Genomic DNA, 121,896 nt, shown 5'->3' on the forward strand with positions numbered 1-121,896 from the left:
TTCATGTTGACACCCCGCCTTTTAATTTCACGTTTTTGCCATGTGAATATGTCCCAACTTTCATTTCCTTTTCTTTCCTTCCTCCACTTGTTGCTCTTGAAAGATGTTTCGTAATCGCCTGACCACCTCTCCCCTGCCCCTCCCTCGCTCCCCGCGCCGCTCCGTGTCCCCTGAGGTTCATGCTGTCTCCTCTGAGTGGATCTCTCTGACGGTGGGGGGCGGGAGCCCTCCTGCCGCCCCCACCCCTCCCCTGCCGCCGCTGCCCACCGTGTCCTACCGCTGCGGCGAGTACCTGCCCCCGCCCTACTCTGCCAGCCCAGTGCCCCCCATCGCCAGCGGCCCATACTACATCTCCCCAATGGCATCCCCAGCTGCCTCCCCTCTCCCCCCACCATACCCACCACGACCCACCTCAGCCACTCCCTTCCTCACGTTCACTCCTCCTCAGGGGGGGGACTTCCTGGTCTATCCCCCCTCACCACACCTGTCGCGCAGCATGAGCCCCTGTAGTGAGCCGGTGCCGGAGGGCTGGCTGAGGGGAGACAAGGAGCTGACAGACGGGGGCCACTCAGCCCCGGTCAGCAAACGCAATAGCCCTGCAGAGGTATCTCCTGCATGGTGTGCAGTGTTGCATTTCATGCTCACTCGGAAACATGGACTGTGGGCCACGTTTAGATTTCACTAGACAGATGATTGATGACGTGCTGAAGGTGAAAGGGAAGCGTGGAAGAGGTGACTGATTCATCCGATCTGTCGGAGGTGGCGTCCCATTTAGGGGCGAATCCACTGGCCAAACCCGGTCACGCTGTTTGATGCTGCAAATACGCATGTTGTTGGGTGTGCATTACTAACAAACTGTTGTCAGTACACTAGGGGTGTAACGGCCTCACGGGATGTATTGAACCGTTTCGGTTCTGCGTGTTCGGTTTGGTCCACTTGCGTACCTTTTCGGTTTTTCGTTTTTATGCTTTTTTTCTCATTAAATTTATTATTAGCGCGATCTAAGCACTCCGTGTGGAACTAAGGTCCTGGGCGAGTTTCTGCACGGACGCCTCTGAGTGTCGGACACTATTGACTGAAGGGGAGATGCGTTGGAAGCTCGCAGGCGAGCACACGTAGAAAAGCTAGCAAAGCGTTAGCTCCGTATTCCAGCTCGCTCTGTTGGTCGCGAGCGGGTTTCCTCCTCTGCTTGGGAGGTTGTCATGGCAACCTGTGCTTTCTGCAGATGTAGAGAAGTTCATCTTTATAGCCAAAACCTTTGAGCTTGAATAGTTAGTAGTACTAGTAGTAGTAGTAGGTACATTTGTCATATTCAGGCTGTTGCTGCTAAGTGTTCAAACTTTACAGTTTTAACTTGTTCATTTATAATTTTATTAAGATTTTTAAATTGTTACAGTACAATAGTTTTAAAACTCAGTCTAATTTATTATAAATATCACCCAAATGGGTTGCTTATTTCTACAAATTCTATTGTTTGCATTTTTTTTTAAATAAAAGCGCTTTAAGTTATTTTTTTTCTGCCTTTTTTGGACAGAAAATTAACCGAACCGAACCGAAATGACTTTTTCGTGTTCCGTTACACTCCTACAGTAGCCTACAGTGTTTGTAAAGTGAGTTTCTTCTTGCAGCACTGATTTGAAAGTGTTGTTGTTATTGCATGTTGTTCTTGTTGTTCTTGTCCAACACGGATTTGTGATGCTTTAAATGCCGTTTAAGGTTGGAAGCCTGTGCTGTGTGACACAGTGACATATTCTTTTAGCGCGTATGTTCTTTTTCTAGCTTTCATATATTCGTTTCAGGCTTGGAAAGTGGCCTCGAGGTTGAAATCGTCCCTGACCGGGAAACACAAGACAAGACAACCTGCCGATGCCTGGAGTGTGATGATGATATTTTTGGTGTGCTTATCTCGTATTTGGGAATGTCGTCGCTGACTTCACCTTGCTGTGTAGTTTTTGAGGAATGAAGCTGACCATCAAGGCCGGAGCTCCAGAAGCCCCGTGATGCTGTTTGACATCCAGGAGAACAACAACGCCAACTCATTTGCGGTAAGCAGAGATGCGCTCGCTGTTATCCTTTGAACCTTCAAAGAGCCATGCCACTCACATCTTTAATTCCAATTTTGTCTTCTGTATGTGCGCCTCATGTTCACCATGTGAAATATTAGCTGCATTTCATTGAAGGAGTTCTTGACATTTTGGCGATAAATGTATGATATGATAAATGTATGCTGAACGTTAACTGGGAGGATCCACATTACACACAGGTGGTGTCCACCTGCTGTCTCAGATTAGGTAGCACAAAGATTGAGAGATTAGCGCCTCTAATGTCCACTAACTGTTGACTTCTGCCCGGCACAGCAAGTATTATTAGCAGTGTCCAACCAAAGCGTTTGTCACTTCCACACCCACAGTGTCAAAGCAGCCGCTTTTAGACAGGCATTGTGCAACAGACGGCGGAGACATTCAGGCTGGTACACCTCCTGTAAATAATATTTTCATCATTGTGCATGTATCATAGGTTAGATGAACCAGCCACCCAAGTCTGCTGGCTGTAATCTGAATGGATCGCTGGATCACAGACATGAGTTTCTTTCTGTGTAAAAAAAAAAAACACTATAAAAAACTTTTGGCCGTGTGATGCCTGAGATGATGCGCCATTATAAAGTGGAGCTGGACACGCAACCCACATGGATAATCACAGCATAGAGGCAGGATTCAGGCAAGACAGAGCATTCAATCCAGAGTTCCAGAGTTCAAGACGACGCTAGAAAAGCACTCAGTTACACACCATACATGGATTCACTCCAAGAAACATCATGGTATTTATTTTATCTGGATTATTAGATTCCTTGGCAATGAAAACATAACATTAGCGAGTAGATTCACGTTGAAAACATCATTAGTTCAGTAGTTATTCGTGAAAATCACATTTGGTAATGGCGGTTTTCTCCTGGATCTAGCTCCATAGCTTTGCCTTTCTCAAGGAGATCTGGAGGCCGACTGGCCCCTCTGCAGCTCACACTTCTCATTTTGTCTGGGCCGGGACTTGAACAGGTGACCCTCGGGTTCCCAACCCACTGGGCCCCAAGGTAGAGGTAGAGAGAGGCAAGGCTGAGTAATAATAATAAAAAAATACAACACAGACAGGCGCAGAGACAAGGATCTGGCGGAGACGAGGTGCAGACAGCGCGGTATAAATACTCAGGTAAATCAGAAACAGCAGGAAGCGTCATCAGGGTCCCTGAAACAGAATTCACACCTGCTTGTTTTACTCAGAACGACTGAATGGTGGGCGCTGTCTTTTTGAGGAGCTGCAGCTTGTCTGTTCATCTGTTTTTATGTCTTGATGCTACACAAAGCTAACCAGCCGCTAGGCGCGAGGGACGCTTTACAAGCGTAGACCCAATCGTCTCAGCTAAATCGCAGCAAGAACGATAATTATACATTTACCCAAAATGTCAAACTGTCCCTCCAAGCTGTGCCCCGCCGACCTCTCCTCAGTGCTGCATGCTCATTCATAAAAAGTGACCTAACCTTTCTGGTTTCCTGTTTTCATGCTCTCATTCTGCCGTCTTGCCCTTCCATGCGTTTCCTCCTGGGCGCCGCCACCAACGTCTCCTCGGCTTGTTCTCCTGGTTTTTAACGGATCACTTCCCTTTTCTGCCTCGCGACTCCCCTGGACCGACCTTCCTGTGCCTCGCCCTTCGCCCCTTCCCTCTTTAACTCCTCACCTCCGCCCTCGACCTCTTCCGTCACTCTGGGTGGCGCCGCTTGTCTGTCGTTCCCTGACGACGTCACACGGCGCTATTACTAGGAGGCCGTGTGTAATGAGATCTTGAATATAGCCGAGAGCTCAGCGAGGTACTGCCGCGCCCTGCCCCTCCGCCCTCATGACCCTGCCCATAGGCTGCGCCCCCACGCCAATAAACAATCTCTCATAATTTCCCAGCAACCCCCGTCCCACAGCGGCAGCCCAGAGCCCAGCCGTCTCAGCTGCGGAATGTGAGTGAGATCTGAGTTTGATGTTTGTATTTTCGCGCCCTCTCACTGGTCAACGATCCTAAATGTGTCCCTGAATTCCTGCTGCAGCTTCCAGGCTCTGTACGGGTACGCGCCGCAGAACGAGGACGAGCTGGAGCTGAGGGAGGGAGATCTCGTCAGCGTCATGGAGAAGTGCGATGACGGCTGGTTTGTCGGTACGTGTCGCAGGGCAGATTCCTCAGAGGTTCCCGCTGCAGAAACTGGGACTCGTTAATCAGAAGGACAGTCAGGGATCATATGTGTGCCGTGTGGCGGCTCAGCGTTCCCGGGGAAGTCACCGTAGAGTCACTTTGCTCCGACCTTCCATTCCTAAAGGATGCCAGCAGATGGCTGGAAGCAGAATGCAAATAGCCTCCTGGGTCCAAGCCCGCCAGCTAGCATGTCATCTGAAATGGACAAATGTCCACTACAGAGGACATGCTAACTGGCTGGGGCTCAGGAGGATATAGTAGTAGTTGGGGGAAAACTGTTTTTAAAAAACACACACAATTTAAGTTGTAAAGAAAAAAAAACAAATCCAAAATCAAGGTCAAATTTCCATTACAGTGTTATTGAGAACAGATCAAAGTTGTGAACTTGTGTTTCTTAATGGAAATGGAATTCGAAGCTGACTTAGAGCTACTTAATCGCCACTGATGAGACAAAGGGATGAACGTTAGCCACCGATCAGGACTCGGATGTATATGGATAGTTGTTTTTATTACTTTTTATCAGATCTGGAGTTACGTTGTGGTACAGAGTGAGTCCTCTCTACTCCAACAGAAACGGCAGCGCGTGCGGCGTGACATCACTTCCTGTGACACGATTGGTTGAACACGGAAGCAGATTGAAGCTAGTCGCGCGAGTCTGTCTGAAGTGGATGAGAAAAACCTTGCGATTGTGGTGCTTTTAATTTTAATAATTATATAATATGCTACACTAGTCCAAGTCCAAAGTTAAAACCGTATTTTATTTATTGCTTGAATGTTCAAGCTACGCTACAGAAGCGCTACAGAATGTTAAAATAAGATGATTAAAAGAAAAAAAAGGGGCATCCTGGATCCGTTTCTTCACTTGTCTTTATTTTTTTATGTATTATAGAAGTATTGGATCGGGACTCGGTATCGTTTCAAAATCAAATGTCTCGGACTATGGGGGCAAAAAAACCTGATCGGGACATCCCTAATGACAAAACTAACTTCTGACTTCAAACATGTTATCCTTTTCAATAAGAGCAGCAGCTATTAAATGTCTGTAATAAATAAGCCATTTAATAGCACCATTTATCGTCATGTGTTAACATTTCAATTACCCGTAGTGCCTGATTAGTTCCTTTTTGCAGTCTCATGTCTGTGCCGGTCTTAGTTATAGTTCAGTATTAGTTATAAGTACAGTTACCATAGACTAATTGAATTTAAAAACATGTTATTCATCTTCCAGAGCCGGTAGTCAGAACTCAAAGGTGATAGTATTATTGGATGCTGGATCGTGATGATGTTAAACAAAAGAAAAACATGTTATCATCTTGGAGTAAGAAGCCTTAAACTTATCTAAATGTTTAGATCATTTGTGTTCCGTGAGTGAACAATAAGCAAACATGGACATTTGTACTTAAATCGTTTTAATCTGCTTTAGTCTCCTGATTCTTTTTCTGCTCTTTCTCTTCTCTGCAGGTACCTCAAAGAGAACAAAACAGTTTGGCACTTTCCCTGGGAATTACGTGAAGGAGGTGTAACTGTAGCGTGTAATAATCCAGCTGTAAACGCCTGTTCAGCATTAATTACTATTACGCATGGCTGTTGGTCACATCGATATATGTAAGGCGGCACGAGGCGGAGACAGAGAGGCGGCTGCCCACACCTCAGTAGCGTGTATGCCTTCGCCACATTTCACACTCTTTTTGAAAGACTTTGTCCGTCTCCACGTCTGGGAAAGCCTGTCCCAAACGGGCTTTTACTGTACAGATAACAGCTTCCAGTTTGTCAATGAACGTGTTTCTGCAGCGCCTCGGTCTGGAGGTCAGCGGCAGTTCAGATGCACTGATCAGAAAGTAGATCTGATTGTCTGAAGCACACTGAGCAGATGAAGTGAAGGAGAGCATGATGGGACATGGTCTGGTAAGGGGGGCGGAGGGCGGATAAGTCGCATTACAATCGTCTCCTTGATGGAACGCATTCTTCATTTCAATCAGAATAGACCTCAAAAAAGTTCCATCCATGACCAAGTGGACAAAAATATCAAGGTCATAGGTGGGTTATTTTTGGCAAGGGGGGGCTACCTTTGGGTGAAATTTCAAAATCTCAGTTTTCAGGATGAAAATCCATTATTTGATTGACCCTGTAATGATTTTTTATTGCCTCCATGGCCCTCCAAGTGCACAAAAATGTCCACCTGTCATTTAGCCATTTTTAAACATCACTATTTTTGTATTTATTATTCTCAAAATATTTGGTTTGACTCGTATGGAGTTACACTAAAACTAAATCAATTTTCACATGGCTTTCAACCCCTTCCAGGGTCATGGATACGATTTAATAATGCCTCACAGGGTCAAATTACGGATTTTCATGCTGAAAATTGGGGTTTTCAAATTGAACCCAAATTTTAACCCTGTCCTCTGTGACCTTTTGTTGGACACTTTCTAGGAAAAAAAAGTGTATTTTTGCCACAGTGGGTTAAACTTTAACTATTATACGGACAACTAATTGGCTTTTGTGAGGAGGACGATTGCCTATGAAGTTTTGAATTTCTGAAATGGACAAAAATGTCCCGGGGTAACACAAGGGGTTAATAATGAACGTCATAGTATTCACAAGTCAGTATAGGTTGCTGTAGAATAGTTATTACACAGTCGTGTGCATGACAAGCGACACTAAAATTGTCAATCATGGATATGCACAAGTTTCACGTTTTGAAATGATTTAAGTTTCTCTTTGACACCACTGCTGTTAAAATGTAACTGAACTGCATTTGCTCCCCGTGGGGTGGCTGGCGGTGAACGCCCCCCCCCCCCCCCCCCCGCCCCCCCCCCGCTCCACTGTTGCCCACGACGATCCCACCTCACACAGCTAATCGTGACGAATCACAAAGCTATTCCGTGTGTTGGGCAAAGTGTCTTTCGAAAAATGATCTGAATGAGTTTAAGAACATACTGAGATTTCCACCATCGCGTGATTGTGTCTTTCGGTGTGTGAATGTGTATAGAAAACTTCAAGTGGCCTTCCAGTATGGTTGTGTATTTTAATAATAGCGACAACTTGGGTAACGCAGTTATCGGAATGATTGCATTGAGGTCAGCGGCGATGCAGCAGGCGCTCGTAGAATCAAAATGAGACGGACAAATTAAAGTGAAAGGCCGCCATCGAGTTTCTCACCCTTCAAATAGATCCCTCATCGTCTTCATCCTCTGCTCTACTTTCACCCAACAACTCCCAGCAGAGTGCTTCCAAAGCAGTAGTCGTTGTGACCTGATTGGTCGATATAGCATAGGAGGCGGTTCTCAGAAGTGTTTCAGAGCCTGCGATACGTTCACAAGAACGCGACCTTGTGCTCAGTAGCTATCGTCCATCCCTTGTCCGGGCTGCGCGTCTCTAGCCAGCTGGTGCCATACTGTCTAAATAAATACAAACCAGAAACATGTCGCGTATTGGGAGTGACCGACCTTTAGCTTTTGGGGTTTTTGCGTGCCTGAATTTGTTTGATACAGCTGAGGATGAGCGTTAAACCCAAATGGAACATGGTTTTATTGAAGCTGCCGTGCGACCAAGTTCTAAATGAAGTTCAGTAAGCGATGAAGAGCAGTAAGAGAGCTTTGCAGCAATCAGTGTTTCGTGTGTTTCATAGCAGATGTCATTCAGAATGATGTGACGCAATGCTTCTTGACTCCGCCTGTACTGCCCTGATATAATATTCAGTTGTTTTTTTTTGTTTTTTTACAGAGCATGTTTTCCTCTCCCATTCTGGCTGAAATGATTTTTTCCTTGTGTTCCTCCCTGATAAAAGGGCAACACAAGCTCCATCCACAACACACTGTGTGACGGACAAACAGCCACTCGTTTAGTCGCAACACAACTCATGTGTGTTAAGAACATCACCGGATTTATGAATGTATGGATTTATGAATGTGGCCCATGCAGACACGAAATGTAAAGAAAAACAAAAAAACAAGGTCTAAATCTTCATTTTGACAAAACATGCCGAGTATACAGAGCAGCGTGGCACAAGAAGGATTGTAAATATGTAAAATAAAAATAGTCTACGAGTGACGGGAGCTTCAGATTGTTGTCACTTGCAGAGGTTTATTCACCTGAAGGATACATTCGCTGCATCAGAGTGTTCAGCTGCCGTTTGCGAGGCTCATCATGCCTTCTGTCAGCTGCAGAGTCGTGCCTCGCTTTCATTTCGACTTTGTTTTTTTCTTTTTGGGAGTATCTCTGAAATGTATTCATGACATATTTAATGTAACCATGATTTTCCCATTAATCCTTATTAGGGATGTCCCGATCAGGTCTTTTGCCCCCCCCCCCCCGAGTCCGGAGTCATTTGATTTTGAAGCGATACCAAGTCCCGATCCGATACTTCTATAATACTTTTTTTTTTTTTAATAAAGACGCGTGAAGAAACGGATTGAGGATGTCCCTTATTTTCTATTCTATTTATCTTATTTCAACATTTAACTCTTTAACTGAGCACTTCTGTGGCGTCGCTTGAACAATCAAGTAATAAATAAAATACTTTTTTCACTTTGGACTTGGAAATATTAAATACGATTATTTAAAGTAAAATCAGCAGCACCACAATCGTAAGGTTTTTGTCATCTACTTCCACACCGCAGACATTTTTTTATTTCCTCCCCCCCCACATGTCATGCCGTGTCTGTGTGGAGTCGAGAGGGCTCCCGTGATCGGATCGGGCCATCCCTAGTCCTGATCTCTGTGAGGGGAAACATGAAGAACCTAAAGATGCACAATGCTTTAAAGAAATGTTTAATAATCCTAAGAATGGACTAGTTTGATCAAATGTGCAACCTGCAACAGGTCTGATGTGTTTGCTTCAACTTGCAGTGCTGTTACATTGACAATATTAAAATAATGATACTATACACTGCTGTGACTTTGATATTATGCACTATTTAATAAACCATCTAAAGCACTTGGTGAGTCGCTGGTTTTGATTTCACCAGGCTTTACAGAGGGGAGACTCAAAAGTGTCTCCTTCCTTACGCTGCCAGAAAGAAATTATTCTCCACATCCTCTTGAATACTTTAAGCTTCTAAGGTGCTGATCACATATCAAAATATTTAAAAACGTGATTTTACTTACAGGATTTTAATCCTTTAAAATGCTGGTTTGTAAATATAATGCGTAGTTTTTAATGAAACAATAAAAAACAAATAATAGTTACTAAGTTTGATTTAATTTTTACATTATTATTATTATTACACCCTAATCTAAGGTCATACACAGAGGTTGTGTGTGATCCTGAATGGATGCATTTTAAGATGGAGATGGATTATTGGTGTTGATGAACTTCAAATCGTTCGCTTAATTCCCTTCCTATGTAGCATATTTAAATACACCACTGACAATCGTTGAATTTGTATTACGTGGATGGAATGAAGCAGAAGGAAGTGTTACAATATAAATTCTCTAATGTTAGTGAATTTGCACCTTTTCAAATCAGATGCTGTTGAATCTTTTCAACTGTGTCAATATTCATAGAAATACTTTAGCAGTAAAGTACCAAAGGTTGTCCTGCTAATGTCTGCATTTAAAATAAAAAATGCCACCAGGCTCAAACTCCTGGACATACAACACTGGTAAAAGTTGGTTTTCTTATTATTAAAAATTATATAGATTAGCAAAATACATTTTAGGGTGTGCTTCTGATAGACAATGACACAAAGATAACTTTGTGCCCAGTGATCAGTCCTCGCTGCAGCGGAAGACAACGATGGGGATGCTCTGGCTGCTGGATCCCGGCGGCCTGCAATGTGTAAAGGAGTAAGATGGACTCACATCAAGGATCAGGAAACCTACATCTCGCCATCTGTGATGGAAGCCATGGGAGCGTCAGCATTTGTGAACATTCCAAAAGAACGATGGACCTGAAGCCAAAAACATCCAGATCCACCCATGGCTTGGTTTCAGAATTGTAGCGGTGGCTGTCAGTGGCTTCATCTCAGCCCCACAGAAAACACATCCCGTCGTTGCATCTGGTTGAAGCGTACAGACCCGGGAATATTACATTAAGTAGGCCTATAGACACATGAGATTCCTCCGGGTCTGACATGTGCAGCAGGTCAAAACGGAGCTCTGTAGAAAGTCATTGGGGATTGAATTATTTAGAAACTGTAAATGTCGTTGAAAGTGTCATTTGAGGTAGAGATGGAAACTATTTATTTTCTTCTTTTTATTAAGCGTTAGGGGTTAGGGGTTAAGGTTAACCTCAGTTCATTTGCCTTTCTTTCTTTTCTTTTCTTTTCTTCCTTTTTTATTTTTTAGCAGTTCATTTGCCAATAAACCTAACACAGAACGGGATCTGAATCCTTCTCCTTGCAGTTCGGCTGCTGCTGAGACGTACCGAGCAACCGTGCGATTACGATCCCATTAGGTATAAATGTTAACAGTCGTGTTTTTACCGCCTTAACCTTTAGAAGACCAAGTGCTTCCTACTTTATTTCAGCTTCTGCATTGAGGGCCACCTAAAAGTGAAGACTTTCACTGCCATGGCTGAACGCAGGAAAACCCCAATGAGTCAGCCTGACTGCGGGTTTTTTTTTTTCTGACCACTTTCAGCAGAGATCCTCTGTCAGGAAGGAATTCTAGTTTTGGGAGCGGCACATTCCACATCCTGGGATTCAGCTCTACCATAAATGGTAAGCTTGCTTTTAACACGATGACGTACCGTCAGGCTGACGTCCCTAAAACAAACACAGACGCTCGTCTGAGAGGACAGAAAAATGAAGAGGGATCACGCTACTGCCTTTACGGCTCCTCTTCCGGAGGATTTGACTGAGGCAAATCACGGACAGTCCAAAATCCCTCATCCTCTGACTTAGCTATTCAATCTGTGACGTGACACCCCGAAGATCATTCATACTAACTGAAAACACGCTAAAACAGGACACAAACTAGTATTAATTTTCAAATAAAATATCCATTGATTCAGGGAAGGTTGTTGATCCAGAAGAAAACAGGCACAAAACAAAATAATAATAAAGCAGTGTTGCATTTTAACAGGGAATTTTTTTTTTTTTTTACTTTCCACAAATTATATTAATATATGAATTCTTATTTCTTGACTCTGGCCTCTCCGTGCCAAAAATCTCTTCACAGCCAGCTGCACGTAATACGCGACAGAGTGGCCCAGTGTGTGAATATACGATCTTTGTGCGCTCTCTTATCAGCGTGGAAACATCCATTCGTCCAGCAGTGACCGGAGGACCCGCCCCCCTCCGACGCCGCCCCCCGCCCCCCGCCCCCCGCCACACGTCACAGGCAGTAGGCGCGAGACGCTGGTCAGGCACGGGTCTTGTTCGCTCCGGCTCCTTCACGCAACGCTAGCTATGCCTCTGCGGGTCGCGATGCGGGGTTCCGGGCCCTGGGGGTTCCGGCTGGTCGGGGGGAAGGACTTCGAGCAGCCGCTGACCGTTTCCCGGGTGAGTTAACTTTTACCTGAGCGCAGCCACACCTGAACTTGTCCTGACGCAACTCTGATGACGCAACCGGAGTTCGTGTGAGCTCGCGCTAACGCGGATGCTACTTTATTGCTCGAGTTCAGACATCAAACATTAGTTACCGTTACATGTTCGGTGTGTCGTTACCCTAGTTTTAAGATACTTCCGGTTCTGTCCTTAACTTTTTATCTTGATATATGTAGACACAGAATGCAGGCCACTATAAATACCTGTCAGTTCAGAGGGGATATGGCGGCAGCGCCTTCAGGCGAGATAAACGCACCAAATGATAGTCTGGATTATTGCGTGTTTCATTGGTAGAGTAGGCTGGATTATTAGGCTGGATTATTGCGTGTTTCATTGGTAGAGTAGGCTGGATTATTAGTCTGGATTATTGCGTGTTTCTTTGGTAGAGTAGGCTGGATTATTAGTCTGGATTATTGCGTGTTTCTTTGGTAGAGTAGTCTGGATTATTGCGTGTTTCTTTGGTAGGGTAGGCTGGATTATTGCATGTTTCATTGGTAGAGTAGGCTGGATTATTAGGCTGGATTATTGCATGTTTCATTGGTAGAGTAGGCTGGATTATTAGTCTGGATTATTGCGTGTTTCTTTGGTAGAGTAGGCTGGATTATTAGTCTGGATTATTGCGTGTTTCTTTGGTAGAGTAGGCTGGATTATTGCGTGTTTCTTTGGTAGAGTAGTCTGGATTATTGCGTGTTTCTTTGGTAGAGTAGTCTGGATTATTGCGTGTTTCTTTGGTAGAGTAGTCTGGATTATTGCGTGTTTCTTTGGTAGAGTAGGCTGGATTATTAGTCTGGATTATTGCATGTTTCATTGGTAGAGTAGTCTGGATTATTAGTCTGGATTATTGCGTGTTTCATTGGTAGAGTAGGCTGGATTATTAGTCTGGATTATTGCGTGTTTCTTTGGTAGAGTAGGCTGGATTATTAGTCTGGATTATTGCATGTTTTATTGGTAGAGTAGTCTGGATTATTAGTCTGGATTATTGCATGTTTCATTGGTAGAGTAGGCTGGATTATTAGTCTGGATTATTGCATGTTTCATTGGTAGATTAGGCTGGATTATTGCATGTTTCATTGGTAGAGTAGGCTGGATTATTAGTCTGGATTATTGCATGTTTCTTTGGTAGAGTAGGCTGGATTATTAGTCTGGATTATTGCGTGTTTCTTTGGTAGAGTAGTCTGGATTATTAGTCTGGATTATTGCATGTTTCATTGGTAGAGTAGGCTGGATTATTAGGCTGGATTATTGCATGTTTCATTGGTAGATTGGGCTGGATTATTAGGATGGATTATTGCATGTTTCATTGGTAGAGTAGGCTGGATTATTAGTCTGGATTATTGCGTGTTTCTTTGGTAGAGTAGGCTGGATTATTAGTCTGGATTATTGCGTGTTTCTTTGGTAGAGTAGTCTGGATTATTGCGTGTTTCTTTGGTAGAGTAGGCTGGATTATTAGGCTGGATTATTGCATGTTTCATTGGTAGAGTAGGCTGGATTATTGCATGTTTCATTGGTAGAGTAGGCTGGATTATTAGTCTGGATTATTGCGTGTTTCTTTGGTAGAGTAGGCTGGATTATTAGTCTGGATTATTGCGTGTTTCTTTGGTAGAGTAGTCTGGATTATTGCGTGTTTCTTTGGTAGAGTATGGATTATTGCGTGTTTCTTTGGTAGAGTAGTCTGGATTATTGCGTGTTTCTTTGGTAGAGTAGGCTGGATTATTAGTCTGGATTATTGCATGTTTCATTGGTAGAGTAGTCTGGATTATTAGTCTGGATTATTGCGTGTTTCATTGGTAGAGTATGCTGGATTATTAGTCTGGATTATTGCGTGTTTCTTTGGTAGAGTAGGCTGGATTATTAGTCTGGATTATTGCATGTTTCATTGGTAGATTAGGCTGGATTATTGCATGTTTCATTGGTAGAGTAGGCTGGATTATTAGTCTGGATTATTGCATGTTTCATTGGTAGAGTAGGCTGGATTATTAGTCTGGATTATTGCATGTTTCATTGGTAGAGTAGTCTGGATTATTGCGTGTTTCTTTGGTAGAGTAGTCTGGATTATTGCGTGTTTCTTTGGTAGTAGTCTGGATTATTAGTCTGGATTATTAGTCTGGATTATTGCATGTTTCATTGGTAGAGTAGTCTGGATTATTGCGTGTTTCTTTGGTAGAGTAGTCTGGATTATTAGTCTGGATTATTGCGTGTTTCTTTGGTATAGTAGAGACGAACCAGATCAAAAAGAAGAGTTTACATACAACAGATGCGACAAGCGCCCCCCCCCCCCCCCCCCCCCCCCCCAGACTCCAGCTTCTGGCAGCATATCTGATGAATCTTCGTCATCATTCCTCCTGGGCCTCCAGATCACTGATATAACTGGCCAAATCCCACCAAACATTTTCGAGGGAATTCCAGCCTCTCTAGAACGACCCAGGAGCCCCCGGGGGGGGGGGGGGGGGGGGGGTCTGATAACACCTAAGGAATCCAACCCACTGTGCTGCTCCTTTCGGCTCCCGTCAGCCCCGCCACTGATCCAGAGTTGTCTTTGATCCACGGCTCCTCCTCCTCCTCATCGGCGCCCCCTATCTTCACGGCTGACCCGTCTTTGGCTTTGTGTCCCGGACGCCGGGTCCTGACGGTGCAGCGCGTTGATATCTGATGTGCTCTCATTTCAAATGAAAAGCCTAGTGGTAATAGAGATGAACTACACGGTGCCGTAGTGGTTAGCGCTGTTGCCTTACACACAAGAAAGTTCCGGGATCGAGTCCTTTCTGTGCCGAGTTGACATGTTTTCCCCATGATCAATGATCAATGATCAATGATCGATCATCGATCACATATATTTTACAGTGGGGCGCTCCTGTGATGGTAAAGAAGACGCTCCATTGTGTACTTTGTTTAGTGGAGGCTCCGCCCACGTTGGCAATGTTTTGGGATCAGTCGGCTCCGCCCACGGAAAGGTGGTTCCGACTTCCTGTCCCTGCTTCAGGCCTTCATCTCGGCCCGACTGAAAAGCCCTCTCTGCCAGCGGTTCTCCTTGTGTGTACTGTAAATACTGTGTGAAGGTCAGATGTACCGAGTACAACAGTACTCTAATGTAAAAAACAAAGATGCGTGTCTTGTCTTGCAGGCGTCTTCAGGTTGCGTGTCTTGTCTTCAGGTTGCGTGTCTTGTCTTCAGGTTGCGTGTCTTGTCTTCAGGTTGCGTGTCTTGTCTTCAGGTTGCGTGTCTTGTCTTCAGGTTGCGTGTCTTGTCTTCAGGTTGCGTGTCTTGTCTTCAGGTTGCGTGTCTTGTCTTGCAGGTTGCGTGTCTTGTCTTCAGGTTGCGTGTCTTGTCTTCAGGTTGCGTGTCTTGTCTTCAGGTTGCGTGTCTTGTCTTCAGGTTGCGTGTCTTGTCTTGCAGGTTGCGTGTCTTGTCTTCAGGTTGCGTGTCTTGTCTTGCAGGTGTCCCCCGGCAGCAAGGCTGCCCAGGCCGACCTCTGCGTGGGAGACATGATCTTGGCTATCGACGGAGCGCCGACGGAGCACATGACTCACATGGAAGCGCAGAACAAAATCAAAGGGTGCATTGAAGAGATGGAGCTCTCCGTCGACAGGTAGGCGGCGGCGGCGGCGTGTTCCCGCCCCATCGGCGCCATCATGCTGGGAATGAGCCATTTCATGCAGCGGGGGGTGTTGAAACCGACTCGGCGAGGCACGTCGAGACCGAACCGCTTGTCTCGGCGTGCCTCGGCGAGCGAGAGGACGCCGGGTCGGGTAGACCGTGCTGCGCCTGCGGGGGAATTGTTGAGGGATGTGATCACATGACGACTTCTCGCCCTTCCTCGGCTCTGCAGGTCAGAAAGCAAAATGTGGTCGCCGCTTTCATCGGAGGGAGGAAAGACGCATCCGTACAAGATGAACCTCGCGTCGGAGCCAAAGGTGTGTGTGTGTGTGTGTGCGTGTGTGTGTGCGTGTGTGTGTGAGTGTGTGTGTGTGCGTGTGTGTGTGCGTGTGTGTGTGAGTGTGTGTGTGTGCGTGTGTGTGTGTGCGTGTGTGTGTGTGCGGCCGTCTCCACGTGAAGACCTGGACGTGTGCTTTTAAGATGCCCCCCCCCCCCCCAGCTCCCGTTTACAGGTCCGGTTCCTGCAAGACGAGGCTTGTGGGCTTCGATCGCCAACCACCAACGATGAAGTCATTGTTTACGCCCCAACAGGAGGTTTCCTAGGAGACGCCGGGCTCTGACTCGAGCCTCAGTTCCTGCCCGCTGAGTGGAACGTTGAGGCCGCAGTATGAAGTCATGTAGGAAATGGTGTGCTGCGTGTTGCGTGTCTGCGTGTGTGTGTGTTCTGTTGCGTGTGTGTGTGTGTTCTGTTGCGTGTGTGTGTGTTCTGTTGCGTGTGTGTGTTCTGTTGCGTTGTCGCACACAGCGAGGCACGCTTCAGTGCTCTTTGCCGCTTGTCTTCTCGCCGTTGTGTTGCTTTGAACCGTCTCCCTTTTGGTTGGCCTGAAGCACGGGCTGCGTCCGGCGGCGCTCTTGTGTTCCTGTTGTTAAGCGTGCGCTCGGCTGTGTGTAGCGTCGCGACGCGTTGGCTCGGTTCACGCCTCCTCCGCTTTATTCGTCACCCCGAGTCAAACTGGAGGCAGCGGCTGCGATGTTTGCGCCTTCAGAGTCTGAATTTAGAGCCTCGCCGTTTCACTTGCGAGCTCGTGCCTGCTCTTTCACAATCAGGGTTCCGATGAGCGCGTCGAGCGTTGTGGAATCCTTGCGGCCCAAAGCGTACCCGGCGAGCGCTGCATGACGGCGTGGGAGTTCGTTCTCTCCTTGCGTCTCCAGCGTTGCTATTTCCGCTTTTTCCCGCCGCAGGAAGTGAAGCACATCGGCGCCAGCCACAACAGGAGCGCCTCGCCTTTCACCGCGTCGGGCCCCAAAGCGGCGAGCAGCCAGTACAACAGCCCCTCCGGCCTCTACTCGGCAGAGAACCTTCAGAGCTTCAGCTCGGCCGTGGACCACCTGAGAACCGCGGCCGCCGCTAACGAGTAAGGGATCCGCCCCCGTTTCACGCCATCGCTTCACACGGCGTAGTCGTTTTAAAATGCCGCAAACGCTCGGGAGACGAGAATCATTGAGGCAATTATTAAGTACTCCACGAGGCACAAACATTTTGTCATTTGTTCGTGATAAATTCGGCACCTGGAATAGGAATAAAGTCCGTTAAATGTCGAAGCGGTTCCAGCTCGAGGGCCGTTTTAGGATCGCGCTCAAGCAAATATTATCAGGCTAATTCACGTGAAACTCGGTTGAGGGTTGGAAGAGTGCACGTGGGTGCAAAAGTAGCTCTGCTTCAGCCTCAAGGGGTCGTATGTCCCACCCCTCTGCAGTAGCCACGCCCTCTTTCACAGCTCATTGTTTCTGTGGGTTCTTTTGTTTGTGTTCCTGGTTTTTTGTTTTTTTTCTCATTTGCTAGTATTCATGTACTGCAAAAAAAGAAATTCATTTTCCACAATTATTACTATTAATTACTTTGCTGTTGTTAAACTTTCTTAGTTTGAAATGTAATACCGTATGAGCGTTTATTACCTTTAAATAATTGCGTATTCTACTTTCTGCACTGTTGGGACTTTGATTTTCTACGGCCGTGTTTAAAGTCGGATTAGATTGAGACTCAAAGGAAGCGCAGTGACGCAGTGGGTAGCGCTGTCGCCTCACAGTAAGAAGGTTCCGGGTTTGATTCCTTTCTGGAGTTTGCACGCCCTCCCCGGGTGTGCGCGGGTTCTCGCCGGGTTCTCGCCGGGTTCTCCGGCTTCCTGCCACCAACAGAAACATGCAGTTTAGGCGAAACTCTAAATTCACCGTAGCACGATCGGGTGTTTGTCTTTCAACGTGGCCCCGCGGTAACCTAGCAACTGGTCCAGCTCGCCCGCAGCCGGCTGGGATGGGCTCAAGCGTAAACGAGGCTTCATGAGACGATTACTGACCGGGTGACTGAGTAATTGAAGTCGGTGTGGGACTTTGAGCTCTATGGGACTTTGAGCTCTACGCTGTATTTTTATAGTCATAATTACAACTCTGACTGTAACGTCTGTCCTCTGAAATCATGCATGTCCACGATGATGTATTTTCACCCGATTCATCTCTGTCATCGACAAAATCTGATCTTCTGATCCGGTTGATTGATTCGGATTCTAGAGGTGTGTGTGTTCGTGCTCGGTGAATCATAACAGCCAGAGTCTGAAACGCGGACGCTCCTTCCTGCTCCGCCCCGTTTCTGCTCCCTGGATCACATCGTTAAGCGCTTTATAGATCTGTTTCATGAAACGGCTCTCGCTCTGCAGCGATCCAGCCGAGCCGCCAAAGGCTGGCATGCAGCCGCACGGCGTGGAGGATTCAGAGGTTTACAAGATGCTGCAGGAAAACCAGGAGTCCGAGGAGCCTCCCCGGCAGTCGGCTTCGTTCAAAGTGCTTCAGGAGATCCTGGAGACGGGTACGGAACCCAGCTACTAGCCCAGATTGAACCGTTGGTCTTCCACATGCTCGGGCTTCTGGAGCTTTTGTTATTCGATGACGTTTATTTGTGCGTTTTGTTTTCGGGTTGTGTCATTTGTCCAATGAGGCTGTGTGTGATTGCAGGTGACGCTGACAAGCCGTCAGGCTTTAGGAGTGTGAAGGCGCCGTCATCAAAGGTTGGGCTGTCTGTGGGGAGTGCAGACAAGTTGCCTGTGTGTGACCAGTGTGGATCAGGGATTGTGTGAGTATTCCGTTATATTGAATATTCTTCACGGGTGTATTCCAGATTAGATTTTTTTGAGGTGCTTATTATTGCTAGCTTTTTCATATTGCACATGTGAAAAAGGGCATTTTTAATTTGCAAGCTGCTCTGTTTCATTTAAAGGTCACATGTTCTACTCTTTTTCCACAAGTTAACGCAGTTCCCAGACACTTGTACGAAATATCTGTGACAGTCTTTGGTCAAAATAGCAAACAGACAGGACAGCGTCCCTCTTGTCTGTCTCAAACGGTGCTCTCGGAAATGCTAGCAAAAGTGTGAGACTCAGTTCACACACACACACGGCGCGATAATCTGAGGATGTGATAAAATATTACCCGTCGATCTCCCGCGCCATAAAGCGTCTCGTTCAAAGTGTTTACCACACACTAAAAACATTTTTCCCATTTTCGCCGCTAGCAGGTAGCGGGTGGACCCGCAGACACGGGGACACATGCACAGCTAGCAGGTAGAGGGTGGACACGGGGACACACGCACAGGTAGCAGGTAGAGGGTGGACACGGGGACACACGCACGGGTAGCAGGTAGAGGGTGGACCCGCAGACACGGGGACGCACGCACAGCTAGCAGGTAGAGGGTGGACACGGGGACACACGCACAGGTAGAGGGTGGACCCGGGGACACGGGGACGTGCGCACAGTTAGCAGGTAGAGGGTGGACACGGGGACACACGCACAGCTAGCAGGTAGAGGGTGGACCCGCAGACACGGGGACGCGCGCACAGTTAGCAGGTAGAGGGTGGACCCGGGGACACACGCACAGGTAGCAGGTAGAGGGTGGACACGGGGACACACGCACAGCTAGCAGGTAGAGGGTGGACCCGCAGACACGGGGACGCACGCACAGCTAGCAGGTAGAGGGTGGACACGGGGACACACGCACAGGTAGAGGGTGGACCCGGGGACACGGGGAGGTGCGCACAGTTAGCAGGTAGAGGGTGGACACGGGGACACACGCACAGCTAGCAGGTAGAGGGTGGACCCGCAGACACGGGGACACACGCACAGCTAGCAGGTAGAGGGTGGACCCGGGGACACACGCACAGGTAGCAGGTAGAGGGTGGACCCACAGACACGGGGACGCACGCACAGGTAGTAGGTAGAGGGTGGACCCACAGACACGGGGACACACGCACAGGTAGCAGGTAGAGGGTGGACCCACAGACACGGGGACACACGCACAGCTAGCAGGTAGAGGGTGGACACGGGGACGCGCGCACAGCTAGCAGACTGGATGGTTTATTTTGCTGTTTTTGGGTTGATAATGACCCAAACCCTCCATAATGGTGCAGAAACGTTGGTAAAAAGTGAGTTTTTCGTAATACGGGACCTTTAAGTGTTTTGAAACTATTTGAAATAAATGTTTCTTTTCGAAATCCACGATTCCATCTCGGTGCTGACTGAACTCACGAAGCTCCGGAAGACGTGCCATCTGATTCAAACAAAGCTGATTTGCTCCCCTCTGTGGAGTGGTGCAGCGGGTAGCGCTGTTGCCTCACAGCAAGAAGCGTCTGGTTCAATCCCCTTCTGTAGGGAGTTTGCATGTTCTCTCCGGGTTCTCCGGGTTCTCCGGTTTCCTCCCAGCTCCCAGAACATGGCAGCCCTGCAGGATGACGAGCTGCTGCTAGCTCCACCGTCATTCTTCTCCTGACCGTTCCTCCAATACAAGTTCAAGAGTGCTGCATTCCTCCGAAGGACTTTTTACCATCATTCTCTTTTGAGAGTCGGTTAAACCGTATTTTTTAGGTGCATTGTTCCGGAGGAAAAGAAACTGCCTGATAATTATTCACTAAAATGACACCTTGATGCAGGATGTTCAGCCGCATCCTGCCTCGCTACACGAATACTCTGCACCTGATTTGCTTAACTCCAGTAAGCATTGAGGTTTATACAACTTGGAAAATGTACATAGACGTAATGATTATGGCTAAACTACTCGCTTGCCTCATAGTTCTGCACCGTGTCTTTAGATGCACGCAACCCTTCAAAAGTTTGGGGTCACGTAGAAATTCCCTTATTTTTGAAAGAAAAGCACTGTTTTGTTTTCTCAATAACTTTAAGCTAATCTGAAGTACTCTCTATGTATGTGTGTGTGTGTGTGTGTGTGTGTGTGCGTGTGTGTGTGTGTGTGTGCGTGTGTGTGTGTGTGCGTGTGTGTGTGTGTGTGCGTGTGTGTGTGTGTGCGTGTGTGTGTGTGTGTGTGTGTGTGTGTGTGCGTGTGTGTGTGTGTGTGTGTGCGTGTGTGTGTGTGTGTGTGTGTGTGTGTGTGTGAGAGAGAGAGAGAGACCTGACTGTCAATTGATCCATTTATCTGATGTTCCGAGAGATTCATGGATGTTTTTTATGGTTTTACTGTGTTGTTGAATCATTTTGAAACTTGAACAGATTATTATATAAACTTGATTACAGGCTCTAGGCCCAATAGTAAAAACATACAACACAAAAACACAGCAAATCATCATCTTATTCAGGAGAGTCTTAACAGACACCAATACCAATCTGTCCATAGATATGATTGATATCTGACCGAGCTGCACCTGGATTTGTGAGCATCAATATGATACTGTTTCGGGACCCATCAAGTCGGGACATGATCTTAAACATCAGGTTCCTCAAGAGGGCCTGTAGAGTGCTTAGTCCTGATTGTGCGTGTGATGACTTGATCAATGAAATCATGCTGGCGTGTTTTGGAAGGAACAACCATTAGAAGTCAAAAATCAGTTTAGAGAAATGCCGGCGAGCTGCACTTAATCATTTTGCAATTTGATGAAATTCTGTTCTGTTGTGAACAACTGCCAGCTGGTTTGGAGATTAGCCCATGTTGTTTAGAGAAAATGTCATTTCAGTTACAAGAAATGAGCCAAGTGAGGAAAAACTGTCATATCATCCATCCTCAGACATGTACTTGTGCTGGTATTGCAGTACTTTGAACTGCTGCTGCTTCAGCCCTGAATGTACATAAGAGAAAAGGATTGCCGACCATTTCAAGGTGACCTTCAGAAAATTTGTTGAGCAAGTCTGTGCTATTTCTATTCCTGCTTCAGGGGGATGGTGGTCAAGCTGAGGGACAAGCTCCGTCACCCCGAGTGCTACACCTGCACGGACTGCAACATCAACCTGAAGCAGAAGGGACACTTCTTCGTGGAGGACAAGATCTACTGCGAGACGCATGCGTGTGAGCGAGTGACTCCGCCCGAGGGCTACGATGTGGTCACCGTCTTCCCCAAGTAGAACGCTCACCGGGGCTCCGCCTCCGAATGCACGGTGGGAAGTGACCCAATCAAAGACACGGGGGGGACATTTAGCTCCTCCTCCTCCTCCACCAGCTATAAAATGTCCTCTGAGGCTCCAGTAAGTCTCTGGGACCGTAAAGAACCACAAATCTGAGAGACGCGTTGCACATAAAGTTTTTACGTAGGAAACATTGATACTGCGTACGATGAGATGATGGCCTGTCTTTTCCCTTCGGAGCTCTTCTCCATCTTAACGGTAGCCACTACGCTTTTTTGTAATATTTGTACATGTTCTTTATGTTCTCTTGAATCGTGGGGGGGGGGGCAAGAAGCCAAACTGCTTTTCATCCCAACACACACGTTTTCTACAGCTCTGTAAGATAAATAAACCCACTCTAATGCTGGAAGAGTTGTCCAAACACATTTTGAATATCGATACTGAATAAAAGCTTTTACTTGTTTCCTTGTCTTCCTGGATCAGTGAATCCCTCATGTTTGTATGTACGGGGGCCGAGCGGTCAAAAAATCACACTAAACTTTAGTGATGACCTGAAATGACAGTAATAACTACTTCATAACAGCTAGTCTCTCAACAAAAGCAAAATACAGGTTTTGATATTTTCATCACTTTTTTCATCACAAGGATTTTGTTCAGGAACTGCAGAGACTGTTCTACAACCTAAAACTTGCCCCTGCTGCGAGCATCAAACGGGCCGATCGCTCTTAGCTCTTTGAGTGCCAATGACGTCTGAAGACATTCTTTGAAACCCAAACATTTACTGCCGACCCTCTACAATGGCCAATAACTCCAGAACGAAAAATTGTAGGAACACACTTTATTTTTCTGAAATAAATTAATTTAATCTTTCATTTGGTCGGTTCGGCGTGTGAACGGTCACAGTAGAGAATATTCTGTGGGGCTTGGAAAATCAGACAAAAAGGCCCGAAAACTGCGGCACTCGATGAGTTAATGTGGCAGCAGGTCTCGAGCTCCTGCGTTCAGCTTCACCATCGATGGGCGCAGTGTCGGCAACCAGACTGTGCACCAAAGTAGCCAAATAGCATGAAGGGTTCATGAATACAGGAATAAACTTTATCAGAATCAGATTATTGCCAGTGAGGGTTCACAGACGAGGAATGTTTCTCAGTGAAGTCGTGCTACATGTAGCTAATGACTAAATACAAAAAACACACAAGTACAGGCACATCACAAAACAGCAGCATCAGGAGTGGATACACAGATGCGTATTAGCAGCAGTAAAACTAGTATAGTCACGCAGTGCAAACAGAAGAGTGCAAGTTACCGGTAGTAAAGTGTACAGCCGAGGGGAAGAAGCTGTTCTTGTGGCGGGAGGTTCTGGTCCGGATGGACCGTAGCCTCCTGCCTGAGGGGAGCGGGTCAAAGAGTCCGTGTCCAGGGTGAGAAGGGTCGGCTGTGATCCGACCTGCACGCCTCCGAGTCCTGGAAGGATGGCAGCCTGCAGCCGATCAAAGCGCTGCAGAGCTAACAGATCAGTTGGTGATGCTGTTCCTCTGTTTGCATCTTGAGCTCTCTGGTACGTATGCAAGGGTTCTATTTATTGATCACAGCTCAGCTATCAATACAGCTTCACCAACAAGACTGTCCAACAAGCTGTCGAGCTGTCGCCGTGTAAATGGGCACTCGACTTTTTGACCAGGACGGCTCAAGTGGTCAAATTTAACAACAAAGTTTCTGAGCCCGCTTGCCGTCAGTGCAGGTGTTCCGCAGGGATGCGTGCTCTCCCCTCTCTTGTTTCCTCTCTACACAAATGTCTGCATTTCACATAGTCAATCGGTGAAAGTTTTTTAATTTGCCGACGACACGACACTTGTGGGCTTGATCGGTAATACCGCTGAAAATAGACACTGTGAGGCTGGTGGACCGGTGCGATGCAAATAACCTGGAGCTGGACGTGAAGGAAACAAGGGGCTTGAATAGACCCGTAAAATCAGTAGAACTCAGCCACCCATGGACATTAACAGCGTCCAAGTACAGCGAGAGAACGCTCACACGGGTTTCTTGTTTCTAACATCTCAGTGGATCCTAAATGGATGGACTTGTGCGGTTCAAAGTAAAGCCTATCCGGGGCTTTGCTCTCTGAAACAACGTATGAAGCGGGGCGTCTCTGTGGAAGGAATGTTGAGCTTTTATCGGGCTGCTGCATGGAGAGCATTTTGACTTTTTGGGATAACATGGAAGCCTGCCTGCAGAGGAGAACTATATGGGACGGGAGGAGACATCTCTCAATGCAATTTATGAGGACGCGACTAAAAAAGAAAAGGTCTCACGGTGTTGAGAGCCTCGTCTCATCCTGCAAAAAGGCTCAGGAGCAATAAGGTCCCGGTCCAGCACTGGACGTGTTCGTCCCCTCAACTCCTCAGACCTGGCTCTACAGGAAGACGGAGTGAAGTGTAACGTAGGACATGGACCTTCATGCTGCACTAACTGCACCAAAACAAATCCCAACGGCTGCATGTCACGGCAATAAAGCATCACCGCAGCACATTCTGGCACTTTGACACGAATAAAAAAACAATTCTGGGCTCATTAAACCATAAAGAGGGAAAATGAAAGACACCGCTTCACACTTAAGAGACCTCAGCTTAACATTCCAGGGAAGAAATTATGCTGTGTGTGTGTGTGTGTGTGTGTGTGTGTGTATAGGTGTGTGTGTGTAGGTGTGTGTGTAGGTGTGTGTATAGGTGTGTGTGTGTGTGTGTGTGTGCGTGCGTGTAGGTGTGTAGGTGTGTGTGTGTGTGTGTGTGTGTATAGGTGTGTGTGTGTAGGTGTGTAGGTGTGTGTGTGTGTGTGTATAGGTGTGTGTGTGTAGGTGTGTGTGTAGGTGTGTAGGTGTGTGTGTGTGTGTGTGTAGGTGTGTGTGTAGGTGTGTGTATAGGTGTGTGTGTGTGTGTGTGTGTGTGTGTGTGTGTGTGTGTGTGTGCGTGTGTGTGTAGGTGTGTAGGTGTGTGTGTGTGTGTGTATAGGTGTGTGTGTGTAGGTGTGTGTGTGTGTGTGTGTGTGTATAGGTGTGTGTGTGTAGGTGTGTGTATAGGTGTGTGTGTGTGTGTGTGTGTGTGTGTGTGTGTGTGTTGGTAGCAGCTCCCCAGTTTCCCCAGTGCACGTTGAACATTTTCTTCGTGCGGCTCCATCGTCACATTTCCCATCGACGTGTACATTGCGGCTGAGAGAGATGTTTCGTTCGTACAAAAACACGTTGACTAAACCTTTGAAGGAGCGATCGTGCACGTGGGACAAACATGGCTGTGACTGTCTCATATACAGTATATATATATATATATATATATGGAGAGAGACTGTGTTTAGGTTTGTGTTCTAAGTGTTTTAAGTACTCTGTTTTTCTTGGAGGATGCCGTCACGCTTTACTTACAAACCAGATTTAGAGATGAAGAGTTTGATGCACTTTGTTTCATGTTTCAGTGTTGGACCTCCGTCTGCGTTAAATGTTAGTGAAGCCAAAGACATCACTACAAGTCAATGCAGGAAGCGCTTTTGTTGATTCTGGGGGGAATAAAAAGGCTTAAAAATGTGTATTGAGCTCCCTCAAGCATTTCAGCTGCTCTTGTAAACCCGCTGATTATTGATTATTGCAAGCTGAGCAGTAAAATAGCAGCAAACCTTGAACACAAATGCAGTTTAAACAGCTTTAATAGTTTTTTATTTGAAGTGCTTTGAAAAGGAAAAACGAATCCGGACACCGCGCTGCTCTCTGTGGACCCATTACCTCCAGCCAGTCCATCCAATCAGTGACGTCACTGACCATGAACAGGTCAACAGTGCCACGTGTTCTTGAAGTCGTATTCACCAGACACCGACGTGAAATAACGCGTAACGGCGGGAATAATCTCAGAGTACATTTCACGCGGTGACCGGTAACAGTTTCCTGCGGGGTCTGCGTTCGATGACGTCACACAGCCACACTGCGCGGGTGATGCGGGCTCAGGTGGAGCGCACGGCGGGCTGCCCTGATCCGCGCCCACCGGCGGATACTCGGGCCCGCGCCCGCGCCCGCGCCGCTCGTCCATGCGCAGAGTCTCGCTCAGGGCCCAGATGTAGTTGTGGGCGAAGCGCAGCGTTTCGATCTTGGTCATCTTGGTGTCGTGCGGCAGCGCCGGCAGGATGTCTCTCAGCGTGTCCAGCGCGGAGTTCAGGTTGCGCATCCGGTGGCGCTCCCGGTCGTTGGCCTTCGTCCTGCGCCTGCCGCGCTGCTTTGCGTTGGTCGGCGCGGCGCCTCCGATGAGAAGCCGCGGCGTTCGAGGGGCCACTTCGCGGCAGGCGTCTGACGCGTCGCCGGCAGAAATCCTGCCGCGCGTCACCGCGCCTCCGGCCGTGCGCAAGAGACTGCGGGCGCGTCGCACTTGGGGAGGCATCCTGCGCAAACACAAGTTACATGTGATGTGACCCAAAGTCGGATAGATCAAACACAAAAGTAAAACACCGTTTAGCACAACTTCACAATGACGTTTCTGAAAATCATTCCGTTCTGCGCGGGCTTTGGAGACGTTTGATCCTTGTCTTGCATTTCCATTTCAGTATGTTTAATGTTCTTTTATTCAGATTACGCACTGTATGTTACTTTTACCTCAGCGTAAGAATGATCATTATGTTTCCATCTTAACGCCGAACTATAGTTTTCCTTTTGGGAATGATTCATTATGAGATGATATCTCGGTTTACGCATCGGTATCGGTGGAGGTCTTTGCCTATTAAAACAATCAGAATAACTCCACTGATCATCCAGACAGGATCTACATCCTGGCCAGTCTTGGATATATTTGGGATTATGCGCACTTACTTTGCAGGTGCCTCTCGGTGGAGCAGACCCCTTCCTCTCTCGCAGCTGGACGCAGCGGACACGGTGTTGGCGCAGCTGACAGTGAGGGATGGATGGGATGCGCATCGCTGTCATTTTATAGGGCCTTTATCTTATCTTTTTGCGCGGTGGGCGCCTGAATCAACAGCGCATGTCAAATGGCCAATCAGCTCCTGGGCCCCCCCCCCCCCCCCCCCTCTCTAATTCAATTTCTTTGTGCATTCTTTGTCACTTTCAATCGAATGTAAGAGCATAATCGATTGTCCCTTCCCAAAAGGGCTGCTTAAAATCCGCGTTTTGAAATCGGCGCGCCCTGCGCGATCGTCTGGATGGATTCGGTTCGTTATAATTAAGACATCTCATGCAGTCGGTGCTCTGTCTCACAAAGCCAATACTTTGGATATTTTTTCAGGGGTTTACTGAAGACACGCCCATTTTATTCGCCACAGATTTTCGGAAGTCAGTAAAATAAATGGCATTTTAGTGGCTTTTAAATTTCGGCCACATAGTGTGCATTATTTCATCCATTAAAGACACGGACGAAGCAAGTACATTCAATATTAAGAGACTCTGGCAAATCCTTTGAATTAAGCTCGCTGTCCCAGATCTGGCGCAGCGACGCGAAACAGAGGAAGAATCCGGATCCAATGCGTTTCTCTTTTTCGTTCTAGAATGGCTTTACGTGATATGGGATTTTTTTTTTTTTTGCAAATGTTATAAAATCATGATCATTATAGCGCCACATTTTACGCGTTAAAATTTTGCCCTGGCTTCCACGGTTCGTGGCAAAGTGGTTGTAAAACCCGATGCAGGTGCGTCACAGTATTGAAGTCAGGAGAGCAAAATAGGTTTTCCATGATTATTGTCAATAAATTGTTTATTATTAAGTACGGGGGAAGGTTTTGACAGTAATGCGTAAATCAGGGCGAAATGCGTAAATCAGTCGTCGTATGGTCGCCATTAAATACCGGACTGGTTGTGCCCTTCCCAGAGGGTTGTCCAACAGGTATTTAAGATGGACTTATTTCTCTGTTAACTATATCAAGAAAATAATACTTTTAACTTACGCATATCTTGGACAAACATATAATTGTATACCTAATGCGTTAAAGCGCAAATCTCCGGGAGTTGGACAAAGACTATTACGCACGGGTCTCCACAACAAAGACTATTCGCCAAAGTGAAACCTATTGTGTGACTTGTTAGTCCAAAGGTTGGTGTTGCGTGACACAACAATAAAAGCGCGATTTATTCTGTCATGTGTGTCTATATGTGTGCGCCATGACGTCTCCAAAAAAAACCGTCCATTACCGCCACAACTCAGGAGCGCAGTTACATTTTTAATAATACAACCTGACTTTTAGAGAGTTAAGGACGAGAAAGGTAGTCACCAATATGCAGACCCGTTTCGGCTCTGGTGAGGCGGGGGGGCGCAGGAGAGCTCAAACATGGATTTACAATGGCCAACAAAGGATCACGAAAAAGGCCTCCTTAACTTTCTGTCTAAATAGGTTTTGGGAACAACCTGATAACCAATAAACTAGACAAATACAGCGGCGAGATTAGGAGCCGGTGCCGTGCTGTTATAAAAGGCACGAAACACCCAAAGCAAACGGAATATTACCGCTTTACAAATAATCAGCGACGCAAAATCTATATTCGGATGTGTCGGACAGGTGCGGGTTTGGAGTTGTCCAGTCTCTCTCCTGGATTTTTATCAGTGTGCTCTGTAGTGTCTTGCTTGTTATGCAAAGTGTGCGCAAACATAAAGCGCGCAGTTGCCGTGGAAATAGCAGATATCGGAGCAGAAAAGTGATTTAACAATATTTAACAATAAACGGAGCGCGCTCCGGAGCAGGTGATACCTGGCCGGTGCTCCTGATTAATGCTTCCCCTCCTACTTCACTTTACAGTCGCCCTTTGCTTATTTATTAAACTAAATCTACGTATTATTATTTTAGCAAACAGAGGTACCAGGTGGGGCTTTATTTTCGCACTCAGCTTTTTGTTTGAAGGAGCTTTTGAGGGGGGCAATCAAAGTCCAACAACTCGCTGACCAGATTTTTGTCATCCCGTACGAGCAGCGAAGCCATTCACTGCCGCCCCCCCCCCCCTCCCCCCTTCTTTCTGGCAAAGAGCTGCCGAGAAGGGGGGGAGAACTTCTTCAAGAAAGGAAAAAGCATCTTAAAAACATTTAATTGCAACCCGGATGCCATACGCACACCTCTTGTGAAGCGGCTCAACAATGTGACTGCCTTTTAGAAAGTATGGAGTGCGCCTTTGGAGGTGGGTGCGCTTTTGGAGAGGTGCGCGCGTCGTGACCAGAATGACCCCCGAGCACGCTATACACAAGAAGTAATTCAATTTTAATGTGCTTTGGAGCTTCCTTTCACAAGCAACGCATTGTACCTCTCACCTCAGCGTCCTCCAATCACAGGCGGGCTGGTGGACGCGCTGGGGACGGCTGGGCTCGAACCCGCGGCTGCGGCTGCTTGTGTGCCGCCTCCTTTCAGACCTTAAAATAATGCAGAATGATTCTCCGACAGCAAAACGCATTCATCAGCGGCCCTTCGTTAATTAAAGGGTCACATTGTTCTACATCAGGGGTCTGAAACCCGTGGCTCCAGAGCCGCATGTGGCTCTTTCATCTCTCTGCTGCGGCTCCCTGTGGCTTCAGAAAATAAATAATGAGTATTTAATTCATTGTATTTTATTTTAGTTTTTTTTTTTTTTTTAAATGTAACTCTAAATTTGAAGATTATAAATAATACAAAATAAAACGTATTCAATTTTTTTGTCGCTCATAATATATGTCCATCAACATATATCCGGTCACAACCGCCAAATTGCGTGCGATTTCTTGAATTTTTCGACCCCCAGGTAGGACACCTATGGATAAATCTAAGAGAAGAAAAGTGTCTGAAGAAAACAGAACGTTTAATAATACGTGGGCAGATTCGTTCGCCTTCACTGCTGACGAGACGGGTTTACTGGTACGCTTAATATGAAATGAGAAGTTAGCAAACAACAAAAAGTCAAATGTCGCAAGACATTTCCAGAATAAACACAGACTTTGCTCAAAAATATACGTCTTTTTTCGGAGTTCAAAATGTTTTTGTTGCGTGCAGAAATGTAATTTCTCTTCTCTGTAACAGTTCATTGATTCATAAATGCAACACACTATAGTTTGTTTATACATATATATAAAGGTAAAAAACGGTGATGAAAAGATGCAGTGTTGTCTTCATTTTAAATGTCAAAAGGATTTTGTGGCTCCCAGTGTTTTCTTTTCTATTGAAAATGGGTCGTAAAGTCCCTCCAGCAGGTCTTTAACTGTTTAAACTACTGTTTAATCTGTGATGAGTCAAGGCTGGTGCCATTTGTTCTTATTTAGGGTACTTGGGACTAGCATTTCTAATGAACGAGGCTTGTGAGCTGCATCATGGGAAATGTAGGTTTTTGTAGTTTGGGCCATGCTCCTGACTGAACACCTCGATATTGCTGCTTCAGTTAGTACCATTTTCATTTACATGTGTCAACAACAGTTTCCTTGTGTCCTGTCTTTATGCTAACTAAGCTAGGCTAGGCGGGGCAATGGTGGCGCAGTGGTTGAGAGGGTCAACCATAGGACGAGAGGGTCGTCCTATGCCCGTGTTAGGTTTCTCCTTTTTCCCCCGGTTCTTTTATTATATCTCGTGTTGGAGGTGTTTATTCAATAATGAGTCAGGATTTATCAAACGAATCGAGTTTACTGAAGGTTTTCAGTAATTACAAAGCTGGCAAGGAAATACAGCGCTGGACTCTCCTTCAGACGCGGAAGCGGGACTCTGTAGAAGAGTCCCGAATGTTCTACGGCAGATAGAAATATCTAAATCCCGTTAAAGGGAAGTTTTTCCTTGCCTCCGTTGCTCTTGTGGGTCAAGTTGGGTTCTGTGTTTCCCTGCAGGTCTTTCCCTGCTAATCCTGTAAAGTGCCTTGAAATGACTTTATGCTGTGATCTGGCGCTATAGAAATAAAACTGAATTGAATTGAATTGAATCGAGAGGTTGAAGGTTCGATTCCCAGCTCAGGCACATGTGTGCACTGTCGTTGTAATGCAAGACACTTCACCCACATTAACGCGGCGACCAGCAGCAGACTACAGTTAGACTGTAACTGCTGTAAACCAAACTGACCTCCGAGAAGGGGGGGGGGGAGAACTTCAAGAAAGGAAAAAGCGTCTTAAAAACATTTAATTGCAACCCGGATGCCATACGCACACCTCTAGTGAAGCGGCTCAACAATGTGACTGCCTTTTAGAAAGTAGGAGTGCGCCTTTGGTGTTTAGTATTAAACAGAATAGAAATAGAAAACCTTTATTGTCATAGTGGATATGCAATGAGATGAGGAGTGCTGCTCCGTTTTATCCAGGAATAAAAACAACACAACTGAAAGCGATAAACAGTGCATGCAGAGAGATTGTCCAGTACTTTGCATATATTAGTAGCATACATTGGTTATTGTGCATGGTGAGTATTTATATTGTTTAGTACGCACGGTGAGTAGTTACATTGTTTAGTACGCACGGTGAGTAGTTATATTGTTTAGTACGCATGGTGAGTAGTTACATTGTTTCGTACGCACGGTGAGTAGTTACATTGTTTAGTACGCACGGTGAGTAGTTACATTGTTTAGTACGCACGGTGAGTAGTTACATTGTTTCGTACGCACGGTGAGTAGTTACATTGATTAGTACGCACGGTGAGTAGTTACATTGTTTAGTACGCACGGTGAGTAGTTACATTGTTTCGTACGCACGGTGAGTAGTTATATTGTTTAGTACGCACGGTGAGTAGTTACATTGATTAGTACGCACGGTGAGTAGTTACATTGTTTAGTACGCACGGTGAGTAGTTACATTGTTTAGTACGCACGGTGAGTAGTTACATTGTTTAGTACGCACGGTGAGTAGTTACATTGTTTAGTACGCACGGTGAGTAGTTACATTGATTAGTACGCACGGTGAGTAGTTATATTGTTTAGTACGCACGGTGAGTAGTTACATTGTTTAGTACGCACGGTGAGTAGTTACATTGATTAGTACGCACGGTGAGTAGTTATATTGATTAGTATGCATGGTGAGTAGTTAACTGTCCCTAACTTAACTGTCTGTTGGTCCTGCTCTTGTTCAACCTGTACACAAACCTGCGCAGTACCACACCGTGATGCAGTATACCGTGATGCAGTACGCTAGGGTGCAGTACCACACCGCGATGCAGTACCACACCCTGATGTAGTACCCAGGATGCAGTACCACACCGTGATGCAGTACACCATGATGCAGTACCAGACCGTGATGCAGTACGCCAGGATGCAGTATCACACCGTGATGCAGTACCACATCGTGATGCAGTACCTAGGATGCAGTACACCGTGATGCAGTACCACACCGTGATGCAGTACACCATGATGCAGTACCACACCGTGATGCAGTACACCATGATGCAGTACCACACCGTGATGCAGTACGCCAGGACACAGTACCACACCGTGATGCAGTACACCGTGATGCAGTACAACAGGATGCAGTACTCCGTGATGCAGTACCAGACCGTGATGCAGTACCAGACCCTGATGCAGTACACCAGGATGCAGTACCACACCGTGATGCAGTACACCATGATGCAGTACCACACCGTGGTGCAGTACACCAGGATGCAGTACCACACCGTGAAAAATAATTAAAATAAGAATACTGAGACGCACGGCCGCAGGGAGCTTTCTAAAAGACTAAAAGAGAATATAATAAACTCCAGACCTGATAGAAAAAAGATTTAGAACATGAGTCAATTAAAATTAGAGAATTTAAATAAGAACCAGAGAATCCTAAAACAGAATATAAATTTACAGATAGAATTAAACAGGATTTGTCCAAATACCAGGTAAATAGATTTAGTCTGCCATAGTTGTCTCTACATTTATGTTACATTATGTTGTTGTTAGCTAAACTATCTCGCTATCAGTAATACACATAAGACCCTCATACCAATTACCCCCGATCCCATTATGCCATTCTAAACTGACGGTTCCAACAGAAGCTGGATAAAGTGGGAAGACAATATAGATCATTGCGGGGAATCAGCAGCAGGGGACATTTTTAAACTCTCTCTTTATTAAAAGCAGGCATTTTAAAAAGGTTGATATAAACAATACATGGAACAGAGCAGAGGGTCACAAAACACAATACAATAAAACATTAGAACATTCAAGGCAGGGAATAATGTGAATCACAAAACGAACATATTGTTAGGTCTATAGTCAAATGTCTCTCATTGAATCAGTCAACCCAAATGAACGACGCCTCCTGAAGGTTGAGTGGAGCAACCTGATATTCCTCCAAGCACAAATAAAATTGGAGAGAGAAAAGAGTTGTTCCCGTACATGTTTGCGGTTGACCAGGCCCGTTCCAAGTTGGGGCAGAAGCTGGAGGAAAAGTGAAGGATAACTTGACATATATAACTTTACATTCACACGGAAATCTAAGGATCACAAATAATTACAGTAAGGAGAGACGAGACAGGGCAAAAAGAGAGCAGGGGAAGACGGAGGAGGACAGTTCACTTCCACAGACTCAGCCCGATTGGAATTCAAACAGCAGTCTATGCTTGGTGAGGTAGCGGTTGATTTGCTCCTGGATTAATCTCTACATAACCTTTGATAAGGTGGGTTCTCATGTGGACTGTCAATCCACTACTTTGTCTAAAATGTTTCCCACATGTTTTACAACTAAAAGGCTTCTCATCTGTGTGGGTTCTCATGTGGACTGTCAATCCACTACTTTGTCTAAAATGTTTCCCACATGTTTTACAACTATAACGCTTCTCATCTGTGTGGATTCTCATGTGGCCTGTCAATCCACTACGTTGTCTAAAATGTTTCACACATGTTTTACAACTATAAGGCTTCTCATCTGTGTGGGTTCTCAAGTGGACTGTCAATTCATTACTTTGTCTAAAATGTTTCCCACATGTTTTACAACTATAAGGCTTCTCATCTGTGTGGATTCTCATGTGGACTGCCAAGTAACTACTTTGTGTAAAATGTTTCCTACATGTTTCACAATAATAAGGCTTCTCACCTGTGTGGGTTCTCATGTGGCATGTCAATGCACTACTTTGTCTAAAATGTTTCCCACATGTTTTACAACTATAAGGCTTCTCATCTGTGTGGGTTCTCATGTGGCCTGCCAATGCACTACTTTGTCTGAAATGTTTCCCACATGTTTTACAACTATAAGGCTTCTCATCTGTGTGGATTCTCATGTGGCCTGCCAATGCACGACTCAGTCTGAAATGTTTCCCACATGTTTCACAACTATAAGGCTTCTCATCTGTGTGGGTTCTCATGTGGCCTGTCAATGCACTACTTTTTCTGAAATGTTTCCCACATGTTTCACAACTATAAGGCTTCCCATCTGTGTGGATTTTCATGTGGACTGTCAATGCACCATTCCGTCTGAAATGCTTCCCACATGTTTCACAACTATAAGGCTTCTCACCTGTGTGGGTTCCCATGTGGACTGTCAATTCACCACTCAGTCTGAAATGTTTCCCACATGTTTCACAACTATAAGGCTTCCCATCTGTGTGGGTTCCCATGTGGACTGTCAATGCACTACTCTGTCTGAAATGCTTCCCACATGTTTCACAACTATAAGGCTTCTCATCTGTGTGGATTCTCTTGTGGCGTGCGAATCCACTACTTTGTCTAAAAAGTTTCCCACATATTTCACAACTATAAGGCTTCTCACCTGTGTGGATTCTCATGTGGCCGTTCAATGCACCACTCAGTCTGAAATGTTTCCCACATGTTTCACAACTATAAGGCTTCTCACCTGTGTGGGTTCTCATGTGGATTGTCAATGCACCACTCAGTCTGAAATGCCTCCCACATGTTTCACAACTATAAGGCTTCTCACCTGTGTGGGTTCTCATGTGGTCTTTACAGGCTGACTTTTTTGTAAAAGCTTTGCTACATGTTGTGCAAACATATGGTCTCCCTTTGCTGGTCTTTCTGCTGTGGGGTTGAAGTGTGGGATCACATTCTACATCCTCTTCACCTGTTTCCTTTCTCTTACCATGGCTTCCAGATGCATGACAGCTGTTAGAGAACAGCAGCTGGTCAATGTCTGCTGCTCCTACCACAGAGCTAATGACTGGCATGAGAACTCCAGACTCTTCTGATGCTGCATCTTCATCAGGTTTCAGGAACAGAGTCTGATCTTTGCTGTGGTCTTTTTCTCCACAAGTAGGACTCAACATGAAGGTTCCAGTCTCCTGCTTCAGTCCAAGCCGCTCTCTCTCCTGACTGGTGGGGATTTCTTCCTGCTCCTCTTTCACACACGGAGGCTCTGGCTCCTCTTTGTCCACACTGGAGTTCATCTCCTCCTTCCAGAGCTGCTGATCAGCAGGAACCTCCTCCTCCTCCTCCTTACAGACATGTTGCTGTGGACAATCTGGAGGACAGATTGAAGGAACTGGATGCTGCTGTGATGAAACAAACATGCGAGGACAAACATACATACTCATTCTGTGTGATTTCATTCCGGGTCTCCAGGTGATATCTCGCAGTTTTCGCTGATGATCGATCTTCACTCAGTTTTGTTCACTTGTTTCTTTACAGGCAACCGTTGGTCGCTTTTTAAAAAGGCCTCCTGTTCAGCTGAGATACCTGCAGACGAAACAAAGTGACTTCCTGTTATCTTCTGCTACAGCTGATTGTACCGTTAATTTAAAATCAATAGAAATGGAGAATCTCCTCCCTTTATTCCTCTAGATCTAGAAACTACAAATATCATTTAAAGTACAGGAATACCAATGCAAAATAAATGTCATGGGGAAAAAAGAAATATACATAAATGTATGCAATATAACCGGAAAATAAGAAACACATAAACCACTGACATCACAGCAACCTATTATATTAACACATGGTTACTAAAGTAATCGTCTTTTGTCTAGATATAATAAAGCAGGGGTGCCCATTACATCGATCGCGATCAACCGGTCAATCGCGAAGGTAAAGACGGTAGATCGCGTGACGATCCCTCGGGGATCATTGTCAGCGTGTTATTGTTGCGCTGTCCCTTTAAGACTAGTGATGTCATGTTATGTGCGCGCGAGTAGTGGAGAGAGGGAGGGCAGAGAGCGGAAAGTCCTGCTTTGTGGTTTGCACCGACGTTACAATATTCTTTGATTGACATGCACTGCAGCCAGTCAGATGCCAACTTAATTTTTCTGACCTTTAGGTCGCCACACATGCGCAGAAAGGTGCTAAGTGCAGCGAAACTAGCAAGCTAGTCACGAGTTATCTCCGCTTTTTTCTTCAAAACGAAAGAAAGTTTATCACCATCGAAAATGAGTGCGGTCGCTGGACCAAGTAAGAAGGCAAAAACATATCATTTTCATACGGAATGGGAGGTGGATTTTTTTTTCACGATGTCATTTTCCAAGTGTGTTTGCCTGATCTGCCAGACTACCATCGCATTGCCAAAGAAGGGAAATGTGGAGCGCCATTTTCGGACTGTTCATGGGAAATACGACACCGACTTTCCGCTGAAAAGCGAGCTGAGAAAAAGAAAAGTTAACGAATTAAAATCCCAGTTGTCCGGACAGCAGTCATTTTTCACGCAACCTACTTCCAAAGCGAAAGCCGCCACCGAGGCATCGTTCTGCGCGAGTCACGTCATCATTACGAACAAGAAGTCCTTCCAAATTGGTGTCTATCACCACGGACGGAGCACCCGCAATGATTGGCCGCGTCAATGGATTTATTGCCAAGTGCAGGAAGGACGACGCTTTCCCAGACTTCTTGAATTACCATTGCATAATCCACCAACAAGCGTTATGCGCTAAAATCCTTAACATGAAAGAGATCATGGATGTGGCAACGAAGATCGCCTGTTCCATTCGAGCCAGATCTCTTCAAAGACGGTTATTCCGTTCACAGATTTTGACTCTTCAAGCCGACATCGAACTGAAGTCAAGACCTCGTGGACAGTTCTGGAACTTACTCACGGAGGAAAAGTACCCTAACATGAGGACATGTGCTGCCTCCTTGACTGCATTATTCGGCTTATTTATGCGAGTCAGCCTTTTCCCACATGAAGATCATCAAGTCCAAGTACCGTTCCACCATGACCGATGAACATTTGGAAATGTGCCTGAGGCTGGCTGTCAGCAGCTACTGTCCGGACTATGCATCACTGGCTGAATCAAGCCAATGCAAGTCATCAAAGCAAACTGATGTACCGTATTGGCCCGACTACAACACGACCCCGGATATAATACGACCCCCTCTTTTTCAAGACTCAAGTTTGAGAAAATACTTTTTGAACACCAAACTCAATTTGTATACAGAAAATAATTACAGTACATCTGAAACAAATGATTATACCAATAAATTCGAGAGAAAAAGCATGTTATTTTGCCACATTCAAATCATGCAAAAACTGTCTCACATCTTAATATCTGAACATTTAAATATGTGAACTAAAGCGCAATCACATTTGTAAATGAATGGCTTCTGGTTTTTAAAATGTAAATAAACCAATCTACTGTGATAAAACAACAAAATTGCAATAACTGCATTAACCATCAAAGTGAAGTCTAACTGGGGAGATTGTTGTTCTCCAGCGCCTCCGGGGTTAACTTCCAGACCACGCTGGGGACAAAGGCTGAAGCGCAGCAACACAAGATGGACGCCGGCCAGACGTGCTGAATCACTGAAGCTGCTTTATTTTACTTGCACTGTTAAACAAAACTCCGTTTCCTCCTATCGCTCGCATATCTCTGTCTCCTAGTTCTCTCTGATGCTGCTCTGCGCGCTCTCTCTCTCTTTCTCTCTCACACACTCACTCGCTCCGGCGGGACACGCCCCAGCTGGACACGTGCACACATCCACACAGACACATCTCACAACATATAAGGAAAAACATCGCAATAAAATAATGATAGGCATTTGCTTTGGCCTGGGGAGTTCAGTTCTCCATTCGTTGTAACGATATCTGGCGCCATCTAGCGTTCAGAATGGGTATAATGTCTAGACCCCAAATATAACACGACCCGACTTGTTCAGCCTAATTTCAATGCAAAAAACATCGTGTTATATCCGGGCCAATACGGTATATACAAAAAAAGTTCATTGTTAATTAAATTGTGTTCTGCAGTATCAACGTACACTGTTAATAAAGAATCCTCAATATATTGAAAATACTTATGTTTGTTTTTTTAGTGGGTAGATCTTTGTGACTTGGTCATTTTAAAAGTAGCTCGCATGCTGAAAAACTGTGGGCACCCCTGTAATAAAGGAATCTCAAAGCCTAAAAGTAGAATTTGTTCCTTAAAGTGCTCATGACACGAAATTGACATTTTTAAACATTATAGAGAAATCCGACCCCAATGAAATATTTAAAAGTTACAAACACACATTGCATAATCCTACTGAGAACAAAGAACCGTTCTTGTGACTAGCATTTTAGCAGACTAGCATTTATCGCACTAAAAGACGATGGACCTGGATCTGAGGTCAGTGACAGAACGAAGCTTAAAGGATTGACAGGATTGACAGCAGCTTTAACCAGTGACTTCATCGACGTATTTATGTTTTTCACAGAGTAAAGTGTCTCTTCGCAGGTGCCATTTTGGGATTGGAATTCCTCTTTACTGTTTACCGCTGTTACTTTGGCGACGGGCTCCGACTATGGTGGCCGCAATTACCGTATTGATCCACATAAAAGGCGCACCGCGTTAAAAGGCGCACGGTCAAGTTTTGAGAAATTTAGAGGCTTTTGGGTGCGCCTTATGGTGCGGAAAATACGGTAAATTATTATTTGCTGACCGCCGTAATTTACTCAGTACTATCTTGTGTAACTGTTTTAAAATGTTCTTTTTCGTAAGACAGACGATTGTTTATCGGCTTGACTGTAGCCTCGGACACGAAGGCTACAGGAAGTGGTCGAAACTAGCCAAGCAGCTAAACAATCCTTCAGTCTGAATAAAAGAACGTTAAAAACAGTGAAACCCAAGAAGTACAGAAGCTGGTAATTTGTGAATGTCATAATTTAGACTGCTTTATTGTAGACAGTAACGAGATCGAGGGCGTCTGCGCTGCATTAGGTCACTACATGAATCGTGCTACAATTAAAACCTTAAAAAGCATTGAATGGAGTTCAGACTGACATTAGGTATAAAGTTGAGAAACGTTGGAATTGCTGGTTCATTTTTGCTGCATAAGTTCATCAAAAATGCGAAATATCTCGGTCCAAAGCACGTTTAACTGTTGTTGTTATTGTTGTACACAATTACGTCGCCTGTCAAATGTTTGTTTGTGTTTCTGTTCCTTTCAAACATCTGAAACTGGAGCGCTCAGTGTAAAAGATATATAATTATCCATGCATGCTGTAAAAGCCTTTATTTTGCAACCTTAATGAGAACAACAAACAGCATGACAGCACCAGCAGGCTTGCAGATGATCCACCCACGCAGCGGCTTAGCATTAACACTTTGGGAATGTTAGAAATAACATTTTGAATCAGTTCAATAACTTATTTGAATGAATTAAAAAAGGGTCTATGTGAGTAACTTATTGTGCATGGTTGGACTGATGCGCAGATTCTAATAGAATTCTTAAGTATACAAATAAGTACTACAATTTACAGAAAGCAGCAGCGACGCTGCTTTAAGGGGAACACGGGAGTTAAGTTCTGCAGGATCGGGCTTTTTATCGGCAGCAGGTCAAGGCAAGTTTAACCAGGTAACATCATGCATCATTCAACACAACTCTGCTATGACAAACACTTTCCCACTGATTGCAGTTGAGCAAACGTCACCAACCCAACCCTCGGCAGATTGATTGTAACCTCCAGTGACTTCCCGCTCACACGTGTAAAAACCTTTTGCTAATACGAGCAAGTGGTAAACATGATAATATTGTATCTGGGGCAATTCGGCATGTTCTGTGCTCGGTGCTAAATTTGTGAGCACATAAGAATCTTCTACGGCATGTGTGTCAAACTCAAGGCCCGGGGGCCAATGTGGCCCGCCACGTCATTTTTTGTGGCCCGCAAGAGCTTTGTGCAGACATTTGTTTTTGTAAAATGCTGAAAAGTAAAAGTGAATCAGAGTTGATGTGTATTTGTAACTGATTCTTAATCTGTAAATGGGGTTTTAATGTTAAAATTAAATATTTGTTGCTGACTCCATTCTGGATCCGACCCAGATGATATTCAGTGGTGAGATAGAGCCCCCCCCCCCCCCCACCCTACATGACTGTGTTAAATTCCCTAAATATCGGTCAATAATCAATGGAGATATTGAAGAACAAATTACAGACAGACGCCGGCGATTACATAACCTCGCGGATATTTTTACAGCAGTAAGGTATCGATATATTTTTAGAACTATGCAATTGCATATGTAACATTTATAATTTAATTAAGTATGTAGTAGTAAATACGGTTATTTAGCAGCATGTTAGGGAGTAGTTACATTTTAATTACATTACATTTAGTTACATTTACACGATGTTACGTTTACAACTGGCCCTTTGAGGGAAACCATAATGCCGATGTGGCCCTCGGAGAAAATGAGTTTGACACCCCTGATCTACGGCATTAATGACGTAAATTTTCGCATCGTATCTCTCTCTATTGTGCGTTGATAGAGTCTCTTCATAGTCCGATTCACTTCGTCTATTCATGATGATGCTGCAAATATGATAAAATAGTCGAAATTTGCGAGTGAAATATAATAAAAGCGAGGAAACGAAGCAACCGTCCGATCAAGATGGCGCCTAACGACCAAAATTTAAGTCAGATTTGTGCATATTCTACTGAGTTACTAAGATTTTGTCTTTATGGATATTAATCATTAAATGTTACTATTAGATCATTTATGGGTAGTAGAAATACCAAGAAAAACTAATTAGTTATTTTACAGACGAAGTGTTGCAGAAATTTGCACCGTATCACAAGCTACAGCACAATCATTGTGCTGTAGCTTGTGATACGGTGATACAGATGTTATGTCTGAAAGGTGTACACGTCTCATATCCTCCAGAACAGGACCCTCAGCCAGGCCAAAGCAGGACTCTCACATATAACATCTACACATCCCATTTTTCAGATTGTTGTCTTTTTTTAAGTGGACCAAATTACTTCTTTAAAAATAAAGCCTGCGTATCTGCTGTTACTCACGGTGGTCCTCAGTTTGTTCGGGGGTGTGTGTGTGTTTGCTATGCTGGAGTTCCGGGCGGGGGAGAGAGAGCCAGGCCCGGATACGAGCATTGTTCCCAACCCAAGTCCCAACTCGGAGAACGCCGACCTGCAGCGAGGAGCTCCGTCTCCCGATATCGTGATTTACAGCAACAAGAACGGCCCGACATTTATTTTACCTGCATTTAGAGATTCCTGAACCACAAAACAAACCTTTAGCAAAGCACAGCTCTGGTTGCCGTGACGAGAACACGTGCTCACGAGCAGCAGAGCTAGCTTGAATGCAGGAACACGTTTACGCAAAAAATATTAACACATTTATGCAAAACATATTTTCAAGGAACGTTATCTTAAATTAGCGGCGAAATCCGGCGCTTCATTTGCATATTAAATAACTAATTATCGATCGTTAACGGATCGTTCCGACCTACCTTCATCAGAAACGCAGACAGGCATCAACGCAGAACGAACTGGTCCGTTGTGAATGGCGGAGCATTGATTTCCCCAAGGACCCCTTAGCTGCCCAAGGTGCCTGATGTAAAAACACTAAATTCAGCAACGGGCAGTTCCTGTACAAAACACAATCGGTAAATTTGACTGATAATGTCAGACATTCCAAAACGCTTTGGAATGTTTGCAGTCATAAAATAAATGTGTGAATTACAAATGGAGCAAACATTTTCAGCAAAGCTGTTCTGCCCTTAGAGTCTCTGCCGCTAGAGCTTAGCGCTCCCTCTTGTGGATACTTTGCAACAGTGTTCTGGAGAACTGAGATAATCCAAGATGGCTGCGCCCATTGCCGATGTGTTCGTGTTAGGAGCAAAGAACCCTCGGCTCAACGCAGAACGAACTGGTCCGCTTCCCCAAGGACCCCTTAGCTGCCCAAGGTGCCTGATGTAAAAACACTAAATTCAGCAGTGGACAGTTCCGGTACAAAACACGCCGTCAGAATAAGGAATTTACCACAATAACCTTTTGGTAATTTCAGAGAAATCGGTAAATTTGACTGATAATGTCAGACATTCCAAAACGCTTTGGAATGTTTGCAGTCATAAAATAAATGTGTGAATTGCAAATGGAGCAAACATTTTCAGCAACGTAGTGTTAGGTTTCTCCTTTTTCCCTCGGTTCTTTTATTACATCTCGTGTTGGAGGTACCAACACGGCGGGGTACCTGAAGCCTCTATGAAAGCATTCCACTATCTGCCCTAATAAATCTAGCAATACCTCTCTTTCCGATTACCAAACTACCAAAATACTGTTTAGTACGCATGGTGAGTAGTTACATTGTTGAGTACGCACGGTGAGTAGTTATATTGTTTAGTACGCACGGTGAGTAGTTAACTGTCCCTGAGTCTGTTGGTCCTGCTCTTGTTCAACCTGTACACAAACCTGCGCAGTACCAGACCGTGATGCAGTACACCGTGATGCAGTACCACACCGTGATGCAGTACGCCAGGATGCAGTACCACACTGTGATGCAGTACACCGTGATGCAGTACACCGTGATGCAGTACACCGTGATGCAGTACACCAGGATTCAGTACACCAGGATGCAGTACCAGACTGTGATGCAGTACACCAGGATGCAGTACATCGTGATGCAGTACACCGTGATGCAGTACCACACCGTGATGCAGTACCAGACCGTGATGCAGTACACCGTGATGCAGTACCACACCGTGATGCAGTACACCGTGATGCAGTACCACACCGTGATGCAGTACACCGTGATGCAGTACACCGTGATGCAGTACCACACCGTAATGCAGTAGACCGTGATGCAGTACCACATCGTGATGCAGTACCACACCGTGATGCAGTACACCGTGATGCAGTACCACACCGTGATGCAGTACACCAGGATGCAGTACCACACTGTGAGCAGTACACCGTGATGCAGTACACCAGGATGCAGTACCACACCGTGATGCAGTACACCGTGATGCAGTACCAGACCGTGATGCAGTACACCAGGATGCAGTACACCAGGATGCAGTACCACACCGTGATGCAGTACACCGTGATGCAGTACACCAGGATGCAGTACACCGTGATGCAGTACCACACCGTGATGCAGTACCACATCGTGATGCAGTACACCGTGATGCAGTACACCATGATGCAGTACCACATTGTGATGCAGTACCACACCGTAATGCAGTACACCATGATGCAATACCACACCGTGATGCAGTACACCAGGATGCAGTACACCGTGATGCAGTACATCGTGATGCAGTACCACACCGTGATTCAGTACACCGTGATGCAGTACACCATGATGCAATACCACACCGTGATGCAGTACACCAGGATGCAATACCACACCGTGATGCAGTACACCAGGATGCAGTACACCGTGATGCAGTACATCGTGATGCAGTACCACACCGTGATGCAGTACACCGTGATGCAGTACACCATGATGCAGTACCACACCGTGATGCAGTACACCGTGATGCAGTACACCAGGATGCAGTACCACACCATGATGCAGTACCAGACCGTGATGCAGTACCACATCGTGATGCAGTACCACACCGTGATGCAGTACACCAGTATGCAGTACACCGTGATGCAGTACACCATGACGCAGTACCACACCGTGATGCAGTACCAGACCATGATGCAGTACATCGTGATGCAGTACGCCAGGATGCAGTACCACACTGTGATGCAGTACACCATGATGCAGTACCTAGGATGCAGTACCAAACCGTGATGCAGTACACCGTGACGCAGTACGCCAGGATGCAGTACCACACCGTGATGCAGTACGCCAGGATGTAGTACACCAGGATGCAGTACCACACTGTGATGCAGTACCACACCGTGATGCAGTACACCGTGATGCAGTACACCAGGATGCAGTACTACACCGTGATGCAGTACCACACTGTGATGCAGTACATTGTGATGCAGTACCACACCGTGATGCAGTACCACACTGTGATGCAGTACACCGTGATGCAGTACCACACTGTGATGCAGTACCACATTGTGATGCAGTACCACACTGTAATGTAGTCCACCGTGATGCAGTACACTGTGATGCAGTACCTAGGATGCAGTACCACACCGTGATGTAGTACACCGTGATGCAGTACACCGTGATGCAGTACCAGACCGTGATGCAGTACATTGTGATGCAGTACAACACTGTGATGCAGTACCACCGTGATGCAGTACACCTTGATGCAGTACCACACCGTGATGTAGTACACCGTGATGCAGTACACCACGATGCAGTACCACACTGTGATGTAGTACACCGTGATGCAGTACACCGTGATGCAGTACCAGACCGTGATGCAGTACCACCGTGATGCAGTACACCATGATGCAGTACCACACCGTGATGCAGTACCAGACCGTGATGCAGTACACCAGGATGCAGTACCACACTGTGATGCAGTACACCGTGATGCAGTACGCCAGGATGCAGTACCACACTGTGATGCAGTACACCAGGATGCAGTACCACACCGTGATGCAGTACCACACCGTGATGCAGTACCACATCGTGATGCAGTACCACACTGTGATGCGGTACCACACCGTGAAAAATAATTAAAATAAGAATACTGAGGATGAGCGCTGAAGAAACAGACGCACGGCCGCAGGGAGCTTTCTAAAAGACTAAAAGAGAATATAAAAAACTCCAGACCTGATAGAAAAAAGATTTAGAACATGAGTCAATTAAAATTCAATCTGTTTTAGGATTTAGAGAATCCTAAAACAGAATATAGATTTACAGATAGAATTAAACAGGATTTGTCCAAATACCGGGTAAATAGATTTAGTCTGCCATAGTTGTCTCTACATCTATGTCACGTTATGTTGTCGTTAGCTAGTGAATAGCATAAGCTAGTTGTTAGCTAAACTATCTCGCTATCAGTAATACACATAAGACCCTCATATCAATTACCCCTGATCCCATTATGCCATTCTAAACTGACAGTTTCAACAGAAGATGGATAAAGTGGGAAGACAATATAGATCATTGCGGGGAATCAGCAGCAGGGGACATTTTAAACTCTCTCTTTATTAAAAGCAGGCATTTTAAAAAGGTTGATATAAACAATACATGGAACAGAGCAGAGGGTCACAAAACACAATACAATAAAACATTAGAACATTCAAGGCAGGGAATAATGTGAATCACAAAACGAACATATTGTTAGGTCTATAGTCAAATGTCTCTCATTGAATCAGTCAACCCAAATGAACGACGCCTCCTGAAGGTTGAGTGGAGCAACCTGATATTCCTCCAAGCACAAATAAAATTGGAGAGAGAAAAGAGTTGTTCCCGTACATGTTTGCGGTTGACCAGGCCCGTTCCAAGTTGGGGCAGAAGCTGGAGGAAAAGTGAAGGATAACTTGACATATATAACTTTACATTCACACGGAAATCTAAGGATCACAAATAATTACAGTAAGGAGAGACGAGACAGGGCAAAAAGAGAGCAGGGGAAGACGGAGGAGGACAGTTCACTTCCACAGACTCAGCCCGATTGGAATTCAAACAGCAGTCTATGCTTGGTGAGGTAGCGGTTGATTTGCTCCTGGATTAATCTCTACATAACCTTTGATAAGGTGGGTTCTCATGTGGACTGTCAATCCACTACTTTGTCTAAAATGTTTCCCACATGTTTTACAACTAAAAGGCTTCTCATCTGTGTGGGTTCTCATGTGGACTGCCAATACACTACTTTGTCTAAAATGTTTCCCACATGTTTTACAACTATAAGGCTTCTCATCTGTGTGGATTCTCATGTGGACTGTCAATTCACCACTTTGTCTGAAATGTTTCCCACATGTTTCACAACTATAAGGCTTCTCATCTGTGTGGGTTCTCATGTGGCCTGTCAATGCACCACTCTGTCTGAAACGCTTCCCACATGTTTCACAACTATAAGGCTTCTCATCTGTGTGGATTCTCATGTGGCGTGCGAATCCACTACTTTGTCTGAAACGCTTCCCACATGTTTCACAACTATAAGGCTTCTCATCTGTGTGGATTCTCATGTGGCTTGCGAATCCACTACTTTGTCTAAAACGTTTCCCACATATTTTACAACTATAAGGCTTCTCACCTGTGTGGATTCTCATGTGGCTTGTCAATGCACCACTCAGTCTGAAATGTTTCCCACATGTTTCACAACTATAAGGCTTCTCACCTGTGTGGGTTCTCATGTGTTCTTTACAGGTTGACCTTCTTGCAAAAGCTTTGCTACATGTTGTGCAAACATACGGTCTCTCTTTCCTGGTATTTCTGCTGCGGGGTTGAAGTGTGGGATCACATTCAACATCCTCTTCACCCGTTTCCTTTCTCTTATCATGGCTTCCAGATGCATGACAGCTGTTAGAGAACAGCAGCTGGTCAATGTCTGCTGCTCCTACCACAGAGCTAATGACTGGCATGAGAACTCCAGACTCTTCTGATGCTGCATCTTCATCAGGTTTCAGGAACAGAGTCTGATCTTTGCTGTGGTCTTTTTCTCCACAAGTAGGACTCAACATGAAGGTTCCAGTCTCCTGCTTCAGTCCAAGCCGCTCTCTCTCCTGACTGGTGGGGATTTCTTCCTGCTCCTCTTTCACACGTGGAGGCTCTGGCTCCTCTTTGTCCACACCGGAGTTCATCTCCTCCTTCCAGAGCTGCTGATCAGCAGGAACCTCCTCTTCCTCCTCCTTACAGACATGTTGCTGTGGACAATCTGGAGAACAGATTGAAGGAATTGGACGCTGCTGTGATGAAACAAACATGCGAGGACAAACATACATACTCATTCTGTGTGATTTCATTCCGGGTCTCCAGGCAATATCTCACAGTCTTCGCTGATGATCGATCTTCACTCAGTTTTGTTCACTCGTTTCTTTACAGGCAACCGTTGGTCGCTTTTTAAAAAGGCATCCTGTTCAGCTGAGATACCTGCAGACGAAACAAAGTGATTTCCTGTTATCTTCTGCTACAGCTGATTGTACCGTTAATTTAAAATCAATAGAAATGGAGAATCTCCTCCCTTTATTCCTCTAGAAACTACAAATATCATTTAAAGTACAGGAATACCAATGCAAAATAAATGTCATGAGGAAAAAAGAAATATACATAAATGTATGCAATATAACCAGAAAATAAGAAACACATAAACCACTGACATCACAGCAACCTATTATATTAACACATGGTTACTAAAGTAATCGTCTTTTGTCTAAATATAATAAAGCAGGGGTGCCCATTACGTCGATCGCGATCGACCGGTCAATCGCGAAGGTAAAGTCGGTAGATCGCGTGACGATCCCTCGGGGATCATTGTCAGCGTGTTATTGTTGCGCTGTCCCTTTAAGACTAGTGATGTCATGTTATGTGCACGCAAGTAGTGGAGAGAGGGAGGGCAGAGAGCGGAAAGTCCTGCTTTGTGGTTTGCACCGACGTTACAATATTCTTTGATTGACATGCACTGCAGCCAGTCAGATGCCAACTTAATTTTTCTGACCTTTAGGTCGCCACACATGCGCAGAAAGGTGCTAAGTGCAGCGAAACTAGCAAGCTAGTCACGAGTTATCTCCGCTTTTTTCTTCAAAACGAAAGAAAGTTTATCACCATCGAAAATGAGTGCGGTTGCTGGACCAAGTAAGAAGGCAAAAACATATCATTTTCATACGGAATGGGAGGTGGATTTTTTTTTCACGATGTCATTTTCCAAGTGTGTTTGCCTGATCTGCCAGACTACCATCGCATTGCCAAAGAAGGGAAATGTGGAGCGCCATTTTCGGACTGTTCATGGGAAATACGACACCGACTTTCCGCTGAAAAGCGAGCTGAGAAAAAGAAAAGTTAACGAATTAAAATCCCAGTTGTCCGGACAGCAGTCATTTTTCACGCAACCTACTTCCAAAGCAAAAGCCGCCACCGAGGCATCGTTCTGCGCGAGTCACGTCATCATTACGAACAAGAAGTCCTTCCAAATTGGTGTCTATCACCACGGACGGAGCACCCGCAATGATTGGCCGCGTCAATGGATTTATTGCCAAGCGCAGGAAGGACGACGCTTTCCCAGACTTCTTGAATTACCATTGCATAATCCACCAACAAGCGTTATGCGCTAAAATCCTTAACATGAAAGAGATCATGGATGTGGCAACGAAGATCGCCTGTTCCATTCGAGCCAGATCTCTTCAAAGACGGTTATTCCGTTCACAGATTTTGACTCTTCAAGCCGACATCGAACTGAAGTCAAGACCTCGTGGACAGTTCTGGAACTTACTCACGGAGGAAAAGTACCCTAACATGAGGACATGTGCTGCCTCCTTGACTGCATTATTCGGCTTATTTATGCGAGTCAGCCTTTTCCCACATGAAGATCATCAAGTCCAAGTACCGTTCCACCATGACCGATGAACATTTGGAAATGTGCCTGAGGCTGGCTGTCAGCAGCTACTGTCCGGACTATGCATCACTGGCTGAATCAAGCCAATGCAAGTCATCAAAGCAAACTGATGTACCGTATTGGCCCGACTACAACACGACCCCGGATATAATACGACCCCCTCTTTTTCAAGACTCAAGTTTGAGAAAATACTTTTTGAACACCAAACTCAATTTGTATACAGAAAATAATTACAGTACATCTGAAACAAATGATTATACCAATAAATTCGAGAGAAAAAGCATGTTATTTTGCCACATTCAAATCATGCAAAAACTGTCTCACATCTTAATATCTGAACATTTAAATATGTGAACTATAGCGCAATCACATTTGTAAATGAATGGCTTCTGGTTTTTAAAGTGTAAATAAACCAATCTACTGTGATAAAACAACAAAATTGCAATAACTGCATTAACCATCAAAGTGAAGTCTAACTGGGGAGATCGTTGTTCTCCAGCGCCTCCGGGGTTAACTTCCAGACCACGCTGGGGACAAAGGCTGAAGCGCAGCAACACAAGATGGACGCCGGCCAGACGTGCTGAATCACTGAAGCTGCTTTATCTTACTTGCACTGTTAAACAAAACTCCGTTTCCTCCTATCGCTCGCATATCTCCGTCTCCTAGTTCTCTCTGTTGCTGCTCTGCGCGCTCTCTCTCTCTTTCTCTCTCACACACTCACTCGCTCCGGCGGGACACGCCCCAGCTGGACACGTGCACACATCCACACAGACACATCTCACAACATATAAGGAAAAACATCGCAATAAAATAATGATAGGCATTTGCTTTGGCCTGGGGAGTTCAGTTCTCCATTCGTTGTAACGATATCTGGCGCCATCTAGCGTTCAGAATGGGTATAATGTCTAGACCCCGAATATAACACGACCCGACTTGTTCAGCCTAATTTCAATGCAAAAAACATCGTGTTATATCCGGGCCAATACGGTATATACAAAAAAAGTTCATTGTTAATTAAATTGTGTTCTGCAGTATCAACGTACACTGTTAATAAAGAATCCTCAATATATTGAAAATACTTATGTTCGTTTTTTTAGTGGGTAGATCTTTGTGACTTGGTCATTTTAAAAGTAGCTCGCATGCTGAAAAACTGTGGGCACCCCTGTAATAAAGGAATCTCAAAGCCTAAAAGTAGAATTTGTTCCTTAAAGTGCTCATGACACAAAATTTACATTTTTAAACATTATAGAGAAATCCGACCCCAATGAAATATTTAAAAGTTAAACACACATTGCATAATCCTACTGAGAACAAAGAACCGTTCTTGTGACTAGCATTTTAGCAGACTAGCATTTATCGCACTGAAAGACGATGGACCTGGATATGAGGTCAGTGACAGAACGAAGCTCTGCTTGTTGACATTATTGACAGCAGCTTTAACCAGTGACTTCATCGACGTATTTATGTTTTTCACAGAGTAAAGTGTCTCTTCGTAGGTGCCATTTTGGGATTGGAATTCCTCTTTACTGTTTACCGCTGTTACTTTGGCGACGGGCTCCGACTACGGTGGCAGCAATTACCGTATTGATCCACATAAGAGGCGCACCGCGTTAAAAGGCGCACGGTCAAGTTTTGAGAAATTTAGAGGCTTTTGGGTGCGCCTTATGGTGCGGAAAATACGGTAAATTATTATTTGCTGACCGCCGCAATTTACTCAGTACCATCTTGTGTAACTGTTTTAAAATGTTCTTTTTCGTAAGACAGACGATTGTTTATCGGCTTGACTGTAGCCTCGGACACGAAGGCTACAGGAAGTGGTCGAAACTAGCCAAGCAGCTAAACAATCCTTCAGTCTGAACAAAAGAACGTTAAAAACAGTGAAAACCAAGAAGTACAGAAGCTGGTAATTTGTGAATGTCATAATTTAGACTGCTTTATTGTAGACAGTAACGAGATCGAGGGCGTCTGCGCTGCATTAGGTCACTACATGAATCGTGCTACAATTAAAACCTTAAAAAGCATTGAATGGAGTTCAGACTGACATTAGGTATAAAGTTGAGAAGCGTTGGAATTGCTGGTTCATTTTTGCTGCATAAGTTCATCAAAAATGCGAAATATCTCGGTCCAAAGCACGTTTAACTGTTGTTGTTATTGTTGTACACAATTATGTCGCTTGTCAAATGTTTGTTTGTGTTTCTGTTCCTTTCAATTAAACATCTGAAACTGGAGCGCTCAGTGTAAAAGATATATAATTATCCATGCATGCTGTAAAAGCCTTTATTTTGCAACCTTAATGAAAACAACAAACAGCATGACAGCACCAGCAGGCTTGCAGATGATCCACCCACGCAGCGGCTTAGCATTAACACTTTGGGAATGTTTTACTTAAAGAAATAACATTTTGAATCAGTTCAATAACTTATTTGAATGAATTAAAAAAGGGTCTATGTGAGTAACTTATTGTGCATGGTTGGACTGACGCGCAGATTCTAATAGAATTCTTAAGTATACAAATAAGTACTACAATTTACAGAAAGCAGCAGCAACGCTGCTTTAAGGGGAACACGGGAGTTAAGTTCTGCAGGATCGGGCTTTTTATCGGCAGCAGGTCAAGGCAAGTTTAACCAGGTAACATCATGCATCATTCAACACAACTCTGCTATGACAAACACTTTCCCACTGATTGCAGTTGAGCAAACGTCACCAACCCAACCCTCGGCAGATGGATTGTAACCTCCAGTGACTTCCTGCTCACACGTGTAAAAACCTTTTGCCAATACGAGCAAGTGGTAAACATGATAATATTGTATCTGGGGCAATTCGGCATGTTCTGTGCTCGGTGCTAAATTTGTGAGCACATAAGAATCTTCTACGGCATGTGTGTCAAACTCAAGGCCCGGGGGCCAATGTGGCCCGCCACGTCATTTTTTGTGGCCCGCAAGAGCTTTGTGCAGACATTTGTTTTTGTAAAATGCTGAAAAGTAAAGGTGAATCAGAGTTGATGTGTATTTGTAACTGATTTTTAATCTGTAAATGGGGTTTTAATGTTAAAATTAAATATTTGTTGCCGACTCAATTCTGGATCCGACCCAGATGATATTCAGTGGTGAGATAGTGGTGAGATATGGATATTAATCATTAAATGTTACTAGTAGATCATTTATGGGTAGTAGAAATACCAAGAAAAACTAATTAGTTATTTTACAGACGAAGTGTTGCAGAAATTTGCACCGTATCACAAGCTACAGCACAATCATTGTGCTGTAGCTTGTGATACGGTGATACAGATGTTATGTCTGAAAGGTGTACATGTCTCATATCTTCCAGAACAGGACCCTCAGCCAGGCCAAAGCAGGACTCTCACATATAACATCTACACATCCCATTTTTCAGATTGTTGTCTTTTTTTAAGTGGACCAAATTACTTCTTTAAAAATAAAGCCTGCATATCTGCTGTTACTCACGGTGGTCCTCAGTTTGCTCGGGGAGTGTGTGTGTTTGCTATGCTGGAGTCCCGGGCGGGGGAGAGAGAGCCAGGCCCGGATACGAGCATTGTTCCCAACCCAAGTCCCAACTCGGAGAACGCCGACCTGCAGCGAGGAGCTCCGTCTCCCGATATCGTGATTTACAGCAACAAGAACGGCCCGACATTTATTTTACCTGCATTTAGAGATTCCTGAACCACAAAACAAACCTTTAGCAAAGCACAGCTCTGGTTGCCGTGACGAGAACACGTGCTCACGAGCAGCAGAGCTAGCTTGAATGCAAGAACACGTTTACGCAAAAAATATTAACACATTTATGCAAAAAATATTTTCAAGGAACGTTATCTTAAATTAGCGGCGAAATCCGGCGCTTCATTTGCATATTAAATAACTAATTATCGATCGTTAACGGATCGTTCCGACCTACCTTCATCAGAAACGCAGACAGGCATCAACGCAGAACGAACTGGTCCGTTGTGAATAGCGGAGCATTGATTTCCCCAAGGACCCCTTAGCTGCCCAAGGTGCCTGATGTAAAAACACTAAATTCAGCACCGGGCAGTTCCTGTACAAAACACAATCAGTAAATTTGACTGATAATGTCAGACATTCCAAAACGCTTTGGAATGTTTGCAGTCATAAAATAAATGTGTGAATTACAAATGGAGCAAACATTTTCAGCAAACTTGTTCTGCCCTTAGAGTCTCTGCCTCTAGAGCTTAGAGCTCCCTCTTGTGGATACTTTGCAACAGTGTTCTGGAGAACTGAGATAATCCAAGATGGCTGCGCCCATCGCCGATGTGTTCGTGTTAGGCGCAAAGAACCCTCGGCATCAACGCAGAACGAACTGGTCCGCTTCCCCAAGGACCCCTTAGCTGCCCAAGGTGCCTGATGTAAAAACACTAAATTCAGCAGTGGACAGTTCCGGTACAAAACACGCCGTCAGAATAAGGAATTTACCACAATAACCTTTTGGTAATTTCAGAGAAATCGGTAAATTTGACTGATAATGTCAGACATTCCAAAACGCTTTGGAATGTTTGCAGTCATAAAATAAATGTGTGAATTGCAAATGGAGCAAACATTTTCAGCAACGTAGTGTTAGGTTTCTCCTTTTTCCCTCGGTTCTTTTATTACATCTCGTGTTGGAGGTACCAACACGGCGGGGTACCTGAAGCCTCTATGAAAGCATTCCACTATCTGCCCTAATAAATCTAGCAATACCTCTCTTTCCTATTACCAAACTCTGTTCCATATAATATTTCACACCTTATGTCACACACACATCAAGCATACACCAATAATTAAACATCTCCATCGTCTGAGGGCGCCACCAGTGATGACTAAACAGATCAGGCAGCGTCCTCTGATCCATGTCTCCTGTAATCAGGTTCTTGACACATGGCAAATGTCTGAGTCTATCTTAACCTACTGCAAACTCCAGATCCCACCATGCTGTCTTTCACTGCGCCTTCACCCAATCATCTCTGTCTCAGGGGTTCTCCTGTGGCGGACATAAAACGGTTAGAACCTGGAATCTGTGTTCCTGTTACCTGCCTCACCTCGAGACATCTCACAGGCGCGGTTCACTCCCATCAGCTCAGCCATCTGTGTAGAGGACGGTGATGGAAGAACCTGCTCTTCCAGGACCGTCCACCCTTGTTGTGTCCATGGTGTGTGTTCTGCTAGTGTACAGGGGACACCTACACCCCCTGCGGATGTAGCACGATTTAGTACATCAGTGAAAAATGTTCTCTCTGGTTTGGGTTCCTGGAAACATGTGACATAGCATCTCGTCCGTCTGTCCTCCCTGTCCATATTATTTCATGTCCCCTCTCTAGAAGTGCGACCTCTTTGCTGTTGAGAAATGTGCTACTGTGTGCGGATTATTGTTTACTATACCGCACCTAGTTCCTACATCTATCCCCGAATTACAAAATGATTATCTACCTGCATGGTAGTTCTTGGTCCTGTAAACCAGTCTGACCCCCCTATAGCTGGACCCTGACTTCCCTATCGTGACCTGGTCAAACACAAAAACCCCACGCATGAAACATCCTCCCTTTAACTGAAATCTAGTCTGTCAGAAATACAAAAACAGAGATCATGAATTAATCCCATTATGGTTTGTTGTCAATGGAACAGAGACACACAGAGATAACAGCCAACATTAGATGCTAATCTAGAATCGACCTTCCTATCTTCCTATAATGTCCTAAAGTTCCTCTTTTTCTTCTTCATTTTCAGGTTAAAATTGCCACATATAACGTGGACACTTAATAAGTGCCCGTCTTTCCCAAAACTGTGTAAATCGGTGATCCAATTTGCAGAAATAATCAAGTATCGTATAATCCTAGTCCTGCTTTATATGGAAGTTCTATCATGCACCAACATCGTCTACATGCACAGCGTTGTGTTCATATCTAAGATCTATGTTCAGTGCCTCTAGGCTTTCAATGATCTCATTCTAGTTTATTTTGCACTAATGCTTAGCATTACTTTATGGTTGTATCCAAATGTAGTAACTGGTCACCGCTGGCTGTCATCAGAACCCTCTCTTAACAGTGTCCCCATTTATACTAGTTCGTTTTGTTTAAAAATGGAAAATGTATTTCATACATTTCACATAAGTCAAGAAGTCTCTCGTTAATCATACCTGCAATATAAGTCAATGTTGCCCGTCCTGTCAACGGCCCATCGTGTGCTTGTGCGACTGTATAAAGACAAAATGGAAATGTCCATCGTGCTTGTGCAACTCTCAAACACCCAACTTTATTCATTCCATACATTCATCTCCCATCATTATAGGGTGGGGGTCAGCATTTCATGGGAGATTTCATGTCTCCTTATAATGCATGTGAGGCCAGGGAGAGAGGGGTGCATGAATGTGTGTGTGTCTCTCTAAACTAAGATAAGAAGTCAAGGACGGAAGGAAAAAAGCAGCTCCCAATCTAAACTGCGCTAGCAGGTGCAGACAGAAGGCCGTATGAACGATGGGACAGAGTCAGTTATCAGAGGACACTGAGCACAGAGGGAAATAATAACAGCATGTACAGTTCAATCGTCTCACCAATAACTCCCCTAATACTCTAACGTTATTAATACTCCACTCGTGCTTTCTGTTGTTAGTCTAATTACAGTGACTCCTGTCTTCCTACTCTGATCTATGTCGGACTCTCAGGTGACTGATAAAAGTCTCAGTTAACCGTCATTTCCCATTAAGCCTCCAAAACGTCTTTATCTTTCTATCTCATTCTTTAATAGTTTCTATCCCAGCTATGTGGCTTAACTGTCTCTGCGAAGTCTGCTATTTTATATCGTGGATGAAAAAAAAAAAATTCTGTCTTGACCTCCTCCTCAATATCTCTCATCTGATTGTCGAACCTAGAACGTTATATAATTGATACGTTTCTATCTTTCTGTGAAACAATCCTACATCCTGAGTTTCTATTTCCTTAACTTCAATGTCTGAGCTTTCCCTGTCTGCTCAACTATGTGTGGGAGTAGCTGCAATTTTATCTTACCTCCAGATATGGTGGCCTTGTTAGTTCTCTGTTTGTCTCTGTCCCGGAATGTTTGTGAGAACACCGGAGCTCCCCCGTTCCACATCTGTGCCCTCCCCTCACAATGTCTCCATTCGTCCAAATGAGCTTCCTCGAGCTTCTGTTCAAAACTTTCTATGAACTAAATTAACTACCCGATTATTAATTATATGAAGTCTAGCTTCATGTGCTCGTCAGTTTTAAATTTCCCCAGCCTGTCCTCTTGAGCCTTGCATTAACCCCTCAACAGCTGCTAGTGTTGTGAGCACGGCACTGTGTGAGAGGCAACATTATCCTCGTATGTGTCAAATAGCTGTATGCGATGTCTGTACAGACAGAGAATGTCTTGTCATTCTCAGTGTTAACTTTATTGAACGTGTTTGCAGGGCCGGCCCTAGCCATTTTGGTGCCCTAGGCGAGATTATGATTTTGCGCCCCCCCCCCCCCCATAACAGCAAACATAATATATATAAAACATTAATAACAACAGCCATATGACGGACCTTAAAAGTTTAATTATTCTTCAAAACAACTAGCATACGCTATACAATACAAATAATAATTAAATAATAATAAAATAAAATAAAATAAATAAACAGAAATAAAACAGGGTTACTGTTCAGATTAAGAGGAAATTAAAAGTCCTGACAGCTTCCACACAAACAATGCAAAACAGATACATAGCAAATCATTTAGCCATGATAGCTTACATTTAAAATTTTACACGTCTGGACTTCCTTGCAGCAAAGGCATCGATGGTATCATCAAATGATACCTGTCTTGAAAGCTCATGATCTATGCTTATTAAAGCAAGTCCATCGAGACGCTCTTGTGACATCGTGGATCTCAGGTCAGTTTTTATAAGCTTTAGTTTGGAGAAGCTCCTCTCTGCAGCAGCAACTGTCACTGGAATAGTGAGAGCAATTCTCACGGCCACCCACATGTTAGGATAAATCTCCTTCAGTTTCTTCTCCTGTATGAAACTGAGAAGTTCCAAGGTGGTCATTTTGGGTTTTGGCAAATCTGGGAATGATTGCAACTCCAGTGCCAGTTCCTGTTCATCCAGGTCGGACTGCCCATTCCAGCTCAGGGCACTGCTCAGGCTTTCACACGGCTTTTCCAGCTCTTCCTGGGGCAGCTGGGGGAAGTTGACAAGCACACTGAACCTTTCATCGACTTCACCCATTGTCTGTGATCTTTCCCTTAGTGACACAATGCAGACATCTACCACCATGTTGAAAAAGGAAATCTCCATTTTCCTCAGTGCATCAGTCAGTTCCTCACCAGGAGCCTCATAGGAGAACTGTCTCTGAGTCTCTTCTGCTTAAGAACAGCTTCAACATCCATCTCCTCACACATTTCTTTGGCAGATGCTTGTGCAGAAGCAAATCCAGTGTCTCTGTAGCTGGTAAGAGAGGCTTCAGTTTTCTTCAGGGGAGATCTGACTGCAATAACTTGTTGACATGCTGAATTTCTGTCAGGATGTCATCCCGTATCACAGTACAGACAGAGAAACGGTATGATGCAACCTCTTCAGCTAAAGACTGTGCCTCAATTTTTATCACCAGATCTGTGGTGTGGTCTCTCACTTCCAAAAGTGCATCTCTGACTTTTGCAGCCTGGTATCTCACAGCCTGTACACTGTTGATCCGACTTTCCCACCTAGTATCTGACCAGGATTTCAGTGTTGTGTGGACATGTGTTTTTAAGATGGACCATCTCTGAGTGGAGGCAGAAAATAGTGTGAAAAGGTTCTGCAGGAAGCCAAAGTAACCACTGGCATCTGCAGAGCTTTTTGCCCATCAGCTACCACCAGATTTACTGTGTGCGCACTGCGTGGCACAAATAAAGCTCGATTTATTATGCTGTGTTCTTCTGGCATGTACGCACATCACTGAACAGAAAGAAGTAGAGAATATCTGTAAAGACAGATAAGCCACGGTATAATGGCGTTCCACCGTCGTCTGGAGAGGGAAACTATTCCAGCTTCGACGCTGCACACGGAGATGACGCATTCAAAGGCGTCGGAGAACCATGGTGTGTTCACGAACATGGGACATGTGACAACTCGCGTCAGAACGAACAATTATCGGCTGAAAACGCGTCTACGAGCCGTGCAACACCAAACTAATAATATGGGCTTTCTAACATACGTTTATTAGTTTGTTATTTTCCTTTTTTTTTTTTTTTTTTATATATATACCGTATTTTTTGGATTATACGTCGCTCCGGATTGTAGGTCGCACCAGCCAAAAAATGCATAATTAAGAAGAAAAAACCATATATAGGTCGCACTGGAGGATAAGTCGCATTTTTGGGGAAAATTTATTTGATAAAATCCAACACCAAACAACATATAGCACAAAGAACATGCTAACACGTTTACCAAAATATCAGGTTTTATTCCGAATCACGAAATCCAAGGAAATCTTCATCCTCGGTGTCACTTTTGAACAACTCCCCCAACTCGGCAGGTAGACAAGACGCCGCTTCCTCTTCTACGTCGCTTACATCAGACTCGTCGTCAGTTGCAGTTCCAATTATTCCAGCCTTTCTGAATCCCGACAGGATGGTTGCGGTTGTCACTGAAGCCCATGCTTTGTCGATCCATTCAATGACTTCCAGGAAAGTTGCATGGCGCATTCTCCCGGTTGCCGTGAAGCTGTGCTCTCCATCCGTCATCCACTGCTCCCACAGGTTACGCAAAACTGACTTAAAGCTCCTATTCACGGAGATATCAAGTGGCTGGAGTATTTTGGTTAAGCCTCCAGGGATGATGGCAGGTATGGAGTTGAGAATTTTTATTTATTTTTTAACTGTGGTGTGATGTGCGCTCTCATGCTATCCATCACAAGCAGAGCTTTGCGTGCTCTAAAGAAGCCATCCGGTCGCTTATTATAGCACTTTGTAAGCCACAAGTTCATCATTTCTTGATCAATCCACCCTTTCTCGTTCACGGCGATTTCAACTGAGGAGGATTGGATTTTTGGCATGGTTTTTCGTTTGAAAATGACCATCGGTGGCAGTTTTGATCCGTCTCCACAACATGCCAGCACCACTGTGAAGTGTGATCTCTCATGACCAGTTGTAACGATATTCACACTTTTTTGCCCTTTCTCTGCAACACTTCGGCCCATGGGGATGTCAAAAGTGAGGGGGACCTCGTCCATGTTAATAATATGATCCGGTGTCACGTTGTGATCACTTACATGCTTTTCAATGAACGCGCGGAAACTGTCAACCTTGGCTTGGAAGTCCGCTGGCAGTTTTTGGGACAGTGTCGTCCTAGCTCTGATAGAGAGGCGTTTGCGCTGCATGAAGCGGTAACACCAAGAAGGTCCTCCCGCAAAGCCGTTTATATTCACCTCCCTGGCAACCACTTGGGCGCGGAGACGCAACTGCACCGTTGACAAACCTCTCCCAGAAGCACGTTGTTCAAGCACCCATGCGTGAACTCGTTCCTCCAACTGTGGCCACCTAGCTTGTCGCCCGCGATTAGCTTTCTTTGTTTTCTTCATTTCAGTAAGCATAACCTCCGCTTTTCGCCAGTCCCTTACAAGTTTTTCGCTCACTCCAAACTTTCTTTCTGCTGCTCGATTGCCGTTTCCGGCTCCATATTTCACTATCTGAAGCTTGTAAGCCGCGGAATATGACTTTCTTTTCGGCGACATTTTCAATCAGCCCTTCTAATTGGTGTTTTTAGATAACAGGTGTGACAGATAACTATGAACCTCCAGAAACCGCGACAGATTCTGACGGGTCACAGAGTTCCCTGTAACACCTGTTATAGAAATGTGTAGGCTACTGTCTCTGCGCTCACAGATTTTGTAAAAAAAAGCATATATAAGTCGCTCCGATTTATAAGTCGCACCCCCGACCAAACTATGAAAAAAACCGCGATTTATAATCCGGAAAATACGGTATATATATTTTTTTTCGAGGCTTGGAGTGGCGCCCCCTCCAGCAGGTGGCGCCCTAGGCAATCGCCTAGCTCGCCTATGCCTAGAGCCGGCCCTGGTTCCGACTCATGTCCACCGCCACTGAGTACCGTGGCTGACATATTGTCATGCAGCAGTCTCAGTACCCAGATGTATTTGTCAGGGCAGCCAAAGGGCCTGAAGGTTTACCGAGTCGAAGGCTTTGGTGAGGTCTATGAAGGCCATGTATAATGGTTGATTTTGTTCCCGGCACTTTTCTTGCAGTTGGCAATAGATAAAAATCATGTCTGTGGTTCCTGTTTGGGCGAAATCCACTTTGAGACTCAGGAAGGATGCTTTCTGACAGGGGGGGGGGGGGGAGGGGGGAGTCTGTCGGCCACGACCCTAGGAAGGGCTTTCCCTATGGTGGACAGGTAAGAAATGTCACGGTAATTCCCGCAGTCTGCCTTGACTCCCCTCTTGAATATGGAGACAATTAAGGCATCCCTAAGCTGTGCAGGGATTTTCTCTTTCCATATTTTGAGAGCTAAAGCTCCTGACGGCATCGCTCTTAGGTTCATTGGAACACGCAAAGTTCTCCACCACGACAAGGTGGCGATCCATGGTCTAATATAAGGCTTCTCACCTGTGACGATGAATATATTTATTAGATAGAATGTCAGAGCAGTACAGATACAGTCAAACAGTAGTATGCATTCCAGTACAAGTACAGTCAAACATCCTGTCTAAGAGGAGCATTTCAAAAAAGCCCCTGTGGTCTTGCTTCCGTTAAAAGTCCTGAGTACATAAATCATCAACATAACAATGAGTTAAAAATACACAAAATATGTACAACGAAGGTGGACAAAAAAAAAAGGGGGGGGGGGGGGGGATTGATCCGGAGAGAGTCATGATGTGTATTTTCTGGGCCGTTTTGAAGGAGGCCAAAGAGGTGTATGCTTTGAGGGCAGGAGTCAAACAGTTCCACCCTTGGGTGGCAGTATTGCAAAAAGATGATTTACCCATGTTTGTCTTATAGGAGGGGGTAATCAGGTTGTTGTTTGTGCTCCCTCTAGTGTTGTGGCTGTGGGTGTCACAAAATCTTTGATGTCTTTAGTCAGGTATGCGGGGCAAATTAAATATTTTAAATGTCAATCCCATTTTGAGTTGTTTAACCCTGTCTTCTACCCTGAGCCATTTTAGGCTAGCAAAATGTCCAGGAAGAAGGTGGGTCATGGGCCCCAGATTGAGGAGTAGCCGAATCAGTTTGTTTTGTGAAGTTTGGACCCTTGTTTTCAGGGACATTTTTATGTTGGAATACCAGGAGGTGCTAGCATAATAAAAAAGTAGACATTCTGCCCAAAAATCTTGTTCTCTGATTTACTTTTTTGATCACCTTAGTTGCCATACTATCACCAGACAGGTATTTGCCAAAAACACAGCCCAAATAGGTAATCTCTTCTTTGCTCGAGGTTACTGTATATCGACTTTGACAGTAAAATAATTAACATTTATCTCACTTAGAGAGTGTCTTGACCCAAAAAGAATAGATTCTGTTTCACCAAGGTGTAGTGACAGTTTGTTATCGGCAAGCCAATTACAGTTAGTGACCTCAGAGCTTCCTCAACCTGCACTTTGTCCTCTCCCGAAATCAGGAGTCATCAGCGAACAGGAACAATTTAAAGTTACAGGCAGCACTCATGTCGTTAATGTATAGGAGGAACAGTAACGGCCCAAGAATGCTGCCTTGAGGAACCCCACAGCTCACCGGGAGGGACGAGGACATGGTTCCGTTTACGTCCACCATTTGTTCTCGTCCCTCAAGGTACGATCTAATCCAGTTTACTGATGTGCTATCAAAACCAATTGCCCCTAGCTTATTCAATAGAATCGAATGGTTAACGGTGTCAAAGGCCTTTTGTAGGTCCAGCATGACCATGCCGCAGTATTTTCCCGAGACTACTTCATGTTCGACGTAGCCGGTCAGATATATGAGGCATGTGTCAGTGGAGTGGGATTTTCTGAAGCCCGATTGGAATTCAAACAACAGCCTATGCTTGGTGAGGTAGCGGTTGATTTGCTCCTGGATTAAGCTCTACATAACCTTTGATAAGGTGGGTTTTCATGTGGCCTGTCAATTCACCACTTTGTCTAAAATGTTTCCCACATGTTTTACAACTATAAGGCTTCTCGCCTGTGTGGATTCTCATGTGGACTGTCAATCCACTACTTTGTCTAAAATGTTTCCCACATGTTTTACAACTATAAGGCTTCTCACCTGTGTGGGTTCTCATGTGGACTGTCAATTCAAAACTTTGCCTAAAATGTTTCCCACATGTTTCACAATAATAAGGCTTATCATCTGTGTGGGTTCTCATGTGGAATGTCAATCCACTAGTTTGTCTAAAACTTTTCCCACACGTTTCACAATTATAAGGCTTCTCACCAGTGTGGGTTCTCATGTGGAATGTCAATTCACTAGTTTGTCTAAAACGTTTCCCACATGTTTCACAACTATAAGGCTTCTCATCTGTGTGGGTTCTCATGTGGACTGTCAAGTAACCACTCCGTCTGAACCGTTTCCCACATGTTTCACAACTATAAGGCTTCGCACCTGTGTGGGTTCTCATGTGGACTGCCAACTGACTACTACATCTAAAATGTTTCCCACATGCTTCACAATTATAAGGCTTCTCACCAGTGTGGGTTCTCATGTGGCCTGTCAATTCACCACGCTGTCTAAAATGTTTCCCACATGTTTCACAATTATAAGGCTTCTCATCTGTGTGGGTTTTCATGTGGACTGTCAATGCACCACTCCGTCTGAAATGCTTCCCACATGTTTCACAACTATAAGGCTTCTCACCTGTGTGGGTTTTCATGTGGACTGTCAAGTTACTACCATATCTGAAATGTTTCCCACATGTTTCACAACTATAAGGCTTCTCACCTGTGTGGGTTCTCATGTGTTCTTTACAGGCGGCCCTTCTTGTAAAAGCTTTGCTACATGTTGGGCAAACATGTGGTCTCCCTTTGCTGGTATTTCTGCTGTGGGGTTGAAGTGTGGGATCACATTCAACATCCTCTTCACCTGTTTCCTTTCTCTTATCATGGCTTCCAGATGCATGACAGCTGTTAGAGAACAGCAGCTGGTCAATGTCTGCTGCTCCTACCACAGAGGTAATAACTGGCATGAGAACTCCAGACTCTTCTGATGCTGCATCTTCATCAGGTTTCAGGAACAGAGTCTGATCCTTGCTGTGGTCTTTTTCTCCACAAGGAGGACTCAACATGAAGGTTCCAGTCTCCTGCTTCAGTCCAAGCCGCTCTCTCTCCTGACTGGTGGGGATTTCTTCCTGCTCCTCTTTCACACGTGGAGGCTCTGGCTCCTCTTTGTCCACACTGGAGTTCATCTCCTCCTTCCAGAGCTGCTGATCAGCAGGAACCTCCTCCTCCTCCTCCTTACAGACATGTTGCTGTGGACAATCTGGAGGACAGATTGAAGGAATTGGACGCTGCTGTGATGAAACAAACATGCGAGGACAAACATACATACTTATTCTGTGTGATTTCATTCCGGGTCTCCAGGTGATATCTCGCAGTCTTCGCTGATGATCGATCTTCACTCAGTTTTGTTCACTTGTTTCTTTACAGGCAACCGTTGGTCGATTTTTTAAAAAGGCATCCTGTTCAGCTGAGATACCTGCAGACGAAACAAAGTGATTTCCTGTTATCTTCTGCTACAGCTGATTGTACCGTTAATTTAAAATCAATAGAAATGGAGAATCTCCTCCCTTTATTCCTCTAGAAACTTCAAATATTAGTTCAAGAACAGGAATACCAATGTAAAGATAAATGTCATGGGGAAACAGAAATATACATAAACGTATGCAATATAAGCAGAAAATACTAAACACAAACCACTGACATCACAGCAACCTATTATATTAACACAAGGTTACTAAAGTAATCGTCTTTTGTCTAAATATAATAAAGGAATCTCAAAGCCTAAAAGTAGAATTTGCTCCTTAAAGTGCTCATGACACGAAACTGACATTTTTAAACATAATAGAGAAATCCGACCCCAATGAAATATTTAAAAGTTACAAACACACATTGCATAATCCTACTGAGAACAAAGAACCGTTCTTGTGACTAGCACTTTAGCAGACTAGCATTTATCGCACTGAAAGACGATGGACCCGGATCTGAGGTCAGTGACAGAACGAAGCTCTGCTTGTTGACAGGATTGACAGCAGCTTTAACCAGTGACTTCATCGACGTATTCATGTTTTTCACAGAGTAAAGTGCTCGACATGCCTTCGCGTTGTGTTGCAGGATTTTATTCAAATGCCCACAAGGACGGCGTCACTTTATTTAGTTTTCCTAAAGATCCGGAGTTGCATTTGACGTGGGTGAAACCGGCCAGACGCACAGGTGAGACGTGGCTCCCTCCCCCACCTCTCGTCTTCGTTCGGAACATTTTGAACTGGATCGCCTTGATTCCGTTCCCACAATGAAGGAATCACTCGGTCATTCAGTTCAACATAAACTTCGGTGCACCACTAGCCCACCAATTATTATTGTATGGAAAATAATTCTCTGTGGATTTTGATGGACAAAATGACCTGATACGAGACTTGGGAAGTTTTCTGACGTCAGAATTCACTAAACGTAATTATTATGCTCATTTAAACCATTTTGTTTCTTATTTGGAAAGAGAAGAAGCCACGATTAAAACATATTTCTAATCCTGACCAATCCGTGTCCCCCTGACTTCTCTGTGTCCCTGTTTTCTCATCTGTGGTGATCTCACCGTTACGGACCGGCTTCCTTCTGTCATCTCAGTCGTTTTGTTCAGTTCGTATCTGTACGGTTCAATCCAACCACCACGTTCTCTAGGACAGTGTTTCCTAACCTTGTTTGAGCCGCGGCACATTTTTTACATTTACAAAATCCTGTGGCACACCACCAACCAAAACGACACAAAATGATACTCCAACACAGTACATATTAGATTAGATGACCTTTATTATAAAACATATCGTATCGTCAAACATCCTGTCTAATAGGAGCATTTCAAAAAAGCCCTTGCGGTCTTGTTTCCGTTGAAAGTCCTTCGTACATAAATCATCCGCAATTAACAATACCAATTTAACAATACAAATAAAAATGAAACCAATATTAAATTAAATTACTCAATTGATTCAACGTAATATTAGAAAAACAAAAATAAAATGATTTTACACCGCCAGTGCAAACTAACAGATAATCTAAAATAAATTACCCCACTGACGCAAAATGACAATGAATGCCAATAAATAACTTACATAAATTACAATAAATTAGTAAAGCAATTAATATCTGCAACGTAGGCGGACAAAAAAAAGGAGGGGGGGGTTTGATCCGGAGAGAGTCGTGATGACTATCTCCATTTCTGTCCCCCTAAAAGCTGTATTTTTAGGGCCTTTTTGAAGGAGGCCAAAGAGGTGCATGTTTTGAGGGCAGGAGTCAAACCGTTCCACCCTTGGGTGGCCGTATTGTAAAAAGATGATTTACCCATGTTAGTCCTATAGGAGGGGGTAATCAGGTTGTTGTTTGAGCTCCCTCTAGTGTTGTGGCTGTGGGTGTCACTAAATCTGTGGAAGTGTTCCATCAGGTATGCAGGGATTGAGGGGACTGAGGGCAGAGCTGCATTGACTATTTTAAATGCCAATCCCATTTTGAGTTGTTTCACCCTGTCTTCTACCCTGAGCCATTTTAGGCTAGCAAAATGTCCAGGAAGAAGGTGGGTCATGGGCCCCAGATTGAGGAGTAGCCGAATCAGTTTGTTTTGGGAGGTTTGGAGCCTGGTTTTCAGGGACATTTTGATGTTTGAACACCAGGAGGTGCTAGCGTAGTCAAAGAGGGGCTGAACGAGGGCTCCAGCAAGCGTCCGGAGAGCACTTTTGTTGACAAAAGCAGACATTCTGCCACACTGTGGCAGGAACATTAATACTGCCAGCTTGCAAAGCCATTGTAAACGAGATGCTAGGCCCTGGCGCGGCCAAAGAGATGGCTAAAGTGGGAGCGGAGCATATAACATCTACACATCCCATTTTTCAGATTGTTGTCTTTTTTTAAGTGGACCAAATTACTTCTTTAAAAATAAAGCCTGCATATCTGCTGTTACTCACGGTGGTCCTCAGTTCGCTCGGGGAGTGTGTGTGTGTTTGCTATGCTGGAGTCCCGAGCGGGGGAGAGAGAGCCAGGCCCGGATACGAGCATTGTTCCCAACCCAAGTCCCAACTCGGAGAACGCCGACCTGCAGCGAGGAGCTCCGTCTCCCGATATCGTGATTTACAGCAACAAGAACGGCCCGACATTTATTTTACCTGCATTTAGAGATTCCTGAACCACAAAACAAACCTTTAGCAAAGCACAGCTCTGGTTGCCGTGACGAGAACACGTGCTCACGAGCAGCAGAGCTAGCTTGAATGCAGGAACACGTTTACGCAAAAAATATTAACACATTTATGCAAAAAATATTTTCAAGGAACGTTATCTTAAATTAGCGGCGAAATTCGGCGCTTCATTTGCATATTAAATAACTAATTATCGATCGTTAACGGATCGTTCCGACCTACCTTCATCAGAAACGCAGACAGGCATCAACGCAGAACGAACTGGTCCGTTGTGAATAGCGGAGCATTGATTTCCCCAAGGACCCCTTAGCTGCCCAAGGTGCCTGATGTAAAAACACTAAATTCAGCAACGGGCAGTTCCTGTACAAAACACAATCAGTAAATTTGACTGATAATGTCAGACATTCCAAAACGCTTTGGAATGTTTGCAGTCATAAAATAAATGTGTGAATTGCAAATGGAGCAAACATTTTCAGCAAACCTGTTCTGCCCTTAGAGTCTCTGCCTCTCGAGCGTAGAGCTCCCTCTTGTGGATACTTTGCAACAGTGTTCTGGAGAACTGAGATAATCCAAGATGGCTGCGCCCATTGCCGATGTGTTCGTGTGTTAGGAGCAAAGAACCCTCGGAAAGCTTTCTCTGGACAGGATTTGTCTGAGAGCGTGTTTATAATAATAGTACAATGTTTGCGTTGTACTTGTTTTATGAGAGGAATTTATGTGTGTATTGTGTCTTTGAGTTGAGCTATGTGCCTCCAGTTAGCATGTAGCCTAGTAAGTTATATATGTTAGCTAGCTCATGGATGTTTTTGTATTGTTTTCAGTTTTACGCCGGACACGGATTTATTCTACAAATAAACAGCACAAATAAATCAAGTCTGGTTATTTGGAGCGTCGTTGTCTCGCTGTCTAACCGGTGAAAGTACTTCAGGGCGAGGACAGCGAGCACAACCACAGGGAGCTACATCCAGTACCACAACCATGAGCCTCCGGTCAGGGAAACATGATCACCTGGAAACAGATCAACATTTTAAAATGTTATAAATCGTCCAGGCCAACTGCCTTGCTGTTCTTCATCACCTTTCTAACTTCACTTAGTAACTTCCTGGTCCAAAACAGGTCCCTCTACTTCCCTTTGTTCGCTCTTATTTTCCTCATTTCTTAATTCCTCGAAATACTTCTAACATCTTCCTAACACACTACTGGCCTCTGTCAACAGATGATTAATAACAGCTTCCGGTTCGGATGATATTTGGGGATCGGCGGTGTCGGAATGTGTTTGAGTAGTATTCAATTCATCTATTACAGCTTGTATCTCATTCAGTATTTGCTGGCTGGGATATTCTGCATTCGAACCCATGTTAATGAACATATTAAAAAAAAAGAAAACAGCAAGAATAAATAACGTAGCAAGAAATGTAAAAAATTCCACACGGCAAGAATAAAAAAAACGGCAAATAAAGCAATAGATAAGAAAACACTCACTTATTCATTCCTTTGCAACAACAACAGTCATGCCGCTGCAATCATATGGACAGCTGATTCCAATCTTATTGTCAGTGCTGAACAGTAACCTGGGATCGTGTTGCGTAATAGTCTGTTCCGGTAATATGGAGGCTCTTCCTGTATCTTCTTGCAGGCCAAGCAGAGACTCTTCTAATTGAATGTCATATTCCTTCTCGTTTTAGTGCCGTTTGCTCTAGATCAGGGGTTTGGGGCTCATCGCCTGTGTATTAGATTTGACTTCCAGTGGCGTAGCACAATGAGCCAGGATGTCACAACTATTTGCAGAAGAGTATTTCACAGCAACTGAAGTCGCAAAGAACATCTGATGCAAGGTTATAATAGTTTTGGATTTTTTATTATAGTTTAGTTTTTGTTCGTTTTGAATTTGTTTTCTCTAATTCAGTTAGTTTTAGTTAGTTTTTAGAGTGGATTTGCTAGTGTTTATTAGTTTTAATTTAGTTTTTATTAGTTTTAGTTTTGTTTTTATTAGTTTAATTTAGTTTTTCATACTTTGGGTTATTTGTCAGATGCAGGATTAAAAAATAATAAAATAATACAACTCAACAAAAGATAACATAGAAATAATTTATTCAGTATTTCATATGAAAAGTATGTAAATCTACAGCCAATACACTACTGTACCACAACTCAATGCAAATACTGCAGAGGATCCATCACAAACAACAACACTCAACGTTAAGGGTGTGATGGTTATTTATGTATTACAGTACACAGAACTATACCCCCACCCCCCCCACACACACACACACACACACACACACACAATCATTGTGCTCGCATCTATAATGACGGTGCGAGTTGGCTTCCTCCTCTGCCTCTGTCCATTGTGGTGCACATTTGGCTCCTTCAGCAAGCTGCACTCTGAACTGGCTTTTTATGGGCGTGGTCACATCATTTGCAACAAGTGTCTTCAATTTTGAGTTGTTGCTTTAAATGAATGAAGCCAGGCATGTTCATTGTGTTCGAATTGTGCAGACTGTGGCAAGAATTTTGCATCACATGAGTTTTAATTTGAGAATTTGAGCAGAGTTGTTTGCAAATTGTGTTTTAGCAATAAAAAAAAACCTGTTAGCACTATGATTAGTCAATAGTAATAGCCAACACACAGTAATACCTGCTACCAAAATACTCTTACCGATAAATCTGAACATGTATAGTATTTGTTTTGTCTTCATTCTGGTACATCTCTGCATAGAGTAAACCAGATGAGTTGTTTGTTACAGCGCTCTGGATGCTGCATCATGAACAATGCCCTCCATAATGTCCACCTGAAAGAAAGAAATCAGACATTTGATCATCAAGCATCTCAGTGTTTTGTGACTGAAGACAGATGGCTCTAAACTGGCATGTTTAAACTTCCATCCATCCATCCATCTCCCACCACTTATCCGGGGCCGAGCAGGGACTTCCAGACTTCCCTCTCCCTGGCCACCTCCTCCAGCTCACCCAGGGGGCTTCCGAGGTGCTCCCAGGCCAGCCGAGAGGCATAGTCTCTCCAGTGTGTCCCAGGTCTCCCCCAAGGCCTCCTCCCAGTGAGACATGCACTGAACACCTCCCCAGAGAGTTGTCCTCAAATTACTGCTCTCAATATGGAGGAGCAGCAGCTCTGCTCCAAGTTCCTCCCTGGTGACTGAGCTTCTCACACTGTCTCTAAGGGTGCGTCCAGCCACCCTGCAGAAGAAACCAAGACAGTCCCTGCACATCCAGAGACTCAGGGCGAATCTCACCCACCCCCGGTGTCCTTCACGGAGGAGCTTGACAACCACTTCTGTGACTTCAGCCCAGGTGACGGACAAGTCCTTCTCTGAGAACTCCGCCTCGGATTCCTCTATAGAAGACATGGTAACGGGATTGAGGAGATCAGCTAAGTATTCTTTCCACCGCCGACAATATCCCCAGTTGAGGTCAGCAGCTCCCCGCCTACACTGTAAACAGTGTCGTCGGCGCGCCTCTTTCCCCTCCTGAGGCACCGGACGGTTTGCCAGAATTTCTTCGATGCCGACCAGTAGTCCTTCCTCCATAGCCACTCGGGCTGCCGTATGCTCTACCGGGTTCAGGAGCTGAGCTGTGGAGCTATAAGCAAGCCCACACCAGCCCGCCACCTCTCACCGTGGGCAACGCCAGAGAATCCAGAGAATCCAGCCCCTCTCGTGTGGTTGGGTTCCAGAGCCCAAGCTGTGGGTGGAGGTGAGACCGACAACATCTAGACAGTAATTCTCAACCTCCATCACAAGCTCCGGCTCCTGAGCTTGATTTAGCATCGCAAGCCACCCATGACTTGATCCCATATTTTGCTGGCTAGCTGGGCGTCTACTGCCGGAAAGGACAATGGTCTTTTGACAGAAGAGATTAGTATCAGTGATCAGTATCAGTGTCACAAGAGTTAGGCTCTGTGTCTGGGGATTGGTTCGTCAAGCCCCCTGTCTGTCTGTCCACCGACTGCCACCCAATCCACAATGCACCCATCCCCTATGGTTCCCTCGGCAGACGGTGAGTCCACCAGAGGTTGGGCCCACGTCAACCTTTTGGGCTGAGCCTGGCCTAGCCCAGTGGGCAGAGACCTGGCCACCAGGCGCTTGCATACCAGCCCCGGTTCCCCGGTCTGGCTCCAGGGTGGGACGCCGGTTGCGCCATACCGGGCGACGTCACGGTCCTGGCTCTTAATTCTGTGATAGGGTTTTTTTTGAACTGCTCTTAATCTGACCCGTCACCCAGGACGTTTGCCATGGTAGACCCTACCAAGAGCATAACAACATAGTCCCTGGTATCATTTGGGCACTTGAACTCAAACAAAGGGGGAGATGTTTAAACAGTAAAACATTTTTTACATTGCATTGAGTAAACGTAGACCAAACATCACCTTTAGGTCACTGTGGCCTGTAGATTCTTTCGGAAAATGAATGCAAGCTGTCCAATCTTACTTATTATTTAAAAACAAAGAACTAATTAACTGCTTCAAGAAAGGACACTGCAGGATTTAAGAATGGCCTGTACCTGATTGCACCTTCCCAAACTGAGATTCCTGAGTTGATAGACAGTGACTTGTCCATTATTGTCTCCTACCAAGACGCAGTCTGTCTGCGAGGCAAACTGCAACGACGTTAGCCTCACGCCAGTGGCAACAGGCTGCACAATGATGGGATCCAAGCTGAAAAAAAAGATAAACGTGTAAACTGAACATGCAGCATTAGTCTGGCTTTTACATCAGAGGTGGAAGCACTGGAAGGGACAGATCCTCCACCCCTCATCCCAACTCACAGGCTGGAATTCAGGTCCCAGATCTCAAGACGTTCCTCATTTATAGCTCCGAATACTGTAGCCCACTTTGAAGACCACTTGACATCATAGACAGATGTCTTGGTGGAGCTGAGGCTTAGAATAGGCATCAGGTGGTCACACTTCCACAACTGGATGGTCCAGTCAGAGGAGCAGCTTAGGAAGACATCGGGACTGAACGGACACCATGCAATGCAGTTGATTGGAAACTGGGGGATTAGATGTTTAGAAAGTAATTGTTACTTACTTGAATAGCTGTAGTTTCAGTAGACAGCCCTCAACTCTATTAGTTTTCTAAAAATGAATTACCTCCGCCAAGGAGGTTATGTTTTTGACGGCGCTTGTCTGTTTTTTAGCAGGATTATTAAAAAACTGCTGGATGGATCTTGATTTTAAAAAATCTGGAGAGGGGTCTTGGTCTAATTTAAATCCCATTAAATGTTGAGCGCAATCCGGATACCTGTCTCGGTACAAAAAAAGAACGAAAATACAGTTTTTCCCATTTACTTAATTGAGGCTTTAAAAATAAATCTTATCTTGTAAAATATGCATTAAATTCACTCACATGAAATCATAGTCATAAAGGGGCCCAACAGGCACGAGCATGCAAAATGTCTTCTGAATCTGATCCAGCATGAGGTCAGGGAAAAAATATCTAATTTTTACATTGAAAACCCATTTTCGGATTCAGAAATCAGTTAAAAATACACACCAACTGCGACTCACTTTTACTTCTCATGGTTGGTGCAGATAAAGAGAAAAATGTATAACCTTTTGATGATAATCCGGATCAACATGCGGATCCAGGAATGAAAAAAAAATATATACTGTATTTGATACACATTACATATAATGTGTGTAATGTGTATCAAAATGATGGCCTTATTTTTAAAAATAAGGCCATCATTTTGGTATAAATCCAATTACCGTATTGGCCCGAATATAACACGATGTTTTTTGCATTGAAATTAAGCTGAAAAAGTCGAGTCGTGTTATATTCGGGGTCTAGACATTATACCCATTCTGAACGCTAGATGGCGCCAGATATCGTTACAACGAATGGTGAACTGAACTCCCCATGCCAAAGCAAACGCCTATCATTATTTTATTGCGATGTTTTTCCTTATTCATATGTTGTGAGATGTGTCTGTGTGGATGTGTGTGTGTGCACGTGTCCAGCTGGGGCGTGTCACGCCGGAGCGAGTGAGTGTGTGAGAGAGAAAGAGAGAGAGCGCGCAGAGCAGCAACAGAGAGAACTAGGAGACAGAGATATGCGAGCGATAGGAGGAAACGGAGTTTTGTTTAACAGTGCAAGTAAAATAAAGCAGCTTCAGTGATTCAGCACGTCTGGCCGGCGTCCATCTTGTGTTGCTGCGCTTCAGCCATTCATTTACAAATGTGATTGCACCTTAGTTCACATATTTAAACGTTCAGATATTAAGATGTGAGACAGTTTTTGCATGATTTGAATGTGGCAAAATAACATGCTTTTTCTCTCGAATTTATTGTTATAATCATTTGTTTCAGATGTACTGTAATTATTTTCTGTATAAGAATTGAAATTGGTGTTCAAAAAGTATTTTCTCAAACTTGAGTCTGGAAAAAGAGGGGGTCGTATTATATCCGGGGTCGTGTTATATTCGGACCAATACGGTACTACGGGGAATGAGCTGCTTGGTGGAGGTTTGTGCTCTCAGAGTGCTTTTCTAGTTATTTAAGTTACAGCAAATAACCGAAAAGCCTGATGTTAAATGCTTTTTGATGACATATTAGCTGTTGGTGGAGGCTTTTATCTGGACAGTGAAGCCTTTTAATGTCACAAACATTGGCTTATCAAAGAGATTTTGAACAAGCATGACCTGGCCAGTTCAGTAGAACTGCTGAAAATGTGTATACAATATAGAATATTACATACAACATACAAACACGTCAATTGTATTGATGTGTTTGTCTTGCTAGAAGTTCCTCAGGCTCGGTTTTCTTTTCTTATTAAAAAGTTGTGGGGGCCACAATGGGTTCTAAAGTTTGATAGAGGGGCCGGGCCAGGAACAGATGGATGGAGTGTTTGCGTGAACTAATATAAATGACATGTAAAAGACATTGCATGAAAGGATTTGGCCTTTTACAGGCAGCAAAGCATAAATATACAAGGCTCATTGTACAAATTACAGGGGAAATGTCAAATGAATGAGGTTAAATGATAATAACATCTTATTTACCGGAAATTATATAATTTGGACAAGTTTGGCGGGCCGGATTAAAAAACCCAACGGGCTGTATATGGCCCATGGGCCTTAGTTTGCCCATGCCTGGGCTAAGGTGATCCTCATTATTAAACAGTGCTCTTACACACCTACCACTTAAAGACTACAGGATGCATGTAAACAACAATTGATTAAAAATTAGAATTCTTATATGGGACAGGAAATGCCAGGTGACCAATGCATTATGGGTGAGACATTGATTATGATGGAAAAAAAAAAAAGTCCTGGTGATCTTTTGTGTCTTCTCAGATGAGGGAGTGATTTATGTTTGATGGACATACAGAATGTTTCCTGTAACTCTCCAGAAACTGCTGACTGTTGGAACAGGAGCATCTGTGGATGAGACCCTCCCAAGTGCCAACCAAGTAGATATTGGAATCCTGGAAACACAGTGATACACAGGAAAGTGTGATGCAACTTCTAACCTGAAAAGAAATGCAATGAAAATTGTTCACTTCACTGAAAGCGGTGCCTGACTGAGTCCATAATGGGTTCAGATTTCTGCATGTACAGGTTCCTCATCTTGAAGTCAGTGAATTTCAGGATTCTTGATTAGACACTTGAAATTAGGCCAAGGGTTGAAAAACATGTGCTGTTCATTTGTGGAAAACAAGCCACACAGAGATCACAGAGAGACTTTGTTACTGGAACATCAGCGCAGGTCTTTGCTGTCTGTGTTTGTGTGACGTATCCCTAAGCACTGAGGTATCTAGAGATGCTCTTGTCTTGACGCACAAGCACTCACGTTCAAGCTCGTGCTCCAATCCGAGCAAATGCTTTTGGCTTTGAGGCTACAGTGAAGATTTCAGGTTGGAAATAATGTTGTGGAAACTAATGCCATCAAAGTTGTATGGAAATCGTAGGAAACTTAACCCAACCACCCACTGGCGTGGAGTGGAATATACAATGACTGGAGAGAAGCGTTCCTTTAAGCACAGCGACCAACTCACTGTATGATGGAAGTCAAAGCACAGGCCGGGGGTCAACAGTGACTGCATGCAGTCTGCCTTCATCTCTGTCCTGTTCCCTGCAGCCTTCTTTGTGTGAAACATCTTCTTGATCTTCATCGCATCTATGCCAAGAGACACACAACACAAAGTGATGTAACAATACCAACATGGTTTAGTACCGAGTCATCGAGTGTCAAGGTACTGCAAGTACCATACCGATGCAGTCAAGGCCATTGTTGGAGACAAACCACTTGCTGACTCGACCATCTGCAGCCACAGAAAAGAGCGATTCGACCGCCTGCTTTCCCATTAAACTCAGCTCTTGCTGTTTCCACCTGAGCTGCCACACTGGACCCAAGTGCCTGTTGAGACAAGCACTGCAGAGACACACAAAGAATTAAGGAACAACAACGGTACCACTGGTTGATGTTTTTTCTACTGGGTAAGAAACACACTGCCCACACACACACACACACCGGCTGCTGATGATGCATGACTTGTTTTCTTCACTCTCCACATTGTAGATAGCAATAGTGCCATCTTGCATTCCCACAGCCAGCTGATTGGGATGGTTGGCTGAGAAATCCAAGGCAGTGACAGCACTTTCACAGTGGATGACTCGATCAGGCCGCTGCAGAGAGGACACGTCTGTAACGGACAGCCAGCACTCCCGGCTCAGTCGTCATGGCATTGAGGAGCAACAGAGAATGCTGTCTGGAAGTTAGGGAAGACAAATGGAGTTTAAACCAGATCCTACCATGGGGCTCTTAAGAGACCAGCAGCACACCAGGCCTGGTTTCTGGTGAGTAGAGTCCAACGCACCGTAGCCCACAGCCAGGAGGTCCTACCAAAGAAAGCAAGATTTGGTGCTAAAGTACACTTAGCAAAATATTCTGTGATATTTAAACTAAAAAAACTAGCTGGTGTTGAACCATGAGAGAAAATATTTGTTGTTATTGTATTAATTGTTTTTGCAAGAGCAGTTCCTCCAAATGAGCCGTTTGTTACTGGGGAGTTGGGGGGGGAGGCTTACAATCTTTGTACAGCTTACATGGAAATGTGAATGAAGGCAACAATTCACTTTTTGACCCCAACTACATGTTGGGGTCAATCTCGGAAACGTCATCAAATTTCAAGTTGAAAACAATATTGTTCTGGGGATTTGTTTTTGTTTTTTAACACAGCGGCTGGTCATTTAGAGCCGAGGACAACAGGAGGGTGAAATGGTGAACATGTGGTAGCTCGGTAAAAACAAAGGATTTGAGTGTTTGAGAAGTATACGCTCAAGATGTCGGAGATCGAAACAGCAGGCAGGACTATTCAGAACCCCGTAGAGTACCGGTAAGGCAAGCATAGGTACCTTTAGGCCATGCAAAGGCTCTTGACTCCTGCAGACACTTGCCTTTACCCAACACCATCACAGAAATGAGTTAAATACAGTGTCAGTAGTTGTATTACTACAACGCCTGTGTGTTGCTACCATGTTCTTCTTGTTCCAGGCCATACTGGTGACTCTGCGTTCTCTGCTGAGTTCACAGCTGAGAGTCCACAAATGCTCCATAGCTGGAGATGGAGGGCTGTCTGCATCCTGCATTTGTTCCCCTATCCCAGGCTTGGACTGAAGTTCTTTGTCTGTAAAAAAAATTAAAAAAAATCATTGCATTTATAATCACTTTCAAGATCATGTCAAACTTCAACCCTGCAGCTGAGATGCAACTTCTGGTAATGTGTGCAACACCAGTTCAGAGGGATAAATGACACACTCCCAGGAAGCATCTTGATTCATTTTTGCCCCTGACATGTTAGTGGTTCGTGTACTCGTGGTGAGATGAGTTTACCTTTTAGTACAGGCAGATGTCTATAAGCAGCCAGTTTGGGTTGGATGATATTTCGTAGTATGCTCCTCTCCATCACGAGCACGGACCGTTGGAATTTCTCTGACCTCATGATCAGCTGCCCAGTGTTAAGACAGTTTCCAACCGTTTCAAATTCTCTCAGTGAGCTAGCAGCGCTGCCTGTAAAGAAATACTTAATAATTGATTCAGCAGGTTATTGAAATCTAACCCTGAATTAAGAACAACACTCTTTGTTTGCTCAACACGATATCCGAGAGGTCACATTCATGTATTTATACACTGTTCCGTCATCCACAACAACGTATTTGTGAGCATTCCTTTCTATTTGTAGAGGAATATTATGCGGTAAAATCCAGACTGAAGCAGAGCATTGTTACCTGTACTAGCTGTACTGCCCTCTGACATGCTTTTCTCTGCACCTCTGCTGGTGTTCACAGCCGCCTGTGAAGAGTCCTGGACCTCTGGTTCATGGCTATATTCAGTGCGATCCTCAGGGCTGATCATTGTGTCATACATGTCCCAGGTCGTAACATTCGTAGCTGTGGACAAGGAAAATGAAGAGATGGTCTGCATTGAAACACTCTAAACTGTTTGTACATAAAACCACATTTCATTGTCTACGTATCAGGAGATAAACCATACATCAGAATTATTATAATTAAGGTTCTGAAACAAGACCTACACTACACTCGCTCTTTCATAGGTTGATACATGCTGAAATTCAGGAGGTTCCCACCTCAAAGTGCATGCGTACATCTACTTTGGCTGTCTCACAGCAAGGAAGCTAACTGACCTGCATCCACCATAACCACAGAGTCGCTCTGGGCCTGTTTATTTTTAGTCGTTTCATTCAGTGTCTGTATTGATTGATCCACATGCTTCTTATTGCCCATTCGGCTCTTGCAAACCTCAGCATACTGGCTGTTCCTCTCCCTGTGTACGCAAAAGGATACCAGTGTATTCAAAACAAAGAAGAATATTCTTTTTCCAACAAGCAATTGATCATCTCTGTGAGTAACGAATAGAGAAAGACATTGATTAACATTAAAAATAAAAAGTCAGGAAGTGGAGGACGTCACTCACGAAACAGCTCCAACATCAGCATCCACAGACAAGACGGTACTGGGTATGTCCAGGAGCGAAATGATGTCTGTCTCAGAGATGAAGACACGCGTGAAGTCTTTCAACAGGAACTCTGTCGCATGTTTCTTTTCAGCATCTCTTTTCCTCTGCACATCAGCTAGAAAACACACAAGAAGCTTTCATCTACCACCACAGAATACTGCAGCTGGTAGTGAATCATGCTAAAACGTACTTTATATTATAATTAGATTTGCTTTTTTTGTGTTATTTACGATTGAATGGATGTTTATATGCTACTTATTAGAAGAAAATGGAGAAATCAAACAACATATTTTACCTCTAGTGTGAAGATAAACTTTCTAACAGAGATTAGCCCCAAAAAATTCCCAAGACCTTGAGATTAATTTTTATGCTTCATTTGTTTGCCATGTACCAACATTAAATACAGAATACTAAATATGAGGAGTACAATAAGGCTCAGGCAAAATACACGGTAGAAGGAAAAACAGCACTTTACACAAAACATAAGAATTTTAATGAAATCATTTTAAAAACATGGAACCTTGGAAGTTAATGGGCGTATCCTCGGCGTCCTCATTCAGTGATTCTATCGTCGACTGGCTGGATCTTCTGCTGCTTCCTAATATCGACCTAAAGCAAAATCAGTCACTTTTACAAGGTTGCAACATTTGCCAAATGGAATACAAAATGACGAATAAAATATAATTGTTATTCTAACAAATCATCACATGTGAATTAAAAGTGGTTCAACTTGAAGCCTTTGTTTTACTCTTTCAATACCCATCACATGAGAGAATTAGGCACCAAGAAACTGTCGAGAAGCTGTGATTAACTTCACAACGCCACAGAGTGTACCTCTTGTAGCTTTAGATGCAAGAGTTGGGGTCGAATCACACTTTGCATTAAATAGAAAAATGTTTGACAGTATAGATGACAGGAATATTGTGGTAACAAGGGCACTTTTCATCAGTTCCCATACGTTAATTCTTTAGCATAGGGGTTTCAAAACCTTTTTCACCACACTTGATTTTTTTCCAAAATGACCACTGAAGAAGATTGGTGGTATTAACTGGAAAAATATTGAACAGTTTTAAAACCGTGCGCTGGAAACAAAGCAAAACCAGCTATCCAAGTACTTTTATGCATAAATGTGTTGTGATTTACACCAACAATTATTGTAATACTCATTCATTCATTTTCTAACCGCTTATTCTGCTATCGGGTCACGGGCCAAGCTGGAGCCAATCCCAGCAGTCAATGGGCGAGAGGCAGGGGACACCCTGGACAAGCCGCCAGTTCATCGCGGGGCAACACAGAGACAGACAATCAGCCATACACACACTCACACCTACAGGCAATTCAGCGTCACCAATCAGCCTAGGCTGCATGTTTTTGGTGGTGGGAGGAAGCCGGAGAACCCGGAGAGAACCCACGCAGACACGGGGAGAACATGCAAACTCCTCACAGAATGGCCACAAGCCGGAGACAAACCTGCGACCATCTCGCTGTGAGGCAACAGTGCTTACCACTGCGCCACCGAGCCGCCCTATTGTAATACTGTACATTTATATTTTCTATATTTGCATACTCCTGAAAACATGCCTTTAGCAACTGGCTTCACGTTGATATCATTACTAGTTTAGAATGTATTCACAAAAATCACTCTTTCAGTAATGGTGGATTCTTCTGGATCGAGATCCATAGCTTTTAAAGATCCAACAAATCTGTTCGCCCACTACTAATCCCACAGTGTCTTGGTAAAGGCTGGCAAAAAGAGGATATACCTCCTTTGTGGAGGTAACAAGAGAGCTATTATTGAAAGCGTCCAAAAACAAAATTGTTTTGTTGTGATCCAGATTTCAACTGGATTTGTCTCCTCGGCCATTTAAGATAAAAAAAAAAAAAATCCTTGACATACTCCAATGTTGAATTAACTCAGCTATATTAGAAGTCTCTATCGCTAAATATTAAATGCACTGTAGGCCGAAACGCAAGTGTACCCCCATTTTTAAAAAACTCTCTACAATATCTGCGATCCAGAGGCCATCCGGATTAAATTTTGTTGGCAAAATAGAGGTACCCACCCTACAGCACTGTGTCAAATTCCATAAACAATAATTAATTGAGATATTGAGTAACAAATTTTGAAGCTCCATTGAATGCAATGTTAACAAAAAAAGATCCATCCGTAACATTTTGAGTTATCTTGCTTGCTATCTGACCGACCGACAGCATCAAAAACTTCACTGAAGGGGATGGACATCAACCTCGTCTGCCAGCGGTCTCCTATTCATTCCTGGAACCCCTCCATGAGCCTCTGGGGTGATTTAACACAGCCTCTTGCCATTTCAGATTAGTCCAGTGGTTCTCAAATTAGATTAAAGTGTATTTGCACATCCACTCCAGTAGTTGGCAGTGGCACCCTGATTGTCAGAGTGCACGCAGGGAGCATTAGCTATATGGTGTTTTTGCAGAAGAAGAGAAGTTGTAAACAAACCATCAAGAGACAGCGTGGAGAAATATTTAACAGAGAGATGGAGATGATAAAACAAAGGAAGGTCAGTCGAAAGCCAAACGAGGAAATATGACGTAGTGTACGTAGCGCTTGGCGTCACCGTGACTACGGTGGGAGACGAGGAAAGACCTGACTTCCTCATTCTGCTAAAAGAAAGTCAGCACAATTGTTTTTTCATTTTGGTTTTATATAAGTGTTTTATATTTTGTGCTCCTGAGTTAATGCTGCTGATCAATTTTAATCTATTATTATTTATTGATGTTATTTATTTTTAATTTATTATTTAATTGTATAAATTGTAGTTTAAGGATTAAAATGTCAGGCAAATTGATGCACTTCAAATATTTTCTGTTGCAGACAAAAAAAATGGTAATAAAGTTATTCTTTGTTGTAAGTTGATATATATTTCTTTCTTTTTCATATTTCTTTTTATGTTAATAACGATACAAGAGTGCTTTTTTGGAGGGGGGGGTCTCGAAATGTTTTTTATCTTCCTAGGGGGGGCGTGACAGAAAATAATTGAGAAGAACTGGATTAGTCCCAGCTGCTTGTCATTCAGTGACGTCAGCGATACCTGGAGACGTGCACGGAGAAGCTCCCGGCGGGTGACGTCAGACAACGCTCTGACAGTGATCCAGCCGAGCTTTCATCCAAGAACCAAGAACCTGGATCTGGCTGGAAGAGTGGCTTGGGGGTGACGTCATTTCCGTCTTCATCAAGCACCTGCCAACAGTGGAATTAGCCACCAAGGCCAAGCTACACCTGCTAATGCTAGCCCACTGATTCTACGCGTTACCCGGACGGCTTTCCCCGCGGGCTGAATGGCGCTCTTCCCCAGAACTCTGCTGCCGCCGCCGGGACTCTTTCTTCTCGAGAAACCGACGACGCTGTTCGCGTGTCTCGTGCTTTGACCGACTCCATGGAAGCCTGAGCCGGACGCGTTCGTTGTTCGAGAAGAGCTGCAGAATATAAATATGAGGAGTTAGCGGGGCACCGGCTCGTTTTCTTTTTGAAAGTGTGAACTTACGGCCTCATCGCCAGGGAGCGTCTCTGTTGTCCTGTTTTCGCCACCGAGGCAGACATGATTGATCTTCCGTTGTCATAGCAACGGGACGCCACGCTGTACCGCCAGCTTAATTTACAGTATTTTATACGTGATGGAAAAACTCAGAGCGTTTCAGTTTTTAAAAAACAGAAATAGATGTTTCAACATTATTGTAGTACTGATGGAATGTTATTCTCTTTATTGTGTCTGGCCATTATATTGAGCTTTATTAAAGGTGACGGAGGTTAATGGAGACCACTCCCACCATTGCTTTTGACTTTTTTTCCATTGGACAAATGATAATGTAATTTATCAGAACAAGAACACTCGTAAAAGGTTTCACCCCACTGGCAACCACTCGACCTGACATGGCACCTTTTTACTTGTTTATCCAAGGATTGGATTAAATTTGGATGACAGTGCTACTTAATTTAAAAAGGGTCACGTGGCCTTGATGAAGGTGTGCGTTCTCCTGAGTGTCCCTATACTGTAGTTGTTTTTACAGAACGTACTAACACGACTGAGAATTGACGAATAGCATTTGAACGCACCATCTGTGATTCACTTCCGCATGCAGTGGGTGTTAAAACCTACGACCTTCTGCTTCTTCAAATGAGCAGATCTACAAAACACAAGCGCTGCGCAGAATACGGGGACTTCCGCCTCACGGGCCCGTCTGTTCAGCGCGAGCTGTGCGCATGCGCAGTTAGAGCACGCCGCCGCTTACTTCCTGTAGCAGCGTTAGCTTGCTGCTGTGTTGTTGGGGTAGTAGCATGTAGATGAGAGGCGAGGACGCGAAGCAGCCTGCCGGAGGAAGCAGACACTAAAAAGGGCTTTTTAGCAACGGTTTGCTGCGACGACATGGCTTACTGGGTAGGTCGCGTTTAACTCTGGCCTGTTTCGCTGCACGTTGTGTGGCACACCACGGGACTTTGTGTCGCTGCGATGTCTTGTTTATCGCCAGTGAGTTGAGCAGTGCGACCGATGCCGCCGCCCGAATCTTTCCCCCATTGGCTCATTTGCTTGAAAATCTGGTTTATCAACTATTATGTATTTAAACATTGAAATATTTAAACATATTTCCAAATTCAACACAAATGATATTGTCTTTACAGTATAAATGGTTACGGTGCCTCAAAATGATTATTGTTTTAATTCTTTCTAATTCTAAGAACACGCATTTGCAAATCAGTTGTCCTAATAAGACCGATGGACTTACGCCGGTGAGTCCAGACCAGTGTTTCTAAAGTACGGACATTCCGGAGGCTGTCCTCAGAAGACATGGATCCAAACTTGTTCCGCTTTAGGCCTGCGGATCAGCGATGAGTCTGGAGGAAGGAATAAGGAAAGCGCTGAAGCTGAAGCTTTTTATTGGTCATTCCAACGGGACAATGATCTGAATCAGACTTTGTCCAGGCTTGGGTTCAGAAGGAGCTCTGGATCCTTCCAGAGTGGCCGTCACAGACTTGAATCGCATGAAGCCTCGATGACGGGACTCGACGAGGGGGTTGCTGGTGACACGAGTGGGATGGGCTAAGATTCTTCAGGGAATCCACCATGTCTGGATATCAGGATCACACGTTGGAGAACGGACTCGTGATATCTGTCACATTCTATTCTGTTCACACAATTACTCTTTTACTTGAACGAGAGTACAAGAGAACGGCGCCGCTTTAATGTCGCTGCATGCTGAGGCTCCATGAAGTTAAACTCTGAGTTCTTTTTGGAGGAGGTCTCTGGTAACCAGGGGTTACAGCTCCCCCATTGTTAGTTGCAACACACACTTAAGTGGGCGGTCCTGTTGAACCTGCAGGAAGTTTTTAAACAGCTTATTGTTCTTAGATTTGCCACCAGGCGGCTGTTGAGATTTCTGTCTTCCCCTACGACTAGAATAATCTTGTTTTGTTGATGTTAGACGGTGAAAAAGTCATCGTCATGTAGTTTGTGAAATTGACCACATGCAAATCGACGTGTGTGTAGCGGGTGACCCGGCGAAGGAGTGTTTTTGTCTCATTTTGCTGGTTGCTTAGCGCTGCTTGATGCATGTTTAAAAGGCCACGCTGCATGCTGACGGACCGAACATCACACTTTTGCACTATCTGAGTTCACTCATTGATCCTGACTCGTGGCCTTTCTATGAGCCCTCCGCGTGACACGATCCCCGGCGATGTTGTCTTCCCTTGTATCCCGGGGGCAGCCGCCACACGCCCAGTACGTTTCCATGAGAACAGGACCGCCCCTGTGAGACAACAAAAGCTGTCCTCGCGGAGCAGTCGAACTCTGCAAGCAGCAAGAGAGCGTGCAGCAACGAGGGGGACAATGGCGGTACGGGGACGGACGCTTGGCGTGAGACAAACGTAGCAACGAATGGTCTGAGAAGTACGGGCGGAGTCGTAAAAAGAAGGATGCTATCGGGAACACAAAGCCTTCCAGAGGCAGAAATATTATGTACATGTACGTGTAAAGTACAATTACTGCATAAAGTGTCTACGTACCGTCCAACCCCCCCCCCCCCCCCCCCCCTACTCCTCCGCACTTCTCACCACCGTTAGCGCCACCATCTGTCTCGAAGTTAATCTCGTAGTAAAAGCACATTTTACATGACAGTAATACTGTACATCATTCATTTATGATATTATTGTTTGTATTTATATAACATTTTAAAACTTTTTTCCCATTATTCGCGTTTTCTTGAGTGTTTTTAGACGGCCGAACGGATGAAATTGTTTTCAGTTATTTTATATGGTAAATATTGATCTGACACGCGAGTGATTTGAGTCCAGGAACGGTTTATACTCGTGCTTCGAGGTATTGCTGTGTATACCGGTATATATGTGGTTGTACAGACACGCACGTATCTGATGTATTTTTGTTGCTTCCTGTTAGCGGCTGCTCTCGTGCGAGCTGGCGATGCCAACAGGCGATCGTTTCTGACTGCGGCGACAGAGCCTGAGACGTTTTCCGACGTTAGGAATCCGATGACTGTCTCGTGACGATACGGTCTACTCGTACGTTCCAGTCCGAGTAGCAGAGGCGGCTCGGGGAGTATTTCGGGTGTTGGTTCGTGAACTTTAAACTCTGCTCTCCATCTGATTACAAGCCTTCTCGCTATCTGTCCGCTCTTGTGTCATAAACCTGCCGCTGAAGAGCGATAATAGAAATATCGAGTTTCAGCACCTCTGAAGCAAGGTTCTTAAGCGTATTGTGAAATTGATGTCGTTGGGGAGATCTCAAGCAACATTTCAGCATTTATTGGCGTTCGGGCTCGATGTCCGCTATCGTTCTGAGATCTGTGAGGCGAACTTCCTGCTTTGTCTGATCTTGACGGATTGCCAAACTTGATTTTCACGCGCCGGCTGGAAAGAGTCGGAGGTTTGTGTGCAGGGAGGGGTCTGCTGATAATCGTCTGCGTAGCTCAGAGTGCTGTCTTCACCTGCAAGACAAAGCACAGGGACAGACCGAGAACCCGCTGGCTTCGGTGTGAGTGGACGCGTCCCGGTGTCTTCTGGTGTGAGTAGTTCAAAGAGACGTGGGACAAGGCTGGCAGTAAAATCTGTATGTAATATTTTAAGTGTGTTTTAGCGTCTAAACTGTGGAAGTATTTCCTGATGCTCGGCTGTTTCATCTTCTCAAAAGTGGGTTGTCGGAGGAACCTTTTTGTTTTCAGCTGTTCAGTGGACGGTGGCATTTACAATGAATGAACACAGTACTCTAACAATAATATGATTCAAAGTATTTCAGGAAATAACATGGAGTACAAGGTCAGGTACATAAGAACTTGGAGGGAAATGAATTATCTTGTTTTGAGGAATTCTTGAAATGGAATGAGTCGAGACGGAAATGAACTCAGTTCTGCATTTTCTTATTACTCTGTTTGTGAATTTCAAGCCATATTAACGTGTCTCTGTGTGTCCGTCTGTCTCTGTGTGTCTGTCTGTCTCTGTGTGACTGTCTGTCTCTGTGTGACTCTGTGTGTCTCCGTCTGTCTCCGTCTGTCTCTGTGTGTCTGCCTCTGTGTGCGTGTGACTGTGTGTCTCTGTGTGACTGTGTGTCTGTCTGTCTGTGTGACTCTGTGTGTCTCTGTCTGTCTCTGTGTGCGTGTCTCTGTCTGCGTGTCTCTGTGTGCATGTCTCTGTGTGTCTCTGTCTGTCTCTGTGTGTCTCTGCGTGTCTCTGTGTGCGTGTCTCTGTGTCTCTGTCTGTCTCTGTCTCTGTCTGTCTCTGTGTGCGTGTCTCTGTCTGTCTCTGTCTCTGTCTGTCTCTGTCTGCGTGTCTCTGTCTGTCTCTGTCTGCGTGTCTCTGTCTGTCTCTGTCTGCGTGTCTCTGTCTGTCTCTGTCTCTGTCTGCGTGTCTCTGTGTGCATGTCTCTGTGTGTCTCTGCGTGTCTCTGTGTGCGTGTCTCTGTCTCTGTGTGTCTCTGTCTGTCTCTGTGTGCGTGTCTGTGTCTGTCTGCGTGTCTCTGTGTGCGTGTCTGTGTCTGTCTCTGTCTGTCTCTGCGTGTCTCTGTTTGCGTGTCTCTGCGTGTCTCTGTGTGCGTGTCTCTGTGTGCGTGTCTCTGCACACAGACGTCCCTGCAGGTTTACATGGAGATGCTCCTGCTGTACCTCGAGGAAGGCCGCCGGCAGGTCAACACCCGCTGCTCTGGCCTGGAGCCGTGGCAAATCATCGGCGCCACCGTCCTCGCCACGCTGGGAGCCGCCTGGATCAAAGGCTTTCTCTTCCAGCAAGAAAGTAATCTTTCTTTCCTTCACACATGGGGAGCGGTGAAATGAAATGAGCTCAACAGTCCCTAAGATTGTAGACCGCCAAGGTTGAACCTCGGCCAAATGAATTTAGAAAGCATCTCAAGATATTGTCTGGACAGGGGAAGTCCACGTTTGGTGGACGGTTCCCTGCGAGTCCACCCCAGAACTCAGAAGTGATGACCTTTGTGGTCCAGCCTTTCACCGCAGCTGCTGACTCGTCTCCCTGACTCGTCTCCCTGACTCGTCTCCCTGACTCGTGTCTCTGACTCACAGGTCTCAGATCCCGATTCAAGAAGCAGTGCTTTCGGCTCGTCAGAAAGATACCCTTTGTCGGGGGGGCAGTAAGTATCTGTGGTGAATGTGTTCCTTTTTTCCTAGCAGACTTTCATGAGTCACTCTGATGACATGCAGGGGATGGATGGGGGGGGGGGGACCTTTGCCACACTTAACGTCCCACACTGGTGATAATCTAAGGCAGGGGTGGGCAAACGTTTTGACTCGCTGGCCACAATAGGTTCTAAAATTTGACAGAGGGCCGGACCAAGAGCAGATGGATGGAGTATTTGTGTGAGCTAATAAAAATGACACATGAAAGCTATTGCATTAAAGGATTTGGCCTTTTACAGGTAGCATTACAGGGATGAGGTCAAATGAATGAGGTTTAATTATAATACAATTTTATTTAATGATATAATTTGGACAAGTTTGGCGGGCCGGATTAAAAAGACCAACGGGCCGCATATGGCCCCCGGGCCTGGGTTTGCCCATGCCTGATCTAAGGTTACGTCCGGTCATTAAGACGCCAACAGGAAGCCTGCCGTCAGAATGCTAACTTGCTAATGTGTCGGCAACGCGGCGCTAAGTTGGCTTTGCCCGCTCGGGACCGACCCGCGTCACGCGGCCGTTGCTCCGGGTGCGTCCAGAGACGGCTGACGTTCCGCGTGTGACCCTTGTGACAGATCCAGAGCCAGCTCAACAAGGCCCTGGACGACATGTCGGCCAGCCTGTGCACCCTGAAGGAGGGGATGAGCTACACCGAGCAGCTGCCCCAGAAAGGCCTGTCTCAGAGCCGCGTGCTGGAGGAGATCAGAGAGTACGAGACTCTCAGTAAGTCATCGGTTCCTCGCCGGTTCGCCAGCCGTAGAAGTGTTTTTTTTCCGAGGTTCAGTGATTCCTAAAGAGGTTTTCTGTTACAGATGAGGTGAAGTGGGAGAAGGGGCGTGTCTCCGGCGCCGTGTACTGGGGCGACAAATCACTGACCAACCTCCTGGTGAAGGTTAGCGGCTTCGTTCACGCCTCTGGACTTTCCCCATTTCTGGCAGTCAAGGTCGGACTGGAATACATTTTGGCGCCGGCGAGATCAAAAGCGTTCCCTATTGAGGTTCCCTCTCTTTGAAAACACACTCCGACATCCTGGATTTGGACTCGTCCGTAGCTTTTTGGCACAGATCAGTGAGCTGATCCAGAAGAATCGGCTTTTACAAGTGACCTTTTATGAAAATGGACACAGTATTACACAATACCCGGTTGTATACTCCCTGCTCCAGTTACTATTTGGCGTTTACGCACCTCTTCCTAGGTGTACGGAGAGTTCGCGTGGAGCAACCCACTTCACCCGGATATCTTTCCCGGTGTGAGAAAGATGGAGGCAGAGGTTGTCAGAATGGCGTGCACGCTCTTCCACGGCGGGCCCAACTCCTGCGGCACAGTAAGTCCTCTGAAGCGTCCGCTCACACGCGTTATCAGCGATGGGTGGAAGTGTCCTCTGTGTCCTCTGTGTCCTCTGCTCTTTCTTTAGGTCACTTCAGGGGGAACCGAGAGCATTCTGATGGCCTGCAAGGCGTACAGAGAGCTGGCGCGCGAGCGTGGCGTCCGATATCCTGAAATGTAAGCGCCTTCTCAGACACGCTTGAGGAGTCCTTTCATCTTTGCTGGTTTGCAGTGTCCCAAGTTCAACGCTGCTTACGAAGCGAATGTGCTAGCGCCCGTGAGAACCTCGGTCTCAGAACGAGGAGCGGTTGGCCACATAGTTTCTGCGCTGCTATCTCCATCTCCGCCTTTATCTTCCTCTAAATCATATGTGTCAAACTCAAGGCCCGGGGGCCAATGTGGCCCGCCACGTCATTTTTTGTGGCCCGCAAGAGCTTTGTGCAGACATTTGTTTTTGTAAAATACTGAAAAGTAAAAGTGAATCAGAGTTCATGTGTATTTGTAACTGATTTTTAATCTGTAAATGGGGTTTTAATGTTAAAATTAAATATTTGTTGCCGACTCCATTCTGGATCCGACCCAGATGATATTCAGTGGTGAGATAGAGACCCCCACCCCCCCCCCCACCCTACATGACCGTGTTAAATTCCTTAAATATCGGTCAATAATCAATGGAGATATTGAAGAACAAATTACAGACAGACGCCGGCGATTACATAACCTCGGCGGATATTTTTACAGCAGTAAGGTATCGATATATTTTTAGAGCTATGCAATTGCATATGTAATATTTATAATTTAATTAAGTATGTAGTAGTAAATACAGTAATTTAGCAGCATGTTAGGGAGTAGTTACATTTTATTTACATTACATTACATTTAGTTACATTTACACGATGTTGCATTTACAACGGGCCCTTTGAGGGAAACCATAATGCTGATGTGGCCCTCGGAGAAAATGAGTTTGACACCCCTGCTCTAAATACCCGGAACTCGCCTCGAGCCGATCGGAACTGAAGCTGGAAGTTTTTTTTTTTCCTTGCCCTCCGTGAGCTGAATGACTGAGAACATTCAGACAAATTGCTAGCTTGAGGCTATCTCGGGTTTATCCTGCTTTTTAGAGGGTGCGCCGGACGTGCCTACACAGGACGGTACGCAACACGGTACTCCGCTGAACCACAGGTTGGCTGGATTATCATCAAGATGGAAATAATCCGGACATACAGATTATTGGATCCATGCTGCAGCGCCTCGACTTGGACTCAAAGAACACAGAAATAACTTCAATCATTTGCTTCCGTTCCGCTTCGGGGGTCACGCCAGTTGCTGGAGCCTATCCGGGGGGCACACCCCGAGTGCGTCGCCAGCCACACAGATAGACGTGTATTCATGGGAGTAACCAATTCAGCTAGACTGTGTGTCTTTGGAGGTGGGAGGAGCCAAAGAACGCACAAACTCCACACAGATGGGATTCGAACCCAGCATCTTCTTGCTGTGAGGCGACAGCACTAACCACGTCGCCACCGTGCTGAAGAGCTGTGCTCATCGATTGGACAGTAAACTTGAGACTCTGGTTCCAGACAGAGAGCGGCCTCTGTTGGTGTACAGTTAAAACACAATAGCTTCTCGTTATCGAGAGGCGCCGCCGCTAACGTGGTTCGGGTTTTTTTCTGCCACTGATCTGTCTGTTAACCGAATTTTCAGTCGATGTTTCCAGAGATTCTGGATTCTGGATCACTTTGACATGTTTCGTTAAAATCGCAGTCAATGGAGCTTCAAAATGTGTTCCTCAATATCTCGGTTGATTATTGACCAATGTTTATGGAATTTGGCACAATCATGTAGGGGGGGGATTTATCTCACAGCCGAAGTTCATCCAGATCGGGTCCGGATTGCAGATATTATCGAGATAAAAAACAAACAAAATGGGGGCTACACTTGCGTTTCGGGCTTTCTGTGCATTTAATATTAGAGACAGAGTTTTCTAACAAGCGTCGTCTTCTAGCTGAGTCGATTCCACATCGGAGCAGCTCGACGGATTATCATCTCCACCAAGAAGGTTCTACTTCTGCCGGATTTAGTAGTGAACAAACGGATGTGTTGTATCTTCAGAAGCTCTGGATCCAGATCCAGAACAAGCCGCCGTTTCTGAAAGTCTGCTTTTTGTGAATGTTTTCATGGCTAGGGAATCTAAAATAAATCTAGAAACGATAAATGCAGGGCCGTTATGTTTGGTGTAAATCACAAGACTGAGATGCTCGGCGGAGGTCTGCGCTCCGAGTGCTTTCCTCGTCGGGCGTTGTTTGTTGTTGTTTGTTGTTACCTTGGGCTGTATTTTGTCTATCATGTCTTCTTTAACGCATCATGAATGACTAAATCGTTTCAGGCGCTAACGGAACGCTTCTGCTCTTCCTCTCGGTTCAGTCTCGCCCCGGTGAGCGTCCACGCCGCCTTCGACAAGGCGGCGCATTACTTTGGCATGAAGCTCGTTCACATTCCTCTGGATGAGAAGACGATGAAAGTCGACGTGAAGGTGAGCGGAGACGGCACGGATGGCGGGGTGGCTGTGAACTGACAGCAGCACTGTTCCCATAATGTCTCTCTCTCTCTCTCTCTCTCTCTCTAGGCGATGAAGCGAGCCATCAGTAAGAACACGGCCATGCTTGTGTGCTCGGCACCCCAGTTCCCTCACGGAATCATGGATCCCGTCGAGGAAGTGTCCGAGGTGAGCGCCTCGGCTAAATGGCTCCTGGGCTAGCGTGGCGGCGGCGCCGCTGACGCGTTCCCGTGGTGTGTTCCAGCTGGCGGCTCGCTACAAGCTCCCGCTGCACGTCGACGCCTGTCTGGGAGGCTTCCTCATCGTCTTCATGGCCAAAGCTGGGTACCCGCTAGCCCCGTTCGACTTCAGGTTAAAAGGCGTCAGCAGCATCTCCGCAGACACCCACAAGGTGAGGGAGCGGCCGGCCGGTCGGAAACAGCGGCATCCGAGCTGCGTCCGATCGTCCATGCGACCTGCCGACAGACGAGGAAACTAAACCAATGGGAAGCCTTCGAACCGCTACGTTCCATGCTATCGTCTCTTCTGTAACAGTAGCCATGCTCTATTATCACATTTCTACGAGCATTAAACTGGAGATTTATGTAGCTCCACCCTCTCTAGGCCACGCCCCTCCACGCAGCTGCGCTGTCCCCCTTTGAGCTCCGATCTTACTCTGATTTGTTAAAGGCGTGTTAATGAGAACTTAACGTTCTGTGTCTGTGCGTTCCTCTCCAGTACGGTTACGCCCCCAAAGGTTCCTCGGTCATCCTCTACAGTGATAAAAAGTACCGCCAGTACCAGTACTTTGTCGCCCCGGACTGGCAGGGGGGGATCTACGCCTCGCCCTCCATCGCAGGCTCGCGGCCGGGTGGAATTATTGCCGCCTGCTGGGCAACCATGATGCACATGGGCGAGAACGGATACATAGATGCCACCAAAAAGGTCATCGGCACGGCGCGCAAAATCAAGACCGAGTAAGACGCTCCGTGCCGAGGTTTCGACGTCTCTGACGCGGCAGAGGAGCGTTTGGACGTTTCATCTCTGTGTGCTTTCGTATCCAGAGTCTGCAAGATAAACGGCGTGTTTGTGTTCGGGAACCCGGAGGTGTCGGTGGTGGCGATCGGCTCCGACGTCTTCGATATCTTCCGTCTGTCCAACGCGCTGTCGTCAAAGGGCTGGAATCTGAACACGCTGCAGTTCCCGTCCAGGTGCGTTGTCCAAAAGGAGAATCTTCCGATTGGCGGTTGGGGGGTGACGCACGCTTCTCGTTTCTCCTCCGCAGCATCCACATTTGTTGCACCGTCCTGCACACGCAGAAGGGCGTCGCCGAGCAGTTCGTCTGTGACGTCAGAGAGCAGGTCGCCATCATCCTGAAGAACCCCAAAGAGAAAACCACCGGGCTGGTGAGCGAGTTCCGCGCGCGCCGTCGTTCGTACCCGTAGCGTTAAGTCATCGAGTGCCAGCCATTTGCCCGCGTCGCTATATGCCCCCGAGTTGCCCCAGTTTTTTCTCATTTTTGCCCGATATTCCAAGCCCCGCGGAATATTCTTTACCGTGACTATGCAAACACTGAACCGACCAAATGAAAGATCAAAGTCTCGTCTTTCACCCGGAAAAAGAAAGTGTGTTCCTCCCATTTTTGGTTCTGGAGTTATTGGCCGTTGAAGAGAGGCAGAGTTCAATGTCAGGGTTGGCAGTTGGCATACAAAGAGTTAATTCTAACACGCCTCCACAACAGTGTTGTCTGCATTAACTCTTTCAATGCCATTTATGTTTGCATGGTCGTAGTAGAAGATATTCTGTGGGGCTTCACAATCAGGGCAAAATGAGCGACGACTGGCCCTCAGCACTCAGCCGGGCTGAGAACGGCTGGAGCTGAAGGAGTTGTTTGTCTTTCTGTCCTTGCTGTGATTTGATGTCTCTTGCGTGTCCTCCCGCTGCCACAGGGGGCGATCTACGGCATGGCCCAGTCCATCCCAGACAGATCCATGGTGACGGAGATCTCCAGAGGCTTCCTGGACTGTCTCTACAGCACCGAGGCGTCCACGTCAAGCAGCGGCCACACGAACAGCAATGGGAAAGCCCACTGAAGGGGGGCGGGGGGGGCAGGGGGGTCACGCTCACTCGACGGTTGCCTTATCGTGCATCCCCTACACTGTATGTAAAAGCACAAGCCGCCCGCCGGCGTCTCAATCGGCCGAGGTGGGAATCGCTTCGGACACGCCTGAGAAATGAATGGTTCACAAATCGACCTTTTCACTTTGATCAGTGCAGTGGAAGTGTGTGTGTGTGTGTGTGTGTGTGTGTGTGTGTTTGTGTGTTTGTGTGTTTGTATCGTACCGGCTTCAGAAATTCATTTCAGTTTTGTATCTTTTTTTGTGATCCGTTGATGCGAACCACAAAGCGATTATTTAATTCTCACGCCGTAACATTTCAGCTCCGACCCGGCTGAAACGCCGACCACGGGAATCTCACTGGGAGCGCTCCGATGATGACGCGGCGCACTCTCTGGCCGGTTCCAGCTGGAGCGTGAAGACGCATGTTGTTGTTTTTTGTTAGCACTGAATCGGACGACTTTAATGGAGATCCGATCGTTGCGTTTGGGTTTGAGCTCGGAGGGAGAATTGTTTTGTCATTGGGAGCTTTCGTCATGTTCACATTTCTTGTCCTTTGATGCTAAATGCAGGATCTTGTAACCCGAGCCGACACTAAATCTTTCTTTAGAGGTAGTTTTGTGGAACCGACGCTTATTTGCTGCTCTGATTGTTGCTCAGAATAAAAATGGAATAAATGGCTTCATGGCCGCCGTTTTGAAGCGATTCGATCTACCTCGGTACCGATTCAATGCAAGCCCCCCCCCCCCCTCCCCCCTCTCATGGTTATCGTCTGTGGCATCCGGACTCTCCGTTGAGATTCACTGTGACGACGGCTTTTTGACGCTCCTTAGCTTTACTTTGGGGGAATCTCAGCCCCGGCTGATTAAGGGTTAATGACCTCTGAGCACCAGAATGACCTTTCCTCTCGCCTGCTTTCTTATTATTCCGTTTTGAAATTGTGTGTTTGCCTGTTTGTGCAATATATGCAACCTTAACCTTTGAATGGACTGAAACCGTGGGGGCTTCACTGCTGCTGTGTAAATGCCGGCCTCGTGAGGTCAACGCGGCCGCCCCCCCCCCCGACCACTGGGTTCTCATCTCGCTCTTGATTTGCAGGCTTTTTGTGTTTTTGCATACTGAGCAGGTTTGAGAGAGAAAATAGACCCGACTTACAGATGGAGGGATTTTTGACAGGGTGAGGAAACTCACGCCGAACACAAGACTTCTCTCATCAACGACTAATCCTATTTAGTTTGGAGAAATACCTGCTAAATGTTTAAGGACCAACACCCCCCCCCCCCTCCATTCTAATGCAACATTGGTTCTCTCGCTCTGAGCCTTAACTCAGTAGAACGAAAGAAAAAACCTAACTGTGTTCCGGTTTGTGTTCTTGCTGATAATCTCGTGTAATTATTAATTATACCATTAGCAATAATGAGCTTTCGCCCTGTGCCTTCTTAGGTTTGAATCCCCCTAACGTCCTCGGGGATCTGGTTTTGAACAGAGGAAAGGCTTAATGTAATCAAACGCATCCTCGCACGGTATCTAGTTTTAATGTAGAAACACGAGGGTCTGGATTCAGACAGTGACCGCTGTTAATGCGGGGGGGGGGCGTCCACAGCCTGACCCAGCAGGGGGGTCTGCGTTGTTGTTTCTGTCAATAAAATATATTCAGTCGGGCTTCTCTGGTCTTTTTTTTCCCCCATGAAAAACAGTTTGACCAAATGTAAACATGCATAAATAAATCTACATGAACATAAGAGCAGCCTTTAACAGCTGATTTGAACAAGCAGGACTTGAGTGGCTGCATGAAGTTCCTTCTAAGCGGTCACAAAGGTCAAAGGTCAAACGGATCTGATCGATCCACCGCAGCCAAGAGAAGTCATTTGGGATCGGACACGTTCCCCCACTTAGAAGAAAACGCAGAATTGAACCACATAAACCTCTAAATGTAATCCAGCTTCCAGAAACAAGCAGAGATTCGTAGTTTAGTTCTTTTCACTGGGTCTGAGCGTCTAACAACAAATAAATCATGGATTACGCTTTTCTTTTCGCAGTCACTGTTAATATAATTATATATTTGAAAACACTTGAAGATTTCACAGCACAAACCACACAATTAAACACACAAGCATGCCGGACAGCCAACCTCGGACACAGCTGGTTTCCCGGCATGGGTTTCCATAGTAACTGAATCAAGTACAAACGAGCCTTAGCGACCAGAACAAGCCTGATTCATTTGGTAAGCCTTTATATATATATATGTAAATGTCACTTTGTTGTGTTTGTACTGTGTATTTGCATGTATACGATGCAGCCCCGGCTGTGACAGGCTGTTTATTTTTAGATGTTTTTAGAATGTAAATAGTTAAGTACAACTACCAGAATGACCCAGAGGAGTAAACTCGATTCTACCGTTTATCTTTTATTAACCAAACCAACAACAACATGTTTTTCCCCAGATGCATTCTGGGCCACCGACAGCCCGGCTATTCCCAGCACACGAAAAGGAAATGGGTCCGTCTTCTTCAGTTTCACATCAGCGATGCCTGATCAATGAAGGTGGCAAAAGTGATGTCCCGCTGGGACAGGCCCCCGCAGTCATGTGTGCTGAGAGTGATCTGGACCTGGAAGCATAAAGGATCAAAGCATTATGACAGAGCGATGACTTTTTAGTTACCAAGTCCCGTTTAAGGCGGGAGATATCGATGATCAGCCAGGGGGGGTATGACCTAGGTCCTCGGAAGTATTCTACCCACCGACACAATACCTCAAAATAACGACTGTCCTAAAAATCACTCGCAGACCGGTGTGACCTTTGAACTCTGTATTTGCGTCACTCATATGCTGCTCGGTGAACGATGACGCGCTGCAGAGCATTTTAACGTGTCGGTACTTGCAGTCTCATTAGCTCCTCCTCCGAGGAGCTCGTGAAAACATCATGATGGGATATTCTTTACTTTTTTTTTCTATTTTAATTAGCCAACTAACTAGTATTAGAAGTGCGGTTTTGCAAAGACAAATGTAGCCGACGGTGTTTTTAATGGTTCACAGGCAGATTGCTCCGAGGCCTGCTTCACTGTATCAAAGAAATAAAACCTGTTAAGCGGTTCTGACAGACACGGCTGTTTGGCCGCTCATTATAATAGTCTGTAAATATTAGCGTCGTTACTTCCGTATTACCTTCTTGACTACATTTTTATATTTCGGTTCGGTGACTCCTGCAGCTGCCGTTTGGAGATAACGCGTCCCCTCTGTTGTGGAATCTTCGTGCTGAGCGTGAGGACGCAGGGACTTGAACAAAGACTCGTTAAAGTGTTGCACGAGAACAATCCCCTCGTGCACATTTTCACTGCGTAGCACAAGGAGCTCCTTCAGAATTACTCCCACAAAAGCACTTCGTGTTGAATTTGAATCTTTTCATCCCGTGTGTTACGTTGCCGTCATATTGCCTTAATGAAAATGAGGAGAAGGTACACGGATCCACGTCCTCGTGATCATTACCACCATGAAGTGGTTCCCACTGAACTGCATCCGCTCTCATTGTGTTACTTGTGTATGGAATTATAGTCAGAATATTTCATTTCCTGTTTGGCGTTTCAACGACCGGCTGGGGACTCTGGACCCAACGAGCTACGAGCACACACTCGCTCTAATCAACCCACGCGGGGTCTCCCACTATCTTAACCGAATGTGGAAATACTAAGAAATTCAATCGCCCTTCTGTGCGAAGGCGGAGCTTTCCTCCCCCCAATCATTAAGAAGAGAGCAAAGATTTTCTGTTTCTTTATTGTTCCTCTCCCTGCAAATAAAAACGCAAGCGACTTGACAATGGAGCGATTTAAAGAAGCGAGAGCGACACAGAATATGATCTAAATATATATATATATATGTATATGTATATGTGTGTGTATACCCCCCCCTGCAGTCCTCATACCTTATTGTAGACATTGAACCATTCAGGGTGGTGGTCCATCTTCTCTGCTTGTAAAGCCACTCTGGTCATGAAACCAAAAGCCTGAAAGAACATGACATTCTAAAAATCACCTGGGGGGGGCGTAACGCCACGCTCGAGTTTCAGAGGGTAAACGGCGGGGAACTAGGAACCTGATTGAAGTCTTTGAAAATGAACTCTTTGTAGATGGCGTCCCGCCCTCCGACCTCCACCCACTGGGCGTTGCTTAGCAACGGCAGCAGGTGGGTCCTCTCCTCCTCCGTCAGACTCTGGACTTTACCAGCCTTGAGGGAGGGAGAGAGAGACGAGGTTAACGGTCCTGATGGGGGGGGGGGGGGTATATACATATATATATACACTCAGCAGTCCGGAGGCTGATTCTGAACTCCGACCGGCACCGTCACCATCAGGAGGGGGCTTTGCCCCCCCCCCCCCTCCGGGGCGAAGCTGCTAACAAACACGCAGACAGATGCCCGAATCAGAGCGATGACCTCAGCAGGTAGCGTAGCAACCTGTTGCCATGCGCTGCATCCGGTCCATTGTGGAAACGGACGTTCACAGAGCGGGACAAAATGAACGTCATCCATCCAGAACCAAAACAGGTCTCCAGATAAACACACACACACACACACACTGGACCTTGTACTACAAACACGGTGGATAACCAAAGACACACACATTCATCCGGTCGTTGATCCTTTAGTTTTATTTTAAATATAGTTTTAAAATGAACTGTATTTTAAATATTGATAATGCAGCAGATTGTTTTAAGTTACTTTCCAGCGATACTAAAACTAGTGAATTATAGTTTTCCGAGTGTTCCTGTCGTTTGATGATGGTCAGCCGGAGAGAATAAAGGAATAAGTTCACACAGGCTAGTATCTGTAATCGAACAGCGTTGTAGTTGTGCGTGCACGATTAAACAACACAACTCACGCTTTAACGTTCTGCTGTTTGTCTCCCAACACACAATCAGGTTCAGGCAGAGCGCGTGACACGCCGCGCACGCCGCGCACGCACGCGCGGCACCGAGGTGGGGCACAGTACTCACCATGTTCGCGCGGAAGGGCTTCGGGCACAGCTCTCTGGAAACCCTCTCAGGGGGAGCTCAGCTGGAGCGACACACGAGAGTCACAAGCCCTGCGTGGCAGTCCACGCAGAAGCCTGACCAGAAATCCTCACAGCTGATTGGTTGCCCAGACATTTATCTGGAAAGGTTAAAATAACTAATAATAATGCTTTTATTGAACAAATTAAAATACAGATTTACAGTTAGGATAACACATATAGAAACAAAATGTACAGATACCATGGGGATATCTAAGCACAAGTACAACCAGAAATAAAATAAAAAACTTTCATTCAATTACTGTACATTACAAAACAACATTAGGCATGTTATAATTTGCGTAGAGGAGCCGAGCTGCAACACATTTAACCTAAAGCAATAAATAACGAGCAACGGTCTGACTTAATTCTATAGCAGTTTTGTTTTGTTTTCCAATTTTTCAAGGCACAATGCAAACATTTTTAACATTTTAAATTCGTTGATAAATCCAGGAAAGGAGGGCTTACTATTTTTCCATTTCGCACAGTGAATATGATATTTATCCAGTAACAATATTACGTTTATTATATCTGAACAGATTAGGCCAAATTTGAAGGCGTTGTTTGGAGCAGAGGGAATGGAAATACATAGAGTCGCTGGAACTTAAAGCTGTGACACATCGCCCCCTAGTGGCGCGCAAGGGTTTAGAAATAATCAAAATGTCTTTGTTGAGTCCACTTTTTTTTCCACCAGTGTGAATTGGACTAGATACATTTCTATGTTAAATAAAAATGAATATCTTTACGTGATTGTAGTCACCAACCTGCGTTCGTGTTCTCCTTCCAGCCTCACATACTGTCCAATACACAAAGTCCGCTGTGGCCTCATGCTGGCCTGAGGCTCATTGATGACCTCTCTATGTAGGGATCTGTTTCATTCTGCTGTGTGGCGAATGCATGGCAGGTTTCAGCAAGCGGCTCCATGTTCAATGGGACGGCGAGCTTTAAGGCGGGGCTTCCCTTTCCTCTTTACTGCTGTGCTCTGGTCATGTCGAAGGTTAATGGGCCGCCCCTGCGAGGTGAAAACTCATCTGTGTTCTGGGAAACGAGCCGCTTAATGAAATGAGGAGAGGGAGAGGATGTGACACGCGATCAGAAATGTCCCTTCAGTATCTTGATTGGAATGGGGTGGGGGGGGGCATGCTGGCATTTAGAATAAAACCATAAGAATAGAGACATTATTTTACAAATGCGTTCTTTCTTATTCCAGCTTTTTAAACGTCTCAACTTCAGTTTTATTTTTGCTCAGAGATGGTCCAAGCTTTGCTCACTATATAGACATGAGGTGGGCAAACGTTTTGACAAAACTTGACAGAGGGGCCGGGCCAGGAGCAGATGGATGGAGTGTTTGTGTGAGCTAATATAAATGGCATGTAAAAGACATTACATGAAAGGATTTTAGCCTTTTACAGGTAGCATTACAGGGAAAAGGTCAAATGAATGAGGTTTAATTATAATAACATTTAATTTAATAATATAATTTGGACAAGTTCGGCGGGCCGTGTCAAAAAGCCAAAAGGGCCGTATATGGCCCTTTTGATATAGACCAATTAACAGGAGTCCCCGGCCTTACTGCCCTTTGAACGCTTTTCTTTTATTGATAGCGTTGTAAAGATGAGCAGTGGCTGTTTTCACATGGAAACATGGAGCACAGCAGAATGACGCCAGCAGTTCTACCTCTGTTCATCCTGGTCGCCGGCTGCTGTGGAGCACACCTGCAGGCAGGTGAGTTCTTTGAGCTTTAGCAGTGGTGGGTTCTGTATAATAACAATGGCGCGTCCGTGAGTGAGAGCTGACTCAGTCAGCGTTCTGCTTCCCTTTATTTACGGTGGAGACAGTGACTCGAGCACCAGCTGTAAATCAGCTCTGCTTTAATTCCATGCAGGTCCCGCTCTGAAACTGGACCAGGCTCTGTTGACGTTTCAGAACAAGCTGCGGGACGAGGTCCAGGTCTTCTACACGTCTGATTACTGCTACGAGGTAATCTGTTTATGGTGTGTTTGTCTCCCCCACTCCTATGCTTGATAAGATTTAGCTGTCTTCTGAGATATGAACTTGCCAGCAAAATGACATATTAAAATTGGAAGGACAAAAATGACTCAAGTTTTTATTTCATTAAGGCGTAAAATATTAAATACTAAATATTTATCAGCACCAACAGTTTCAGATGTCGACTCTTCAACCCTCCAATAGCAGAAACAGCCTCGGCTTGTCCTGGTATGGTACAATAATCTATATTTACTACCGGTATATATACTATATATATACACAGGGGGTTGTCAACTTGCGCCTGCAGTTGGTTCCGAGTGTTTTTTCACAATGACCTGGCGGCTTGTGCAGGGAGTGCCCCGCCTTTTGCCCGTTGACTGCTGGGATAGGCTCCAGCACGACCCGCGACCCGGTAACAGACAATAGCGGTCAGGAAGGACGGCGAGGACTAGTGAGCACCGAGGCGGCTGTCCAGGAGGAAACTACATCCCTCAACAAAATGGCCCCCAGTTCTTCCTCCCCTTCCCACCCTACCCTACATCAGAGCGTTGCGCCGCCCCGACCCCATCGTGTTTGCTGACACTCTGCAGTAGGTTGAGTCCGTGTTCCGCTTGTCTTCGCTTCTAGTGCGTGTTCCAGCCCGTGGTCACCGTGAAGCCCGACAGCAATGCGTCTGCCGTGCTGAGCACGAGATTCACCCTGACCTTCCGCGTGGAGGCGGAGCCCGCGAACGACTCTCTTTGCCGGTAACACGTTTCACACAAGACGCAAACCAGTGCTTTTCTGTTTAGCCTGTAGCTCTGGCCGCGGGAGTTTAGCGTTCTGGTTAACAGATGCACCGTAGTCACCTCTATTATTTACAGGGTTAGGGGGGCAAGCCTGACCTGCTGTCTGGATAAATCGATCAGGAGCCTTTTTGGAGTTGATAAGAGCTGACAATCTAATATTGATGGAAAGGGAGCTCATTAAATCATCGAAAAGACGCGTCCACTGGAAAGCTGGGAAGTTAGCTGAAGGACACAGCTGCCGTGTGTATAAAGACTCATGGCTGACAGGACACTGGGTGGGGGGGGGGTGGGGGTCATCTGTAAACAAGATGCTGGAGATGTAGTTGCTTCATGTCAAGCCTCTGGTGCTGATCTCAGAGGTCTCGTTTTGTGCTTCCTGGATCAATGCTGGGGGCTCTAACCGGACTGTGCAGCTATTGATCCCCCCCCCCCCACCCATTGAAAAAAATGCTCCAATGGATAGTGATAGATAGTATGTCATCCCAACAGTGGATCAATATGAGCATGCAATGCATGTTTTTGGGGCCGGAATGGGGCAGGGGGGGGGTTACACTTTTAGTCTCCAGACACTGGGTGGCGCTCCTCAGCTTCACATGAGAATCCTCTTCTTCATCACAGTGGATGGAAAAAAGTGGTTGCTCCAAAGGAAATGACCTCAGAGAGGATCAGAGGACATCAATATTCCCTTTGATGTGCTTTTGTGGGACTGTGTTCCTGTTTTTGGATGAAGGTGGAGTCAGAGGTACGAGGAAGCCGGCCACTTCTCTGTTTGGATCCAGATGTCGGGGGCCACCGGTGACCCCACCTGCACGCACGCTGTTGATAAAGCACCAAACAATGCATACCTGCGTAAGTACGAATAAAAAAGAAAGAAATAGCTGTAAGACAGTTTTAAATAATCACTGCTAGGACAGTGAAAGATCCTTTTGATCCATTTCCTACTTAATTGACTCGGCCCCGAACACATTTACTGAGCAGCAGTTCTCGTCCGTCTCTCGGGACACGGCGTGCATTGATCAGACGAGGCGTGCTCGTCTTGAGAAGGGATAAAAGAAAGAAGCTTTTCTGTTTGTTTTGAAGGCCCGGCTTCACGCGTGGAGGATTGTGGGTAATACATTAGGGAGCGTGGAAGGATTAAGGGGCGTAATGGGGTTTTGAAAGCGTCACTCTCCATAATGCACACTCTACTTAACAATGTTGCAGATTATGTTGTAGATCAGACTTTTAAGGTCAAGTAGCCATTATCTGAGCCGATGCCCATTAGCTCCACAGACCGGTGATTACACAAACTCCCCACAGGACCTGCTCCGCTTAAGTAATGTTCTGGTCAGCAGCAGCAGCAGGACGCAGGTTTCAAAGTTTACTTCAGCCTCCCCGATCGATCGCTCAGGAGGTTTCCGGGGCCATTCGGTCGGGTGTGGTTTTCAGGTAGACCCTTTAATCGTGTTAGCAGTGCATTCTGCATCGCACCACAAACCGCATGTTACCTGCCAAGGTCTTAATTGGTACACATTGGTACACTGCTAATCCCCCCCCCCCCCCCCTTCAATTTTGGTAAGCATATCAATGACCGGGCCTTAATCTGGTTATTCTGAAATGCCTCCATTCAGTTTGTGTTCATTGTGACGCGACCTGATCTCTCGTGCTCCTCTCCGCATGCTGAGAGCTTCTTTTACGTCTTCTCTCACGCGATGGGCCGAGCAGTCGCCGTGCAGCTGTGTGTGTTTCCGCTCAAGGCAAACACCGCGCCCGCCGACCCATTACACTGACGTAAATGGAGGCCGCAGCAACGTCTCCTGAGGGCGTGGCCCTCTTAGGGTCAGTAAAGACGCCCTCCGCCGGGTTGCGTGATGATGACGTAATCCCACCTTCCGTTTGTCAAAGAAGGTGAAGCGATAGTCATTTGTTATGTTTCTTTAATATCAGATACAGATGCAGGAGCATCTCGGTTGGTGAATGAATCCATGAGCTTGGCCCGGTAAAAGGCATTTCCTCTGAAGGATAACCACATGGCGACCCCCCCCCCCCCCCCCCCCCCCCCCCCCCGTGTGGCGTTGCATCGTCCCTTTCAGATGGCTGCAGGCTTAAATTATCCGACACGATTCAGATCCGTTCATGAACAACGACCTGCTTTCCATTCGCTTTAGCGGTCCCCTTGGAGACGGCGTGATGGCGCCCCGAGGCCGCCCAGAGGCGAGTAAAGCAGGCAGCGAACGAGCTTTTTTATCCCCAGATGGGCGGTGTGGCGCTCCTGACTTAGACTTCTAGACAGGAGAACGCCGGTGTCTGGTCTGTTAGCACACCTCTTCTATTTTCCAGCTCTTCTGGGGGCAGCGCTCTTACTGGCCGTCATCGCTCTCTCGTTTGTCGTGGCGCCCCTCATCTGCAGGTACCCTAAACATCTCCCACAGTCACAGCTCCTATCCCGAATCAATGGCTCTTCCATCAGAGCCTCCTGTGAATGATCTGTCATTCACAGGAGGCGATGTCCATCCAACCTACTGAAGACCCTCTGCTGCCAAAGACCCCAGCATTCACCGGATGATGTAAGTCAAAAACAAAAAAACAGCGTTGCCTTCATCCAACAGTTGCACAGCATTATTTTTCGTTTGCCCGCTACACCGCCAGACGCACACATTCCCAAATTGCTCCGAGGCTCCAGCCATCAAGCCATTTGGGAGACACTAATGGAATGATTGATGCAAATGTTAGGAGAGCCAATTGCACGGAAGCGATGGAGAGACTGATCCGGCCGGTCACCGTGCTTCACGGCGAGCATGAATGGCTCCCTTCATTCTCCCAACCAAGATAGTCTGCCTTCCATATGCCGCCTGGATGACACAGAGATCCATCACGCCATATTAGCGCCGGCTTCTTCCTGCTCTGGCCGTTTAAACTGCTGCATGGAGGGCAGGGAGTCAGGCTAATCCAACTCGGGAGGCAACAGGCCAGAGTCATCTCAATGATGTCCTCACAGAGCCCAAAGAACGACCCGGCGCAGAGGGCGGCGCAGCATCGTTCAGAGAAACCCCCACCCATTTGGCATTTTGGGTTTGGTTTTGTCAATATTTGTGAATTCTGGAATCATGAAAGTATTGGACAAACTTCACGATAGATCGTGTTGCGTTTCCAAACGTGCTGCTGCTTTATGTTTAGCTGCACGTCCTCTGGTTTGACCTCTTGACCTTCTCAATTTAAAGCACAGAGGGTAAACAAAACAACAACAAAAGATTTTGTAATCAGCAAATACTTTATGAGAGAATACAAATCATCATGATTCATGAAGCAACGAAGACAACAGTGAGATCGATTGTTAAATCCTGGGGGGGTATTCTTACTCTGGGGTATTTGATCTGTCTTTTGGGGTAAATATTTTAATTTGATATTTGAATGTGTGTTAAAACAGAGCTTAATGTAGTGGGAATATTGCATTTAAATTCATCACGTGACTAAAACTGCTATGACAGGGCAAGTTGCGTTATACCTCAATGCTTCCGTAGCTTGATTGCACTGCCCCCTACTGGCCAGATATTCAGCTATAAATATGTGTTATAATGCAGGAAAAAAAATAATTCAATAAGCAGGCAGGCAAAAGTTTAACCGACACAGCGAGCCAATAAATAGCTGGTTCACATTCTGACACTATTTTGTTAATCCCGTTATTGTTTCCACAGCACGGCGGCCGAGCTTCTGAGGCTGAGAACAATCCCCCGCAGGCCAAACCAAAACGCCTGCTCTCGCTGGACACCTTCCGAGGGTACGCATGTCATAAAGCAGCCATCCTGTCTGTCTGTCTGTCGCCACATGCAGCTAGTTCAAGGGCTAATTCTCTTTCAGAGCAGTCTGAGCATCTACAGGCCCCCACATAATGAATCATTACAGGGGTCACAGTCTGGCCAGACGGTCCCCGAAGCCGCTGCTATCAGGCAGGACAGCGAAGGGCACGAGTTCTGATATCGGTGCGTCTCGGGTTGGGAACAGTGTGCTTCTGTTGGACACGAGTGATGCATGTGATTGAATCTGGGCTCCCTGCTCGCCTTAATTGCGGCCCTAGGGGGGGGGGGGGGGGGGGGGTAGAAAAAAAGCACGACTCACTGGAAACAGGATGCTGGTGTGGCTTTGACCGTCCTCTTGCCAGATAATTGATGTAATAATATCATCAACATATCAGCACATAGTCGCTCATCAGAGTGAGAGAGAATCCCGCAGGTGACTGTCGTCATCACCACGTGTATGAAAAGTCATCCGAAACCAGCGTGCGTTTGGGTTGACTTCAAAATACCACCTAGTCTTTTTTTTGGGGGGGGGGGGATTACAATAAGCATGCAAATCTGGTGAATTGGTTACACTAAAATTGTCCCGTGAGTGTGTGTGAATGATTTTCTGTCTATGACCTGGCGGCTTGTCCAGGGTGTAACCCCGCCTCTCACCTGTTGGGATAGGCTCCAGCGCGACCCGGTAACGGACAAAGCGGTTCAGAAGATGAATGAATGAATGAATGAATGTTTTCATTTGTTGGCATATCTACAGCACATTTACCGAAACGGAACCTTTCCATCTTTGCACCTGAACGTTGCTCTGATGTTGCAGATACTTGTGGAAAATTGATGCCCCCCCGTTTGGTCAAACTTGACATTTTCACACATAACAACCCCGACTTATTATCCGTTCCCCTGAATCACAACTGTCTGCGGGGAACAGACACATCAGTCATCCACCGTAGAGACCGAGACATTTCTGGAGGTGCTTTTCCAGATTGTCGCTCACTCAGGCTTCGCCGCCATAATGTACAGAGAGCAGGGTTGGAGTTAATTTTTCTGAAAGGATTTGGTTTTTAATCTTATGCTGCTTTGCTAAAAGCCTGTCGACAGGTTCCCCCTATGGTAAAAAAAAAAACTGCAACATCAGTAATTTGCAGCGTATAAGAGCGGCGGCCAAACAAGGACTTCTCATTCCCATTTAAAACCAGGTGGCTGACTCATTCTGAGACATATTTTGACGAAGCGCTCTGATTCAGTTTCAGTTGGACTCTGAAGTTTGGCCAAAAAAAAGGGACCTTGACTTGGCATATTATGACTAGCTTCGGTGTGCATGTACTTGAAGTGGCCGACACTGTAGGTAACTCAATAGTGAGCATTAATGGAGTGCAATGGGGGGGGGGGGGGGGGCGCTCTAATTGGTAATGCGTATACGTACAGTGATTCAAGTCTCTGCTGCATCAGAGACCCGGCTGTAGCTTGTTAGCTGTAAATCATAGTTGGATTCCCGGTCCCGAGTTTAGTCTATTAGTGAGGTGAGGAATGATTCACTGGGAGATCTGCAACTCCAGCCGGATTCTGAACGTAGCAGCGAGCCTGTGCTGTTTCAGCCTGAGAGTGATTATGCGTCTCCAGCACAGTCGCATTGAATGAGCACTTTTATTTTCCTTCAATCCTCGCCAGTGGACTCGTGTCCACTCGGACCACGTGTGGCGCGAGAAATGCGTCAGACACCCGGAGGTTCGGATCGCACCGATAAAGCAGCAGGTTTTCAGCAGGTCTCATCTGGACAATGATTTAACCTCTGTCTTTGTCACTATGGCGACTAATGGATATGTTTATCAGAATTCAAATGATAGTGAGTGTGTGTGTGTGTGTGTGTGTTAGAGAGACAAAGAGTACACGGACGCATGCAGCAGGGTTTACGCTACTTTAATAGCGCCTTTGAGATGATAGCGGACGATTAGAATCTCATATCAGCAGGTCGGGGCTAACGGAGCAGTAATGGCTTTGGTGCTGCTCTTAATTGAATGGAGGCAGAGACCATATCAGGCGGGGGGGGGGGGGGGGGGCGTTCTTTGAGCTCCTTCTAATCTCATTATGGCACAGAAAGACATTTGTTCTTCTTTTTGATCCAATAACATAGGAACCGTGAGTATGAGTGAAGAGACTCGAGCTTGGAGCAAATCTCTGCTTCCTTTTACATTCCTGTGCACCCCCCCCCCCACACACACACACACACACCTATTTCTCTCCAGCGATTCGGTGGAACACTCCATCATGTGCTGCTGTGTGCTTCAGCAGCCTTGCTTGGTCAGTGCTAAAGCATAAAGTGTTTCATATATTACACTCAAAGTCCTTAGTCAGCAGTATTGCAGTACTGCAGTACTGCATGGGGCGATCCAAAGGACAAGTGTTCATTCCCTGAGTGATTCATATTACTTGGATCGCTTCATCTTGCATTTGGTGTTTGACAAAATAAAAGGCCTCCTCCCCTGACATTTTAATTTTTCTTTAATTCAGATGTTAAATCATTTATTAGGTGCAGTATATTGTAGGAAGTGCATGTTTTCCCATGCATGGATCCAGTTATTACCTCCCGGCTTAATAGTGCTTTTCTCATTGCACTCCTTTGCAGGTTTGCCCTGACATTGATGGTTTTTGTCAACTATGGTGGAGGAGGCTACTGGTTCTTTCAGCATGCACCGTGGAATGGTAAAGTCGAAAACGATCGCTCGTGCAGAGGATGAAACCAAACAGGAAGTTGTGCTGTGACTGCTGTCCAGTGGAAAGAGCACTCGTATCTCTCGCTTTATTTTGCCCACTCATTTATTTCTCACTTTCAAGTGCATTTCCCAGCTGGAAGAACATTTATTTCTAAAAAAATATATATATCTGGATTCTCATGAAACTAGTGTCTGACAAAATGCCGTAATTCATTGAGCTAGAGTTAAATAAACTGTTTGTTCCTTTATTTCTTTTCACTGGCTTTATTATTGTTTTAATGTTGTTTCATTTATTTTATTTTATTATTATTTGTTATTTATTTATTTATCCATGGTGTGGTTATATGTTAATTTGTACCTATGTGTTGTTTTTGTACTTTTTTTCATCGTGATTGTAAATGATAACTGGATAACTGGGGGGGGGGGGGGGGGGCACACAAGCTGCCAGGAATTCTCAACCTCAAATTTAAATTCTACCTAAAGCAAAATGTTATAGAGAACCAGGAGTGAAAATATCTTATTAAGATTACTATCCTTAATAATCTTAATTAGCCCTGCGATGGACTGGCGCCTTGTCCAGGGTGTACCCCGCCTCTCGCCCATTAACTGCTGAGATTGGCTCCAGCTTTTGTCAAAAAGCGACTATTGCGGTGAAGGACCGCCACATATTCTGACCTGTTGTCACTAATTATGATAAATTCATCATCAATACAAACAAAGTCAAAGGTGCAATCCATATATATTTGTATTGTTTTTAACAAGACAGAGTGTTTAAATGGCAGACAAGAGAACATGGGCAAACAGCGAGCAGTTTATATGTCCCTGAATTTGACATCTCTGACTGCAAAAGACATCCAAGTGTCCCAGAAGGGGAAGTGCTTTAAAAATGAAAGCTCTTTTTTTTTTAATCACACCTTTTCAAATAGAACGTTAATGACTGAAAGCAGCATTTGAAGGATGTGAGATTATTCTGAAGTCGATTCGGAGTCCATTTGGATTGCAGAGAATGAGAAAAGTTAAAAAAGTCTAACTCGGTATTGAGACAGAGCATCTGTGTGTCTGTGGTTGATAATTGTGCGTCTGGATTTGTTGCAGGTCTAACTGTAGCAGATCTTGTCATGCCGTGGTAGGTTTGGTATAAATGTCTTTGATTTTAAATCTATATATTTTCTTTGTACACACAAATTCGTACCGTAATTGTGTACCAACGCTGTTCTTCCCAGGTTTGTGTTTATCATCGGGACTTCGGTGGTGTTGGCTTTCCGATCTTTGCAGAGGAGGAAAGTTAGCCGTTTGCAGCTGCTGCGCAAAATCAGCTGGAGAACAATCGTCCTGCTGATGCTCGGCTTCTGCTTCCTCAACTACTCTCCGAAAGACGGTCCATGTAGGTGCCGAAAACGGAAACACACACAATGGTCTTCATGTTGTTTAATGCACTGCAAGTGGACTTGCTTGTTTAATTTATTAAGCAGAGACCCTGATATGTCTCTTATTATGTCCAAAAGCATGGTCTGAAGCCGAAGAACAGAAAGATGCTTTTCTTGAGTTTATACAGTTACATTGTTTTGTTTTGTTTTTTTATTGTAAGAGCAACAATTTGATCAAAATTCCATCATAAAGTATCCATTTCTTTCACATTTGTCCTGCCTTCTAAAATGTATTAATGGAAAGTGTCAATGTTAGTTTCCAACTGACAACAAATAGCTTTCATTTGCAATCCAGCTGAACAAAATTATTTTTGATTTGATCCGATATGGGGATTCACACCGACATGGATGTTTTACTGCACCTCTAACATTAGATCCTGTCTGCATGTGATCAAATCTGCTCATGAGTTGTGACTGAGACAATGAGTGTCCACCAGCCGGCATTTTTGTATGAAAAATCAATAACTTTTATAACTTTATCTGCAGAAAAAACCATTATGAAAGTCATCATTAGGTGCAGCACTTATTTCATGATGATGATGAATATATTTATTAGATAGAATGTTAGAGTACAAGTACAGTCACACAGTAGCATGTATTACAGTACAAATAACGTCAAACATCCTGTCTAAGAGGAGCATTTCAAAAAAGCCCTTGTGGGCTTGTTTCCGTTGAAAGTCCTTCGTACATAAATCATCCACAATTAACAATACAAATAAAAATAAAACCAATATTAAATTACACAATTGATGCAACGTAACATTAGAAAAACGAAAATGAAATGTTTTTACACCGCCAGTGCAAACTAACAATTAATCTAAAATAAATTACACCACTGATGCAAAATGACAATAAATAACTTACATAAATTACAATAAATTACTAAAGCAATTAATACGTGCAACGTAGGTGGACAAAAAAAAGGAGGGGGGGTTTGATCCGGAGAGAGTCGTGATGACTATCTCCGTTTCTGTCCCCCTGAAAGGTGTATTTTTAGTGCCGTTTTGAAGGAGGCCAAAGAGGTGCATGTTTTGAGGGCAGGAGTCAATCCGTTCCACCCTTGGGTGGCCGTATTGTAAAAAGATGATTTACCCATGTTAGTCCTATAGGAGGGGGTAATCAGGTTGTTGTTTGAGCTCCCTCTAGTGTTGTGGCTGTGGGTGTCACTAAATCTGTGGAGGTGTTCCGTCAGGTAGCACTGGATATATACCGGTAATATGTGGGGTCAGGGTTGTTAAGTTCAAAACATGCATCGGTTAAAAGACAAGCATGTTGTATGTTTTTTGAAGCAAGATACAAGACCCCCCCCCCCCACACACACACACACACGCACACACACGCACACACACACACACACACACACACAAAGAGAAGCATTAAGCTGAAAAATCCTTTTCCACCATCCACCTGGGGATGGGCAGGACGCCCTTCTTACATCAGCCTCCCCCAGCGCTAATGGGCTTTCCTGAGTGGATACCTGCGTAACCGGGTTAACAGAAATATTGTTATTGTGTGTGCCGTCTCAAGGGACTTTTAACAGATGCAGATTGAGCAAAAACAGCCAACGGTAGTAATGGACAATCACAAACAGATAGTGTTACACCCTTTATCCTCACACAGCTGCTGCTGCTGGAGCCGATCATAACAACACGGCGACTTTTACCATAAACTACAGCTTTGCCCTTTGTCTCCAAGGACATCTTCAGCCCAGTCTCCGGGTTTGATCTAATAAGAGCATGGAGTCATTGCAGCTCCATATGCTCAACCTTTTTCAATGTCGGACAAGGCGGCAGAAAGTGTTAGCTGCGAGTCATTTCAAATAAACATCTAATTCATCTCCAAAGCAGTGGTAAAGACTAAATATGAGTGAAGGAATGAATTCATTGTATTTGTTAAGAAAATGTTTGTTTTGACCATGTATCACATTTCAAAAAGAGCAGATAAAAAAGAATAGCAGCACCAATAGTCTTAATTTTTGTCATGGAACTGACGGAAGGAGGCCTAAAGCACGACAGGAGGGTGAAATCCAAATCCGTATTTAATTTCTAAAAGCAGAGGAAGCCACGTAAATCAGTCAAACAGGCAGACAAACCCAATAAGGAGCAGGCAAACAGGCAGCATCCACAAATCGAGCAGAATCAGTACAAGGTAATCAGAACCGAGCGGAATTCTGCAAAGAAGGTCTGACGCTAACAATCTGGCAGGGAACAGAGGGCTGAGTAGAGCCTGATCGGGAGATGGGTGGCAGGTGGAGGACAAAAGAGGTGGAGTGGATGAACTTGATTGAGTGCAGGGAGGTGGAGAAGCATCTGAAATGACGGACACTAAATGGATAGAATAAGAGAATGAACTTAAGTCTCGGCAGAGGTCAAAACATTTTACATTATTATTATTCATAGTAGTAGTATTAAGAACATAATAATACATGATTGTAATATAAATGTACAAAGTAATTATTTTTGTCATTTTATTCACATTTAGAAACTTCATTTTTAGACTTAAATTGCACCCTCTTGGCTTAAGTTACAAGAAAAGTTTACTAAAATAAAGAGAGGCTCACGGGAGGAACTCCCACCACTAAAGACGTGCAACTTAGGTGAATTTATCACTCCAACTTTTCCATAGGCATGAGTAATTGCTTGTCTTTGATACGAGCCGTATCAAAAGCGATGCACTGGCGACGCATCCGGGGTGTAACCCGCCTCGCCGCTGTAGTCAGCTGGGATCGGCTCCTGTAACACCTATGACCCGTAAGGCGGATAAAACATCTGTAGACGAGACGCCTGAGGTTGTGTCTTCTACAAGCCCCCCCCCCCCCCCCCCACACACACACACACACACACTCTGATCAAAACAAAGAGGCCATTAAAGAACATTTGTGTTTGTTTAGCACAGACACAGCAGCATAGATCTGATTTGTGACAATGCGATCTGAGCTGTTACAGACCCATATCCATTTTGCCTAACGATCTGGACACAGCTGCATATCTGCTACTGTCGGCGTTCTTAATGACATTACCTGTGACACGGACAATAAAAAAGTGGCCATCTTTGCTAATCTGGCGAAGGCTTTTGACTCCGTGGTTCATCCTGGCTGTAGATCATTCGGTTTTCTCCCCGCACGAACTTTCACACTGGCATCCTGATGGACAGACTCAGAGACATTGGTTTTTCTAGCAGCTGCATGTCAAGTTATTGTTCGGGGTGCTTCCAGTCAGTGAGAGCCGAAGGTCTCCTTTCTTAAAGGTGTTCCCCAGGGATCTATCCTGGGTCCCACTCTTTTCAATGTTTGCAATAACAATATTACTCACGGCCTGGGTCAGTCTCTTATACACAAGTACATTGACGATACAATCCTTTATTCATCTAACTCTCACCTTAGCACTGCTTTAAATTACTTCATTGTGCATTTTCTGAGCTCCCTTTAAATCTCTATACAAGAAAAACTAAATGTTTGGTTTTCAGCCTGGTGTTCCTGTTAAAATGTTAGCTTTGGATTGTTCAGAGATTCAACTTTTCAATCGGCAGAACTACCCGGGTGCTTGGCTCCACTCCTCGTTGTCGTTTGAAACACATATAAATGCTCTATTCACTAAAGTTGAATGCAGAATCGGGTACTTATATTATAATAAGGCGTCATTCACACGTACAGCCAAACAGCTCTTGGTTAAAACTACAGCTCCCCCGATCTCGGACTATGGAGACATGGTCTATAGATCGGCATCAAACACATTCCTCCATAAACTCGATGCCATTGATCACTCTGCGGTCCGGTTTGTTCCAGGTGCTCCGTGCAACACTCACCATTGTCGTCTATACTCGTTACTCAAGTCGTTATTGTGTTCGCAACTGACTTGACTGATTTATTGATTGGTTAAATCAATAAATAATAATAACAAGGATAGGATAGGACGGATAAGGTCACCTTCACCGGTGAATGTCCTTCTGAGGGTGTTAAAATGTAATTACATTTTTAAAAATATTCAAAATCCTTTTACCCTCTACCTCCCAATGTCAGAGTTTCACTCTGTTTGCTTCCTCCTCAGAATCCTTATTTTGTTTTACGTGAAAGTGACGACAGAGCTTCTCGAATGATATTGAAAAAGAGATCAAATTCACACCAACATTAAGCACATTGATCACAAAGTTACACAAAAGATGTTCCACTCTTTCCTCGAGTTCACCTTCAAACTGATGAAGAGACAATCATGGGGGGGGGGGGGGGCGATCTGGCAGGGACATAACCTGTGGATTTAATGTGTTATAAGTAACCGCTTCCTCTCTTCCTGTTAAAGCAGTGATTTCCTCCTCTTATTTGATTTGTCTGGATCAATTATTGGGATTACGCTAATTTCATGGCACTTTGTGGAGCAGAGTGGATTGTAATTAACTAATGTGCAGATTAGCATCAACCGTTGAGCCACAATCCAACACTTTGCTCTCCATTGGTTGGGACTGAGAGATAGCCGGCTTCCTACATTCCTGACATGCCCATATCCTGGCACCTGACCTCATCTCTGAGCCACGATGTCCATCACCCTCCGTCAGATAGACAAGATGTCCTCATGGACGACATGACCGACTAACTGAGTTAGCTCAGATCAGCGGGAATAGCTCGACCCCACTGAGTTGCCTCTGTGCTTTGGGTTCATGTGTTCATCACGCCGTGTGCTGATGATTCTGTTCCAGTGTCCTGGTCCTGGCTGAGGGTCCCTGGAGTGCTGCAGCGCCTGGGCTTCACTTACTTTGTTCTGTCACTCCTGCAGTCTTTCTGGGGCCAGACAGAAATCCCTCAGACAGCGGTGAGCGTTCCGTCGGCTTCACTCGCGTCCGGCGTTGAACACCAGAGAAGCCGTCCGGCACGAAGTGCGACATTTATAAGCAGCTCTTGCCGCTTGCTGTGTGTACTTTAGCCGCTCAGATAACGGGGTCAGACATTACACACGATGAACTGTAATGTTGAAACAATGACAGAAGACGAGCGGTTTTTTGCAGCATCACCGGTGGCGCTCCGTCCAGGATGTGGCCCTCTATTGGCCCCAGTGGCTGATTGTCATTGTGCTGGAGACTCTGTGGCTCTGCATCACTCTGCTCATGCCCGTTCCCAACTGCCCCACGTAAGTCTAAGCGAAGCTCCCTCGATGTCCGTCTGTCCGTGTGCGGCTGGAACGCTGCAGCTGCAGAGGTGCTCGTGTGCCGCTTGTGTCGCTGCCTTTATGAAACGCAGTGATTTATGGGCCGCCATCGGACGCTCCAGAGGGCATGATTAGCCAATCTCAGGCTGTCGTGTGCTCTAAGGGGAGAGGAGGCAGAGGATCCATCTTCCCTGCTCGGCGCTACTTTTTGTGCGGGTTTTTCTTTTATTTATGTGACTCTTTGCAGAAATACTGTGACTTCTAACTGTTCTGCTTTGTCTTCCAGCTCTTGTTTTTTTTATATACTGCATTTTCTTTGCCTCTGCCCAAAGGGATATTTAAAGTTACGCTTCTCTGTTAGTCCATAGATAATGAGGAACAATCTGTCTGCATCTCCTCAAAAACACAAAAACAGAATTCATTGTAGGAGTCCTGAAGGCGTGCAACATCAGTGCGGTTATTCTTTACAGATAGACACGTTTGATCTTAAGCGATTGTCAAGTTGATGATGATGATGAAATATTTATTAGAGAGAATGTTAGAGCAGTACAAGTACAGTCAAACTGTAGCATGTATTACAGTACAAGTACAGTCAAACATAAGAGGAGCATTTCTAAAAAGCCCTTGCGGTCTTGTTTCCGTTGAAAGTCCTTAGTACATAATTCATCGACATGTAACAATACCAATAAAATAATCGGGGATGGAGCAATCGCGGCAGCAGCCAAAGAAACATCTCCCCGTCGGGGAATCGAACCCCGGTCTTCCGCGTGACAGGCGGAGATACTGTCCACTATACTAACGAGGAAGCCCACAGGCGATGCTTACTCACATCAGCACAGCAGGTTTTCCAGTTGCACCTGCGTCCTTTGACTCAGTCTTTCTAGTTTTTTCTTTCTTTCTAAATTGAGGAAATAATTAGTTGAACAAAGACTCAAAAAAACCTGAGGTTAGTTACAAGAGCTGGTAGGTATTGTCAGTGCTCCAACTAAGAATCATGGCATCCGGGTTCCTAGTGATGTTCCTGTCTTCTTCGTTGTTACGCTCTAATCCTTAAGGAAGCATTGCTTTTCCGTGTCTTCATATTTGCGTTAGTTACATATCACATTGTTTTGCTCCATCACTCCACAATAACAGAACCCTGTGCTGCTTATTTATCACTCATCTCTGTGCGGATCAATAAGCCGCTCCTGTATATCATCTCCTACCAGGAACAAGACCTTACTTCAGCTCTGAGGCACCATGCATGTGTGCTACTGGTAGTTCATAATACTGCCAATGCTTAAATCCACTTCACGTTCTTCAAATATTTATTGAGCTCCACTTCACAGCCCTTTATAATTATTTCTTCATTTCTAAGCTATGAAATGTGCCTTTTCTATTAACGATCTTTTATATATATTTTAACTCAGAGGGTATTTGGGAGCCGGTGGAATCGGTGATCATGGTCTTTACCCAAACTGCACTGGAGGTGCAGCAGGATACATTGACAGATGGATGTTTGGTGATAACATGTACAGATATCCCACATGCAAAGTAAGTTCTTTATCTTCTTACTCCATCCATCATGAATGAATATCAGGAGAACAAGCTCGCTGGTCCTTCCCATGTCGCTCTTCCCATGCAGGAAATGTACCACACCACGCAGCCCTTCGACCCAGAGGGGCTCCTGGGAACGATCAACTCCATTGTCGTAGGATTCCTGGGGATGCAGGTGAGATGAATCCTTTGCGGTTCACGCAGGTCATGTTTTTGGCTCTGTTGGTTTGTCTGTCTGCACCTTTGACCAAAGGAAAGTTGTTTAAAGTTTAAGTTTAAAGTTTAAAGCCGCCATTAGTGAAATGTTGCAACTGTCAGACTAAAAATGATGCCAATGTTATCCCACAATCTGGGGCTAGGTTTTCATATTTTGAGGATCAAACCCAATATCATTGGTCTATTATTGTGATGACAGAATGGGGAGATGCTGTCTTTCTGGATGCTGTCTAGTTTTACATTCATAATTGGCGGAACGTTTATTAGATGGAAGTAAGTGTGGCGCTATTGTTTTATCCTGTATTACACTGAACTACTACTACTTTATCTCTTCACAGTACTGAACCCTGATTGGTTCAGAGCGGCAGTCAATTAATCTCGTAAATTTGATTCATATAATGATGAAAATAATAATAATAATAACAGTAATAATAATGAGAATAATAACAATAAAATTATTATTATTATTATTATATTATTATAATGCCAGTGAATGTGTGATCATGTCAATCCAGTGAAACCTGAAAAGACAAAGTCTCTGGGGAAGAAGTCAAATTAATAACTAAATGGAACAAACAAACACAGACGTTAAACATACCATAATTTAGCTAGAGTAAGAAAATATAAGAGTGTAGTAATAAGGTAAAACAGCGGGACAAACGCTGAGATCCTGATCTAAAATCAGAGATCAAAAAGGATAAAATATAAATGCAAAAACAGTAGAGCAGTTTGAGACTTGTGTACATCTAATAATAAAAGACAGAGCAATCCCAAAACCTTAGAAGAAGAAAATATATACCTATAATCCTAAAAACAAATGTGATAATAAAGCCCTTCGATATGCAGTCTTTAAAAATCATCTGGAGAAAATAATTCACAGCTGAGGAGCCTGAACAAAAATCACTCAGCAAGCGTTTGAGCCAGTCAGCAGTTTCCTGCCGGAGGAGCTCAGGCTGTGCAGAGGCTCGATCTATATTCAGGGCTCGTACCATGTGTGAAGGGTTGACGTGACTCAGTGGCACTTACTGATGAAATACAGAACGCAGATTATTAAATCAATTATTACTCCCAGAATCCATCGCTCCGTGTAACGTTTACATTCAAACACCACATCTCCTCTGTCGATGCTGGTTTTGATGAAATCCCGCCGTTTCTCAGACAGACGAAGCCTCCCCGCGTCAGGGCGAGGCCCCAGCTGCCTTCCTTTCCTGACAAAATGCTGTCAGGAAGAGAAGAAGAGCTTTTTACTCTTGAAAGTGGAGGCTCTGATGGCGACACGGTCCCTTGTAGCCATTTGTGTGTGTGTGTGTGAGAAGCTGCAATGCAAAAAAGAAAAAGAAAAAAACAGCCACATTGCTCAATTCCCGAAGGCTGGTTAGCAGCGAGCCCCTCAGTCAGCGAGTCTGAGCTGGCGTGCCAGGTGTCTGCAGGCCTCCTCTGAGTTCGCCCATCCTGATGTCCTCAGCTGAAACGCATTCATCATCACCAAATTAATCAGAAGGCGCTGAGGACTTAGACCAGGACGAGAGAAACACGATCGCCACCTCAGGGACGCGGCTTTGACACCCACGCCCCCCGGCCCAGGCCGTATTCAAAACACACCGTTTGTTGAGGTGCTTTCAGGAGTGATGCTGTTTAACCTCCATCTCCTTCTCCGTACAGGCTGGGAAAATAATCCTTTTCTACAAAGAATGGAGCGTCCACGTTCTCTGCCGACTCCTAGCCTGGGCCGTCCTCCTGGTACGTCACGTCACACGGCGGCTTGAAGCACACGGGCTTGAAACAGTGACAAATTCTCCGTTATCAGCATCCACACCAAAGATTAGCGGCACCTTCTTGGCTCCTCTTTGCTTCATGGAACTCAGTCCGCTACTTTTTCTTTAAATTAAACAGGCCAACCAACAAACAAGCAAAGTGGCAAAGGCAAAATCACGACCTGCTTCGTGAAAGTAGTAAAATATCCTGAAAATGTGAATCTGAAATCAGCTGGAAGACCTGGAAAAATCTAATCCGGATATGCAGCTCACCAAAGAACCATTGCATTTTGGTTATATGTGGATAAAAGGTGAATAATAATTATTATTATTGATTTTATTTTTATTGTTTAGCAGTGAAATATTTCTGATAATAGATAATTGACTTGATGGATCGTCATTAAAGTTAGTAGATGGATAATGAATGATTTAGGAAAGAACCCCGCCAAACATATTTGCCAGAATAAGATACATGATCCTGTGATTCTAACATCAATAATAAATAATAATAAGGTGTTAAAGAACAGCTATTTAACAGCAATTTAGATAGTTTAGATAAACAACACATAACAAAAACAAAAAAAAGAAATTCCTGCATTAACCTCTAATTCGCACATGTCCTGTTCAATCTCCACAAAATATTGAATTAAGCAGCTAATTATTGAGCAGAGAGAAACACAACTTCCTTATTTATTATAGATATGCATTTCTTCATAGACCTGCCGGGACAGCGTATTAGTTTAGATTCTGCGCTCTTGCTGGGTGGTCTTAAAGCACAAACAGGGGAACGCCAGCCTCACTTTGATTTAGACTGAAATGTGTCCCACAGGGAGAAGCATTGTGTTATACGAGATGGCCCACTTTGCATTTCTAGCCCTGTGATGTGAGACTGTTAGTCTGTGCTAAGGAGATTGACAAATATCGGTGCTGTGGAAATGCCAGGGGTTTTGCCAAACTGTGCAAAGGCCACTGTTTTCACGTCCCTGCAGGGAGCTGCAGAGACGCAGCCCATTTGCCAGACACAGTTAGTTAGGCAGACATCCTGAACGGACCCGGAGCGATGACGGAGCTGCAGGAGCTGGCTGCAAACACTCCTGCCTTTGAAATCAAGCCGTGTGCACAATGAAAAGAAGGAGCCAGGAGTTTTAACAAAGTTTTAACGAAAACAGGTCCCCATTAGTTTTAGGTTTCAGGATGACTGTGAGTCTTTTAGGAGACTTTGCACCAACACTTTGTTTCTTTAGGCCTTGCTCCAGCTCAAATGGGATCGCCTCATTGTTCAGAAGTGGAGCAAGCGCCTTAAAAAAAAGGCACATTTAAAAGAAGAAGTTACATCAGACAAACACCTAACTCATAACTGCAGTTTAGCATGTTTTTTTGACAATTAGCACGAAATACATAGCACAAAGCATGGAATAATGCTAACATTAGCCCGTTCATCCTGAGGGGGAGAATCTATATTTAAGTTGACATTTTACTGTCCTCTTGTTCTCGACCATCACTCTCGCCTGGGCGACTGAAATGATGTGAAATAAATTTAATTAATTTAGCATCTCCCATATATTACACGCAATTACAAAACGGAAACGAAACATCGACAAAGTTTTACGTTTTCCCACAGTACCCCAAACGCACCAATAAGTGACTCACGTCTGTGATGTTGGGTTTATAATCCCGGTTGCCTGAAATTGAATGAATAAAGTAGCAAATATCAATGGAGCTAGCTTTTACCTCCATTATACAATCCAGATAGCTTCATTTATTTGTATTATTAAATGTCTCCCTTGATCTGCAGAGGATCTTTTGACGGTTTGGTTGGTTAAAAGGACATTTTATTTTCCGTGGCAGTTAAATATTTTTAGCAGTACGTTGACAGTGCTGGACATTTTACCTTGGAATACTGTAATTAGCATTGGGATTATTATTTCACTGAAGGATCATTATACGTTGGCAGTTTTTGCCTCTAGAACGGTTCCTCCTGCCAGAGCTACATGCCATCTTATATTGATATTGATTCTGTGTATGAGCAGCACATGTGACCATCCAACATGCGCCGCCACTCTGTTCGGTTACTTTTCTTCTTGCCTGAATGTGTTTGAGAAGCACAAAATGTTTTCACCAACAAAGAAGGCAAAGATTAGTTTTAGCGGTCGGCCTGCTGCCGATATTGGCTTTTCTAATACAATCTTGCAAGCAGGAAGCAGAGCTGGGCTGACTCTCGTTTCAGACATGTGCTCTTGACATTAGCAAGACGGCCTCAGTGGGGGCGAGAGCTCATTTCTGCACGCGGCTGCACCTCAGGACTGACATCGTGAACAGGAGCTTTCACACAGAACAGGTTTTACGCCGCAGTAAACCGCAGTGTGATGTTGTGTCTTTTTTTTTTTTTGATTGATTATCAGGGCTGGCCATTTATCGTCTCACTAATAAACAACAGCCCCTGTTAATTAGAGTCCAATGATCAAGCTCCAGAAATGGGAGATTGAAATTGAGCGATTGCCCCACATACCAGCCCCATCCCACATCCTGCTGGCTGGATAGCCCGGAGACTCGATTCATCCCCGGCTAAGCTATTTCCACGCCATCGATTCTGTCATCTATGCAACATGATGGATATCCACCTAACAAGCATGTTTGGATTCGGACTCACTGCCCCGGGCTTCTCTGTGCAGAACCAAAATGTTGCCCAAGTATCTAAATCAAGATGAAAGATAAATAGATGAGAGAATAAAGGCATGTATTGATGCAGAGTTCATCACATATACACCTCCTCTCCCCGTGAAGGGCTGGCCGGGCCGTGGAGTCATGGGTGTCACTTAGTGGCTGCTCTCTGAAGAGCACAACATCCCAGCGGGAACAGTCGCATTGGCTTGATACCGGCCGGCGCGACTTGATGCGCCTCGTTCATCGGACGCCCAGAACGTCGTTCCATCCCGATTCCGTTGCCTCACCTTTTAGCAGCCCGGTGCCACTTTCTTTATCTCCCGACATCGATCCAAAACCTGTTTCATTTCCACCCTCAGGGCATCTCTGCAGCCATCCTTTCTAAGTGCACGCGAGACGGAGGATTTATACCTGTCAATAAAAACCTTTGGTAAGTGCTTCCTGTCCCGCTAAATCCAGCCACTTTTCCCTGCAAAAGAAAAGGATGGGTTTCCAACAGGCACAAATCAGCTCGCTGAAAACACTGGTTTGCTCACGCCTAATGGCAGCTGCAGCTGCAAATAATCACCCAACCGACTGTCAGGAGTGTGAGGTCGAGCAGCTTTACGTCTTCCCAGCACGATCGCTCCACCTCAGAAGTACTCATTTTATCATTCCATGGAATGGATCCATCTCTGGGAAAACCATCTCTATGGCCGCGGCGTATTCCAGCAGCAGCTCCCAGACGCTCATATGTCACTCGTGCAGCGCGGCTTGGATGCAAGCGCACTTTTTACGACCCGCGCATTTGCTGCACTCCCACATTCCCTGTAATATGATGTGAATCGCTTTAATGTTGCAGCAGGAAGAGCAGCATTTCATCAGTGATGTGTAAGCACATTCTGCACGGCGTTCCGCGGGGGCCGCCCTCGGCTGACGCTGTGCTCATCCCGATAGCCATTACCTGCCTGGCTTTTACAGGCAGTTCATCATGCATAGCTTATTGAGCGCCTCAGCACGAGTCCCTGACTGGATGTCGAGGAGTAATTAACCTGCGGCCAAAAGTCCCTTTGGGCCGTACTTTAGCTGAAGGAAAAAGGAAAGTTCACTACAAGGAGACTCCAAGAAGGAGCCAGTTGACATCCCACGCTTTGCCCCGAGCGGCCTTGCACTTGGGAGCAGACGGGGACATGACAGGCATGTGCCAAGGATCCACGGCTAAGGTTTTAAAGCAGGGGTGCTCGACTTCAGAGGTATGGGGGCCACATTTAAACCACAACAGGTGCAAAGGGCCACAAATTATTAATAGCATATATTTGTGCTATTTTATTCGCTGCATTTACTACTGCTGCTTAATATGCTGTCTTGCTAATGCATTCCCAAAACATCATGGAATATTTACCTAACAAGTATGTAGTGCAGCGGCAAAATCAGCAAATTAAATTTCCCATGCAGAGTTGAGAACTCCACTTTCCTTTTCTTTGTCGCCATCGTTAATAAAGGTTCAAAAAAAAAAATTTCTTTTTTTTTTTTTTATATTGTGTTACCTTCACAGGTGAGCTGGCCCGACAAGAGAGACTGACACAAAGAGAGCGAGGGAGAGAGAGCACCGTTTGAATAGGGCCTTGTTAAGGAGAGTGAGTGGGCGAGAGAGCACCGCTTGAATGGGGGGGGGGGGGGGACTTCACACTAAATACAATATAATAAGTATGATTTTATTGTGTATATATTTATTTGTATTTGTATTTATTTATTTACTTTACTGCATTCATAACCAGGCATTTCGGGGGGCCGCAAAATAAGCATCCGGCTGTTGAGTGAGTCGGTTTTAAACCCTTCCAGTTTCTTGCACTGGCTCAAGGCCCCCCCTGGGTGTTGTTTTTCTGCAGAGCTGGATTAATAGATGTTCTTACACCCCTGCTCACACCGCGGTAGTAACATTTTACTGATCCCTAAATGCTGTTCTTGTGAACTGTGACTAATGGCCCACTTCGACAGGTCGCTGTCCTATGTGACGTGCACGGGATGCTTCTCCTTCCTGCTGCTGGGGGGCATGTTCTTTGTCATCGACGTAAAGGGTTGGTGGGCCGGACAGCCGTTCGTATACCCAGGTGAACCAAAAAATATTCAATTCAATCCAATTTTATTTATATCGTGCCAGATCACAACAGAAAGTTATCTCAAGGCACTTTACAGGATTAGCAGGGAAAGACAGAACTTTGATGATAGAGGCAACGAAAGACTTCCCTTTAACAGGCAGAAACCTTGGACAGAACCTAAGGCTCATGGTGGACGGCCATCTGTCTGGACCGGCTGGGTTGAGAAGGAGCGAGAGAGAGAGAGAGAGAGAGAGAGAGAGGTAGGAGGAGAGTCAAAAACAGAGTGATAGAGAGACAGAGAGCAGTAGCAGACAAAAACAGACCGTAACATGTAGGCTGCTGAACTGACTAAAGAGATGCTATATAAAGCTATAAATGCTAATGCTAGCGATGTGGACATCAGTGCTGAGGGACACATGTCCAGGTTCTGCAGCACCACGGACAGAAGGACCTGCAGACAGAGACAGAAAGAGGGACAAACAGAGGGAGAGAGAGCACAAGACTACAGGGAAGAGAGAGAGAGATTACTGACATATATTTATAACATGAATAACCAGATAGAGAGGGAGGAGCTCAGTGTGTCATAGGAGGTTAAGCCACCAGTGCTGGGCTATGACAGGATATTGATTATATTGATTAACTATAAGATCATTGAGATGGTGTCTTCCATTCAGGGCTTAGATCAGGGCCGTTATTGACAATATTAATACAGTGACGAGCCACGAAGAACAAATTCTACTTCGTTCTAACATTTCATATTCAGAGTTAGTCGTTCTGACTTTGTGATGTTTATTTGGCTTTTTTCATTGACTCGGACGCGTCCTGCTTGATGACCAGTCTGCTTGTCTCTTCCACCAAGGCATGAACTCCATCTTGGTGTACGTTGGCCACTCCCTCCTCGGCTTCTACTTTCCCTTCAGCTGGGAGATGCGCTTCCAGGAGAGCCACTGGGAGTGGCTCTTCCAGAGCCTGTGGGGAACTGCGCTGTGGGTGCTCCTTTCATACCTGCTGCACAGACGGAGTTTCTTCCTAAAAATATGAACCGGCGTGTCCATCTGCCGGCTTTGACTCTGCCAAATGCTGTCATGTTGTTGTTTCATTTTAAGTAAGAGCCTTTTCATGGCTAAGGCTGACTGATTGTCGCATTTACAGCATCTGAGGGAGTTCAAATAAATCAAACTGGACCACTAATCGGTTTGGCGTAGTCTTTCTGCGACGCCCAGTCCATCCACAGACATCTCGATGAGTTCTGATGAGGCTAATTTGAAAAACAAAGCTTTTTAAGGGCTTCTTCCAGAGAAGTGCGGACGGATGAGTTGTGTGTTTTAATGCAACACGCATTTGCCTGTGTGAATGTAGTGAGCGGGTGAATGTCGGCGGTGGTCAGGAGGGCCGATCGCTCCTGTCATCTTACCACGTGTGGAGTGAATGAATGATGAACAATGTGAAGCGCTCTATAAAACCGACGCATTATTATTATTATTATTATATTTTGTGCACCAATTAAATCGAGCATACTGAGGTGGTGCTTATACCAAATTAGGCTGAGTGATTCCACTGCACACCAGGGCAGCCATTAAG

At 45.1% G+C, this 121,896-nt stretch overlaps 7 protein-coding genes and 1 non-coding gene across 8 annotated transcripts in view; 4 read left to right on the top strand and 4 right to left on the bottom strand.

The window, feature by feature from the left end:
* The window catches only part of LOC137896229 (sorbin and SH3 domain-containing protein 1), a 31,231-nt gene extending 24,215 nt beyond the window's left edge, over positions 1-7,016 (top strand). The window contains exons 20-24 of the mRNA XM_068741760.1: positions 104-604; positions 1,950-2,045; positions 3,814-4,001; positions 4,089-4,195; positions 5,693-7,016. Of these exons, the coding sequence (XP_068597861.1) occupies positions 104-604; positions 1,950-2,045; positions 3,814-4,001; positions 4,089-4,195; positions 5,693-5,754 (954 nt within the window). The 3' untranslated portion in view covers positions 5,755-7,016. The remainder of the gene's footprint in view (positions 1-103; positions 605-1,949; positions 2,046-3,813; positions 4,002-4,088; positions 4,196-5,692) is intronic.
* Positions 7,017-11,530: 4,514 nt separating this feature from the next.
* On the top strand, positions 11,531-22,173 carry pdlim1 (PDZ and LIM domain 1 (elfin)). Its single transcript, XM_068741096.1, has 7 exons — positions 11,531-11,679; positions 15,159-15,310; positions 15,551-15,635; positions 16,561-16,733; positions 18,030-18,178; positions 18,325-18,442; positions 21,525-22,173. Exons 1-7 carry the CDS (start codon positions 11,587-11,589, stop codon positions 21,709-21,711), a joined length of 957 nt encoding a protein of 318 aa, XP_068597197.1. The 5' UTR covers positions 11,531-11,586; the 3' UTR covers positions 21,712-22,173.
* Positions 22,174-61,190: 39,017 nt separating this feature from the next.
* LOC137895693 (zinc finger protein 37 homolog) lies at positions 61,191-61,953 on the bottom strand. Its single transcript, XM_068741187.1, has one exon. The coding sequence runs from the start codon at positions 61,951-61,953 to the stop codon at positions 61,207-61,209; it is 747 nt and encodes a 248-aa protein (XP_068597288.1). The 3' UTR covers positions 61,191-61,206.
* A 6,347-nt stretch (positions 61,954-68,300) lies between these two features.
* Positions 68,301-80,131, bottom strand: dnai4 (dynein axonemal intermediate chain 4). The gene is given in 17 exon segments (XM_068741556.1): positions 68,301-68,351; positions 70,078-70,231; positions 70,342-70,568; positions 72,905-73,003; positions 73,574-73,695; positions 73,790-73,950; positions 74,050-74,204; positions 74,331-74,417; positions 75,054-75,205; positions 75,412-75,588; positions 75,807-75,968; positions 76,223-76,362; positions 76,504-76,669; positions 77,075-77,163; positions 79,623-79,771; positions 79,845-80,007; positions 80,076-80,131. Coding segments are annotated over 17 exon segments (2,310 nt in total).
* A 784-nt stretch (positions 80,132-80,915) lies between these two features.
* Positions 80,916-92,862, top strand: sgpl1 (sphingosine-1-phosphate lyase 1). The gene is made up of 14 exons (XM_068741274.1): positions 80,916-80,966; positions 84,658-84,823; positions 85,111-85,178; positions 85,797-85,944; positions 86,034-86,113; positions 86,417-86,545; positions 86,636-86,724; positions 88,972-89,080; positions 89,174-89,272; positions 89,349-89,495; positions 89,822-90,060; positions 90,148-90,294; positions 90,369-90,489; positions 91,033-92,862. The coding sequence occupies exons 1-14, from the start codon at positions 80,955-80,957 to the stop codon at positions 91,174-91,176; spliced, it is 1,698 nt and encodes a 565-aa protein (XP_068597375.1). The 5' UTR covers positions 80,916-80,954; the 3' UTR covers positions 91,177-92,862.
* A 543-nt stretch (positions 92,863-93,405) lies between these two features.
* pcbd1 (pterin-4 alpha-carbinolamine dehydratase/dimerization cofactor of hepatocyte nuclear factor 1 alpha) lies at positions 93,406-96,272 on the bottom strand. Its single transcript, XM_068741371.1, has 4 exons — positions 96,189-96,272; positions 95,290-95,421; positions 95,120-95,200; positions 93,406-93,809 (listed from the first exon to the last, which is right to left on the bottom strand). The coding sequence occupies exons 1-4, from the start codon at positions 96,189-96,191 to the stop codon at positions 93,717-93,719; spliced, it is 309 nt and encodes a 102-aa protein (XP_068597472.1). The 5' UTR covers positions 96,192-96,272; the 3' UTR covers positions 93,406-93,716.
* Positions 96,273-97,887: 1,615 nt separating this feature from the next.
* si:dkey-192p21.6 (uncharacterized protein LOC565246 homolog) lies at positions 97,888-121,356 on the top strand. Its single transcript, XM_068741767.1, is given in 18 exon segments — positions 97,888-97,988; positions 98,098-98,224; positions 98,861-98,979; positions 99,752-99,870; positions 101,341-101,410; positions 101,501-101,571; positions 102,709-102,778; positions 105,418-105,494; positions 106,601-106,631; positions 106,729-106,889; positions 111,622-111,734; positions 111,928-112,049; positions 113,477-113,600; positions 113,692-113,778; positions 115,482-115,559; positions 118,597-118,667; positions 120,152-120,327; positions 121,175-121,356. Coding segments are annotated over 18 exon segments (1,899 nt in total).
* On the bottom strand, positions 112,801-112,872 carry trnad-guc (transfer RNA aspartic acid (anticodon GUC)). The gene has a single exon. It is a non-coding gene; the product is annotated as a tRNA-Asp (tRNA).
* Positions 121,357-121,896: the final 540 nt, after the last annotated feature.

The sequence above is a fragment of the Brachionichthys hirsutus genome, chromosome 7 (assembly GCF_040956055.1).
Source record: "Brachionichthys hirsutus isolate HB-005 chromosome 7, CSIRO-AGI_Bhir_v1, whole genome shotgun sequence".
NCBI lineage: Eukaryota > Metazoa > Chordata > Actinopteri > Lophiiformes > Brachionichthyidae > Brachionichthys > Brachionichthys hirsutus.

Excerpts from the sequence above, each read along its gene's own strand:
- pdlim1 (XM_068741096.1), top strand. The coding sequence starts at position 11,587 with ATGCCTCTGCGGGTCGCGATGCGGGGTTCCGGGCCCTGGGGGTTCCGG. Across the intron at positions 15,636-16,560 it reads ACCTCGCGTCGGAGCCAAAG|GAAGTGAAGCACATCGGCGC; the intron begins GTGTGTGTGTGT and ends TTCCCGCCGCAG. Across the intron at positions 16,734-18,029 it reads ACCGCGGCCGCCGCTAACGA|CGATCCAGCCGAGCCGCCAA; the intron begins GTAAGGGATCCG and ends CTCGCTCTGCAG.
- LOC137895693 (XM_068741187.1), bottom strand. The coding sequence starts at position 61,953 with ATGAAAACCCACACAGATGAGAAGCCTTATAATTGTGAAACATGTGGG.
- pcbd1 (XM_068741371.1), bottom strand. Across the intron at positions 95,201-95,289 it reads TTTTCAAAGACTTCAATCAG|GCTTTTGGTTTCATGACCAG; the intron begins GTTCCTAGTTCC and ends ATGTTCTTTCAG. Across the intron at positions 93,810-95,119 it reads GGTTCAATGTCTACAATAAG|GTCCAGATCACTCTCAGCAC; the intron begins GTATGAGGACTG and ends TTATGCTTCCAG.
- sgpl1 (XM_068741274.1), top strand. Across the intron at positions 84,824-85,110 it reads CTTTCTCTTCCAGCAAGAAA|GTCTCAGATCCCGATTCAAG; the intron begins GTAATCTTTCTT and ends TCTGACTCACAG. Across the intron at positions 86,114-86,416 it reads TGACCAACCTCCTGGTGAAG|GTGTACGGAGAGTTCGCGTG; the intron begins GTTAGCGGCTTC and ends ACCTCTTCCTAG.